Source organism: Gobius niger (genome assembly GCF_951799975.1).
Source record: "Gobius niger genome assembly, chromosome: 5".
Taxonomy (NCBI): domain Eukaryota; kingdom Metazoa; phylum Chordata; class Actinopteri; order Gobiiformes; family Gobiidae; genus Gobius; species Gobius niger.
Genome location: NC_136856.1, coordinates 13,833,008 through 13,977,186, shown reverse-complemented (window position 1 = coordinate 13,977,186; position 144,179 = coordinate 13,833,008). Strand labels below are relative to the sequence as shown.

The 144,179-nt window shown below is 41.5% G+C and overlaps 3 protein-coding genes across 5 annotated transcripts in view; 2 read left to right on the top strand and 1 right to left on the bottom strand.

Annotated features, from left to right (window-relative positions):
- Positions 1-29,480: 29,480 nt before the first annotated feature.
- On the bottom strand, positions 29,481-121,648 carry dock2 (dedicator of cytokinesis 2). 2 transcript variants are annotated; one of them, XM_079557361.1, is made up of 51 exons: positions 118,514-118,733; positions 115,384-115,467; positions 115,182-115,222; positions 114,981-115,036; positions 114,810-114,906; positions 112,125-112,273; positions 111,656-111,791; positions 110,139-110,296; positions 108,672-108,753; positions 108,440-108,575; positions 107,745-107,820; positions 107,290-107,366; positions 104,516-104,766; positions 104,203-104,301; positions 103,147-103,219; positions 102,308-102,411; positions 100,685-100,886; positions 99,345-99,442; positions 99,181-99,270; positions 98,939-99,039; positions 97,259-97,393; positions 94,363-94,471; positions 93,889-93,959; positions 91,643-91,749; positions 81,906-82,048; positions 79,710-79,805; positions 53,939-54,037; positions 53,073-53,167; positions 49,947-50,025; positions 49,756-49,856; positions 49,421-49,479; positions 48,452-48,600; positions 48,132-48,217; positions 47,831-47,987; positions 42,294-42,334; positions 40,362-40,452; positions 39,390-39,500; positions 38,878-38,967; positions 38,235-38,339; positions 37,220-37,361; positions 36,208-36,289; positions 35,960-36,044; positions 35,695-35,781; positions 34,998-35,174; positions 34,473-34,556; positions 34,255-34,392; positions 33,744-33,871; positions 32,197-32,395; positions 31,741-31,846; positions 30,682-30,830; positions 29,481-30,003 (listed from the first exon to the last, which is right to left on the bottom strand). In XM_079557361.1, the coding sequence occupies exons 1-51, from the start codon at positions 118,554-118,556 to the stop codon at positions 29,944-29,946; spliced, it is 5,514 nt and encodes a 1,837-aa protein (XP_079413487.1). In that variant the 5' UTR covers positions 118,557-118,733; the 3' UTR covers positions 29,481-29,943. The 2 variants fall into 2 exon arrangements, with proteins under 2 accessions (XP_079413487.1, XP_079413488.1); XM_079557362.1 differs by lacking the exon at positions 118,514-118,733 and adding an exon at positions 121,597-121,648 and having other exon boundaries at positions 29,482-30,003.
- insyn2b (inhibitory synaptic factor family member 2B) lies at positions 61,549-78,597 on the top strand. The gene is made up of 4 exons (XM_079557459.1): positions 61,549-61,709; positions 70,801-72,544; positions 74,840-74,914; positions 78,159-78,597. The coding sequence occupies exons 2-4, from the start codon at positions 71,082-71,084 to the stop codon at positions 78,337-78,339; spliced, it is 1,719 nt and encodes a 572-aa protein (XP_079413585.1). The 5' UTR covers positions 61,549-61,709; positions 70,801-71,081; the 3' UTR covers positions 78,340-78,597.
- Positions 121,649-134,625: 12,977 nt separating the features above from the next.
- Positions 134,626-144,179, top strand: part of hrh2a (histamine receptor H2a) — a 10,535-nt gene continuing 981 nt past the window's right edge. The window contains exons 1-3 of one of the 2 annotated variants that reach the window (XM_079556986.1): positions 134,626-134,729; positions 143,100-143,237; positions 143,480-144,179. The exon at positions 143,480-144,179 is cut by the window's right edge and continues 313 nt beyond it. In XM_079556986.1, the coding sequence (XP_079413112.1) occupies positions 143,209-143,237; positions 143,480-144,179 (729 nt within the window). In that variant the 5' untranslated portion in view covers positions 134,626-134,729; positions 143,100-143,208. Of the gene's footprint in view, positions 134,730-143,099 lie in introns of both variants that reach the window. The other variant, XM_079556987.1, reaches the window with a different exon arrangement.

The following is a 144,179-nucleotide window of genomic DNA, read 5'->3' as shown; positions in this document are numbered from 1 at the left end:
AGAAGACGATTCTGGTTCAACCACAAGTGACTTCACCCGAAGTCTGGAACGTTCAGTCCTCTCCCCCTTCTATTTATAGACTCCAGTGAGTCACAGATAGCGCCGTCTCTCCACCAATCAGAGCGGAGGGAGGGGAGGGTGGGGCTCGTGGGGGAGGGGAGGGGCGCTGTTACTGGGCAGAAAATACACAGGGATGGGAGGGGCTGAGGAGACGTGCTCTGTGTGGAGCAGAAACAGACACAGAAACAGCCTCCGTTTGGACATGATTAGTTTAGTGAGTTTAAGGACTACAAATATAAACCAGGACAGGAGAGATGATTTGTTTCTGAGATACTTATATCTGCACAAGAGCTGTGTGATCAGGGCAGAGTTATTTTATCACAATTCTTGGTAGATTTCTGTTTCTCTTTGGCTCAATGGTTAATCACTCAGACTGGAGTTTGAGAGATGTAGTTTCTAAACTGGGAGTTCTTTGTACTTTATATACAGATATTATACAGATATACTTTTACTCCTGTGATGACGTGATTTCCAATAATTAAATAAGACATGTATTATACTGATGGAAAATATTTGCTCTTAAAGAAAGGACAGAAAGTGGCCAGAGAATTGCATATTTGCATTTGCAACAATAGCATGACATTTATTGAACATGTAAGTCGTTTTTATTGGGTTTACTCAAATAAATCAACACAGAAGCTAAATCTGTGGAATAGTGGTTCATTGATGACTGGTGGAGATGCATAATGAGATCCTACATGTGTTTGCCTGATCGCTCACATGATTTAATCACACTTAATGTAAGTAAAGTCAGAAATGCCAGGCACGTAGGCGCCTTCTGTATGTGTAGTCACAAAGTTTTACCCAATGTTAAAATGATTTTTATTTTTTTTAAACATGTGTTCCATTTGTGGGAAATAAAAAAGGCGCGACAGCGCCACCTACAAAAGTGAAAATACTCCCATGAAAAAAAGATAAACAGTATGTTGACCCTTCACCCCTGGACACAACAAATGTAAACCAATGACAGTGGGCGCGATAGCGCCCCCTCTAGTTTGAGAAGAAAAAATGCATTGGTAGTCAAACAATTAGTTTGTAGGAAATGTATGTAATTTGGCAGAATAATAGTTGATGGCATCCTGATAAAATAAGCTAATAGGAACCACACGGTGTTTTGTACGGTGTTGCCATGGAGACGACTGAGGCCCACCATGTTTTTCTGACGGGACAGACACATAGATCTCACATTATACAACATTACAGCGCGTTAGCGCCCCCTATAAGGAGCTTGTGGCCAGTGGTCATTGAAGTATGGCCGTACAACACTGCTTGTGAAACAAAAAAGATTTGGGGCGCGCTAGCGCCCACTACAGGTTGGAGCCATTATTCGCATGGACAGGCTAAATATTTAGTTTTGACAAAGATTAATGGCACATCAGGGCAATAAAATGTAGTTGGCGCGTTAGCGCCCTCGGTAGGGTTACAGAGGCGCGGCAATGGAGATGCAACAATCGAGGCACAGACGGTGGTCAGTGAAATAGAGCCCGATGCTGCTTGTGAAATTAAATAGATTATGGGCGCGCTAGCGCCCTCTGCATGTTGGAGACATTATTCACATGGAGAGGCAAAAAATGCCGTTTTCATGTTTACTGACAAAGATTAATGGCACTCAAGGGCAATAAAATATAGTGGGCGCGCCAGCGCCCTCTTCAGGTGGGTGCCATTATTCACAAGGACAGGCTAAAATGCAACTTTTCGTCTGTGTTTACTGACGGATTAATGGTACATCAGGGCAATAAAATGTAGTGGTGTTACAGAGGCGCTAAAGGAGGCACGGCCCGCGAGGGCCGTTCGATGCCGCTTGCGGCTTTAATTGATCTTGTTGTTTATGCTAAAAATATATATATATAATAGATCCCTAATTTTGACTAAACAGATTGATTCCTTTATAATTACTAGATAATAAACATACCCCCTTCTACTACTATATATCCCTATCTGCATCTTCCTCTCACCCCATAAACTTACGATCAATCACAGTCTCCAGAACTACAGACCCACTCATAACTCATCCATGGCATCCATCCAAATATTCACTACCTCTTTCTTCTCTCTTCTTCAAAAACTAGAGAGGTCCCTCAGACGTTCTCATTACTAAAACAATCCATTCTCATCACCACTCCATAGAGAACTCAGCTGAACTGACACAGAAACTATCATGGGTAGAGACTCTCTGCAGGTGAAAATATACAATACAATGATTATACATGAAATTCAATGGACATAATAAGGTTTGATTGCAGCTCATTTAAATGAGGCACGTTTTATAATATGCATAATTATTTTCGCTGCATCTACTAGTTAAGCATTCATAAGCTTTCAGTCAAAAACTGAGAATTAGGAAGATCGTCTTTCTGCATAACGTGGCAAATATGTAAATTGATTTAATGCCCTGATAGAAATGGAGGTGATGAGGCGTGCTTGAGCAGACTTACAAGATAAAGATCAAAGGCATCTGAGAGAAAGCTGTTAGAAGAGCAGCTAAAATATGTTTTATACAAATGCTGAAGAAGTATTTGCTAATGAGAATGGGGTGATGTGAGGGCAATTGTCAGGTATAGACACCTGCTGGAGCGACTGGGAATTACATTGACAATGTGGCCAATAAAACGCTTCAGCCATACGTGAGACAACAGTTTAAACCAGGGGTGTCAAACATCCGGCCCGCGGGCCTGATCCGGCCCGCGAGATGATTTAATCCGGCCCCTGCCCTGTAGAGCATAAATTCGAGAATATGTTAAAAAAAAAAAGTAAGTCTCTAGCCCATTCCTGTGCGGAGTTATGATTTTTTAAAGAATAACCAGAATGCTCATTCTAGCCACTAGGGGGCATTAAATTTTTAAAAAAAAGGATAGAGTTCCACACGTGTCCAGCAGAGGGCACTGACATAATAAGAGCTCAGGATATGAACAACACATTATAAAGCCATGTGGTAAATGGACAGTCTGCGCCAGGGCGGCTGTGGCTTCAATAACAGTTTACCACCACCAAGTGAATGAATAATGACTACTGCACTTTCAGGAACTTGTGACACAGGCTTGTAAAGTGCAATACAAGTGTAAGCCGTTGTCATTAATGAAGCTACAGTCAAGTTGGGGCTTTGATCAAATCACAGCTTATTATTATTCATTTATTGGAAACATTTTCTCTATTATATGTGGCCCGCGACCCGCCGTGGGAGCTGAATTTCGGCCCGCGACCCAAAATGAGTTTGCCACCCCTGGTTTAAACCAAGGCAGGATAAAATTAAGAGTGACATCTGGTTGGCACTGCTACTGAACAAACCTTTTTGTTAACCAAATGGACTGATCCTCCGGTATTGGAGAACTACGCATCCTCAAAACTTTCAACCATAACAATCCATCTATTCACCCAATAACTACAGAACTACAGGCCATCTCTAAAGCACCCCCCTACACGCACACACGCACGCACACGCGCACATGCACACACACACACACACACACACACTGTATCCTGAAAGTATTGTTGTCTTGCGGCTATGGCGTAAGCCTCCCCTCCTCAATGTTTACTTCTGATTCTCCACCGGTCCTGCTAAGCCAGACTCTGTTCATAAATACTAGACTTCTCCTTGTGCTTGAAGGCCCACAGCTCTCAGACTTTTGGTGTACCTGGAGGGCAAATTTATCATCCCCGTTTCTCACTTGCAACCTTTGAGTGGAATCAGGGAGGATTCACACTCCTGTTTGTTATGCTGAAGTGTGATACAGAAAATATGTCAGTTCTTCTAACTATATAACTTATTGTTAATAAATCTACAGGTTTTCGGAGATGCTGTACATATGTGTATTATGAGCAATAAATAAAATTTATCACGGACCTAAATGAAATCCATCCATCCATGCATTTTCTTCTGCTTTATCCGGGGTCAGGGTCGCGGAGGCAGCAATCTCAGCAAAGATGCCCACACTTCCCGATCCACGCACATCTCCTCCAGCTGTTCTGGGGGGACCAAGAGGCGACACCAGACCAGCGTGTCCTGGGCCTTCCACGAGGTCTTGTGTGTCCTGGGCCTTCCACGAGGCCTTGTCCCACTAGGACATGCCTGAAACACCTCCCGCGGGAGGCGACCAGTAGGCATCCGAAACAGATGCCCTAGCCACCTCAGCTGGCTCCTTTCGACGTGAAGGAGCAGCGACTCTACTCCGAGCTCCTCCGGGGTAACTGAGCTCCTCACCCGATCTCGAAGGGTGCGCCCAGCCATCCTGCAAAGGAAACTCATTTCGGCCACTTGTATTTGCGATCTTGTCCTTTCGGTCATTACCCAAATCTCATGACCATAGGTGAGGGTGGGAACGTAGATCGATCGGTAAATCAAGAGCTTTGCCCCCAGACTCAGCTCCCTCTTCACCACGACAGACCAATACAGCGACCGCATCACTGCTGACGCCGCACCGATCCGTCTGTCGATCTTACACTCCATCCTTCCCTCACTCGTGAACAAGACCCCGAGACACTTGAACTCCTCCATTTGAGGCACCTAAACTTCAATCAGTAGTTAAAAACTATGACTTAGAGGAGTGTTCCACAAACCCTTGGCAAAAAGTGTGATTTTGCCAAAAATCTTTGTCAATAAATTGTTTTGATACCTTTAGGTATTTGGCCTTACGATTATTCATTGAATCAACATAATTCTGCAAATAAATACTACATTTTGATTTATAGGACCAAACAGCATTTTTATTATACATTGATGTTCGTTGTTTGTCATGATACATTAAAGGATGGTCCAACCAAGAACCACTGAATCAAAGCATGAAAAGGGTCTGCAGGCACTGCTACTACTTCACTGTGAATTTTACTTTTTTGTTTTCAAATGTTGTTATTTTAACATATTGCTATAGTAATACACTGCCTGACCAAAAAAAGTTACAACAAAAAGGTCACAAGCTCTAATATTCTGTTGGACCACCTTTAGCTTTGACTACAGCACACATTCGCTCTAGCATTGTTTCAATAAGCGCATAAGTACATGACAGAAAGATCCAGTGTTGGCTTATTTTTTAACCAAATCTTGTACTGATGATGGGAGAGGATACTGCACAAATCGTTTTCCAGGACATCCCAATTATTCTCCATGAGATTAAGATGGAGACTCTGTGGTGGTCAATCCATGTGTGAAAATAATGTCTCATGCTCCTGAGCCACTCTTTCACGTGAGCCCCATGCATCCTGGCATTGTTATCTTGGAATATGTCCGTGCCATCAGGGAAGAAGAAATCCATTGGAATAACCTGGCCATTCAGTTGTTCAGGCTGTCAACCACTTTGTGGGATCCTAATAAAGAGCTGTTAGTCTTCCTGGGGCCCTGTTTTTTTTGTTTATTCGTTCTTCTTTAAGACCTGAACCTAGACTTGACCAACTGTACCAACCACAAATCAGAACAGTGAGTTATACCCTGGCCACTTTTTTGTGTCATGAAGTGTAGGTATAGTCAGAGTCCACTATATTAGTTCAATATTTTTAAACATATATTTATATATATATATATATATACATAAATCGATGCCCGACGTTTGGAGAATCATCCAATTATCTTCTTCAAAACAGACAGAGATGGTGGTTGAGTAGTGACACATTCCAGCGCAACAGTAGAGTAGATTGCAGCCTGGCAAACATGCCAAACTCTAGCTAAATCAATTTAGTGGGCTCTGTGTATTTAATATGATTATGTTTAATATTCATTAAAAGGTGTAGATTTTTTACCATTAGAAAATACATTTTTATGATTTCAGTATTACGCAACACAATAATACAGAAATTATTAAAAGAGTCCTGGAAACTTTCTGAATCGACAGTAATAGTGGCTTGTATTTTACTTATTTGGTTGCAGTGCCGCACTAAATAGCTGGATCAGATCTTGTGCTTTTCCAGTGCACCGACAGCTGCGGGCAAATCTCGTCACCGATCTGACAACACCTGCTCCAGCTATAATTGCTTTAAAGGGAAGCTGATATCTGGCGCCACTTTTCTCTCAACCTCACACACACTGCCCATTTTATCCTCCTTTCCTGCTCGGCTTAGTTGTATTGCAACTTTTTGAACACCCACTGAAGTTTTTTTTTCTGATTCTATCACACTGTCAAGAGACCGGCGACTTTGTTCTGCTCCTCGTCAATCCCCTCACCTGTGGCTTAATGACGCGGAAGGATGTAGTGAAATTTTATATTGACTTCTCAGCTCCTTGCAAAGGGGCTGGTTTTAAAATTCTGGTCAGACTTTGCCACCGGCTTAAAGCTTCAACCACTTCTCTGTCTCAAGGACTATAGCTTTCCAAGGACTGCAACCAAGACAACAGTTTCATGGATATGGTAGTGATTAACAATAGAACCATTGTCCATCTCAGTGAGCTACCTCGACCATCTATTTAGCTTTATTCAGAGCAAAATCAAGTTCAATTATTCATTCATCAATTACTATGTAACCACATATCACACATATAGCCGATGGTCCCTAAGAAAAGGCAGCGATTGCATAATCTCTGACCTTCTTTCACACATAAATGATGAGGTGTCAGGAGAATGCATTTAATCTGCACTAGACACACTTCCCCAGCAAACTCCATTTGTTCGGTTGAATTGATTGCAGAGTGGCTGCGAACGGCCTCCTCGGGAAATTTCAGTGGAGCCCAGTGTCAGTGGACACAATGTGTGTTGCAGAGTAACAGATAACAGTGTTTTGTTGCGGTATACAGCTTGCTATCTTTCTTTTTCTTTGTTTGATAGCAGTACTTTAATAGTACTTTATTTACTATACCGATACTCAGATATACTGTTTCAGATATTTATGCTACATTACATTATCTAGAACAGTGGTTCTTAACCTGGGTTCGATCGAACTCCAGGGGTTCGGTAAGTCAAGCCACACATCCGACTCATATGATTCGTGATGACACGCTCCGCTTGGCCATCATTGGCTGCAAGTGATCACGTTACATCGCTTGGCCTATCTGTGCTGCAGGGAATTTGGTGCGCTCAGTCGTTGACTTGTGACTGTCGTGATGGTATGTCATGCGATCTCTTTTTCTTAAAGTTGCAGTCTGAAGTTACTGATTTATGTGCTTATGCTGAAATGCCTAAAAATGATGGTATGGTCCTGTACTATAACATACTGCTGGTGGTTCATAATATACATTACGCTTTCTAAGCCTTGCCATACAGACTCTTATGCAAAATGACTCGGCTGCACACGGGGAGCCAATGCAGCGGTTCTAAAACCGGTGTAATGTGGTCCCGCCTCCTGGTCTTCGTCAGGACACGAGTTGTTGAATTTTGTAAGAGTTGTAAACCTAAGATACTCTTTTTGGGAAGACCAGAAAGCAGGGCATTACAGTAGTCGATATGACTGGTGATAAAAGCATGCATGAGCGTCTCCGTGTTGGCCCGAGAGAGAATGGGGCGGACTCTGGCTATGTTCTTTAGATGGTGAAAACCTATCTTTGTGATATTCTTAATGTGTGAAATAAAAGTCAGCTCAGAATCAAAAATCTCACCCAGGTTTTTCACCTGTGAGGAAGGATTAAAAGACAGTGACTGTAGTTTGGGTAAAAGTTTCTCTCTCAGGGCCGATGATTAACATTTCAGTTTTGTCCTGATTAAGCTGGAGAAAGTTTTATGCTATCCAGGATTTGATATCTAAGATGCAGTTAAAAAGTGCATCTATTGGCCTGGTGTCATCAGGAAACATGGAGATGTACAACTGTGTATCATCAGCATAACTGTGAATGTTGACTCCATGTCTCCTGATGACATCACCAAGAGGGAGCATATGCAGGTTAAAAAGCACTGGGCCTAAAATTGAACCGTGGGGCACGCCACATGTAATTTTCATGGCCCTTAGAGGAGAAGGTATCCACACTGACCACGAACGTCTTGTCTGTGAGGTAGGATGTAAACCATTTGTGGATACAGTGGATACTGTAATATTCTACAGTATTGTTTTGATGGTTTTGTTCTTTGAACACAGTGATGTTGATGTACTTTTCATTTTGTGCACCAGTAAAATGTATACCTATTTTTTGACTTTGCTTGACTTTTCCAATTAAGAAGGGTTTGGTGAATGCGCATATTAAACTGGTGGGGTTCAGCGCCTCCAACAAGGTTAAGAACCACTGACCTAGAACCATAAAACTAAATTATGACATTACCGGTAATTTATTCCAACATTTCTTTTCATTTTTATAATATAATTTATTGCAAGGGCCAAGTATCTTTTACCCGCCAGGCATCAACATTTAATTTAAAGGGGCTAGATGCAAGTTTGCCATTATACACTCACTACTGCCATCTCAGGTCATAGGTATAACTGCACCTTCTATATTAAGCTCGTGCATGACAGCACTTCGGACCGAATTAACACCTTTTAGAGTGACAGTGCAGGATTTTAAAGGCAGTTGTGGTGAACAAGTCTGGGCTCATTCTACACATTAGGACATGGCTGGAACATGTAGGGGGAGGAAAATACATTATTTTAACATTTTTAAACTCTGTATAGTCCCTTTAAAGATCATTATTATTTTTATTATTTTTTTGGTACCAGAATGATATACTGTATTTTTTTTTTTTTCTTCTTCTTTTTTTTTTTTTTTAAATCATAGCACAATAGACATTTCAATTTGAAAATGTAATGCAGATGAGAGCAATTGTTCACTAGAAGCCATAAATTACTTGATCCAGACTGAATCACTTTTTAGTGGTGTGCCTGGGTTCAGTCAAGGGGTTATGTCGCGGTGCTAAGGCACATGGCCTTTCTCAGCATTGTTGGCTTGAGTTGGCTCTGAAAGTTGGCTCAAAGTCTTTTCTCGCTTTTGCCCTCTTTCATGCAACTGTCCTGTCTCTAATAAAAATTATTTCACCTGCAAGCCAAAACATTAAATTACTTTGTAAAACATCTTGTGGCTATATGTTGAGTAAATGAAACAGATTTTCTCCTGTGACTTCAGCATCCATTACGCCTATTGAAAGATATGGCTTACACTGTGTCATGATATAACACAATTCTACCCATCACTAGTATCCTGCTAATAGCAATGCGAGCCTGCCCTTTTCATGGGTCGCGTTCGATATTGTTTCAGTGGCACATGGGACATTTGTTTGGTCTGCCATTTCCAATGTAGTGCCTTTCCAGATACGAGCTGAATCCCCAATGTGTTTGATCATGATGGTAAACAAGAGGTCCACACACTCCACATCAAAGCAACAAACAAAGCTTGCACACAATGGACGTAATATACTTATGGAAAAATACAAAGGACAGCATCGCAGCACCACAATGCAGTCATTAATCAAGCTTCACTTCCGTGTTTATGCTTTGGCTGAAAGAGAAACATGCTGATCAGTAAACTCCAGTGTAAATTAATGTGCCCGCAATGCATCCATAGTAAATTAAGGGAGATGAGAAAGAAGCAGGGATTAGTGAGAAAGAGGGGGAGAAAGAGGGGCGAGAGAGAGAGTTTAATTAGTCGCATACAGAGGATGGAGCGTCCAGTGGGCTTGCCAGTTTATCATAAAGACTTACATCAATTACTCTCGCTCAGTCAAGAGAAAAGCTGATGTTCAAATAGTGCAGAATAATAGAACAGGCAACAGGGGCAGCAGACCGACTGAACAATGACTGTTGCCAGAGGATTAGCAAAACATTGCGCTCACGTATGGGGGCAGGAATATTATATTAGACAATGACTGTTACTGGGATACATGCATTGGTGCAATGTCCCTTTGTTACTCTGTAAATGTGCATAAATGTCATGGTGTCTCTGTGAGGAGGGCTTTGTACATAACCAAATAAAGGTATTGTCTGAAGTGCATACCAGAGATTCTTGAGGGATTGGAACTTTCTGCCCTTTGTTCTGGTCCCATGCCAGGTTAAATGGAAAGGCCCTGATTTCCTGTGAGGACCTTGGCCTGAGCAGGCTGAAAGAAAGGAAAATACAGTACATTGTACTTTTACAACTGCATATGTATATTAATTAAGGTTGATCAAATATTACTCTGAATACTTCTGGCACAACATCCTGCATATTGTACGGTAATTCCTATTTAAACTTGTTTTGCCTGGAGGGCTGCACAATAGGTTGCGTTCACGTTTTAGAATGTGATGTGATGATGTCATAATGTCAGGTGGAGGGCAGGGGTTAATACAACTCTATGGGAGAAATACAGTTTTTGTTACAAATCTCCAAAACTACAATTGACAAATGTTTATCCTCATCAGTATGTGATAGTGATTGAATTCACAAACCTGTGATATTATTTTTATGGCTGAAAGTCCTTTCTACTGGCCAACATCACGGTCATGTTTTTGAATAATTGTCACCACTTTTGGACGCCTTTCGGAGAAAATAATTGGACATTACTTCATATGTCCTGGAGGAGGAGACAATGAACTTTGTGACAGTTTTTGTTTGATGTGGATTCCTCCGGTAATGACTGAGATACTAACCCCCCAAAAAGGCAGTTCACCAGTTACCATAGTTACCGCCATGAAATTTTCAGTTGCCTCCACCGTGATGTCACGTGAACGCAACCTATTCAGAAAAAATATCTACCGGTAATTGTGATTCTACGGAAGTGCAATTTTATCTTTGTGTATCAGTAGTGCTTACAACAGCTTCAAAGAAACGATGCATTTCAATCAGTACAATTAAATCCTCAAAATCTTTGCTTGTTTTTCAGAAAAAAGTGGAATAAGATAAGATAAGATAAGATAAGATAAGATAAGATAAGATAAGATAAGATAAGATAAGATAAGATAAGATAAGATAAGATAAGATAAGATAAGATAAGATAAGATAAGATAAGATAAGATAAGATAAGATAAGATAAGATAAGATAAGATAAGATAAGATAAGATAAGATAAGATAAGATAAGATAAGATAAGATAAGATAACTTGTTGACAACAATGGATAAAGTCTGCCACTGATGTGCACAGTTGTGCTGTAGTGTAGCGCTGCCGCATGGAGTCTGCAGTGTTTACAGGATACAGGCTAATGTTGCTAAACTAGCCGCTAACTCGCAGCTAACAGTTTGGACGATTCTTATGCCCAGGGGCTTATTCATCTGAAAAACTAACCCAGCGACAAAAAAATACTCAGAAAATCCAAATTAAAGAGATACAGCATGTCCATATTGAGCGAATATGAGCTGCAGCAAAACAATGAAAATGCTGTAGGCTACTGGCCAAGTTGCTACAAACACACAGGAAAAATACATGTAGTAAAGGCAAAAACAGACTATTTAGTGGAGCCGCAGTGCTAAGCTAAGCTAGCAGGGGTGCTAGGCTAAGCTAGCGCAGTTCAAGTCCAAGAACAGGCCACGCTCTGCGGTCACTGCAAGTGTGTCTGGCCGCAGACCCGTCTCGGTCACTGGGCTGGTAAAGCCCCGTGCTATACTAACGAAATCAAAGCACAATAACACGTAGAAATCCAAACTTTAAATGCAAATGTGAATATTTATTCAAAATTTGAGGTCACACACACACTTAAGCATCAACATTATTAATGTATAACAGGTCTTAAAAGGGGTGAATGACAATTACAGTAATTGATGGAGTATCTTTGTTACATTGGTCTAATTATCTTTAATACGGTTTGGCCTGATCGATTTACAAAGGGTTTTTAAAAGTAATGTAATAAAAATGGTCAACGGTAGCCTGGTCTTACCTCATACTCATTTCATACAGAGGGTCTGGATCTTCACAATTGAGCTCCATTTTCAGGTGGTAGGGGTGAACTCCTTTTATAGTTTGAGACGATTGGATCTGATTTCACGTAGGCGATGTAATGCGCCCGAGTGAGTGAAGAGAGCGATCAAATGCTACACCTACAAGCCCCGCCTCCCCTGCTCGCTGATTGGTAGGTTGAAAATCAACCGATGTAACGCGGCCACTGAGATCAGACCCACACGAAACATGTAGGGAGATAATCATTGGCCGGAGTTACGGATGGCGATGGCGAGGTCAAAGGGGAGATTTTGGGCAGAGCTGGAGTAGCCTGCGCTCAACACCAAGCCGACAGACACCGCAGGATGGAGGCGATCTTTTACCTGGAGGCCATGGAGGTGGACAGCACTTGTTTTGGAGGACGGGTTTGGCACCGTGGTGGTCAGCCTGGTGGCGCCCGATAGGAGCCAGGTGCGCCTGGTTTGACCACTTCTCTCCTTGTGTGGGTCCCCAGAGGCTCTCCAGTATACTCGCTCAGGCCCAGCGCGGGTACTCTCGTGGAGCCGCGCTGAGCTGCTCTTTAGAGCTACTGCGGCCGGCACTTGGTCGAGCCCGTCCAGGGCTTCATTATGTTGCAAAAAGTGCTTTTAACAATTGTGATCAAAAAACAGTTTCCCCTACCACTAAAAACGGATGGAATTAGCCCAAGGCTGCAATCCAGTGTGGCATGTTTACATGCACGAGACCCATGTATGTTAATTAACACGCACTGTCCCGACCAAATAAACCAATAAATAAATTAATTACAAAATTAAAGACAAAATTAAATTTGTAAAGCTATTTTTTTTACCAGGATTTGCTCCAAATGGTAAATTGTCGACTTAAAAGGAGCGTATACGATTATACTGAGCTCAAAAATGTATATATTTTTAAAGAAAAATAAATGAGAAACACAAGGTTTGAAATGGAGGGTAGACGAGCGTGACCACGAGGATGGTCACCACAACAAAGAGAAGTTTTATAAGAGAGCCAGATCAGGCCGTACCTCTAATTTTGAAGGCAACATTAATACTCCATCAATTACTGATAAATATTCACCAAAGAGTAAAACATTTGTGTGACACACATAGTGAGGCAGTTAATATGTACATTAGTCACATTGTCAGTAAAGAGTCTTTGGTCTCGTCCAGAGGGTCCATGGCCAGCAGCAGCTTCAGACTTGTTTCATGAGTGTCATGAAAGAAACAAATAGTTGAAATCTGTTTCTTTCTTTGTGATAGGACAGTCTTTGCATGGAAATCCAATGTCTGTGGGGGGTAACTTTGTCTGACCTCAAACACAAGGCCAAGATGTTGGAGATTTAGCAGAGTCAGGGCTGGCCACCTTCCCCCCATTTCAATCCCGAATCCAGAGGAGTGTGGCTTTTCAGCAGATGTTAAAAGCTCAAGGAAGTTTCATCTTTGTGAATGAGTTTTAACATTAGTATCAGTTCCTGTTTTTACCTTTAGCGGGTTCCTTGCCATCCCAGTGGGGGTCTTGCTTCTGGCGAAAGGAGAAACAAAGGAGTGCCAGTCTGGAGAGGATGGAAGTCATCCATCTTGTTGATTAGATCCTAGGAGTTTAATTCTAAGTTCAGTCCCAAAGAATTCATTATGCTATGTCATGACTTGAGTAAAAGCATCTTTGTAACTTCAAAAATATGACGGTAAACTTCTGAAGATGACCCAGTTCCTGATCACCTCTAAACATTTGTCATACGTTCTTAAACTCTGTACAGTTTGGGTAAGAGGAAAGGAGTGATTAAACTCACACCAGCTGTTCCCCTTATTTCCCTCTGCAGGCCTGAGCTCTGAGGCAACACGTGGCCGTCCCAGGAGGAGAGTGTCCCAACACAGGAGACTTGAGCCGAGACCGTTGAGCTGAAGAAACAACCTAAATGCAGAAACAAAGCGATGCTGCCCGCGACAGCAGTCACAGAACGAGGTCCACTGCAGCTGCGTGGAGCCCTGCCCCGGGTCCTGCACATGGGGGGGTTTGGTGACTCATCTGTCCCAGAGCTGAACTCAGAAAAGCTATCTTGTCGCTGCCCAGTCCGGTTACACACAGTACCCTCACGCCCCATAATGTCACGCCCTATCCTCTCTCGCGATGTCCTAGCCCTCACTAATGTCCCGCGCGATGTCCTAGCCCTCGCTAATGTCCCGCGCGATGTCCTACCCCTCACCAATGCCCCGCGCGATGTCCTACCCCTCGCTAATGTCCCGCGCGATGTCCTACCCCTCGGTAGTGCCCCGCGCAATGTCCTACCCCTCACTAATTTACCCCATGCCGTCCCATCCTGGACTATCAAATCTCTACCAAACTGAGCTCAGTAAAAGCAAATTTTATGCCATTGATGTGAGAGAACCGCCCCCCCCCCCCCCCCACTCCTGTAACCACCGTCCTGTCCTAAACCTCCCCCCCCCACTCCTGTAACCACCGTCCCATCCTAAACCTCCCCCTCCCCCTACTCCTGTGACCACCATCCTGTCCTAATCCTCCCCCCGCCCTCAAGTCCTACAACCACCGACCTGTCCTAACACCGGCCCTGTCACACCAATGGCAGCAAATTTACCTCCCTGACGACTAATCAGCTTTTCATAGGGTCCGCTGGCTGCAGAGGCCCCTCCCACCCCACCGTGCGGGACCCCGGGGTCAGAGGCTTCCAGACGCAGCTGCAGGTCCTCGCTCTGTGGCCCGCTGTCGTTCGAGCAGAGTCGTCCTTGCACCTGCATTAAGCTGTTTCCTCAGCTCAACGTTGTCTGGGCCCTGGTCTCCTGTAGGGGGCGCTCTCCTCCTGGGATGGCCGCCTGGTGCCTCAGTGCTCCGGCCTGCAGAGGAAACCAACGGGAGCTGAGATGTGTGTTTATCCCTGAGAGAAATATCTTCATATTTTAGAAGACACAGTTTTCATTTGACTTAGTAGTAAAAGTTATAGTAAAGTTTTGAGTTTAAGTAATTTTGACCTATTTACATATTCATTTGTTGATGCTTTGGTCTTAGTGGCACCATTTCTACAACTGTCACTGAAGGATCATTCAGAAATCGTTCTAGCTCTGGGGGAAAATCCCCAAATGTGAGCAAAGCGTGGTTATTGTGGCCTTCGCTCATGTTGGCGCTGTTCGCTGGCTCAAATGTTTGCTGGACGTTTTCTGCTCCTGAACCCTGTGTGTTCGTCGTCTGAGGGATTCATATTTCTGATGTTCTTTCAATTTCGATGATGAGATGCCTTTAATCCTCTTTTCACACGTTTAAGAGAAGCTCCTCACGTACTGCAGACTCTCGTGCGGCGCTTTCAAAGTCTTGTAACTGTGACTTTCACACCAACGTCTTTCATTCTCAAATTGCGTCTCTGACCACTGTCATTCTCTGGCATGAAAGAACGACAGCCAGAGCCGGTCACGCTCTGGCCTCCATCTTTCTCTCTGAAGGAGACCTGATCTCTCCACTCTCCACTGACGCTCTCTGTCATGGAGCTCCTGGATCTTTTGTTTGAGTTTGTCTTTTTCAGAAAACGTTTCAGCTCCTTCTGTAAACACTGTCAGAAGTGTCTTGGGCGTTTTCCATTTTGCTAATGTCACAAATGTTTGTAAAAGTCGATCAAAACTGTGAGAAAGTGCTGAGCATTTGCTAAGACGGTGTCGCAATGTGAACTAAACCAACAGTTGGGCAGAAATGACCTGGACTCACCATAGCAACAGACACAGCATTCCATATGGAGCAGGAAGGAATGTGTCATGACACATTTTGGAATATGACCTGTTGCTAGGTTACAAGGTAGATTCCACTTTCCCAGGTCAAAGGTCATGGTACATTACACCAGTGGTTCTCAACCTGGGGGTCGGGACCCCCAAGGGGGTCGTGAGACGAATTTGGGGGGTCGCCAGATCATGTAGATAAAATATACATACTTTTTTTAGCGTATATTATAATATTTTATTGTCGCATGTGTGTGCTATTTTACCATTATATGTTATATTATATGAGTGCCATTATATGTTCGTAATTTGATTAATTTTATTTTAACCATTTGTTTTTTTCTTTGTTTTTTAAGAATTATTTAGGCTAATATTCCGATTTCTCACGGTGTGACCCGGGCGGGGGGGCACGAACCCCTTTAACTGTTATAGTGGGGGTCGCAGCTCCAAAAGGTTGAGAACCACTGCATTACACCAACGTGGCTAAAACTGAAAATTGCAAATGGTCTCAACTTATAAAGCGCTTTTCCACTTACATTAGGCACTCAAAGCACTTTACAGCAAGGATCATACTCTCATTCATACACCGATGTACGCAGACACTGGGGGCAATGTGTCTTGCCCAAGGACACAACGACAGTGTGCACTTTCAGGAGGTGGGATTCGAACCCCCGACCTTCCGATCATGAGACGACCCGCTCTACCAGCTGCACCTCTGTCGCCCCTATAATAGGGATTTCTCTCAAAAGGTGCTCCATCTCAAAGCGCTAAAACTAAATTAAAATGAACACTGCATGAGTGCATCTAGTAGTTGTGGTAGGCCGGGCTATAAATAACACATTTTTGGGGGGAGGACCCCCAAACCCCCCTTCAGAGTACCCTCCCACACTTTCAATAGGTTCTGATGGCCATGTGGGGTGGTGCCAAACCCCCTCTGATCCATATGCAGCTCCTGATGTGCTCAGTCATGAAGATCGTACACTTGCTTTTGGCTTAGAATTTAGTACGATTACGAGACACTATCGCCATGAAAAAGCCCCCCAGCTCGGGACCGACCAATGTCTCACTCCAAAGTTTGGTGAAAAGTTGGCAGCCCTGATTTAGCTGCAGTAATAAGCAACCACTATTGTTAAATAAAAATGTTTATTATGAATAAAGCACAGGCATTGACGAGTTTTTCATCATGAGCTGTTCTGTCTATGATGGACAGTGCAATAAAAATGTAAAATTATATTGAATGAAAAATAGATAAATAAAATGGCATCTGTGCAATTTGTATATAACTTCTCTTAAAACTGTAGCCTACTTTACTTTTTTACGGAAATGTAAATGAGTAAATTAACTAATTACTAACCAGTCTGATGTGAAAAAATAAGTATGTTGAAGAAAATGTCTTGTACTCGTATCGGTATTCGGTATTGGCAAGTCCTTAAGTCAAAGTACTCATAGTTGTATCGGTGCATCCCTACCAGAGACATAATTACAATGCAAGAGTTCAACATAGTATTTTAATTCAGGGATTAGTGCAACAAGCTGTGTTTTACAAGGAAACAAAGCCAGAGGCCAGTATGACCCCAGAGATCACATACACCTCCCGCTATGCACACCGTTCCAGGTGGCTGGCCAGGCCAGGAGTTGGCAGACAGGATCACACAGATGGAGGGGAAAGTGCTCTCTCTCCAAAGGCTTCGGGCTAGTACTCATAGGTTTTGAAATGTGTTTTAAAGTGTGTTCAGATGGAGACAAAGGGCATGCTGCGCACTGTCAGGCTGGACAGGTTGCATCAGTGGCCGCAGCTGACCCACTTGGCTTGACCCTCCAGTCTCTGATATGGACATTAACAAGTTTCACTCCGTCAAGTTTTGCCTGCTCTTTCATATAGTGATGACCTTACATGGAGTTAATATTTTATTAACTCGAAGACTTTAGGAGCAGGACCATGCCTCAACCAAACTGTTTCGTCGACCTGACGTTGCCCCGCCTTCCCCACCGGCACGCAGGTGGTACCAATTCACTAATCAACGAGGTGCTCCCGGACTGATTTAAAAGGTGCGCGCGTCCCATTGTTGTGCACTGGGGAGCAGACAGGTCACCACGGCAGCAGAAGCAGGACATTCAAAGCGCCAACGAAGACACAAACTCTCTAAACATTGCTGTGCAGGATCGGGTTCTAAACAATGGACAGACAGCTGGTAAGCACTAGATCACGCTGTGATCTTTACACTGGAGCTTTTCCCCACTGCTGCTTGTTGGTAAACGAGACTTGCACTGCTGCACATTTAAAGCCTAATAAGATGTTTGTATATATGTTTTCATTGTGTTTAGTACAGTCACTTTCTTAATGTTTAAACTGTAAATATTAAAAGTAAGCAACTTAAAGCTAATTGTGCATTTGTTTGAAATACTTATGAAATAAATGTAATCTAGAATGTAAACAGTTAAAATCACTGGTACAAAAGTTAAAATGTAAACCTTAAGAATTCATAGGAGGTGATTTACATAAAAACAAATGGTAAATACATTGCCTAAATACTAACCTGCACGCTTTTCTGCCTATGGATTTTCTGTAAAAGGACTGTATTTGTTTAACTTACACTGGGTTTACCTTTTTGTTAAAGGTTTTTCACCTGACCCCAACCGGAAATAAAAAAGTGACAATTAAAATGGTCCGAGTGGAATCCAGTTTTTTAATGTTGAAAACCCATCCTCTTCAAGTCTGGGAAATGCACAGCTAGAGCTAAAAGACTTGACAGTGAAAAACCACAGGTCAGTGGAGCTGCTGTGGAGAGACGACAGCGTCCGCGATCAACACTGGAGACCATAAATCTGCCGTGGTCATCATCCAAAAGAAGTGCACCCCCGCTCCAAAAACAACATGGCTGAAACAAAGTCATTGGAGCACCTTAAAGTTGAGAGGGCTAATGTTAAAAGACTGTTTACGCGCCTCGCCAACAGCATAGTCCGAGACCATGCTGAAATGTCGGAGCAGGAGTTATGGGACAGCCATAAGAAGATCTCACAACAAGCCACTTTAGTGCTGGAGGCAAATGAAGATATGGAAGCTGCCCTGTGCAATGCAGGATCTGCAGAGGAAAAGGCACAGGCAGCGCAGTATCGAGCCGACATCACAAAAGCTGTGAAAGAATGTGAGGAGAGGCTGAAAGAAATTAAGGACTGTATTCAAAAGACTCTCTGGGGCAAATATGGGGAAGAGAAGCTGAGCGCAGCTCTATACATTGCAGAGTTGGAGTGCGAGCAGGTGAAAGGGGTCCAGACTAGTGCAGACCTGGAAGCGTATGACTTCAAGCTGGTCCATTTGGAGACTTTAATTAAAGCAGCAAAAGAAGCATATGACCAATGGCGGTTCTGCGCCCCGCCTGCAGAGGTAGCAGTCTTTAAAGATCGTCTGCGAGAACTCATGTTTTACCTCCCCAAGCTGGTGTCGAGGAAAGCCTCATTCATCCAGGCCAAGGCCGAAGAGTCCAAAACCCAACCACAACTGGTACTATCCAACAGCCATCCTGTGCCTGCCATTAAATTGAAGGCCACAGCCCTGCCCAAGTTTACCGGCATCAAGAGGGACTACTACTGCTGGAAAAGGGAATGGGAAGCGTTGCAAAGCCAGGGGGAGCCAACGGGATCCAAGGAGGTAAAAAAGTTCCAACTGCTGGACAGCCTAGATGGAAAGATCACCCAAGGACTCCACCTCTCCACCTACAGCTCAGCCAGTGAGATCTTTCGTGTTTTAGATAATCGCTATGGCAATAAACCTTTCATTGTATTAGAGATAATTGAAGAGTTGCAAGCCCTACAACCTGTTAGAGGCCTCCAGCCCCGGAAAATTATACAACTCATCCATGCTGTAGAGAAGGCTTTGTACGATCTAACAGAATTGCGAGAGGTCAGTGCGCTCAAGAACCCCATTACTTTGAATTGTATTGAATCAAAGTTGCCAGATACACTAAAGAGAGACTGGTTGCTGTATGCCGCAGATCGAGATGCTGAGGACCCAAAAAAGCGGTTTGATCTTCTCCTCTTTTTCCTCAAAGAACAGGAGGCTGTCTTCGAGCGCCTGGAACAGCTCCAGAATGACGAGCCTAGTGGGAGAGAATCCAGGGCAGAACACAGACACGCCAGGACCAGGGCCACGAAGACTGGTGAGCAAGAAGGTTGCGTAGTCTGTGGCGACCCAAAACATAAAAGAAAACTGTACTTTTGTAATAAATTCAAGACTTTGTCCCTGTCCAAGAAGCAAGATGCTGTGGAAAAGCTGGGAGCTTGTGACGAGTGCCTGGAAATTCATGATTCTAGCCAGTACTGCAAGACAACTTTTCTGTGCAAAAATTATGACTGCGATGACCAAAATATTCCGAGCCACCATTACCAACTTTGCCCAAATGCCCAAGACAGACGCTATCCCCAAAGGACTAGATTAGGTTCAGTGGGAGGCGGATTTACGGAGGCTCAGGAGGAATTTTTGTCCAAATTGTCTCCTGAGATGGCTAATCAGTGCAAGTTGGCGTTCTCAAACACTGCATCCAGAACCTACAAGTCAGCAGGTGAGAGTAGGCTCTTAAAGGGAAATAACATAAAGGAGTTTCCGGTCCTTATGATGCTCTTAAACACCACTACAAATTCTGGACAGAAAATTGGGACAATGATTGATTTGGCATCAGATACAAATTATATTACACATGAAGCCGCAAGGACTTTGAATCTTGAAAATGAACCTGTAACCCTGGTAGTAAATGGAGTTGGTGGAATGAAAAAGACAGTGAAGACCAAGCGCTACCTCCTGAAGCTGAAAGTCAAGACACCAGAAGGTACACTCCGAGCACACCAGCTACTGTGCTATGGGCTGGACCGTATAGCTGATGTTCACGAACATGTGTCAGCTAAAAGGTTGCAGCAGCTATTCCCTGGCATCCCACTCCATGAGCTGGAGCGGCCGAGGGAAATCCAACTGCTTGTGAGCCACAAAGAAGGGCAGTTGGCTCCACAGAAAATGCGCACTGTGGGGGATCTCGTGCTCTGGGACAGCCCACTAGGGAAGACAGTCGGGGGGACTCATCCTCACCTGTTTGAAAAGATGAGTATTGCAGCGCACTCGTCCAAATCACATTTTGCTCGGTCAATGAAGACCACATCTGATAAGTACACAGATCTCACTTGTTCTTTTCCTTGCCAGATGCCGGTTGCTCCTGCAGTCCAAGTCACCTGCAAGACGGGGTGTGGACGCTGCCGCTGCTGCCAACGTCACCAGCCAGAAGCCAGGGTCTGCGCATCTGGACACGGAAAATTGGAGGCGGTCGACTCCAATCGCCACTGTGAGGATCCACACAGGCACACCAAAAGCTCCAACATGGTCCTAAGGAGAGCTGCAGACGCAGTGACGTGGAGCTGGTCTACACCTGCGGGACCCCTCAACGGTCAAAGTGGGAGGAGAGAATCTGGACCGCTCCTCACAGAGCACAAGCTGACGGACACCGAGTGGGAGACGGGTCCGAGGTTGCGCTGTCTACCTATTGCCTCGGCCTCTGCGCATAGTGCTGCGAGAGAGCGCTCCGCAAGGGCCAGACGAAGGCAAAAAAGGAAGAAAAATAAGTGTTACCTACCTGTTCTCTGGGTCACCTGGGAAAAGAGAGGGGGGGAAATGTGGCTACAAAGAAACAAGCACTTACCTGGGAAAAAGCCACATTCCTGTTAAGTCCTTCCCGCACCGCTGGTCCAAAGGTAAAGTCCTTCCTGCATCCAATCTGGATCCTGACCAAACCAGCACACAATCAAGACGGCAGGTCGCCTTTTATTCTTGCGACCTTCTTGAGAGACCTCAGAAGCTCGAGTGGGAGGTGTTTCGTCGACCTGACGTTGCCCCGCCTTCCCCACCGGCACGCAGGTGGTACCAATTCACTAATCAACGAGGTGCTCCCGGACTGATTTAAAAGGTGCGCGCGTCCCATTGTTGTGCACTGGGGAGCAGACAGGTCACCACGGCAGCAGAAGCAGGACATTCAAAGCGCCAACGAAGACACAAACTCTCTAAACATTGCTGTGCAGGATCGGGTTCTAAACAATGGACAGACAGCTGGTAAGCACTAGATCACGCTGTGATCTTTACACTGGAGCTTTTCCCCACTGCTGCTTGTTGGTAAACGAGACTTGCACTGCTGCACATTTAAAGCCTAATAAGATGTTTGTATATATGTTTTCATTGTGTTTAGTACAGTCACTTTCTTAATGTTTAAACTGTAAATATTAAAAGTAAGCAACTTAAAGCTAATTGTGCATTTGTTTGAAATACTTATGAAATAAATGTAATCTAGAATGTAAACAGTTAAAATCACTGGTACAAAAGTTAAAATGTAAACCTTAAGAATTCATAGGAGGTGATTTACATAAAAACAAATGGTAAATACATTGCCTAAATACTAACCTGCACGCTTTTCTGCCTATGGATTTTCTGTAAAAGGACTGTATTTGTTTAACTTACACTGGGTTTACCTTTTTGTTAAAGGTTTTTCACCTGACCCCAACCGGAAATAAAAAAGTGACAATTAAAATGGTCCGAGTGGAATCCAGTTTTTTAATGTTGAAAACCCATCCTCTTCAAGTCTGGGAAATGCACAGCTAGAGCTAAAAGACTTGACACAAACCTTTCTTACCAGACGGCGCCCCCACCCATGTCCAAGGGGGACTTTAAGCCTAGGTCACAACCGGTCGTACGGGTCCTACGGCCAATCTATGTGCAAAAAAAGAAACGCACGGGGAAAATAAAAAAACAAAACAAAATCTGTGCTTTTTCTTAAAATATAAGGACATTTTAAGTGACCCCACCAATAACTATACTGTAGATATATATAAAAAGATTTGTGATGATTTTACAGTGCCAAATCAAATCCAGGATATGAAGTTCATGGCCTTTTCAGAAAGTTTCAGTTTGCCTGTTTTCATCACTATTCCCATCTCGAAATACAATAAAAACTCTGCAGGCTCTGATCCAAGTCTGCACTAAAAGTTGATTCACACTGAAAATAAAAAATGGAAAATCCACATTTTTGCTATAGTTTTAACTTTGTACACAAAAGCTGACAGAGTTCATCTTTGAATGACAGAATGAAAATACCGTAATTTCTTTGAGCAACTGGACATCATTGCTTTAGTAACAAATGTTGGTCCAGAGTCATTTTGGTTTTAGCCTGTGGCCAATCAGCATCTGTTGAGTCTCTGTTTCAACATTTGGTCATTTGTAGCAAAAATCCAGACACATGTTTTCTTTTTTTTTGTTGGTTGCAGGCCTGACAGAGGAGATAGACTAATGAGATAGAGACAGAGAGGGACAAAATGAATGCGACAGGAAGGAGGCTAAGTGAAAGCTTGAAAAGGGCAAACTCAGAAGAAGGATAGAACGACAAGATGAAGGGAGCGAGACACTAAGGACAAATCAGGAGAAATACTGCACTATGATAATGAAAGGCTAAAGTAGAAAAAAAGAACAAAAAGGTTTGTATCTTCGTGATGTGATGTTGATCAATAATTTGTTTTACACATAACAATTGTGATTTTGATATATTTCTGATTACAAACTAAAACTGTTTATAAAGGGACTCTATCCATTATTCCAGCACTTTTGACTGAATTTTGGAGATTCTAAGCTTTCAAATGCAGAATGGCATGTTCTCATATCGTGAAAATTGTGCTTGTGACCTCAAATGCCTTTTTTACATCCTACAAATTTCCACAATTTGAGCAAAAGGGTGTGTATGTCAAACCAATAAGGAAACGGCTGATAATTTGCCTTGGTATGCTCAAAAAGGAAAAAAGTAAATAAATAAACAAATAGTGGTAATCACTTGCATTTCATTAAAAAAAAAAGGTTTTTCCAAAGTTTGAACTTCAGCTGACAGCAAAGTGCTCAAGTGCCTCATTAATTCAACAAAACACAACAATGACAGAGTAATTAATGTTTGTTGATGGAGGCATAATACATTAAAGGATTAAGAGACTAAAGATGCGCTCTCCTATTTATTTCCAGCTGAGACCAAGTTGTTGGGGCATCTTCGGTCCATCGCTACGGAGACAGCCTGCGCTGCGTGCCTGAAAGTGTAAACCTTGCTGCAAACACATAATTTGGTGCACGTATGGCCGACAAGTTTGTGAGCCCTTGGCCTTTGAGGAAGTGATGAGGAGGTGTGTGGGAGCGCCAGAGTGCAGCAGAGAGGCGAGAGCAGCAGGAAGTGAGCGTTGATGGAGGGCCGTTACCGTGACAACAGGGCCCCCACGTGACCACGACCTAATCAGAAGGCGGACAGACAGACACCCGCGTCTCTTCAGACATGTCCAGTCCTCCGGTGGATTAGTCCAACTATTAATGACAAAACAGGATTACGCTCCCAACACGCCGCTGGAGAATGAGGCAACAAACACCGCTGCTGGGATCACACTATTCTTACTCAGAACTAAGACTGTCCTTCAGCTCAAACCTTCATTCAAACCAACAGCTACAAATGCACATTTTTACAATTTGATGCATAAATACTATACTATACTCAGTATTAATAGCTACTGATACAAGATGTGCGCATGACACATATTTTTTTTTATTACAATCTGATGACAGAGTAAATTTGATTCTGAGAAGATCTACAGTTTTCGTTTTAGTTTCATTAATGCAGGTCTAAGCTCAAGCACAGCCTTCCACATTTCCCTATTTCCCTATACACACTTCTTTTAGTCCATCATGCACTGAGTGAGTGACACAATAGCTAGAACTGTGAAAAAATTTGGTCCATTTTGCCCCAGATTGCCCACCCCAGAATGAAAGTTTCTACAGAGATACTAAAGAAGGTGAATGCACGTAGACTTGGTGAAAAACAACCAAAAAACTGACATCACCACGCGATTGACACACTTTTGTTTTCGTTTTTGGGATTCAAACCCCCGACCTTCCGATCATGAGATGACCCGCTATACCAACTGCACCACAGCCTATTAAACTAAATAATAGGCTACAGGATTTGTCTAGCATCTAAAAGTCATTTGTTGCAGGCAGAACGCACTACACTTCTTCAATCAGACAATTTCCAGATCATTACGGCATCGATCTGTGCAACAACAGCCTGTATACTCTGGGGACTTCACAGCACTGCTGACAAACTTAACAAGCTTTTATTTCCTTTAACTGCATATAATAAATAAGGTGGAGGCTGCTGTGAGTTAGAATAATGGAATAGGTTCAGGAGATAATCACTGTTACATTAGGTCAAGTCTAAAGGACAGTGTGAGGAAGAGAGCCACTGCTGTAACGCCGTTTGATTCTCTCCATGCTCATTGTAGCAAGGGTCACAGGTCCGAGTGAAAAGCAATTTGTCATTTCGCAGTCCTCACAATGGCCGGCTAAGAGTTCACTCTGCATGTAACCTTGTATTGGAAAAGGCAGGAATTTCAACTAGAAGGGTGTAAATAGGCATACTGGGTGTCTCTGAAGGAAAATACACAGAAGTACAATATAAAACATAGATGGTCTGAAATTTAAATAAAACAATAAGACTAAAAAGAATCAAGTGAAGGACAAATTATATCATAATTGGGTTTGCAGAGGACACTGGAAAAAAAGGTTGGTACATTGTAGGACTCAGTATCTCCTCTTGTGGGAAATGTTGCTCTGAGTTCGAGTTGGTGTGTTGGTTTGTTGTGGTAGTTTTTTGCTGAACAGGTTCTCTATCACTGTCAGGTAAAACACAAACATGACCCTTTAACTTTTCCAGTACATTCCAAAGCATGATAACGATATATATATAAGGTAACAAACAACATTAAATGGCACCCAGCCCTCGACAAAGTAGAGGAGATTAGGTCAGAAAAGGAACCTCCGCAGGGGCTCCTTTTGACAAAGGCTTGGAAAGAAGAATTGTAAACAGGCTACTTAAATGGTTTGATTTTGTGCCTGTTATTGATTTTGATAGTTAAGGTTAATTCAACTCAAGTGTGAAGATAAAGATGTTGGCCTCAGCACTTAACCAGTAAGGATAATAGTCTTTTCACTGGTTTCTTCTTCCCATCTGCCATTGTGTCTATACTGCCCCGTCATTAGTGTGGCTCGATATCTCAAATCCCACAGACTGAGACACACAATCAGTGCAGCGGCAGCTGAGCAAACATGCAGTACATGGACGTCACCAATTAGATGCTCAATTTAGGTTGTCACATTCACTCATCATATTCTGCTGCTTCTTGTATTGATGCCACCCACAAATGCCAAGCTAGTTAGCCTCGCTCAGTACTGCCAGATAAATGGGCGCCTTTCCACACACCTTAATTCCAGACACCAGTGATCCGTGCAATCAGAGTGAAGAGGTGGGTTATGCTTGTAGCCACTGTCAAAGGAAAACTAAACGTCTGAATCTGCCGGGGCCATGACATTTGCACTTCTTTTCAACTTCTTTACAGTTTTAAAGAGGTTTTTGCTCAACTACAATTATTTCTTCAGCACTAACAATTCTTCACCTAAATCACTGAAAACACAATGCACTTCTAGTTGAAAGAAGCCATCAAACATTCCAAAGTCGGCTCAAGTCGGAAATGCACAGAGTGTTAAGCAACTTTACTGAGCTTGTGCAACTTTATGTTGGCAACATTTTTTTCCCCAAGAGATACAATTCACTTTGCATTCTTTGAACAAAAATGGTATTATTTAGGGATACGTTATTTTGCACTTTACAGCAACATGATAATAGAATGGAAAGTAGCATGGTAACTAGGGATAATGAGAGATAATTCATTTACAATAAAGGAAATATCAACCATGTTACTTTGTAATCTTTAGTCTTCATACTGGGTAACAGTGGTAAATGCAAGAATTATGACTAGCCACTTAGCCATGAAAGGAATTAGGTGTTTGGCCTCTTTCCATGCAATCACCATATTTTTTATCCTATTTCAATCCGATTACAATACTATTACTGTATGGAAGAGGAGAGGAATCCACTAACATATTTGTAGCATCCCAATACCTCGCAGGGTCATTCTTCAGGTTCACTTTCGCAGAAATGTTGGAAAACTAGCCTGTTCATTAAAGTTCATTAAATTGAAACAAATGCTTTATAATTAGATTCCCAGTGTTTTATTCCCCACAAATGTTTGAGTTTTTACAATGTACTAATGGAGGGCAAAACTAATTTCATTCAACTACTAGAAAAAAATATAGTCCCTTTGATGAACAACATGTGCTGCCACTTGCAACGCATTTTAATAAGATGCATGGTTGGTGCAGAAAACAAACACATACCCTGCAACTTGTTAGTTAGATCTTATATAATACTGTAGTTCACAGAATCATACAGACAGGAAGTTTGCCCTGATATGTTTTTCTAGTACTTTAGATAAACTTCCATTCAAATAACTGCTCTGAGCACAGATGCCATCGCAGTGTGATCTATTTATGAACAAATACTACTTGAATCCAAGCGTTTTCACAGGGACATAACAAGTTCTGCTTTGATGAGCTGTCAGATATAGGATCACAGAGAGGCCTTATTAAAATCAACAATGAATGCAATTTGCCCTGTTCTTCCTATTCAATCACGATTTGCAAATTTGTCACAAAGAAGGGACATGAATGCTGACATACTTGCAACGTAAACAGGATAGAGACAATTACTTATAACCTGTGTAAAATGAGACAGAGGTGCAAGGATGATTTGACAAGAAAAGATTAGGCAGAGGACTGAAAGATGAATTGTGCTGGTTTGTTATCAGTTCAGATTTAGCACACTGTATGGCCAATTCACCAGCTCACCAGCGTGCGGTTTCCTCTGATGCATCCTAACACTGCCCTCTCCAGGCCAATGGGTGAAACTACCAGCCCTCTGGGGAAAAAAATAATAATAATAATGAAGATGCATTTAAATAAAATATAAAACACAAGTAAACACGCACAGTGCTGCTGACTGACCACACAAAACAAGTCTCACTTGTATGTCTAAGGAAGGAGGACTAGTGTATGATGGCCAATATCTGACCTTTTAAAGACTCGTGACAACTGTCTGGGCAATTACAGCATTATATATACTCCCTATATCTAATTGAATGTTATTGATGTACCTGTTTCTTTACGACGACATGTCCGATTCTGGCGGCATGAACAGTGATGTGGAATCTTCCCGGCTATATATCCGCTTGCATCAGTAATACACTGCCCCCTCCTGGAGAATTGTAGTCCTCACATGTACCATGATGCTGCCCATGACTCAATGTCCCCTGAACTGATAGGGAAGGGTTGAATCATAAAGCTCACTTGAGAAAATATATAGGAATACTTTTTTTCCTATATGTTCTTGGTAGCTGTTTCAGGGAGCAGATCTGAACCTTTGAAGATGTTAAATCTGCATCATTTTATGAATAATATAGCAAGAAAATCACATCTACTTTGGCATTAGACTTGTTGTATGGCACAAACAAATAAAACTTAGCAGTATGGAGCAATTCTAAACTTTAACTCCACCAAAACAACTGATCTGTCCTCTGGGAATTTGAGCACAGATTCGAAGTGCATCATTGTTTACTTACAATCCTAGTTTTCCATAAATAATGCATGTTCTGGGTGCTGTTTTTGCTACATTTATGATATAAGAGATAGAGTAAATAGCGATTTGAAATTCTGCTCATGTTAAACGCTTAATTATCACTTCAAAAATGATCCAAAACCTATGAGGCGTGTTATCACCCAGGCAATTAGTGTGGGAAGCCATTAACTAAATGTCACTTTTAATAAACATCAGGCCAAAACATAAAATAAAATACGAATAATTTCTAATACTGGATCAAATCAGGCGTGTAAACAGGCCAATTAAGGTGCATATTAATGAAACAAAGGACTTTAACACTGATCAACAAAAAGGTCAGGGAATGATTATACCTGTTTTTTGTCTGTGTGAAATCAATGGAGTAAAAAAGTAGGAAACAAAACCAAACTCTACTTCCTTTGTCATGGGCGGACTTGTACAAACTAAAGGCTTCTGAGCAACTTTAAATTGGCTCTGAAGAAATTTGGTGGTCATAATGGCTGCTTTAATAAGACAGTGAAAAGATGAGTCTATTGTTCCTATGGCCCTTCTACCTGTAAGCGTGTGGATCCCTGCAGACTCAGATCTGACAGGACGGACCCAGCACTGGGCTAACGTGGCACTCATCCGCTTCCACTAATCATTAAAATGGCCAGATTCAGAATAATTTTTTCGAGCATAAAAAGCTCTTGGTAGAGGAGGTGGGATTGTAGTTCCCTGTTGACTTAAGTGCTGGCCCATTTCAGCAGTTCAAATTAAAAACTTTAATTCATAACTTATATGATGATGGACTTCTTCAAGCTTATGAGCCTTTCAGGGGCACTTTCAGCAGGGAGTATGAACAAAAGTAAGTCTACTCTTAATAGTTTGTAAAATATATATATATGGCACTGCTTTTTTTTAATCATTCTGAATGCATAAGTGATTGTGCTGTAGGAAACAGACCAAAACTGACAAAATGCACTGCCTTTTCTATTATGTATGGCTTATTGAAGTCCGCCAGAACATTCCAGTACACATTCTCTCATAGGTTGAGAGGGAATTTACCTCACCCGGTAGACTTACTTCTTCAGTCCTTGAAGACCTCTTGCAATTTTTCTTACTTACAATTCCATACTTTTTTCATCAGATCAACAGAATGACTGAACAGAAACGATTCAGGATTAAAACTTTTACTGTCTTTAACTTTTTTATGTTATGCAACATCAGCAGATTAGAAAATTGTGGACCAATGGCAACACTGCGGCGTAATGATTTAGCCGCAGTCCCCTATATACTGCATTATAGAAAGTTACAGCCATTGTAAGAAAAATAAACTTGAAATGTTATATTTTGCATTTACTATTTCATTTTAATATTGCCTTTCATTTTCAATAGTAATCTAAATGTATTTCCATTATCATATTTGATTATGTTTGCCTCCTAACTGTGCATTTTATTACATCTGCATTCAATAGGCTTTGTTGCCAAGTGCTTCTGGGTGTGTTTATCAGTTTAGTTGCTCTACAGTCTGAGAGGTCAGAACAATCTTTGTGCATTTCTCCAATTATTATGAACTAAACCCAGGAAAAGGAGTGAAAACCTTACAGCAAGGAGCTTAATAATCAGGCACATCAATGGGTTGTTTGTGTTTGAGCGCAGCAGCTGAGGCAAAACATTGATTGGAAAGCTGTAAGATGGCATTTAGCTTCAACGCAAATCATTTAAATTATGGCCGAAAAGGTCATGCTGCGAAAATAGCCTTTATTGATGAGTAAAAATCGAAGACATTAGAAATACAACAATAATGCCCTTGACGGGTGAGCTGACTATGTATGAAATCAGCTTTGCCTCCAGTTGGTTGCTCATGTAAACTTGTTCATCAAAAAATCCATCAAAAAAACAAAATGAAAACAAAGACTGACTTCAGAAATGTTCGCTGTTTTTTTTGCCTGCGTCGCTGTGCTTATCCTCAGCCTTGGAACTCTGTTAAAACAAACAAACGTACAACATTATTAATCTTACTATGTACAAATTATTTCATTCTGATATTGGGGACTGGATTGCATAACAACGCTTCAGCTTTAATCATTAACTGCTCAGGAGAATTAAAGAATCAATGCATATTTTAAGCAGCATACTTATTTTAATCAGAATTTTCCAAAATTAGATCAATGCAACTATACAGTGGACTTTCCTTAGGGTGCAGTAAAATAAAGTTTTGTTTTTGGGGGATATTAAGAAAGTTTTCTACAATATGCACTTGAACCAAGAAGACATTGGTGTTTCTCAAGTTGTTTTTTCAAATGAGCGCCTTAGAAACTTCTTTAATCTGATTCAGTGGACTATTATTCATTTATTCATTCATTCATTCACACACTGATTGAGCTTTGCATGTTGTAGAACACTGTAGTTTACCTTTATTAATTATATATATTTTCCTTTTTTCTTTTTTCTGTCTTATGTGTAAACCTTGTGATGATGTTGCATGTGGATTAGCAGTAGATACACTGATCGGATTGCAACCTTTGGATTCATAACCATTACAATTAAAAGAATAAACATCAGCTAGTTTAAGGTTTTCATGAGTCTATTAAAGCAGTAGCAAGTGTATACAGTATACAGCTTTTCCAAATATGAGTCAGGCATAAACAGTTCCCTCACCTTTGATTTGAAGAGCAGGTTGATCACACCTTTTGATCGTCTGTCAGCGGTTCGATCTGATGTCAAACACACGGACATACTCTTGCTGTCCCGTCGTCCTCGAGCACAGTCCACCTCCTCTGCCCCCCCCATCACTGATAAAGAAAGACCTGCACATAAAGTAGAGGGCAAAGGGTATTTAACAAATACACAATTCATGATCAGATGGTTTCAGTTATTTCAGTCCTGTTTATGTCCATGCTGCTTTGAAATCTGATGCAGAAAATTATTTAAATGATTATAACTTGGATCATTCTTAAAAAGCTACTCTCAAGCTTAAAAGGAGGCTGTCATGGGATATGAATGCAGTTTACCACAGATCTAAACGATTCAAAAACATTCCATTGATTCTTCAAAACCTTTCTGCAAAACCTTTCTATAGCTAATATATTGTCCCTGTAGTCTTTTTTTTTTTTTTACAAATAGAAATAGAAATGTGAATGAATTCAGTATCAGACTGCTACATAATCATAAAGAATTCATTTACAGGGGTCTGAAGACTCTCCGAACCCACTGCACTTCCATGACAACTCAATTATAAAAGACCTATGCTGCAGTGAGGCGCCCAGACACTTTTCTCACCAAGTCTGCTGCTACAGCGCTTTCTGCAACACCAAAGCAAAGCCGAGTGTGCACGCTCGCAAAGACAGTGCAACGTGTTTGCACTGTGCTAATCAGAGGAAGTCTATTAACACCACGGTCGATGCGGGCCCTGCTGGCGTGGGGAGATATGGCAAATGGCCAAGGGAACATAAGTGGACTGTGCCCCTACACCACAGTAATGTTCAAGGTAACTATTCACAGCAAAGCACATTACAGTAAGTGTTTTAAAGTAGTAGTGCGAGATTCAAAAGTTGGTTGTTTCTTTAGTTTAAAGTTATAGCTTGGGATATAACGGTCTTACAGTCAGCATGTGAAGAAGTAGTGTAGTGTATTAAACATCGGATTAGGCTTGATTCCATTTCCAGAGGGTCTATTCAGCAAAATCCAGGTGGGCCTATTTGACTTTTGGGGCTTCACCTGTGATGGTGGGAAGAGATCTGGAGTTTGCACTGGCCAGAGACACATTCCCTACATTGGGCTCAGACAGGTTGGTGTCACTGCGGAACTCCTGCTTCTTGGACAGCTAGAGGGAGACAAAGATCACACACACAAAGAAGTCTACCATCAACAAGCAGTGACCAAGGATTGATTGCATTGACAAACTTTGTAACAGGTTTGATTTTTACATTACATAAACATGCTTCTTCTTCTTTTGGCATAAATCTTTTGGTCTGAAAAAAGGCTTTGTTGGCATACGCCTTGTATCACTTTATACGTATGTTGTTTGCTGCCAGCCAGTTCTTTCTTTGGCTGTGCATTCTGGGTCATTGACTCGGCCCAGCGCATGAATAATATTGCACTTTTAAATTGTATATATCAGCAAAACACTTCCAAGGCTCAATACTTTTCCATTAGTACTTCTCCAGGTCCTACCCTCTTGCTATCCAGTGTACTTGTCCGCTCCCTCTCCTCTGTTATGAAGATCATGCTGCTCCTTTTTTTCTTCTTCTTGCTCTTCCTAAGTTTGACCTCTGCGTCTCCCACGGTAACCACCACCTCCTCGTTCGTGCTCACGCTGCCGCTGGACCGTGGCAGAGTGGACGACCACACTGGCGACTCTGGCGGTAAGTCCCTGTGCAGCGGACAAGGGGAAAGTCAATGGACAGTGTTAAATATCGACTTTGGAGCTAAAGCTGCCGGTAAATCAGGACAAATCTCTGTCATTTAGTGCAGTGGAGTTTCCTTCTCACTGAATTGGCAGAGTCCTTGCAACTCCAAGGTCAGTATATAAATCCTGCCCAGTGCTCGTAGTGACAATCTGAATGGAAACAGCTATTGTTGCCTAACAAAATGCTAAATTAAGTTTTTTTTTTTTAAATGTAATATTCTCTATCCATTATAATGAGCATTAATAAACTACACTACTACAGTCTAGCCAACTTAAATCAACATAGTCAATGGTTTAATGAGCAGCTGCAAACAACAAATCATACAGCACGGATCACATAGAATTTCATACCAATATATTGTAGGGTTGCCAGGATTTGGGCAGCTCTTTAAGCCTTGCCTCAGGTAAAGAAAACTGCCAAGTGGTTTTCAATGTATAATAGGCTTTATAACTTATTTCTTGATGAGAATAACTATTTTATATGACCAAATCTCAAATCCAAGGCTTTGAGAACTGATTTTTCAATAAGACAGGGAGAAAGGGATCTTTTCATCACAGAAGCACATGGGCAAAATACACCATGTCAGCGGATTTTGGATGGTTTTTCAGAAATTTTGGGGCGGGTTTGGCTGCTGAGGCCTGGCAACCCTGACAGAATGTTACATAGCAACATACATGATAATGCTAGTGCTAACGACTATAGGAAAAATACATTGAGCAGGCTAACGGACTCTCCCAAACAGGCAGGGTGAGGACCGACGTTCCAACTAAATATTAGAGAGTGTAGCATTTTCTTTATGAGGTGACAATTTTTTTTTTTGCCTGGCAATGTATGTTGACATTGAAATTGTACAACTTAATTTGCTCATTCTTAGACCAGACAAAAGTGGAATGTCCGATAAGGCATAGAAATAAAAATAAGTGGTGTTCTTTAGCTCTAATTACAGCACACATTTGCTGCAGCATTGTTTCAACAAGATCCAGTGCTTCACTCATTTTTTGGCATTTTGCATTCATTTTGAGTGTGACCACTGTGCAAAGACTTTCTCCAGCACCTCACAACGATTCTCAATGGGGTCTCATGCTCCCTGAACCACTCTTTCACAGTATGAGCCCTTTGAATCCTGGCGTTGTCATCTTGGAATATGCCTGTGCCATTAGGCAAGAAGAAATCCTTTGATGGAATAACCCGGTCATTCAGGATGTTCAGTTAGTCAGCTCATCTCAATCTTTGGGCACATTGTGTTGCTGAACCTCGACCTGACCGTTGGGCTTTTCTCTTCTACCACTGTCTCTGCAAAACAATCTCTACCTGTCAGCGTGCAGCTTTGTGGGGGTGCTGCACTCAGAACCTTGCAACGATGAGATGGAGATAATTGACTGGCGGTAGGATCGCAGCATGGAGCGTGGACGAGTGGACTTTCTCTCATCCAGGTCGGGCTAAAAAGACAAGACAAACAGCTTTACACAGTAACGAGTGAAATGTGTGAAGTTGGATTCAGCTTCTCGTGCAACATATCTTCCAAATGAGCATGCCTGCACATCATTAGTGTAAAATGCCCTGAAGGAGGGAGGCTATTTGCACGTTAATGACCATATTAAGCCTTGCTCCCACTGTCCAGTCTGAATGCATTTGAATAAAAAAAAAGTTAAAATCACAAATCAAGTCTGTATCGGGCGTTTGTGGCGGCTTTGATCTTTACCTAGGTGAGCTCATTTAAATGTAATTAAAATCCTTCAAAGAAACAAAGTGCCGGTGCTAACAAATCAAATGTTTAGATCACACGGTCACATCTTGTTCTCGGTGATTGTCCAGGTCTTACCAGCTCCCTCACGCCATACTCTTTTTCCACTTTCTTCTTCAGCTGTTTGAAACAATCCTCCATGCGTTCGTGGAAAGGGCGGAGGTCGTCCGTCACTCTCTTTCCATGCAGAGAGATTCCTCCTCCAAGTAATGGGATCTACAAAAACAGCATAATAGGTATAAGAAAATCAAAACTGCATCGAACCAAAATTGCAATTTCCCAAGAATGCGTCATACCTGCCATGCAATCAGGTCCTTGAGGCGCATGAGTTTATCTCTGTCCTCCGGATGCTCCAGAGTGTACTCGTCAGTAAAGAAAGCCTGAAAAAAATTTGAATAAAAAGGTCCTTAATCTATTCAAATTTGCTTCACTCAGCTACCGCTAATAAAGTTCTGCTTCAGGCTGTATTACCCAATATTGAGGAGAGGAGATGTAAAGATACTGTATCATTTTTTGCAAATAATTCATAAACATTACCTTTTTGCATCTGCACATATATAATGAGGCAAACATGTTGAAATTTTGTTTTTAATTGGAAAGTGGAGTTATTCACATATTTAGATAAGACTGTTATCTTAAGTTCGAGACCAAGACAACACCTCATGTACACCCTCTCCATCTCTGCCCAAATAAAAACCCTCCCATCTTCTCCTCTTTCACTACTTTCTCATTGCTTCAATCTGTTAGGTAAGAGTGCATCCTACAAACATTGCCTTTAATACAAGATCAACAGGATTAGAAACAATCAAAAGGTCACTTACCTTTTCATACTTCGCAAAGCCACCCATGACAGCAGGATCCACGATACCGTTGAGCAGCATGGACAGGGGGTTGATGGGGAGACTCCAGTCGGCCTGATACTGGTTAATCATGGTCAGGATTTTCTCGTTGGTGGACTCCATTGTCTCTATGGCGTTCTCCAGCGGTGACAATGTCGTCTGGTCATATAAAAGAAGAGTTCATGATCAGCGCACCGGGGAAAAGGACAGAGTTATCGCGTGTGGGTTGCGTTTATGTAGCGTCAAAACCTATAGCCCTAATTCTACAATTTAGGACAGGCCACAAGTCTGCCTATGGTATACATTGGCTGAACCTTGAAGATTTCTTTAGAACATTAGTACCATAAGTAATGAATCACATAGGCACATTTGGACTCCATACCATAACATTAATATGGCAAGACCTAATCCCAAACAAACAATGATCAGGGGATGAAGTAATATTAGGAAGGCTAGGCTAGGAATTTACTACCTGGAGATTTGTGGAAAAAAAAGCCCTCCATCAGAGATTATGACATCTCATGTACATAGGGATGGGACAGAGTAACAAGATGTAATTGAAATTCATTATTAATGAAAAGAATCTCCAAATAGATGGAGATAGTGTTGCGGGATCGCCACCTGTTACACCGAAGGCAATAGCTCAAAGCAAACACAGAGTTCAAACAGAGAGACTTACATGTTTGATGTCAGAGGCTTCGAACCAGCGCAGGATCCCAGGTAACTTGTACACTGTGGTGAACGTGGCACGCTCGATCCACATGGACTGAAGCAAGATGGCAGCAGAAAGTTAAATAGACCTTTCACATATTCTAAAACATCTGTACTACAATATGTAATTTTCTGTGTTGTAAGAATGTATAATGCATCAATGTACAAAAAGCATTTTTTCCACTGTGTCATTGTGATGGTAATAAATGAATTTCTGGACAAAAGAGACCCACAGCAAACTCATTGTTAGGATCCACAGGTCCCTTCCTCACGGGCCGGGAGTAGTGAAAGCGCTGCACGTAGTTGGACTTGTAGAAGCTGTGTGGGAAGGGGGGGTCAAACAGAGGAAACAAATGAACCCATTTTCTCTACGAGATTGAAAAGGTGGCACTGAAAGAAGAATGCTCTGTCTTTATCTTTCTGATCTTAAATTTACATATTAAAATATAGAAAAATACAGATTAGATCAAATAGAACTGACTTGATAATCTGGTCAGGAACTGGTTTGTTCTTCAGGCGAGGTGGGATCTCGAGCACAGGCTGCACAGTGAAGCATTGTATATCTGAATGGGTTCACTCAGGATTCAAGCACCAAGACCAAAACATGAATAAATATAATGAACTAAGTATTAAAGTGGACATATCGTGCATATTTGTGGCTCATACGACCGGGCACCACAGCATGGATTTTTCATATTTTCAAACTTAAAATAATGTCAGAAGGGGCTGTGTGGACTTTATCATGTTGTAAAGTTGGACGTAGGCTGGCACCAGTGGGATTATCACTATATAAAAGATTGTTCGAGCAGTTATTTTTAGAAGACGGCATACTAACAAAACCTTGACACCATGTTTAATGCAGATCAGCGACAGACACTTCTATTATGCCACAAAATCCAGGAATAGCACATCACAGTTTTTCAGCAGTAGAAGAAGAAACAACTGAAGTAAACAGGATTACTCAAAATTGCATGAATGAAGAAAAATATTTCTCTAGGTATCTTTATGATGAGGGCAAAACGTTATAACATGGTTCAAAAATCAAAAAAGTTGATTTTGAATATGTCCCCTTTAAATCGCATTCTTGCCCAAATCATTGTAGTACCATTGTTTTAGAAAGTTGTTCAAAGGTATACGTGGGAAATTTGTCTTTTGCACTTGACTTATCCTCAACTCCAGTCCTTAGGCACCAGTCAGGAGCAGTTGCCGACCATTATACAGTGCCCAGTGATGATTATCCGGTTATAAACCGAAATGCTGGTCAGAAATCCCCGAAAGGAGGATTTGACAATTTGTAACAAAGTTGTGCTGGGTTGAAAAAGCATCTGAAGAAACTTACTGAGAGATCGAGAGAACATGCAGATAAGAACATTATACACTATATTATAACCATGCATCCCTTAAAAAGCTGTTTCTCTCGTATATTTTGTAAATATGGCATGAATGATAGAGGAGCAACAACTGTATGCTTCATATTATACAGCAAAGGATACACTGCAGAGGAGACTCCTGAATGTCGTCCCCAGGCATGGTGGTGGTATTGAGGCGCACAGAACTGGGAAACTGGGACATGAGGTGATTCTGGAAGTCCTCTCTGCGCTCATACTCCTTCCCGCGATGAATAAATACCTTGTTCTGATGTCAACAAAGGCAGGAGTGGCTCATCAATACAAATATTGGACTTAACTGTAAGAAAATCCAATGAAACACCCTCCTGCATGTTGACAGCCCCACGTAATATAATTGAATTGTCAATATTTCATGAACTATGTCAATACAGCCTTATCGCAAGTGACATGCTTGTTTAGAAAAGTAGATCAAATTGTGTGATGAGGATGTGAAATAACCACATGCCAATTTTACTATATCAGTGCTCTCCAACCTTTTTTTCCTATGGGTATAACAAAAATGACACAGAGCTACTTATACTTTGTGTTACTATGACTCAAGAGGATTAAATTTCACCACAATTGAATAAAATGACTTTTCCCTTGATTCCTCGCTATATTAACCCAAACGTCTATAAATTGTGTTCCAAACACACACACACAAAAAATGTTTGAAAAAATGTGACTCCTAAATACTCATGTGTAGAAATGTTGGACAGCAACTGGAAGCTCCCGAGCTACTGCAGGAGATCAATTGTACTATATCCTCCAAATATAAATTCATTCATATTCTTTTGGTCTTTGTACTTAGCATCCTTTTTACATCCCCCCTCCTCTATCCATGTTGAAATCATCCAGTCTGTCCTAGTCGACCTCCAGAAGGTGACTTGTCCCTTCCTAATCCTTTCTATCCTCACACTCTACACTGCACATCCAAGCTTTTCTGCACCACATTTTCTTTAAGTCTCCTATAATACAATTGTCTTTTCACTCTCCCAGCACACCTTACCTTTCCCCAACCACTGCCTCCAGTTACAACCCTTTTCAGCTTTACATGTGTATATTTTATTGGACAAACATCGCGCTGCATAACTTTGCAAATTGAGGTACAAGCACAAACCCTAAGAAACGGAGGGTAGCCTTGTCCATAGAAACCAACGGCGAAGTAGTCCGGTTTTGGTCTGAGGATCTTCATAATGTTCTCGTAGAACTTGGCTTGTTTTTCCTGCAGAGATGAGAGCAGAGATGGAGGTGTGTTTTATTTGTTCATTGTGTGCACTCAGCTTTGAAAAGAACAAAGCCACTGCATGTGCCATTGACAGAGCTGCCCTCAGCAGAATGGTCGCCCTTTGTGGGTGAGGGATGTGCGGACAGTTGTGCACATTGCTCCAAGGACAAAGACTGTCACATTTATGAAACCATGTGCATTCTGCATTAGACTGCAAGAGAAATGCACCAGTTAGACTAAATAAAAGGGGCTTTTCAAAATAGATAATAAACAGTATGTGAATATAGAAGAATGTCGTCTATTCAGGGATAACATTAACTGTTTTTGACTGTAAAGGAAAACAAAGGGAATATATTTTTACCTAGACATTATGCTGTATTGCAAATGATTCTTTACAAAGAAGAGGGTCTGCACAACAATTGGAGCCTCTAACACCTTAGCGTTAAATGTAAAGCAACAACAAAAACATTCAGAACTACAGAATGTTTTTGCTTGAATTACAGTAAACACAAAGAGGTGATTACTGATGTTTTACCAGTCTCTTGCTGAGCAGCTCGTAGTCAAATATCTCATTTTCATACTGCTCCGCCAGCTCTTTGCACAGAGTAATGGCCTCTTCCCACATCTGCAGACAAATAAGAGAGAAACAAAAGAGAGGGGTCATTAAACTATCTTTGTGTAAAGTGACAGCAGCAGCAGCACCTAAGCCGCACCAAATTAATGTGAGTCTGCGAAAAGAAAGGAATTATTTTTATAAGAGCTCCAAAGAACATAAGCCACCGGAGAAGAGTGCTAAATCAGTTTGCAGCTCCATACCACAAAAGAGTGAAAGTGCAGTGCATGTTAAAATGAGCAGCCGGCACAGAATTCTTTGGGTAGGAAAACAAAACGAAACACATCTTATTCAGGTTGTTTACGGACTTCCAGAGCATCAGGTTTGGAGAGTGGTATTTTTAGGCAACTGTAGAACTTGAACATAAACTAGTAATAACAACATATTCTTTCTGAGCATAGGAAGGAGAGGTGTGGTTTTAAAGTGTGTCTGACCTTGCCCTTGTCAAAGTAGTCAATGATGGTGTCGAAGAGCATCTCTTTGAGCTGCCTCTGAGACTGGGAGCCGTGAACTTCAAACTGAGGGTTACACATTTCATCTGACCACTGAAAAGACACAGGAAGAGCATGGGTTTAAGCCAAGAGCAGTTTAATCACAATAGAATCACCAGTGTTTATTAATTGGGTTGGGCTACTCTACCCATGTCTATGTGCTATAGAACTGATTCAGTAGCTTCATTTGGAAATTCATCTCTTGTTTTAGCGGTCACTTTTCAAAGAGTTACCAACATGTTTTGTATTGTCGTGAGTGATTATTATGACTTTTTGTTTGATGATATGGTAAAAGTTGCTGATAAGGGCCGCCCTCTGAACTGGGTTGTTTACTTTTTAGTACTTTTTCAGTACTTTTACTATGATAGAACAGTCCAGGGTGACATAGAGTTTACACAAATATCCTTCTTACTTGGACACAGGATTAAAGAGAAAAAAATATTAGTTACATTCAGTAGACACTTGTTCTTTACTATTCTTATCTTAGCAAGCATGCACTTTATAATACATTTATGCAATGGGACATTTTCTACTTAACAGTAAAATACTGCATTAAGATAAAGTACAAAGTGCTGACTGCATTTATGCACAACTAATGGTTCTGCTCAGAAATAAGATTATAAGATACTTTGGTGCACTCTGGTCATTCAGTTAACACAAAGAGGGCATAGAAATAGAATAACAAATGTAAGAATAAATGTACTGTATATGTATGGATTTCATTTCGCGTTTACACTCTGTAACCTTTTAAGACTCCAGTAATAGAGAAAAGGTTCACATGCACTAATCACAATAAAGGGACACGTGCATGGCATTAAGTACATTAGGGTGAACTGGAGGCCATCAATGACTATTTATGAGCAATAAAAAGACTGGCTATTGACAAGACGAGTCAGTTCACATTGTGTGTAATACCTTGAGTAGTCTGGTGTGCAGCTGCAGTGTGTACGCTGCCTCAGTGTAATTCTCACCCTCCAAATGAAGGTCACGCAACTTGTACAGGTACCTGAACACATAGCAGGTCATTAATATGCAACATAAACATGCGTCCACCAGAGGCCACTGTTAGGTAACTGTTCAGAAATCCTGCATAGACTGCCTAATGTCGTATTTGCATATTCCCAAATATTTGTAGTACATTTGGGTGCTACTTTCATTTATGCATGCGTAACAATGTCCGCGTATGCCCTTGATGGGTGGGTCAGTGCCTAACAAAATGCCACAGGCTTGATAATGCTTCATCAGCCTTACAAGGTTAAAACAGCAACCAGGGCTAAACAATAATAGCAACAAACGCTTATGTGGCCTCTCTGTCAAACAGCCGTACAACATAGCCACCGGGTCTGCTTTGATGACACAACAGAAAAGAAAAGATCCCAAATGTCTCAAACCAACAATTCTTTCACGTGTTCTTGCAATAGATAGGTCGATTGTTCCTTGTCGCTGAGATGAATGCTTATGATTCTCACTTTCTCAGCATTATCTTGTTTCATCTGTTTACTTCTATCCCTCGTCTTCCCTGCGGCATACAGCCACATTCACATTGTTATACTTTGCCTGGGGACAGAACTTTGACTCCACTGGCTATGTTAATCCAGGTGCTGTTCTCATATCAACAAAAATGAACTTCTATTCATTTGAAGTGGTGCAATGTTATGGCTGTAACGCCACAACTAAATATGCTACATAAATTGAAACCATTTATTACATTTGAGCTTTATTTACCAGTTACAGATATCAACTTTTGTGTATAGAGCACAGCATAGAGTCACCAAAACCGTATTCTTTTCTATTTAGTGTATCTCAGATATGTTAGATATGTTAGAGCCACCTGAATCAACTTGGCTTTCTAACCTCCGGAAGTTGTCTCTTGATGGTGCCCGGAGTTAGGACTGAACACAGTGACACTGGATTTCAGTTTAATGTAGCTAAAAATTGCCAGAAGATGCGAGACAGGCCACATCTTTGACAAAGTTTGATTCCAGGCTGAAATTGTCACATGGCAATTGAAATTGAACTTTTCATTTTTAATTTAATTTTACAATGATGACCTAGCTTTTTTTTTTCATACAATCTTTTTCTGTATATACTACGTTGAACTACTTTGTGCTTTCAAGGAAAATGGCCTTGGTCAGTATTTATCCAAGTGGTCCATGGAAGCCCCATTGGGCACACATAAGCAGTATGTGACAGGTGAAATTAATACTGGCTCTTCAGAATAATGTCAATAAAATCTAATAAAACATATGTGTCATGGTAGACAGGTGAATTTGATACTGATCTGCTGCATCTGCAAAAGTCACCGCTATGATGTGACTCTGTTGACACAAAGCCTCCAGTAATTCAAGCGTGAAAGACAGAGTTTGAGGTAAGGATTAGGTTTAGTTTAATTAATGTTCAAACTTAGTGTTTATTTAAACTTTGCACACTGAGCTGAGAAATTACACCCGTACCAAACATATAATTCACTGTGTGGCTTTGAAGTTACGGATTCACCTAAGACACACACAGCTAATTGTATCTATAAACCAGCACAAGCCATGGATCAGAAGACTTCCCTGAGTCGCTCTCTCTCTTACTTGAAACTAAATGTCTCACCACCTCTCTCTCTCCCTGACTTCCATCACGCCGGCTTCCCCCTGCTCTCCCTCCAGTCAGACCACGAGCTGATCCTCGGGATTTGGACATTAATTCAGTGAGACTAGTATAATCCCTTGTCAGATTATGAAGCGCACGCACTCACTCACACACAAAAAAGAAATACACGTCTGTTACTCACACATTACTGCATCTATGCATATAAAGAAGTGCTGCAGTAGTAGCAGGTAAAGGTCAGCAGTACAATACCTGATGTACATCCCCTCTCGATTGATATCCTTGTAAAAGTTCTGCAAGATCGAAAAAAACAAAAAAACAATTAGTATGTATGTGCTTGAAGATAATGAGTTACAATATCAGAGAGGCAGAATACTTGTGCGATCTGGAGCAGCACTAAATGTCTACGAAGCATTACAGACTGCAGCACAAATAAACAGGAATACGATAAAGTTGTTTAGTGCCAACTGCATTGCTTTATAGTGTCTCCCACAACACACGTCTACATTAAACCACAGTATGTGCAAGAGCTGGTGGAAATCTGTAAAATCTTTAAGTATGTGGAGAAAGTGTTCAGCAGTGGTAGATGTGGACATATAATTAGCAGGTTTCGCATAATTAGTTTAAGGCAGTACTTCAGGGTGAAGTGTAAACAAAGAGGAGATACTGATAGGCCTAACTTCTGCCTACTGAAGGGGTATAAAGGCCCACTTTGCATCCAAGAAGAACACAAGAACAGAGGATTCTTGATTGAAAGGAGAACAGATGACTATTTGTACAAACCAATGAATGAATTAATAGCAATAATTAGAGTGATTAATAACTGTATATGTGGTACAATCACATTAGTATAGACATAACTAAAAACTAGTAAAATAGTTTCTAGAGTGCTATAGCTTCCAACCTGTTTTTTATTTTATTTTACTTTATTTTATTTTGACAGCAAAATCGTTTGGTTGCAGTGAGTGTGGTGGAAAGTTGAAAAGCAATGATTCAACTATTGCTGGAGCGCTGAAGTTTTCTGAGAGTATAACATTTTTACTACTGAACTGCAGTACTTCTCCCACATCTACAGGGAGGTTCCTTTTGAAATAATGGAACAGTTTGATATTGAATGGAAAGTGAGTGGATGCAACGCCCTGATTTGTTTATGCAAAGGTCAAAGCCAAAATTGCTTGCTCCGTTGCATTCAAACTGCAGTTATGTATTTTCACACTGAGGGGCCCATCCAGATGAATGTCAGATGTTTTGGCTCAGTGGTGTCTCACAGCAGTTGGTTTGACAGATCATTGATAGCTATGAGGAGAATCCAACTACACGGTGTCTTCAGAAAATAACACCGAAGCACCCCCAGTCCCCCACTGTTCAATGCAATATTTAGAATCAGATACCTATTTTCAATTCTTATGAGGCAGAAGATGCAATATTTGGCCGCACCTCCAGGAATCGTTCTTTAAAGATCATACAAGCAAAAATGTGTCCTTTGCAAAAGTTCTATCATACCAATGTACTCATTTATGATGTTAACTTGCCCACTCCCTGAAAAGCTTACTTTTAGCCATATTCCAAATAAACATCCTGGTTCCTCATGGGGATGAATTTATTTATAAGCATGTGTCATAGTTTTCAGGCAGTAAAGTGGTTCATGGTAATGCTAACAACTCCTAGCCTGCTAGCCGCTAATCAGCATCACATCCGGGTATGCAATAGACAGCTAAATATACTTCATAATTAACCAAATGAATGTGTTTCATGGATAAATCCCAGATTTTGAAGGATATAACATGATGATTATTCTAAAATGCATTTGCTCTGGTTTGCGTAAACTTATCAGGGAATAATGCTTCTTTGTTGCTCACATTTTCTAACATGTCCTTGAAAGAAATGTGTGCTTACATACATCGACCAATCATATAAATAGAATAGTAGTTATATGTGTTGGTAAGTATTACTGTGTGGCACTGGCGAAGGAAAACAAATGGCAAATCTTGTTTGTATGAGGATTTCCTCGGTGAGGCGAGTTCAGAGGTTGCATGGATAAGAGAGGTGAACTAGAGCCCGACTGGAGGAGATTTTCTTTTCAGCCGACCAAAAAAATGAAAGAGAATAAGTAATGCATAACAGCCCCAGGGCAAACTAAACACCTCCACAAATGTACGAGCCGGAGTCTTAAAACCTAGAGGCGAGAAAGAACACAATAAGGATCTGAAATGCACGCTTCTATATTTATCATTTTAATTGCAATTGCCCCTGTGGCGAGACCAAACTTCCTACATACCAAAGCCAGTGACGAGTACATTTACTCAAGTAAATGTAGGCAATACTTTTACTTGAGTAAATGTACTGCTTACATTTACTCAAGCATCTACCGCTGAAAAAGTAGTACAGTAGTAGTAGTAGTAGTAAAAGTAGTAGCATGGTTTATTGTCCCCATATAGGAAAAATGTGTCCTCTGCATGTGGCCCATCCTTAAGGTGCAGAGGGCAACTGAAGTGCAGTGGTCAGGACCCCTGTCCATGTCCTGAGCTCAGGTACAACATGGTTAAATTCACCTAAAGGAGGATTAACCCATTGTGCATGTTTTGGGTAATGTGGGAAAACAGGGCACCCAGTGAAAACTCTCAGACGTAGGGAGAACTTGCAAAGTCCACATAAAAAAGGCCCCCATGGTAAAGGAAAAAGGGACTTTCTTGATGTGAGGAAGGAGCAACACTCGAGATCGAGAGTGTGTGGTAAGTAGTTGGTATAAGAATAACAGTTGTAGTCATGATATTAGTTGCAGTGGCAGTACAAAAGCGGTGGATAATCAAGATGCCATTTGAAGCTGCAGTTAAAAAGGGGAAAACAAGCGTCTGGCAAAAAGGTTTCATTACTGAACCCCAAGGCATTGTGGGTGAGAATCAGATTATGAGATCACATAAAAGAGGCATGTGGAACAGACATGGGCTGATGCAAACGTCTGCAAACAGTCAGAAAGCAAAACGGGAGACCAATCCGCTGTTTTCCATTAGATCAGTCATCAGAAGCACTAAATGAAAAGAAGCAATACAAAGGACGTGAATCCGAACCAACTCTGAGGAAAGCACTCTTCAATCGGCCGCTTTGGTGCGGATGAAATATTGACTCGAATTATCCATTAATAATGAAGGTGATGTGAATCTGTCTACAGGACTGGGAAATGCTTCTGACGCCGCAAAGGTGTCCAGATTAAAAGCAATTCCAAGAAAATCAATGTAATGAAGGAGTAAAAGTTTAGGATACACAGGAGATTAAAAAAAAAAACATCAACAACCGCAGGCTAATAAACAAGAATGTTGTGGAGAAGAGGAATGATTTCAGAAGTATGGAGCTTGGGGATTGCAAAACGGCTAAGATTTGCAGTACATTTCATAATAATAAAACATTCTACATTTTAAGATATAAAATAATGGCGTTACTGTTTACATAAAACTATTTTGGACAGTGAGTTCGATGCATTAACCAGTAGTGACCAAGTGTTCTGCCGAAATGTGCACACTTGTCGGGGTTTGCATCCCCTCAAGCAAAACAACCGCTCCGAGACATGCGAGAGCAAGATGCTCCCTTTTCTTTCTCTAAATCCCTGAACTGTCACTTAGTTCAGCAGCCTTATTGTTACATTTTCCTGCTTATTTACTAATATTACAACTTGAATATTTTTGATTATTTATGAAAGAGAAATGCATGCTCTAGATCAGTGGTAGGCAAGGTCAGGCCCGGGGGCCAAATCCGGCCCTCCATCATCAAACCTCTGGCCCTCAAGATGATATTGAGAAATGACATTTTAGAAATCATAGATCAAATGCTTGCTAAAGTCCTCAAAAATGTGAAATAATACTGTCAATTTCTTTAAAATGTCTTAGCAAACACCAAATTAAGCCATATATGATGTACAACACTGGTGTAGCGTGTGAAGGTTCGCCTATTGCCTTTCGCCATTGTTAACGCATTCCAGCAGCTCAACCCCCACTCCAAAACTCCTAGGCCATTTTATGACTTTTGGGATGTCGTCACTTCCTGTCTTGTGAATGGCTGATAAGATCGAATACGGTTCAGGACAAAATTAAGACTGTGACGATCTATCCTTTAACCGTCACAACCAGAGATGAGAACTCTTTATTGACCTTCGAATTGGACTAAAGACTGAATCTCAAACATCCGATTTGAGTAATAAGCCAATTCTTTAATTCATGGACAGTGAGAATGAACTCAACCGATCTGTTCTAATGATGAATTCTTCCCCAGGTCAAAAAGATGCAATGTACATACATACTGTTCGAAATGTTGGAATGCATTTAGAAAGTTTGTGAAGTTGTTAATGTGTTTTATCGCAATAGGAATGTATTTCCCTAATTTTCTCTCTAGTAGATCTGCCTTCCTCCCATCCCCTGGCGTCCCGGTCATATCGAGTTACGGACTGAATCGATTGGTCGAATCCACGGAGAAAAAGGGGCCGCCCCCTTGGTATAAAGGAAGGAGAAATAGCCAGAAACTGCCCTTACTCTTGCTCTTCTTTTTAAAACGCGCTTCTGAGAGGGTTGGAGAAGGAGAGACGGCAGGATGACATCCCCCGCTGAACTCTGACCTCTCCTTTGTCTCAGATGGACCACAAGAACTTTAAGTTTGAGCCCGTCGTTTGACGTGATTTGTAACTACCAGTTACTTCTTTTAAGAACATTTGCATTTTTCCTACAAGACAACAACATTTTTGATCGCTGAGCTTTCAGCGAAACCAATTTGAGTCTAGCTGGTCAATCCAAACCCCAAGGCCCCGAGGAGCTGGAGAGAGAGACCCCAGCCGCGCCTGCATCAGCTGAGATAGCCATCCGAGAGAAACCACAACCACAGGCCGTCGACACCAGGACTTTGGAAGCCGGACCACAGTTGGAGTGGAAAGCCTTTCTCTCACGGTCGTAAGCGCATCTCATAGACCTGGCTCAATAAGACTCACATAACCTCTAACCACCTTACTGACTTTCAGATACAATTTTAGAACATTTTATCTGATTATTCATCCTGTTAGGGTTCCAAGTTATTCTGTTTGCACTTTAATATTTAATGCCGTCTGTTAATTGATTTTGATCATTAAACCTCCATAAACCACAGTTTGCTTTGGTAATGTCTGTGTTTACTATTTCAGAATAAGGGTCCATGTGTACGTCCAAGACCTCATTTCCTTCAGATAAATCTGTAGTTTAGCCTCCTATTCTTACTTTTATTTTGTTCGCTTTTCGAACTGGTGCCCCGTTAAATTTTAAGGCTAATCTACAACCTATTAATTAATTAATATACAAATTAATTGATTAATAAACCCTCATACCCTACACTGGCATTTGATGAAAGTAGTACTTTACTTTGGGCAACTATTGGGGGGTTCAGGCCTTAGCCTTTTGATGATGACGAAAAACGGCCCTTCGCAAAGCAAACTTGCCTATCCCTGCACTAGATGTAAAGGTGTGCGGCATAAAGAGTCCATAATATAAGTTGTATTGGTAATATCATGAAGCTATTTTGATACGTAGGCTAAATCCAACATAGGCTAAACATGTACGACAGAAATCATAAGCTTCATGCGATATATACATTTACAGCTGGAGAAAATAAAGCTCATGTAGTTAACTAGCAGGATGCCCGTTTCCAGCCTCTACTACGTTTGCAACTGAAAGCGGCGAGGCCCAGTAACCCCAGGGAGATCCCTAATCTACTTGACACCCAGCAAGGACATTTCAGCCAGTTCATTGGTATGCCATTTTCAAGATGGAGGGACGTACCAGGAGATTGACAGTGCAGCTCATGCGGTTGTTGCGGCTGTCATCGCTCATCACAGTGCGGTAGTCCAGGAGACGGATGAGGAGTCCCTTCACCAAAGCAACAAAGTGCTGCACTTGGGGCCGGAGCGTGGGCTTCTCTGCTGCACAGTCCAGTAAGCTGACAGACACAGAAATGGAGGTTAATTGTCTGTAGCGGTGCACTGAATCTGTACAGTGACATCTTAATATAATAAAAACAATAAAGCTTGAGTATATAAAAGGAAAACTAGGCCACGTTGTTGATATGCTGTAGTTGACTCACATAGATTCCAGCAGTTGCATGTAGCGCTCATCACCGCCTCCTCCCTCCACTTCGTGATCAAGCTTCTGGATAATCTCGTTCTCAAACTAAGACAAAATAAAAAGAAGAACACACGGAAAAATGGAAATAAATGCATTGACGAAGAAGCAGCTCTCAGTAAGACAACAGCACAGTGTCACAAAGTTAAAAAAAACTAGACTGGATTAGATCAAAATTGCATAAAATGGAATACAACCACATCCTATTTTCTTAGTTTATACTGTATGTGTGATCCTTGTCTGTAAATGCTTTGGGCTAATGATCTTTTCTTATGTTTAGACCTTGCAGAAGTTTCCACAGTGCTCGTGTTCACAGGTGATCATGTCAAAGAAGATGGGGATTGTAGCTTTTCTCAGGTCCTCCTCTGGGATCAGCGTCATTTCCAGAATAGGACCAACCATGTCGGGGATGAAGCAGATCTTATGGGTGCCTAAAAAGCAGGAGGGGGGGGGGGGATATGCTTCAATTAAATCATCCAGGTCATTGCACAAGACCGGGGGTTACCACGGCAAAGATCAGAAGAACTTGCGCCCAGATACAAACAAAAAATTATCACTTCAGTAGTTGGTGCTTAATCCCTTAACCCCCACCATAACCCAGCACATTTTCCTCCAGTTTTACCCAAATCTAAGAGCTTCTCAACTGGAGCTTACACCAAATGCAGCAGTGAAACGTCTCATTTCAAAGTTAAGACCTACAAAACTCACCTTCCTTGTTTTTGTTATCACGTTTTAGTCATTTTGGTCATGCTTTTATCACATTTTTATCACATTTTCGTTGTTTTTGTTATTTTTTTGGTAAAATTTTTGCCACGTTTTCAGTGTTTTTTTGCTTGTTGTTGTTTGGACATGTTTTACGGTTTTTCGTTGTTTTTTTGTCACTTTTGTGTCATGTTTTTCACATATTTGTGTTGCTTTTTAGTCATGTTTTCAGTGTTTTTTGCTGCGTTTTTTGCCAATTTTTTGTCACATTTTCATTGCTTCATTGTAAAAAAAATACGCCACATTTTTTTCACTTTTTTGTAGTTTTTTTGTCACTTTTTTATCACATATTTGTTATTTTTTTGTCACATATTTATCATGTTTTTATCCCATTTTCGTTCCTTTTTTGGCATGTTTTTGTCAGGTCTTCATTGCTTTGCTTTTTTGTGTGCTTTTTTTAAATTTTTGCGTGTGTGTGTGTGATGTAACTGTGATCAAGCCACAAAAATGTGACCAAAACATCTATTTCTGGATAATAAAGTTTCATACCAAGTTTATACCACATGTCTCGGATAGCAAAGCCTATCAGCAGTCTCATATCCCCGTACCTGAGGAAAAAAGAAAAGGTGATGCAGGAGAGGAAGTCGATACTTATTTCCATTGTGAGAAAATGTTCGACCCGGTGAGACGGATAACGCTGCAGTAATCCACCCCAACATGGGCTCAAGTGAATGTTTATCTGCATGAACACAGGCCTTTAATAGGCAGTGGGCGTGTAACTGATGCAGACCTCAAAATAGATCATCAATCACCGAGTGTTTCATTAGAGCACGACGAGTAGGTGTGGTAAATATAAGCAAATTATATAGGACTCTGAATCTCACTTCACCAGAATCTTGTTCCTCTTGGTGGGAGAGAAGTGCTGAAGCTGCAACGACTCCTGGGTAATAAATGCCACGGCCAAGTGGAAGTAGTTATTCCAGAGCTAGAACGGGAAGCAAAAGTGAGACGGGGTGGACTTGCTGAGAGATACACTCAGACTGCAAACATGTGGGGAAAAATAGAGGGAACTGACCTGCACTTCAAAGCTGTTATCATTGAGGAACTTTTGGTTCATGGTGTCTGCGTAGATGTTGATGGCTCTCAGAAAGACCCTGAAGAAGAAAGTACATACCTTACATGCATTTTATGAAACAACACACAGTAAACTTTTGGAGTTTGATGCTGAACACTTTATCGCAACTACTACATATACTATTTAGCATTTGCCACGCATATTTATCAAGCATTTCCCAAGCTTTCCTATAAGCACTTAACCTTTTAACTCTCACCTTAACCAAGTGCATTTTCTCCACTTTACTCAAATCTAAAAGCTTCTCGAGTGGAGCTTACAGCAAATAGGCCAGTGTAGTGCCTCGTTTGAAAGCTAAGACCTACAAAACTCATCTTTCCTCGAGCCATTGCCATGTTTCGTCGCTTTTCTTTATCACTTTTTTATGCTGTGTTGCTGCATTTTCATCACATTTTTGTCACATTTTCAACCTTGTTATTGTCACTATTTTGACGCTTTTTTAAGAAGCTTTTAGGTCTGGATAATGCCAACTGTAGAAAATGTGCTCAGTTCGGGTGGGGGTTAAGAGGTTAAATAGGTGTTGCATCTGCTGCGGTAATAACACGGTGCACCATTCCTGTGTCAGGTTTAGGTTCAGGTTCAAGCACATTTCCACAATGGTCTGTGTCTTGCTATTTTAGCCATTCTAAAGTAAAGTATAGGCATTTATATGATATATTGTACCTCTACCAGTATGGCGTACAAATTTTTGTGAGAAATATACAGATTTTCAGGAGGTATTATACCAACCAGGAAGACAAGACGCTTTGATTCAGTAAACTCCACCCCCTCTCCCCGAGTTGAAGCAGCCAATGCAACATTAGTAGTAGTAAATACCACAGCAATAAGTGAAGTTACTTCACAATGCAGTTATAAGGAGTTGCTTCATAAATGTCTAACACACACACGTTTTGATTCACTCACTGGCCGCTCCATCGGGTGTTTACATTATGGGACTCACGTTGTTATAAAAATTAATCCACTTTGGTTCTGGCCGAGGTTCACCAAACATCCATCAAGAGACAGTCACAGACAAACACTATTTTTGGCTGAATCCCGGAAAGAAATTCCAACTTCTGGTGAATGAACTCTTCTTTAGGAAGGTTGAATAAAGTCCTGCCCCTCTCGCACTTTTCTCCGTGACATTATCGTTAAGAGACGCTCAGGGTGTGTTTGTTTTCTTCACAGGGGCAGCGAGAACACCTCCGGCACTTCCTTTTACATTTTTTTTTTTTTTTTCGCATTAATATCAAGCAGTAAGGCATTACATTACAGACGTCGGGCTCTTCCTGTTTGCCACCATGACGTAAAAAACGAGTGGAACAAGTCAGTGGTGACAGTCAGTGGAGAGGGCGGAGCAGCTGCTCAGAGAGCAGGATTCAGGGGGATTGCTGAGAACTGCGTGAATGAAGCCAAAAAACACTCTAGGGATTTTTTGAAAAGGAAAAAGCATTAACTAACTTTGAAAAAGGGTTTGGATAACTTGTCTTAATGATGTAGGGCCACCACTCTTATTGTGCTGATAAATGCTAAACAAACGATGAGCAATACTTTTTTAAATGTTTTACAAAAGATTAATTAAGTATTGCTTTCAAAATGCAGCATAAATCGGAACACAGTCAGGCTATTATATTATTAAGTACTTTCTAAATGTCTTTGGCCTCATTTGTACAACCAAAAAAGTGTTTGTTTGTTTTTTAACTAAAGAAAATCACCAGGCATAGCAATTAGCCACTTTTAAGGGTGCACTCCGCCTGTGTGTGATCAGATAAAAGACAGGAATAGAAATAATGTAAGAGAAAATACAACATTAAAGCATGTATCACATAAATAAAAACCCCGAAAATTTAACTACCTCCAAAACCTACTGTATATTTTCACACATCCCCAGAAACGATGGATCGGAGTTACATCAGGCTGTGAAAAAGTGAGATGAAAAGGCACCTGTACTCAGCGATGCAACATATTTGTTTTGTGAGATTATACTTTTGTTTCCAGGGCTGCTATTGCGCGCACAGCCCTTGCATTTCTTCAGATTCAAAACTTCTGTCAGAATGATAGATCAAGACTGCACCTCAACACACATTATTAAAGGTATACTGGGGAGTTGTGACTTTTGCATTTCCGTCGCTAAGTGGCACACCTCAGCACAATTGCTTTCGGGCCCACACCGCTATCTATCTGTCATCATTACCCACACAGTCCCATCGCTTTTGCCTGCTGCCACAAGCTTGTTTTTTTTTACATGAGGCTTTCTCTTAGCAACATTTATATTTGTCGTCACTCTCATTTGCTGCCATCTTTCCTGCTTTGTGACACGAACATCCTCTGGTAGCACTTGGTTCTTAAAGCAATAATAACAATAATGCCTTGATACTTATATGCATGTGTTTGACTGAGTGATTGATGGTGGTCGGAGGGGCCATTGGCACAGATTGGCAACCATGTCTCTGTCAGTTAGCCCCAATAGCAACTTACAACTGAATATGAGCGAGTGAATCAAAAGCCAGTACAATAAACTATAAGATACGTCCAAAAAAACAACAACAAAAAAACTAATAGAGGAGGAGAAAAGGTGTTTTCACTTAGAAAAGCATGCATTGATTTTTTTTTTCAATGGCACTTGTTTTGTTTCTGCAATAGAACTCTTCATCTGTCCTACACCTGGGCACAGAGCAGCTCCTCTCCATTGTTATTTCTCAGCTGCCTAAAATATTCTGTTTCATTTTGGTCTTTGGTTTTAGCTCATTCAATTAAAGTACTGACTCCATGACTATTTACTGTTGTTCCATGAACAAGGATTGGGAAGTTGAAATCATCCTTTGCTCATTTGAAACCACAGAAGTACAACATTTTCAATTACTTTAACACATTCAAAGTCTCACACCACAACACTCCGTCAGCTCTTTCAGTGGTAGCTTTGATTTGCCCTCTCCTTCTTATTCCTCTTGAGTATTTTTGTAGATAAACCAGTCACAGCCAGTCTCCAAAGCAATTTCAAAATATCAATGCTTTCTGGGCCATAAATAAGGTGCAGTGGGACGCCTGCAGCACCCCTGGGAGCAGTGAGGTTCAGAGACCGGCCTGTACCTGTTCTGGACCATGATCATAGCCATCCAATCAGACGGATACACGTGTTTTCGAATCAGTTCTTTGAAGAGCAGAAATGACTCCATCAGGAAGTCCTGTGTGTAAAATGACAACAACAAAATTGTTATAACATTGTCCACAAACCAAATTCAAATCAAGTTGATGCCCTGTGGAAAATTAAACTCAAAATGAGATGCAAGAGTGTGCTAATGCAAAGTATATTTTATTCTGATATCACATTTACAGCAAATCAACTCCTGGCAAGCGCTGGTGTTGTTCTCTAACTGCTTTGGCTGCCACTGATCCATGCAGTGATTTTGAGCAGAGAATAATTTGGTTTTAATGAAGTGTCACAGCCATCACAAGCATCACAAATGTACATAAATCAATAGAAGTTTTTACATAAACATGTTTTGTTCCTTATTACCCCTATTGGACTGTGATAATGGCAATTCCACATCTACACCAAACGTTTTTGCAACATCTGGTACTACTTCGATTTTAGTGAGATTTAAAGACATTTAACCAAAAAAGAAGCGAGTTAAAGAGAAATGGCTGTTGCAGGCACAAACTCTTTCCTAACTTTCATGACTAATTCATAACATCGGGACGCTACGTTTTACACCACTCCGGGACCAGACCGGCATAGTAATGTTTACTAGCCTGGATCAGACTAATTGTTTTAAGATCGGGGGGAAGAGCACAAGAATTCTCCTTTTTTCCACTAAGGTGTAGCAACACCACAAGGGACAAAAAAAGGTTTGAAAACCAGTTAAATAAAATGCAGGGCCTTTAATTGAGTCATTCTGTTTATATAACAATACTGCATTTTTACATAACACACTGAGAAAAAGTATGGCTCTTACCACTAGATCTGAGTTCCGGGTGAAAGTCTCCAGATACGCAGAGTAGTGCTGGTCCTTCATTTGGCTCAGGATTGCTGTCATGCATGCCATCACTCTGGACTGTAAAAACATCGAAAGAACAATAAATGGTGAAGCACAGGTTGTATGCATGAAGCAACTAGTTGCTACAGGACGTTCTGCATAAAAGTCTACAAAGGCTTTTAATCTTCTTATTTAATTTTTCTCTGAGGGAGCCAATCCAGAGAAAGATAGATCCCCAGGCCACTTTGCAGCTCACAAATGTGTGACCAAATCTATGCAAGCCCCAGCAACAACATCATTATCACATCTTGCCTACAGGACCTGGACTGAAGAGCAGCTCTTTGAACAGAGGAAATTACCATGAGGTTATTTTTAAAGATGCTCCACACATTTATCAACAAGCTTTCGCAAACTGTGACTTACACAATTAACTAAATTAAAATAAACAGAGACAACGGGATGAATGCTCTGGCAGTGGCCACAGTTGGATGATGCACCGTTTTGCATAATTTCTACTTCCTTAGTTAAACAAACATTTCAAACATTTGTTGTTACTAAATTACAGATAGGAGTACAAATGAGCGTGTGTTTTTTTTCTAAATGCTGCTTTTCCTGAACGAGCTGATATATTAAAAAAACAAAACATGTGCATTTTTTGTTACAAGCTCAAAATAAACCGCACAAAAAGCAGTCTGTCTGATCATTTTCGATGAAAGCTTTAAACTAGTTTGATGTATGTCGTCATAATATATACTTCAAGTTAAAAAAAATCTGTTGTTTTATAGGGTACAGTGTAATTTTCAAACAAGAAAAACACTTAAGTTGTGCACTATATGGTCAATGTTAGCTCAGTAAAGCATATTTAATGAAATACTCAGTAAAGGCCAGGGGTTGTGACGCAAAAAGCTTGAACTTTGGTCAAGAAGATGAAAGAGAAAGTGAGATAGAGAGGAGAGAGGAAAACAGCAGGCACAGCCATGACTGAGAAAATCAGATCTTGGATTGGGTAAGCAACTTTAAAGAGAAGTTGCAGCTAAGCACCGTAACTCACTGAACTGGATTAAGGAAAATCATTTGATGAAGCCAATGGACGCCAAGAGGAAATGAGGGCAACCTGGAGCTAGAAGGTCTACATCAAGCAATTGCCCCTTTACTTGTGCTTGGGGATAAAATTATAGATGTGGTATGAATAGACTATTGTAATTAAACATGCAATTATTGTTTTCCAAGTTTAAATAACAAATGCCTTTGCGAGAGCCTTGAGGCTATAGAGAGTAACACAAGACTTCCTGCCAATGCTTGTGTCACCAAGATATACATGTTATTATATATGTATGAATATAATACTATTATGGTTCATCAAAGCACAAACTTAGAGACAGAAAATTAAGAGGGATGATAATTGAAATTATAAATTATGGCATGCGCTGCAGTGGGGGCTTTATCTGCAGTCCTTGTTGTCTTTAGAGATCTTTTTTATGTTGTTAATAGCCGTGGTCCTCTGTGTAATTATGGCATATAATATTTTCAGTGTTTAAAAGGCTGAACCTCTCATGCAGCACTCTCAGCCTCGAACCGTTCAGCTTTCTGTCCCAGATAACTGTGTACCTGTTTATCAGTAAAAGCAAAAGGGGCACTCAACAAAACCCCCACTTCATTGCAGTGAAAATGTTCACAGGTTAAAACAGTAATGACATAAAGCATGGTAAAATGGGATAATGAGGAATAATGTATTTAGCCTTCCAGGGCTGTTGCCATTTTGTTTCTATTATATTTCTGTCGCTATTATTCTGGTGTACAGTTACACGTTTCCAGTAAGCACAACAACATGTAAACCTACTCTTAACATACAACTATAACAAGACTAAACCATGAGTAAAATCATAGAAAACAGAAAGGCATGGGTATCTATCCCATTACCACTGCTTCATCCATTGTAATTGGCCTCTGAGGACCTTCCTTCCTCCTTCAACACCCTGCACAACAAACACCTCCTAATAGGTCACATTCATTACCGTCACATCCACACACTTAGAGTGATTTTTTATTTATTCTTTTATCAGCAGAACCCACAAGATCATATTTGACATGTAAAAAGTCCTGACCAGAGCATGTTGGTGACAGACAGGGAGCCGAGAGCAGGTTCAGACCTCCGCCTTACGCAACACACAGCAGGAGATTAGTGACAGAGCAGGGCACAGATGCTGACGCGCGGTGGGATCACTCTCCCCTCATCCCCCCATCTCTGCCTCATATTCCCTCCATTCATCTGCTCATTCCATTATTACTCAGCTCAGTCATGTATTAAAAGCTCCCACTTTAGGACTTCAAATTCACTGACCTGACACAAAACACAGGGTCTGAATTTTACATTATGGGTGATAATCATTTCCACAGCGGAATATGGTAAAGCAAAGCGGTTTGACCCATGACAAAGGAGCAAAAGTGATCGATACACCTTAGCTAATAACAATGATAATGGATTCAATTTATATAGCCTTTTTCCTTGGCAGAGAGAAAGCTTTTCTCAACCCCATTATTCATTCACTCCACTGTCAGACTCCATGGGGGTGAGTTAAGTCAGTAGCCACAGTTGCCCTGAAGCATGACTGACAAAGTTGTGGAGAGTTGTGGAAGTCATACAGTGACAGACTCTCCATCCACCAAGACTGGTTTCTGGAAGTATTTCTACCCCTTTCTACCTATATTATGCCTAAGTCTGATATTACTATAATAAAATCTATAAAGGCTTACATAGAGACAGCATCAATTGCCATTGATGGAATTTAGCACAGAAAATATGATAACATGAATGTTCAAAAGCAGCATAGCTATGATTGAGATTGTGTAGGTGTACAGATGTTGTGCGGGGTCCAATTTAATTTCTTACATCCCAATTTTTCAAGCTTTTTAAGCCCATTTCTGAATCTGAATACTGTCATAGTAATATAAAAACAACAACTAACCTGCTATTTCACAATCAATAAAAAGGCTTTATGATTAGATGAGCGGCGCAAAAAGAGAATTAATTTCCCTAGAAGGATTAATAAAGTGTAACTTAACGAAACAATCTATTCATAATGTCTACTTTTACAAAATACTGAAGGTGGATGAAGCAAACTTAATTTCACAATTAGAAAAAGAGGCAACACTTTATTTTACACTACCTTGATACATATCTAACAAAATTTTGTACAGTGCAATCTGCTTTGTAACAATCTGCAATAACTACAGGCGCTCGTCATGTCATGAAAAGGTGCATTTATTTGTTAAAACCCCAAATAAAAAATCTGAGAAAATTTGAATATTTTAAAAATAGACAGTAAGGCAAAACCATCAAAATTATAACAAAGGCTTGACATATGTCACTTTGCATGTAATGACGCTATATCATGTATTCGTTTCACATTTTAAGTTGAATAACAAAAGTAAATGCACTTTTTCATGATATTCTAGTTATATGACGAGCACCTGTGCATACACAAAGGAATGATGTGTATTAGTAGATAGTAGTAAAAAACTGAAAGCAATGTAGAAATAGAAAACATCTTGTGTGTATTTCCAGCATGTATTCACCAAAGAACAGCCTGGGCACTAATCAGGCCAGCTCTTGACAAGATTGCACTGTGTTTACAAATGTTTTCATCTGTTAGCTTAAATGCATCCACAGGCTGCCAGGGACCACAGGGTGAGCGGGCACAGAATGAAGCGTCTAAAGAACTAACCAGCCCAATAAATGTTTTTCATCTACTGTAGGGGAAACATAATAACAGCCATCAATTCAAATAACACCACATCAGGGCATTCGTAGCCTCTCAGAGCTGTGCATCTAAAGCCAGCCCCAGTCAGTGCTCTGCCCCCCTCCCCTTCCTCCTCTCCTGTTCCCTTTTGTGGCTTTCCCCCAGGTGGTAAGTCATTACGGCGGCTCTCAACAGTGATTTTTCATCACTTTTTAAAAAAGGGCACGCATAGGAAAAACAGTGTTAGTGAAAGCCTGCAGAGTGTCACCGCGCCATTAGAGACATCCCTGACCCGCGCGATTCACTTGGGGCTGGAGGAGGAAGAGACAGAGAACGGCGGAGATGTAATTAAACTGGTTCAGCGTCTTCGGCTGCGTGTTTGAGAGAGACAAAGAAAGGCAGTGACAAGAGTATAATAGGCATCTCTGTGTCTTTAGAGCCATGGATGATAAGATTGGGAGTACAGAATTACATTTATTTTGGTTACTTGAATAATGAAAATGACTTTGGATTAATTTCTAGCTACTACATAAACAGTGAAGGGAAATTGAGAAAAGTTTTAAATGCGATTTACAAATGCTCATTGTTTACTGTTAAAGGGTCATCGTGCAACTTTTTATGTGGAAAAAGAACTTGATATTGTATGCATTGTGGGTATTTGACCTTGTATTGTAAAGCATGGCGCCTTTACTTTCCGTCACAGTGGTCTCTAGGACGCTCCAGGATCAATTGTTTGGAAGGTTTTCACTGCTGACAGACCCTCTCACCAGATGAAAACAATTGATCCTGGAGCGTTGTAGAGACCACCTTGATTAAAAGTAATCAATGTCAGTATGTCAGTCATACAGTTGCTGGATTACTACAAGGTCAAATACACACAAATATCAACTTTTGCTTTTCACATAAAAAGTTGCATAATGCACCTTTAGAGAAGAACTAAGTCACTTGTACTCCTTAATAAATCCTTTTCATAGTCCCTCTGGGAGTAATACAAGTGCTAATGGGATGATTGGGGGGTCTTTCATCTCCCCTTAGTGTCTCTGTCCAGAAACCACCCTTGCAGCTTCCCTGCCTCCGGGTCGGAGGCACAATACACACTAATAGAATCACGAAGTAGAAGCTAACGGGCTAATGGGCAAGGCTTTACAGACAAGTTTGAGTGAAAAAAATTATCTCCGTTGTGTAATTGGATGAACAATATCCCTCTCTTCCTTTGTCTTTTCTGTCCGTGTAGCATTTACTCTCACGGACAATTAATGAGTAAAAAGAAAAACGCAACATGCTATGACACCTGCATTGGCACTTATGGCCTCTAGGGGCCTCTAGTTCTGGTCAGTATTAATATACTTTTTTCTGTCTATACTAGATGCAGCACCCATTAATATACTAAAGTATATGAAGTAAAGTAATTCATTTCCATCCATCACCATGACTACCTTCATGTTTACTTCAGTAATTGCAACCCAAAACATGCACAATGTTAATCCGAAGTACTCTATGAACCCAGTTTAAGATCTGGAGATGGGACTTTGGCGCTACACCCCAACAACAATGACGCACTGGTCAAAAGCTGGCATCAAATTACCCCCACAAGGACCTTAAATATTGTGTGGAATTGCTGTTTGCCTTTTTGTTACTCTTGTCTGGAAGCTATATGTGTGTTAACAAGTGTGCATCATCAAACCGAACAAACTGCGTCGGCATTAGTGCTCAGACTAACAGCAAAGGGCACAGCCAGTGACCACAAAGATGAAGAAAACAAAACACAATGGGTCGCCGGGGAAATGCAAAGATGGGCGGTCAATATTTAAAACTATGCTATACTTTGGTGTGCTCTGGCCTCCATCCAACTATGCAAAGTACACACCTACCATTTGCTCGCTTTGTACCAGAGGTCATTGGAAACACAAGGCAAGGTGAGTCGACCACTTTGCATCGTCGTTTATTTCCAGCTATGGGGAAGTGCTGGAGGGACAGAGGCGTGCACCAAGCATCAAGGGACCACTCAGGGAACACAAAGTCTGAAGGCAATAATTCATTCACTGCGTACACACCAACCGGGCCCTGACAGGCGTAAGTCAAACCACTTATATAAGCACTCTGATGCTAACTCTATTTAGGTAATGCATATACTGTAGCTGAAGTTTACTATGTTTCTAAGATCTACTACGTATATTGACTTTCTATTCAAAATGACACCGCTCCTTCTTGAAACCATGATGACCATAAAAGGCATTGTGGCATTGAACGTGGGGAAAATTTCAATCATGACAGATGAGGAAATTAATTTATTGTGCGACACCAGCCGTGTGTGAAGACAAAGACCTGGGAACGAAACATAATTAGAACCTGGTGTCACACTGCGTTTAGGCACACTTTTGTTTTCAATCGTTTGTTTTTCCAACTTTAAAGTAAGTTTAAAAGAGGGAAGATGAGTCGGGGCCATTTTTTTTTCTTTAAAAAACTTCTTTCCTTTTAACTTTTCTCGTCTTTGATACAGCAATCAGCTCCTTGCTATTAGGTATTTATTTTTAGAATAAAGATCAGATGTCTTTCCTGACACCTTTTACCTTTATCTAGGTTTAATACAAACATGAAGATGAATTGTGATGTCCTTATGACTGTTTGTGGATGAGGATTTGGGATGAAATAGAGAAAAAGAATACAGGACGATGTCACTTCAGCCAGTGGGGTGAATGTATTGCAGACCCAGAGAGAGAGGCAGAGGCAATAGTGGCCACAAAGGCAAAGATATAAATAAAGTGACTGATAGGAGCTGGAGTGTGTGTGTGTGTGCGCGGTGGTGTCCTGGCGTGGCTCCCAGGAGCAGAGACTTCTGCTGCCAAAGTTTCGCAGGGTCTACCACCATGTCGGGTCAATGCTGACATGCACGGCAACCAGAGCATGTCGGGACTAAGAGATTTAAAATAAAAATATGGAGGGGAAAGATATTACATAAAAGTACTACAGAGAAATTACAGACACAGTAGAACATTGCAGGTTATAGGTGTGCCCGCCAACTCTTTGAAGAAGCTATACATGTTTTTTGGCTTTTATGTTGGCATTGCCGTTGGCGTTTGTGTCAAGAATATCGAATCAGTGGTTCTTAACCGTAGGGAACATCTGCTCTAGCTGGTCCAATTAATAGTAAGTAAGTAAATCACAAGAGCAACCACGCAGCATTAAAACTGAAAAAAACCCTTAACATGTCCAAATGCTCAGCTAGGCATCGCCGTTTGTTGCAATGGGTTTCATTTTAAAAACAGCAGGTGGAGGACGTTTCAGCAGCATGTCCCGCTTTCAGCAAACTTATGGGGTTCTAAGGAGCGGCCAGCCTGCAAATGTTGCACATGCATTTTTAGGGTATCAATATTTCAGCCTTGCTTGCTTAGTACTCTTGGTAGAAGGACAAAGCCTAAATAACCCTTTTGTTTACTTTCACCAGAGGAGGCTTTCACATTAGCAGCCAAAGGAAGAAAACAATCGACCGTGCCAAACCTTTTTTTTTCACAGCAAATAATCAGCTTTCTATTGCGTAAAAGATTGGCAGATTGGTCGGCCATGCGTTTGTTCTGATGTCAGATGCCCTCTCTGAACGACCCCTCTGGTTATCAGGTCTTAGGGCTGGCACGAGATTACACTCATTCGTGCCAATTGAAAGGGCATATATTGCAGTCTGTTTAAACAATCTTTAAACAATAAACAGTGACTCCTAAAGAAGACCGCAGTAGTGAGAGACGGAGAGAGAGATCGAGATGGGCGAGTGATATGGAGAGGGAGAGAGAGAGAGAGAGAGAGAGAGAGAGAGAGGGGGGGGGGGTTAGAGTGGAGAGGCGGTAGAGGGGGGAACGGAGAATCAGTGCGCTCGGCGAGGATACAGCAATCAGCAGCAACAGAACGCGACCAGGAGACACCGTGAGAGTCGGATGACTGAAGGATTATTTGACAGCGCACTATGACACCGAGGGAATGAATGAAGTGAACAACATGCGGTGGAGATAGGAATCAAGGTAAAGCGGTGCACACTGAGGGGTGAAGGACACTTGTTAGGCAACTAGACGCATCTCGGAAAGTGCCGAGTGGGAGGTTTTTGTTGTTCTATCAGCGGTCTCTTGAGATGTTTCCCCCCTGTTTGTCATCTAAATCTAATCTCAAGGCAAGCTCGCTCAAGATTTAGAAAAAAAAGCTCAGAGTAATTGTGTATCGGCAAACTGGAGAGCGGAGTGCTTTAATTGTCTATATCCCCAGGGCTTAACCGCGGGACCACACAGAACAAGGTGTTCAATACTTGATCCCCTCTTTCCTGTAATATCTTTAGTTCAATCTGAAACTGAGACGCGGGGATATGGCGATGTACACAGGATACCCGCGTTTGTGCAGCCACATTAATGGGGAGTAATCCAGTCCATCTGCCACGTAGGGATTTAAATCAGAAGAATGCATGCGGGAAAGTCTAAGCCGCTGTTTGTGTTATAGCGACATTTATGAAGTTTTTAACGGGCTTCTCCGTGCGCGCGTTCCTATAGGTGCGTGTGTGTGTGTCATGTGTGCAAAAGCCAGGTTTTAATTTCAAGCCAACAAAGCAATCGTCCCAACAGCGAGTGTAGCTTTAATATGGGATTATATTGCAATAACCCTTCTCTTATACACTAATGCTGCCCCTGCGCATCTGGGTATGTCTGTGTGTGTGTGTGTGTGTGTGTGTTGAGGTTGGCGTGGCTGGGTATTTAGGGCTTCATTGGGACTTAAAGCTGTTTTCTCTGGTGCAAATTACAGAACGCAAAGGTTAAAAGGTTGGTTTTGGAACAAGATGGCAATTTGTTGTTGCTTCCAGTTAAAGGTTAAATTAACAATACAGTAGGTGGCAGACAGGTTAAGAGAGGCTATATAGTGTGATTTGCACACCACACAAAAAGGAGTGCAGGGACCATTACCACACAAGGCAGAAGCTCTATTTTGTAAGTTGTATAGGGCTGCAAAATATAAGAAAAAAATAGCCTTGAATGACTGAATATCGACTGAATAGTATACGTTATTACTGCAGTTTTGTTTTTTTACAAAACCATTTTCACACACAGTACGTAAAATGAAAATCAACCAATAATCATGAGCAGTTTTCCTTTTTTTTGGAATAAAACTGTGTCAAAAAGAGACTTACCACCCACATCACACCAGCCTAAATGCACACATTTTCTCCCGTTTGGCTTTATACAAATCTAAAAGCTTATAAACTGTGACAGAAACATGGCGACAACATGACAAAAACATAACCATCACTTTTGGCGGTCTTAGCTTTCAAATGAGGCATAACACTGTTGCTCTGCAGTCGAGAAACTTTTAGATTTGGGTAAAAGCCGAACTGGGTTCAGTTCAGGCTCGGTTCAGTCTTAGGGTAAGAGGTTAAAAAACAAAATCAGCACCAAAACAAAGCTAAATGGAACAAAATTAGGAAAATCCTTGACTAAAGGTCAGATGGAAGATGGTTTCATAACATATTGTGGCTTCTTGTCTAATGAATATTGTGTCATATAATATTCCAAAACCCATTAAGTATTAGTAAAAGTCAGTTCAAGGATTTACCGAGATACAAAACTCTGTCATCAAATCTTTCATGACTCGGAAATATGTAACTTATATGCAAATTATTTTCAGGGGAAAAAAAAAGGAATTTGATCATTATTGAAGCTACAAATTTCTGCAACGTCCTCTGAAGTCAATTAAACTGTGTTTACGCATGAAGAGATTCTCATGTTCAATGGGAATTTGTTTTCAGACTGGTGTATCAAACTCTAAAACTCATTTGTCTTTGCAACACAATTACAAACCATTTTACTGGGTTTGTTGACTGTCGTTTCAGACTTGATTGACCGCCTCTTGCACCTGTTTCTGAAAAATGCACAATTTTCTGACAGATTTGTTGATTTTTATTTTGCACAAATTTTGAAATTATGATCAAAATTTTGTGGGTAGTCCCTTTTGTCAGTTTGGCTTGTAAAGGCAATCTTTATTTCAAGTCATCTGCTGCTAACAAGGGTAAACGTACAAAGCTATATAAATACGTACTTCATATACAATACCTCAGTCACCTCTATGGAAATGTCACTTTGTGGAAATCTGGGCTTGGGACCGGCACAAGTCCATTTTGTCGGTGAACAAAATTAAGACACCTCATATGACCGCCTCAAGAGTTTCTGATATGGCATAGTGAATCTAAATCACCGATACAATTAAGAGCAGATAGATAGCATACCAAGTTATGCAAATGACAAACCCGGGAAACCTAATTATTCAAATGCAGAGTTGTTAAATGTCAGATGATAGAGAGACATAAGTGGCTGACACCGGCACTGGGCCAGCTCTTCCGTATAAATTGGCGGGTGTTTGTGTGCCACTGTCACTCAGAGCCACCTCTCCCGACGAGCTGTGAACATGAGACGCGCCGCTGATGAGATCAGGTGAAAGACAAAAGGACTAAAAGTCAGGAGGGCGCGAAGATGGATGGTGCGGGTGGAGAGGAGCAGTGCCACGTGGGCAACCCGGAGAGAGTGGGGTGCGAGGAGGACGGATAGATTGGGGGTTAATGATGGAGAGATTGGACAGGGTGTGGGGACAGGATGAGTAATATGGCACTCGATGGGATAAAAGGGAGAAATATCAGGAGATTCAGTAGATCAGGGCAGGTGAGACAGGAGGATAAAGAGAAGAGGTGCCGGTAAAGACTACACAGCCAAAATGCAAAAAAAATCTCAAATGGGACGTCTGCGTGAGTGGGCATCCTTGTGTAATTTATTCTATTTCACTTTTAACATGATTTGATTCCTTCCAGGCTTTAAATTATGTTTAAATCTTAAAATGTAATGTTTATGTTAGTGTAGCGAAACAGCACATTTAACCCAATTTCAAAGAGACATGGGGAGAAAGCTGAATTTAAACTGTTAGCTCCTCCTCATGTCTAGACATTAGGGCAAGACTTGTGAGACCTGTGAGCTCTCGCAAGTCCATCTGCACATCCCAATTTGTCACATACAATTTTCCGACTTTGAATTTGAGTTTATGGTCACAACACGATGAAACAACTTCCAGTTTATGATTGATCGGTTCGAAGCAACACAGTAGTTTGTGTGTTTTGACTAATTGCTTTTATCGTACACTGGGTTTGTGGCTACAACATTGAACAAGTTGAACAAACCTTCACCTAAACAGAGTCGACAAATCGAGACAATTGGGTATTTCTTGAAACAAATCCCTTCTCCAGGGCCAAATCACAAAACCATCTAAATCAAGATATTTCCAGCTGTCTCGATTTATTGGACTGTTCATTTATCTATCTGGATGTCGGAGAATTTCTGTTTAAATTGCTTATTTTCTCGTGCAGTAGTGGTCCCCAAGGCGTCTGCTGGTGCTCAGGAAATTTGATTAATTTCAATTTAAAGCCAGTAAGTGTTTAGTCCTATACACCACTTCTCTGGCTGGGGACAATGGGCTTTTATTAAAAATCATAGCATTATAAGTTTACTTAATTCGGGACACATTCTTCAACTTCAATAAACACACTGGGGAAGGTCATAAAATCAATCACCGCACGACCTGACATTTCAAAGTGGTAGTGTCACTGACTACGCTGCGAGATAAGATACGCATCTGGAGGCTTGTGAGGAGCACAGACCCACAGACGGGATATCAATTTGAAATATCGACCACTGCTTCATCCCTGTCAGGCACAGTTTAGTCCTGATAGTTTTAGTTGAGTCCTGGTTCAGTCCTAGTTTGACAACTTGCACAATTGCCAAGTTATTTCTTGAGCGTCCAGCTTTAATACTGAACACCTATGGGACATTTGATTTTGGACCGCAGTGGCAGGATCAGTGAAGCAATTACACTGAAGCAAAAAAATAATAATTCTGACCAGCACGGAGCAGCTTTGCTATGACTAAAAAAACAACCATATTTTGGTCTAACTTCCCTCTAGGTTTTAATAAAAGAAAGCCGAAAGCTACCATTCTTTATTAAAGCCGTAACAGAAAACAGGTGCAGACAGGAAGGTAAAATTAATTTGAATGCACTGCTCACTCACTGTGCCTTTTAGCGATGCCACCATGTGCCATTTCCTTGTGCAATATGCAACCCAATAGTCTGACAGCACACTTTCCAATGGTATTGCTCTGCTGGGGAGGCTGTAATGAGGATGGTCTTTGCTATCAGGGGCTGGCACAGTTGCCTCGAACAATGCTTCAGCGAGAAACTTGAATTGTATTGGAAAAGCTAAGATGGTTGGCTCCAGTCGTTAACTTTGGTGGCTGTTTGGGGAAAATGTTGATTTAAGCGCAGCCCAATTAGAAACATCAGAAAGACCCTTAAAAAGCAGAGCAGGTTTCCTGGTTCTTATTCAGTGACCTGAGAATCCGGCTTTGTGCAGTTGGTTTCAAAGGCAAAAAGTTAAGATTCCAGCTCTCTATCTGCATTGCACCTTAAGCAATGAAGAATTTATTGCAAGCACTAACTCCATTAACATTAACTCCTAGCACAACTCCAGCATTAACTCCTAGCACAACCAAAATATTAATTGTGTGGAACTGTATGAAACTGTGCATATTTGGACTTTAAAAACTTTGGCATTGAAGACCAAACTTAAGTCCTCAAAAGTTTAAGAGTTCCAAAAGATGCAGAAATTCTGCTGACAAACTTGTTCTCAGACTCAGTCCATTCAGGTGCAGCAATAAAGTCAGACCTGTAATGAAACACATCACTCCATATTTGAACAGATCAGTGAAGTCCTCTTATTAAAATGAAAGGCTTCGCTCCACTTCGATTTCTATTCATTCATGTGGAAATGAAATCAATCATTCAGCTTTGTTAGGCATGGATCCTAACAATTACTCTCAATTGTCCTCAATAATTTCATTTTTTTTCTCTCGTTTTTATTAACAACATGAAACTTGACATACAGTTGTGCTCAAAAGTTTACATACCGTGGCAGCTTTTTTTTGTTTTGTTTTTTTTGACTATTACTAAGAATATGAAAGATAACACACTTTTCATCAGAGACCATCATTGGCCTTGTTGACAACTAAAATGTGCACCATACCTACTGTGGCGGGGTATGGAGGCGGTTCACTGATGCCACTGGCTCCAGCAGAATAAAGTGAAAGTCCCGTTAGTGACATCTCAGTCTCTTGACATCAATATCATTGAACCACTGTGGGGGGTGCTCAAATGTGGAATTCATGCAAGACAGCCCAGGAACTAGAGGCTTTTTGGCAAGAAGAATGGGCCGCTTTACCATCATTAAAAATAAGGGTCTTTTTTCATTATTTTTGAAAAATAGCTAACTCAGTTGTTTCAGCATAATTATGAGTGGAAAAAAAACAGACCTTTTTGTGTCATCTTTCATATTCTTTGAAAAATAGTGTAAAAGAAAATCAAGAATTCTGCCAGTGTATATAAACTTTTGAGCACATTGTATAATAAACACAACGATCTTTCACCAAAGAAAAAAAAAAAAGAGTGGTGCGCACTGAATGGGTGCTGCTGCCGGATGCTCTCTCATCAAATGCAATTTCTCCATCTGTGAGATCAATAAAGTATCATCTTATCTTATCTTAACAGTGTTGTAATATGTGGAACTGAAGACTAGATGTATAGTGTTAGCCTAATTTCATTCAATTTAAATTTAAATTTCAAGCGGACGATAATTGACATGTCCAGGAAGCTCAGAAGATCCTGACAGTAAAATTTTCATCAAAATAAAAAAAAATAAACCTCCTGTTCCCACACACTTTAAAAAGAAGAACATTTATTTGCATTGTGAAGTAGTAATACAGATCTTAAGAAATAATATGCAACAATAATATGCAACTGCTAAATTGGCTTAGCGACAGCCAAGGAAGATAAATTACTACATTACCATCATGCACAGAGTGGCTGTCTCAAAGGGCTCCCAAAGTGCCAGTTTATTTTACTCCGGTGGTAAGGAGGCAGGTGATAGTCAGGAGAATTCGGGAGGTTACAGCGCAGTAAAGCGTTCGCTGCTAAACTCGCTCCCACACGGGCGGTCAATCGGACTGAGAAATGAGCGTCACCTTCAAGCGACAGCGACTCGACTCAGTGGAGCATCGGGTGCTCTGTTACAAGTCCAAAGACATGGGTGCCTGGCCTGCACCTTAACACAGCCACAAAATTGGACTCGCTGTCGGCCCGTGCAGTAGATAATCCCTTAAAAGCCCTGACTCACTAACTGGTAAATCAAATGTATTGCTCGTGTAAACCGATTTAATGAAAAGATGCACCTGGAAGAGACAGAGACAGCTGTACTGTGTGTTTTCTCTCCACCCCCAATCAAATCAACGTTTGTTTTCTTTCTTTTGTTCTTTTTTGTATTTTCACAATTGAAAAACAAAAACAAAAAAACAAACATGACAGAGATATCAAACATGATCCTAACGCTATTGTTTCTGTGGAGTGTCTATTTTCAGTTCCATGTCACCCCTATGTCTTTGCTCTTCAACTACTTACGTAAAAGCTAACTAACACTTATACACAGTACAGTATACTTTACAGTACGTTTAAGAGAAGCTGCCTCAAAGCCTTTGTAGTCTGATGAGAGGGAAGCAGCATTTAGTGATGTCAGCTTTGATTATCTCCAACAAACTCTGACACTGACAGCAAAGTGTGTCTTTGCATGCTGCCACAACTTTCCTCCGTTTCTCTTCCCCTCATGACTTGTCTTGTCCTTTATGCTCATCCTTTCTCATGGAGTTTCTTTGTAATACTCAACAGTGGTAGCGCCTCTGTTTCTCTACTCCTTGCTTGCTTTTGCTTTTGATAAACCGGAGGTGTCATGTGACGTGGGTGTGTGTCTACGATTAAATATAGAGACCAAGGGGGAAAGGAGAGTAGGCTAAATCAAAGATGCACATGACAGAGAGTGATGGGGAGGTGTGAGAACAAAGAGCAGCGAAGCTGAAAAAGTGATAGGTTGCCGGCCATATTTGATGACAAAGCAGGGGGAACGCATAAGTATGAATAAAAAGGTGACTATTGTGTTGTGTCTGGGAACTTTAGCGGTGAACAGTGCATGTTGAAGGAGGTGCAAAGACAGAGGAAGGACTTAGCAGGTGTGAATGAGTCTGCAGCTTGAAAATGAGCCGAAGTAAAATTACCTTCAATTGACTTAGACTGAAATCCCAAGGCACAGCAAAGAGACCAAAGCACTCACTATAACATATGCATGAACATCTGCGGCCTTCTCCACAAAAGCTGTTCCCAAGAAAATATCAACACTATCGGCACTTTCTCTCCGCAAACAACCTGCTCTGCTAGCTCTCTTTATTTACCAAGTGGTGCGGATTCACAAACAGAATTAAGTTACAGAAAACATAAGTGGGAGGATGAGAGTGTTTTGGGAAGGGCTAACTCATCAGTTTTCAGGCCCAACTCACGCCCTAAGTCAAATCAACGGCACGAAAGACTGTTTCCAGACTAGTTGAGTAATTAGGCGTCTTTCCATAGGAGCGAAGCGGTACGGGGCGCCCAAAAGGTGATTTAAGCCACTCCAACCTGCAGGGCAACTTCTGCAGTGGGGTCTAGAGCGGTTTGCCTCAGACTGGTTCACTAAAGGAGGAGCTGCACAACGCTACGGATTTATTGGAAGATGAATGCACGCTCGAGCAAATACAACAAGCCTAACAGAAGAAATAAACATAAATTTACTTGAACCTGCTTTGACGATCAGTTAATGTTGAGTTACATTGGGAACTATCCGAGCCTGAGTTATCCAAGTTATGTTCAATTCCCTGTCAAGTTTAATGTGCTGATGTGTGTCTCAGCGGTAGACCACAATTATCTTTGTAATTTCTCGCATCGAACAATGTCTGATAATGGTCAAAGAGAGTTTCAAGTTGCAGTTACATCTCGAGTGTGAATGTTTTTAAGCCTTAATTATAACTATATTTGCTCACATTAAGGGATTGAGCCCTCCATACAAACTACTCAATTAAATCAGTAATTACGGATAAGCTTGATTTGAGCATAATGTAGCGTTTACAGGGACATGTTTGTAATGGATAGCAGTAAACACAATACACAGGAAACCATATAAGTCTAACTATTACTTTGAAGTGCACATATAGGCTACTTACAATCAAAAGTGACATGACCCAGGTCAAAATGTGCAATGGTATGAATCACAGTGATCCTGTCTCTCACCCTGAATACTTACGAACTCTTCCGAGCCATAGCGGGCCCTCGACCGTCAGTCTGTATTAGCACCTGTCTCTGTGGTGGAAGCTCTTGATGTTGACAGAAAACCTTGAGCATGGATTTGGCAAGTGAGGACCTCTTAAGGGATCTCAAAACCCTCTTGAAGCAGTCATAAAATCCAGGCATTATTTCATGTAATATTGCTCAGTATACCCCTTTGACCTTCTTCTGAGGAAATGTGCTCTTTCGCCAGCTGGGACCAACAAGCTCATTCTCTTTCTGTGCAATACAAGATTGATGTTTTTTTGCTATCAGCTGCTATAGTACAGCAAAACTGTAAGGGGAAAAAAACAAATCACAGAAAGATAGATACAATGCTACATAGTGCATCTACAAGAATGCATGGAAAGAATTGTTGTGAATTGCAATACAACAGCGCCAGCTACAAAAAACACTCTAACCCAATTTAAGACACTGGCAAATTAATCAATTAAATAACTTGTTTGTCCATTGACATTGTCTGAAGCAGTAGTAAAACAAACCACATGTACCAAAAAGGGCAGAATGTTTAAATTGTATATCCAGCACGAATGGTGTTGAGGACGTAAGCATTTAGTAACTCAGATCACAGGGTCTACTCAGAAACTCACAACATTATCCTGCGATTTCTCAGAGACAAGCTGGACAGGATTTAGAGCATTGCCTTGCTAACCCCCACCCACCTGCTGGTCTAATAAGAGGTTGATAGAGTTCTATTGATCCAGTCAATGTGTGCATTCAGTCAACGTTGAAGCCATAATATGGAGCTTTAAGTGTCTGTGTCAAGTTCCCAATCTGGCCATTTCATGCTTTCACCCTTTTCTTTACATTTCAGCCATTTATTGCCTTTGCTTTTTCTTTCAGATCAAATCTAAAATCTTCCCGTTCATCATGAGAGGACTATTATTGAAAAACAAGGAGATTCCTGCAGTCATCACTGTCTTCACCAGTGAAGAGGAAGTCTTTAATGGCAATTATTGGATTGCTAGATTGTGAACTGTCTTCGGGTTTCCCAAACAACTCCCTGAGCAATTCTCATCAGAGGCGTGTGCCAATCCTCAGAACGCCACACTCCCTGGCTGATGGCATCACATGCCACCCTCCCCTTCAGCTCCTCGGGGGGCTAAGCGGCCCCTCAGAGCAGTATGGGTAGGAGGGTTACAGACCCTGCAAACCCAGTGCCTGCTCTGGGAGTTCCTCTGGCTGGGGGGCGATGGGGCCCGCTGTGCAGTGTTGGAGTGCAGACTTCTCCAGGGCTAAGACTTCTCCGCTCAATCAAACGACAGAGCAGACTTCCACCTTCCACCTCAGAACGCCCACTGCCCATAGCAACAGAGAAAACAACACATGCAAAGACAGCTGCCAACCCAAGTGACAACATCAGTCCACCTGTGTCCAAGGAGACGTCTCAGAATGAGATCAACAGCTTGACACAAGACGACATGGGGTCACAGGGGTCCGGCAGTGGCATTTACTGCCAGATCAAAGCTATACAGAGTAATCCCAAGGACACTCGAGGTAAAAAGACTGCACGATATGCAAATGGCAGCGTGGTTACCTCAGACGCTGTGGGTGGGGTGTGCAGTGATAGCACAGAGGGCAAGGAGCCAAACAGAGAGAGGAGAAGAGTTCAGTCACTCCGTGGAGAAGGCCATCGCACAGTCGCCAAAACAACCAGCGTCTCTACTACAGTTCACGCCACTCCACCGCGCCCCTGCCGTGTCATGGCTTCGTCCCCGTCCCGTATGTGTGCCACATGTGGGCGGAGGCGCTCGCAGATTACACAGTGTACTGGAGCATGTCGCAGAAGGCCGGCTGCTCAAATCACCGCTAGCCAGACTTTACCTAATCCTGCTCGAAAACAGTCCATGCCAGCCCAACCCCGAAAGGACTCATCCACTGTGGACACCAAGACCAATGCCAAAACCACATATGTGGCAAAGTCGCAAACATTTGTTAAGCCCAGCCAAATACCACAGCTGTCCCACACTATACCAAAAACACAGAGGTCACATTCAAAACAGTCACTGAACAAGACCAATCAGTCCAATCAGCAGCCACGGCCGCAGTCTGCAGACTTCACCCTGTACAAGGACTCTGCTACACAAACTGTAGATACACACAACATTAGAGACCGAGCCACATCTGCAATGGAGGCAAAAGAAACACAACAGGAATTACAGAAAATTGAACTAATACAAGCACATACATCAGTCAATAATAATATAAATCCTTTGGCCTCATCTAACCTCACAAACTCTAGCAGCACCCCGCCTCTACCCCCCAAAACCAGCTCCAAAACGTCCACACCCGTTCTGCAAACCAAAAACGAGACTAAAGACGACTGCTCCGATAGCAAACAAAAGGATTATACAAAACAGAAGAGTAAATCATTTGAGGACCACGTTCTGCCTTGCACGACCCATTTGAAAGCACAATGCAATGGGGCTCCCGGGGGGCTCTTTGCGGGACATGTGGGACATGGGCCGCGAGGACTGGAGGGACAGCTTCAGAATGTGGAGGAGAACCTATTGTCCAACCAGGAGAAGATCAAGGTGCTTCTCAATGTCATTCAAGACCTGGAGAAAAGCAAGGCACTGAGCGAAGGGTAAGAGATTTCTATTTTACATTTTTTTAAACATTTTTTAATAGTTAATAAGCACTCTATACTCGTTACCGGAAATTATGTTAATCTTCTGATTTTTCTTGATACTTCCGTTGATCAAAGTTTTGGTCTGGGCCAGAAATGGACCGTCAATGCCTATGTTAGATGGCACCAGTAAACGCAAATCCACTTTTACTTGTACTTTTACTTGTTTACCTGTGTTTTATGCAGGCCATATAGCAATGCATTTATTTAAAGGCCCTACAATACACATTTTGTCCCGTTTTAGATCCAGAGAAGTAAAAATGTACAAACCTGAGGATGCTGCGGTAGAGCGAGCTCAGCAAGAGCATGCAGCGCTGTAGATTGACAGCATATTTGAGTTTTCATGGAAACACATACCGACAGGCTTTCTAGTCGGTGGAATAGATTTTAAATGTCAGAGCTTTGGAGACTTGCTGTGGCCTGTACTTTTGAGTGTGACATAATCCTGTAGGGATGTACAACACTACCTGCCCGCTTCTAACCCTTCTTGCTGCTTACATCTCCTTTTTCTTTTATCTAATTTTTCACAAGAAGATGACTCTACCCCCCTCCCTCTCAGAGACGCAGTTAGTTCCTTTCAGATGTAGTTTAAAGGCTTCATCCCTGCCATCATCCTTGATCTTTCTTGTGTTTGTCCCAATCGGGTATTCTCAATCAACAGCTTTCTCGCGCTCCTCTTTGCTGCAGGCTATTCACCCTCTCATCACCTCTGCAATCGCTTCTTGTCTCTCTTGCTAATTAATACTAAATCTCCTTACCTCCGTTGCTTTCTCGATCCCCATTACATAAATATCTTCAGCAAATTGCGATTCTTTCTTCTATACCACATTCTCTCGGCCCCTGACAGCCCGGTACTGCGTTATGTCTCTTTTGGTTCTCATGACTGTTCATTCTTGGTTCACCTCTGACCTTTGCTGTCAATATTGTTAGTCTCTTACCATCCAGACATGGCTCTTTCCACAATTCACTGCCCTCCCCTTTCTCCAGTGCCCCGCTTCTTTAAAAAAAAAAAAAAAAAAACTCTCCTTCATACACCCCTGGATGATCTCTTCTTTCATAGCTGCATGTCTAACCGATATCTTTACACCATCATTCTGTTCAGGGTCAACACATGTTTCTGGCTCTCAGATAATCCCTTTCAGATTAGCTTCCAGGAGTATAATTGATGTTGCTGCACCTACGTTAGTGTCCTCCACTGGTTCCTATGACGATAGAAGATTACTAATGTTTTACTGTGTTGTGTATTGGATGGTATTAATGAGGATGTGCGTCCCTAGTGCACACAGGGTTGCTAATAGGAAATCATGACAACAGCATTAAGTAGATCAGTATTTTCCAACTGGGGTACACTTGGCAGGGAGAACTTGGAATTGTTTCAGATTTAATAATTATTTTCTAACACAACACCTCACCTTTTTTTTTTTAACAATTAAAGGCCCAATACCTATTTTTTTTTAATACAAACAATTACAGTGGAAGCCACTCAATTGATATGTTCGTTGTGAGCCAAATTCATTCCTAACATATTTGTAGCATCCCAATTCTTCACAGGGATGAGTTTATATGCAACTTGCAGGGTCACTTTCACAGAACTGCCAGAAAACTAGCGTAAATACGGTATTTTATAATTTGATGCACAGTGTTTTTTTTTTTTTTAAACAAAACAAAAGGAGAACAAAACCAATTTAGTTCAACTTCTTGAAAAATAAATCAGGTATAATGCCTTTAATAGGTATTTTAGTTGATCAACAGTAATCTCTGATACATATCAGGGAAAAACAAACTATTAAAATAAACATATTAACTCATTTACACAGACTTTGTTATTAAAATGTCTTTTTTTATCAACATAAATCAGCCTTCATCTACACGGTTCAGAACAGGGGCAGCCAAAATATCTTGGCAAAATGAGGCGTTTCATTACATGGCATACAGAATGAGCTTGTCATGCATCGTTTTGATCCAACTTTAGTTTGCAACACTTCTGAACAGTCCTTCATCTCCACTGACATTGCTAATGTTGCTGCTTGATAATGATAACGTTGGTCAAAGGGATTGGATGCTAATGATTAATTTTGACCTATGTGCTACATTTACTGCATGTCCGTGGAATAGATATTACTTCGATATTCTCTTTTTAAACTTTTCAAACCATCAGCAACATTGTGAATGTTGAACTTGAAACCTTGTAAGCCAGCACGAATGTATTTCATTTAAATGATGTAACCTGAGGGACATGTGTTCTTTCTGCAGTCGCAGCTCATACAGAACAGGTCAGGACATTAACAACTGCTCCACCTGCCAAAAGACCGCCTGCATCATTTACAGGTAAATATATTTCTTGTTTCAGGGCATTCATCTACTTGTACACATCTCCACATAATTAGAGGTTACATGGAAGAGTATAAACTGCGGAAGGGGTGAAACATTGATTACTACACAATCTGAAATAGGTAAATTTGTATTGTGACCAAAAAGGGATCTAACATGATTTACAAATTAATTTTAGGCTAAAAATGAAATGTCTTTCCAAGAAACCTATTTAGCCAGAAAACACACACCACTAAAGCAGCCCCTAAATGATCTGTTTCCCTTTTCAGCCATCCCCAGTGTGTGTGACCTAAATAAGTAATTGCATTCACAGATCCTCGGCTGAGCAACGTCCTCACAATCTGATTGTATACACTTGGCTTTAATCCTCTCAATGTGTTTATTTTTTCAACTTTTCATTAAGAAAATCTTCTTCTGACAATAATCGCTCATATGCCCTGTTCTCGCATTAAAAATATGCTGCTCTTGCAGGTTGTATTAATCAAAGAAACATTGAGTATAAAATAATGCTTGTAGAGATACCCGCTTGGCTTGGAAGAATGTGAGTTGTAAATCCTACAGTGAATTCGTCTTTCAAATCATGTATGTTTCTTCCTGTGGCTGTCATATCATGTCTCCATGCTCACTCTGTTGTATTCCCCTTATTCCAATTAACTCAGCAGGGTTTCAGTTGTTTGAAATAGGCACCAAAAAGGATCTTGTAGGAGAAAACCATCTCTAAAGACCATACACAGAACCATAAATAAATAAAACTACCTCCTGAATGTATGACGACCTACAGCACAGGGCAGCAATGTGTGTAATTCTAGCAAATAAACATTTCTCCACTCTATATCCTTCAGTTTTGTATTGGTGTACTGCGCATGATATTACATCTCATAAAAATGTAAATGAGCCTGATAAATGTTTATGCATGTGCTTCCTCATTATCCGTGAACAAGATATATTTCTGCTCTGTAAATAAAAAGCAAACAAATGTCGAGCAATGCCATCACAATTGGTCTTTACCACATACTTGCGTAAGGCATTCAAAGGCACGCATACCTGGTTTCAAAGACAAAAAGTCACTTGACCTCATGGATGTTGAAAAGTACAACACAGAGTTTGATAAGGGTTGACAGCTGGGGTTGCTGTTGTCGCTGTCACCGCTAATTAATCCGAACATTGAGAAATGAGAGAGGGAGGACACACACTGAAAGGCTTGGGTTGTCACAAAGCTCTCCGAGATAAGACACAAAGATCAGATGAGAGAAACATAAACTTGGTGCTGGGAATAATTAATGAATTTGATGATGTGCAATGCAGAGAGGCTATCGCGAGCGAGGAACCACACATGGTACAAAACCGCTTGCAGATAAGCACCAAGCCTAACAGATTTGTCTCAATCTGTTGTAAAGAAGCAACAAAAGAGCGGCATATGGCACAAACAGAGAGGGGTAAAACGACATAGAATAAAAACTCCACAAGAGCAACAAAGTGAGTGAGAGAGGAGCAGGTGCACTACTTGACCTGAATGATTGAAATATATATTCTTTCATGACAAGTGTTTTTGAACAATACGTTCTTTGTTTGAGGCAAGGTATTGTGGCGTTATCATTTATTCATGACAGACATCTTTCTTCCTCCATTCTTCTCCATGCCCTCCACAGCTTTTACGTCTGTTCTCTCATTACTTTACTCTGGCACATTGCTCTTTTGGGGGGAGCCAAGGCATAGCGGCTCTTCCCCCAAGTCTCCTGTGGCAGTCTTTTTTTTTACTCCTATAGCTCCTTCTTTCATGTCCCATCTCTTGACTCAGTGATCACAATCCTCTGTTAGACCAAATTTCTTCATCAATCCTCCTCTCCGTCTCCTGACACAAGTCTCAGACCTATGATGCGGGCAATATCTTTTACGAGTTACAGGAACCCAGCAATTACCCTTAATATATTATGCATACTGACAGGTCAAGTCATTCAAGCTGGGAGGCCCTTTTACCATTTTCAAGTTATAAATGGAGGAGGTAATGGAGAATAAATGGTTGGCTGCTACCCCAGCTGCAAATGTTTGTAATAAACTGACTCAACTACAAGGAAAGTTGGTACCCCAGCTTCAACCAAGCCATGTTAATCTTTAAAAAAAAAAACATAACTAATGATGGTAGCAACAAAATAAAGAACATACTCAAAAGCATGTAATTCAATATATTAAGGCAATCCTTGATATTACAATATAGCAGTTGTGACATGCCCAGGTAATAAACTACAAAATGGAGCTTTTATGCAAGGAGTGTGTCTGGGAATGAGAATGAACAAGCTTGATCGTGTTTACAGTGGTCAGTGTCTTTAAAAAGAAAGTCACGTAATAGTACTGAAGTTATGTCGCATAGGAAGTAGCCCTGTGTGATCCAAGGCTATAGCTTCTAATGATGGTTTTAATAAAAGTGTTCGAACACACAATGTAGTTACTGCATAAAAGACGGTCATGATACGCCTGCTTGTTTACATGTGATTTGCTGGATGAAGGTAATCTGGTGGTGGGCGGAGCTGTCCTTCTCTTCTTGTGTGCCCACATGGCTCATTACCGCCAGATGCTTGTCTCTCAAAAGGCCACTCCCCCTCGTGTCTCTCCCGCATAACAAAACAAGACATTGCAAAGAAAAGCGGACCTCAAAACGCACTTCACAATGACCTGCAGCCGTGGACACTTCACAGGCGAGCTTAGAAAGGACAGAGGGTAAGATGAGAGAGGATGAGAAAATGCATATGGAGAATATAGAGAAGAAAAGCCTAGCAGGACAGCTTTGAACGCATCAGAAGTCATCTCCAGGCTCCATGCTCTTCATCCTTTTTAGCTCCACCATTTTGCAAATTCTCTCCTCCACCTTCTTCTTTCCTGCATCACTTTTCCTTCTCCTCCCACTTCTCTCATCCCAGCAGCCTGTGATCTACTGGTGCATGAAGAAGCACAAGATCTGGACGTGAAATGAGTGCAAAGTAAAAGCCTATATTATCAAAGCATGTGTGTGCGAGCATGCTGAGGGTGCATTTGCGGAAGGTGGAAACAATCTCACTTTGGAAATTGTATATGCATAAGTTATCTTCAAGGTGTTGTCAGCGTTTCACAATATGGCCTCCTTGTTTTTATTGCCTCAACCAAACACTTTACCTCCTACATTCATAACATTGTCTTTAAATGGAAAACTTGTGTAACTAACAGTTTTTGTATGCACTGAGCCTTGACATTTGTCTTGTTACTGCAGCGTGGAGCATGATTTCCGGCAGCAAGAAGGACGTTTCCAGGGAGTTATGGAGGCTCTGGAAGGGGAATATGATGTGCCTGCAACCGCTCAGACCAAAACCATGCCAGCTTCATCCTCAGGCCGTCCAAGTACTAAGGCAAAAGTCAAGAAACTACGCAAAAAGTGTTTCTGGTGGCTATAAGCATCTATGGAGGAAACTGTTTTGCATTGGAATCCCAACATCTTCACTGTTTGTTACTGAGTGTACTGGCCTTCCAACAAAGGGATGTCTGCACGGACAGAGGAGGTTTATGGGACACTGGCCGTCTCTACAATAATTTGTACTCACCAATAAAATGGAAGTCAGAGCACAGGTTTGTGGTAACAAGTGCTGGCATTTTTGATGAAGCGGTGACATTTGAGATGGCACACAAGCGTTATGTTTGTCAGGGAGCTGAGCGGATGTGCTAAGCTACAGAGACATTTTCATCTGATTATAGAGTGGCAGCGTGCCACGTAGTTATTTGTTAGTAGTGACAGAAAGAACTAATCTCCTTATTACTGCAAATATATAATCAAAATAAATACTATGTTACACACAGACGTGTGCCGTACATCAATGTATCTGCAACAAACTGTACATGAACCAACTACATACAGAAACTGCAGTACTATTATTAGCCTGTATTCAGGTCATTCGTTTTCACAGAAGGCAAAAGTACCAAAAACGTACCACAAAATCCAATGAATGTAGAGCATGAACTCAGAATATGAACGAGCGCTTGGGCATTCTTATGTATATGCCTTTTCATTGTAGCCTTTTAGAGAAAAAAAACAGTTCAACTTGAATGTTTTACTGCAATAATCGTGAATCTCAATGGAGAAGATATGCATTATAGTATTTATTTACTCTGGTGACTGAAAGCTGACGGAACACGTCTAGGTCTGTGTGGTCACCATTGTACTCGTCATCACAATGTTAATTATAATCGCCCCGTCATTTCACAAGTTGAGAAGTAGAGGCTAAACAACAAATGGAAAGCTCCAGTTTTAATTCTGACCATCTGTTAGTGCTTCAATGAAAAGTTGATTTATGAGCTTGCAGTTTTGTCTTTTGCAAGCCTCTATTTTTGTCTTTAGCTTCACCTAAGACTGCGGCACTGCAAGAAGTGTGAAGATAACAGATATATTTATGGAAAGAGGATCAATCATTAGTCTGTAAGACACACAATTATAATAACTACAATGTAGGTGCTGAGGTAGATTTATGAATAAGTCTGGATATTGTCTGTGTTTAGTTATGAGAACAGTATTTCCCTTTGAGGTTTAGAATTATTCCCCTGCCTTTGTCCAGACTGGTATGTGCTTTTAAACGGAACTGCATGATTCGATATACACTGATATGCCACAGGGTCACATTAGTGCTGTTAAACTCTAATAACCTCTTTTATATAGATCAGAATTAGAAAAAGGCCAGAGTAAACCACACAGACGAAATATTCAAAAAGATAAAAGAACAACAAAGTAGCTCAAAAGACTGAGGGCTAAACTGTAGTGTACACTCTTACTTACTATGAGTTTGTGATCTCTTCCCATTGTGACGACTGTCCTATTGATAATGGAGAGCAAAGACACCACGATGTCCTGAACGTGTTGAAATGTTTCCCCCTGCAGCACAAAAAAGACATTTTACAAAGCCACACATTTCACACCGGTTAAATAAAAGTAGTCATTTTCACATTTTAAAACTTTTGCAGAGCTTGGCTTTTCTAAATCAAGGTTCACTTAGGCTTTGCTTAGGCACAACTGAAAACGAATGCAGCCTCCCTCATTTCTAGTGCAGTAATTTAACTGGGTACTTGCTTTCACAAATTTGCTTTCAGTTGTTAAAATCTTGTCGAATGGTAATATCTGGTATATTATTCTAAATGCTTTTTAAATCTCAATGTATTTGAAAGTGTGATTCACCATTCAAAGGGTCTAGATACAACATAAAAGTTTATCTCTCCCTCGCTGGCTCTCATAAAGAGTATACGCCGCTCTAGGGGGCTCACTTAGTATTACCTTGGGTCATTAGTGTCCAGTGATGCATCTGCCACACCTCTGCTATAATATGCCACAGAGTGCAGTGTATTTCTGTGTACAAGGTCCAAATGATCTGCACCAAATTATACCTGCTTGTTTGGGTTGCGTAAGCTGAGGAAGCCTGAATATGCAAATCACAACATTAGCATAAGCAGGGAGAATGGCAGTCATGAGTGTTCCTGGTCACAGGAAATACGCTTGGAGGATGAAGCACTGTTGTAACTACCATAGTGAATTATGAAACCGATTTTTAGATGAGTGCACCCTTTTGAACCGGGACTGAGCCTTGGATAAATCATAAACCTGATAAAAGGAAGAAATTGGTCCTAAGAATGACTAATATAATAATTTCCAAACTTTTAGCCTCACTAACTCTATTTGTCCACCGGATATCATAGCAGTTATTTGTGACAATGATTGAACACGTAATGATTTGAATAAAATTAGGCAATAAATTATACAAAGTCCTTTTGACCGATAAAAGAGGATAGACAACATTCATTCTGAGTTAATCTATTTCTATTGAGGTGGCTGCTGTTTTACTGAATGCTATGGCAACACAAAAGTCTTGCAAGGAAAGAGCTACGAACGGGGAAGGTGAAGACAGGCATGACTCGCTTTGTATTACCCGTATCTTCCTTTTATCACAGAGCACAGTCCTGAGTGCGCAGCTGAGTTAGCGGGTAACTTATGCATTCGATGCAAGCTCTCAACGCCTCAGCGCCATTTGTTTGACTTTTCTTTGTGCATCCCTCTGTCAAGTTTGAGGCGAAAAAAAAAAAAAAAAAGAAGTACTTTGACAACTTTATCACAAACAAAAAAAAGCAAGTGAAGAGAGGTGAAACAAAGTGTAAGTGGTGCAAAACAAAACTACTAAATTGCTGAGGATACTAACTCAAACTGACTCAACACCCAGCAACCTAGAGCTATGAAACAGCAAAATTCTGCATAGGTTTACACAATCCTCAGCTTTATTGAAGGTGTCTAAAACATTTATCGATATACTGAACAACATGCCAATCAAGTGATCCATTTGTGAGGTGCTTATAAGGGCAGCGCTGAATCTCCCTGGTGAAAGCTGACTCCACTTTACCTACTTGGAGTAAATTCAATATCCTTATACTAATGTCAGATCCCCAGTTGCATTTGCTACCTCCTCTAGAATACATATCATTAGGTAGACCTTGTGCAGGCACTTCAAAGACCCGGTGGACAGTTACTACTCTGCGTATAAATTTTAATCTTTGCATTAGGGCTGAATGATTTTGGAAAAACATGTAACTGCGATTTGTTTCTGACAAGAACATGAATAGATTTGATATTTATGTCTTAAATCAAGGTTCAGCTCACATTTCAGACATGTCCAGAAGCTTTAACATTTGAGAGAAGACTGAAGTATGAACTCATTCATGGGGTCTAATGACACTTATTGGAGAGCCTAAATTGGGACTACTTTAAATGCTGGTTGTCACTGTTCAGATTTCAAGTCAATTTTGTTAAAGACTCAGAAAAGAATATGGTAAATCTGCAGTATGTCAGATGAAAGACCCCAATGTGTTACTGTTAGATGCAAAACGGCTATTGCAGAAGCTGATATGGTGAAAATGTTTTGAAAATGATGAGATAAACATGAAAAGAAAATGACACCGAGAGTTCACAGCAGACGGCGGTGACACAACTTACCACATTGCCTCTGCTGAGGACTTCCAGGATGTTGTTGAGCAGCTCTAGACTGTTCCGCCTCTCATCATGGGGTCCATCGACCATGCTGGCTAGTGCAACACGCAGCTCCCTCAGCATCATGGGTAACAAAATATCACGGCAATCTGTGAAACAAAGTGATTTTGACAGACACATTATTATTATTTTGGAAGTAATATATGAAGTAATATATTATATAAGAATGCAGTCTTAGTAAATAAAAAAGGCTCTAAACTATTACTGAACTTGGGTTGCTTTAAGCTGAGATGTTTTGTTTAAATAATAAGAATGGCAAGAATAAGAAATTATAAGATAGGACTTTACTGATTTCACAATGGATAACTTCCCTTAAAGCAGTACTAAGTATCTCATGCCCCTAGAGGTCATAAGCGCCACTGCAGGTGTCGTAGCATGTTGTAGTTTTTTACTCATGACAGAAAAGACAAAGGGAGAGAGGGATATTGTCCATCCAATTACACAATGGAGATAATTTTAGTTCACTCAAACTTGGCTGTAAATACCATAGATATCATATAATAAAGGCTAGATGTCTCGCACATGCTGCTGGCCATTGGAGGTCGACGTCCACACACGGCGGCCATCTTGCCACAGGGAGCTCGCTCACTCGTAACATTGTGTTTTATGGTGCATGTACTTTTTAAATTACCATAACTTGCTAAATTTTCTACCGATTTTCAAACAGTTTGGTTTGTCATAAACATCAGAGATGTACTTATGACACTGCATACATATGAATAAAAAAGAAAATCTTTATTTCAACATGTTCCAGCATTCAGAATATAGCCACGTTAAAAATGTTTGTAAGAAACCAAACCGTTTGTAAATCTGTCAAGATTTCAACGAGATAAGATGATTTGTGTGCCAGAAAGCTTCCCACTAGCTTTTATTATATGATATCTATGGTAAATACTGTTTAAGTGGTGCTAGCCTGCAGCTAGCTTTGCCCGTTAGCCTGTTAGTTTCTTCTTCGCGATTCTATTAGTGTGTAATGGTGACTCCAACCCAGAAGTTGCAACAGTTACTTAGTACTGCTTTAAAAATCACCATGAAAACCAAAAGATTAACAACATTTAAATCATCTGCAATGTTTACCTCATGTCGGGGGACAGAGTAATGTTTATGAAATATTTACAAAAATCGTATATACTTATAGAAGAAACCGTGTACTCAAGTATGAAGAACTAGAACGAAACTAAGTGGGACATTTGCTAATGACTTACAGATCAAAATGCATACATACATACACACATACATATTTCCCTGTAAATGAGAAGATCAAAAATGTTGCAAATGCAGAGTCCCAGAGGCCTTTAATCATTTGGTGCTGCACCTGTAGAGACAGCTGCACCCACAGTGCCATGAATAATGACGGCACGGGCCCCTGAAGAAGAAATCCAGCCTAACCCCACAATGGAGTCATATCAATCAAGTGTCTGTTTACAGTCTCAACCAGGAACACCGCTCCGTCAGCCAGGAAGTCAACACATCAATCACTGCAAGCCCAAGTTTTTGCTCCCTTCTTTCTAATTAATCATCATATTATCTGTTATTTAACATGTCAGTGACGCAACTATTATCTACAGAGAAGATGAATTAGAGTCGTTAAGTAATTGAGCAACGTCTGAATATGTTTTTTGTCACACTGAATTAATGCATTTGACAGTGTGGTAAAAAGAAAGTTGAGGGAATGCAACAAAATCTGTCCTATGTGTTTGTACATATTAGAATAAAGCAATTAGAAGGTCACCAAAGATAAAAGCATGCATCACCAGAAGTGAATAGGATAGGACAGTTAGCATTTTAAGTCAAATGTTGAAAGAGTGGTCTAAGTACAAAGATGTTAAGTACAGACAGAATATGCATTTCTCTTTTCAAGTGCAAGTGCACCCGCCTCTCTCTCTCTCTCTCTCTCTCTCTCTCTCTCTCTCTCTCTCTCTCTTTCGCTGTCCTGTTTGACTGCTCTGTCCCATCCTTCACCCCCTGCCTCTGCCCATCCCTCTCAGTGAAGCCGCAGGTAGAACTGAGGCCATTAAAAGCTCATTTCAACTGACGCTCGTTAGTGTCATTATAAACGAAGCTGAGGAGACGCGCCGCAGCATCGACCCTCACCACAACAGTCACTCTATCAGTCTCACAACGACTAAAATAATCCTAGACCATAGACCATAACAAATAAAAGTTAATTTGTTTACTTTTGAAAGAATCAAAGTTGACAGTCAGTTTAGGTAATAAAGGAGATCCATCATGGTGTAAAGTACTTTGTTTGTTTATTTGTTTGTATTTAAGCGCTTTTTCATGTAGAAGTTTTCCATCATAGACCATGGTTCTTAAGCAATCATCTGTACTGGGTTGTTTTTGTGCGGAGGACCTTTATCATCCAACAGCAAGAAGCTTCGACAGCTAGGACATGTACCGGTCTAGGAGGAAGGGGTCTGTTACAATAGAAATGGTGGAATGAAGAAAGGTGGTACCAAAAACAAGGTAAACCCCTTCCTACTTGACCAGTATACAGTAAGTATTCAAGACAGTAAATGGCAAGAATTCGGGCACTGAAAAACAAAACCAAAACTGTTTCAACTCTCTTCTGTCAGCATCGACTTTTCATCTCAGGAACAATCCCAAAGCATGCACATACAGCATTGTACTGCACTGTGTCTGTGTTGTCTGCTTTGATTCTATCTGGGTTAAACCACACCTCCAAAAAGCTTAAAAATAATGAACTACAGTGGGCTGCTGTAGTGCTCTCCAGGTGTTTCTCAAATCACATAAGAAACATTAATATCTGCTGCCTCAGCTGTTCCCAAAGAGTAGACCTTTTTAATCCTGGAGGTTTCAGACTTGTAAGCACGATCCCCTCAAGGTTGAGGTCATTTTATACGACGAAATGATTGCTAAACATAATTCCCAAAGGTCTCGAACCTTGCAGGCTGTGCTCACTGCTGACTGACAAAGAGGAACTGCTTTCATGTAGATGAAAGACATAGATATATTCAGGGCTCTCCAACCAGAAAAGTGGTTATTCTAAATAGCACTAAAGCTTTTTTTTATGTGCAAATTCAGCCTTTTAAAATTCCACTGGAATAATAAATATACCAAAATGTCATTGTGGAAAGCATTAATATAAAAATAAGTATACAATGTTGTATTTTTCTCATTAAGAGAAATATTTTCAACTTGATTGACAGACACTATGCACCCCATTCACCTCGAAAGGCCTGCTCACCTCGAGAGATGTATTTTTTCAACAAGATGTTATGTGGCCTAGATCCTTTCTGTCTGAGCCTTTCAGACAAAACTTTGGGGTTTTCTTCAAATCCGACAGATCCGGCTGGGATTGGCAGACTAACATCAGTCACAGCTATAATCCATACCCTCAAACCATTTTGAGGGTCTTGTTTGGAAGACAAGAAACAAAGCTGAAAGCAGAGCCATGAGAGAGAGGACGAGACAAGAAGATAGTTTTCAAACGAGGAAAATAAAAGACCCACACTGGACAGTCTTCAGAAAATGCTGTTGGACAATCTTCAAAGTAAATGGAGACATCTGGTTGTGGAGTCGCACTTTCACAAAGAGATGAGTAAGTGGGTAAAAACTGAAGCATAAGCGAGTCCAAAGAATTGGGCCGTGACAAACAGCAGCATGCGTTGTTTCAGGATTGTATAAGGGATTGTTTCATTCTGCTACGATGAGTTTAACAATGCAAGGAAAAAGCTGCCATGTTATTACCGTAAGTGGTTTTTCATAGCAAACTATAATTGATCTACTTTTTGGGGGGAAAAAAGGAAAGAATAATTATGATTCATTGACTTATTCTCTGCTGACATAAAAAGTCGTGAGGTACCTTGTCTATCACACATTACTTTATTATATAGTTGCCGAGTTATAGATGTGTCGTAATGTGTGCAGTGTGGCCTTTTATGTAATTAAGTGGCCTATAATTATCTGATGCGCTGTTTAAAGAACGGGAATACGTAGAATGTGTTTGGGCCAGCAGTCTGGCACGTCAACACTGAGCATAACTCTGATGGCTCAGCAGACAACTCATCTCCTCTGCACTCTATTTGTCCCCATTTGACAGCCAAACACCATAAACTATAGCGCATCATAATAAGATGCACTCCCTTTTTCTTGGGGAAATGTAAATCTCTCTTCTTTGCCACCATTTGTTTGTCAGTTTTGGCTCGCAGTAAGATGGAATGATGGTGAAGATGATAATGAGGAGGTTTGGAGGCAAAAACAACAACAGAATCTGGAGAAGAGGTTGGGAACACGCCAACTGCTGCCCTGCATGGGAGTGACAAAATGTGTCTCATCTGCGTCTCCATCGCTCCGTGTCACTGTAGGTGCCTCCGATCATTTCTTATTTAGACCCCATTCTTTTCTCCAATTTTCGGGGCCCAAACTGTCTGAACACATTTAAGATGTAGTGTCCTTCTTGTGACAGATAATTTCACATCTCACACACCCTGCAAAGTGCAATCCAGCGACAAAGAGGTAGACGCCAGCGAATTCTCAATGTCAATAACAAGTTCAAACAGGCATCTGTTAAGGCCTTCAGGATAAAAGCAAGTGCTAATTCAACATTGAAGTCATCAAAACCTTTCAACTGCAAATGGCAAAGACCTGCTTATGCTTTGAGAACACTTGAGTAAATATGGGGCATAAAAATGGGAGTAAATCCTGGACAGTTCGAAGCCAAAATGATTCGCAAAGAGTAAATGCGCCTATGAATGTGACACGGTAATCAAATTCGACTCCTCAAACTGACAGAAATGTATAAAGTCTTTGGGGAGCTAGGGAGATGGAAGCTCCTCAATTGTAGATAAAATCTTAACAATAAACTTCCTGTCTTATTTGTTGCTTAACTAAACAGTGAATTGTAGAAGTCATGGGGTAGTCAACAGCTTTTAATCTTACTTGCAACAACTTAGGTCGGTAACAATAATTAACTAAATTTAAGGTTTCATTATTTTTCATTGACTTTCCTAGACAACTCCTCAGATACAAAGTTGTCCCTACACCTCGAAACTTTCCATCACACCAAAGCTTAATTAAGTTATAAAGAATCCATTTGTTGTTTGGGCAGAGAAAGAAAGAAACGATTTGCTGCACTGGTTCAATGAATTACTGCCAGCTACACAAAGCTCTGTTGTTAACATTTTGTGAGCTGTCAAAGTAAAATACAACTTATGGATAATGCCATGCTACACAGTGTATACCTCAAACTCATTAGTTAATGTAATACACAGAGATGCTGCAAACTGCAAAAGGAAGCAGAGAAAGGACTTACTATTAAGATCTCACTCCATGATGGATTAATATGGAAAACAGTACAATTAATATTGAAAACAATGTCCCATTCATTCTTTGCAATGATTTGTGAATGCATGTGTTTTATGGGATTTTAATTTACATAAAAAAAAACTATTGTTTTCTTAGAACAGCATCTATTGTGTTTGCAGATCTACCCTCCACTACAGCAATCAAGGGCTTACTAAAATAGACACAGTAAACATAGTTAAGGGGTTATTTTAAAGCCATTTTGGGCAGAATAACAATCGAGAGTGCAAACAAACAATTGTACTTAGGTGAATGTGTCAAACATTATACATCTTCCTTGCAAATTTGAGTTTATTAAGCCATCTTTAATTTAAAGCAATAGACCGTGTAATTTGTGTTATTTATCACTTCTTTGGAGGCAGAAGTAAAACCCTCAGTCATTGTGATTATAGTTAAAGCCTGAAGTGACCTGAGGCTAATGCTGATTGGTGGAGAGAGTGGGAGCTCGCTCAGCACTGATTAAATGTGTGATAATAACTGTGCAGTCCACGAGTTGCCCATATTCATCAGACAACAGGCATCTGTTAAGTCAGCACACTCTAAACAATGTGAGAAACACTGCTGCTGTCAACCCCAATGAAACAATGAAAAGCTGCTTTGTTTACAACTTGTTTACTTGAGTTTCGCTTCTTTAATCTGCTTTCTTTACAGACAGACGCTCAGTTCAGTGCAGTGTATTTGGAGCTTTGACCAGCTTTAGAAAATTAGACGGCAAACAAAATGACAGACTCATCCCTGTGTAAGCCTGCTCTTTGCTCGCCCTGATCTTTTTCCTTTATCTGAGCGGCTGCTCTCAATCTGTCACACTGTTCGGGGCAAGGCATAATTTGCCTAAATTGAGCCATGACATTGCCTGTAAATTTAATTTAGTCAGAAAAAGATTAATCCATATGACGGGATGAGGGTGCATATGCACCATGTGAGGGTTTATTTGCATAGACTGTGCGCTGCCAAGTCTGTAATCCCAGGATGCTGCTTCAGTGAAACAGTTTGGTTCAACTTGAACAAATCCATTCCTTCAAAACGAAGTTCACAGAAGCACCAGTCATGACACTGCAGTACTGTACTGCATATACACATGCTTTTATATTTAGAACCGGGATTTTGTAGGAGCTGATTTGATGATTTGTGTGAAGATTATATTACAAAATATTAAAATATTAAATAGTTTGGTGAAAAAAGTGATTATCCAAATGTGCATCACTGTGTACGGGAGGCGCGTTTAAATCACATAGGCATGTAATACTGAACTTACATAACATTAGCCACATAGCATGATTGCCTAGACCATGTTTCAATGTTGATGACTTTGGCAATTATGCTATGTGGCTAACAATATTGTTGTATTTTGTACAGTTTGGAGTCAAATGCCAAAAGGCTTTATTTTCATCAAATTGGAGAATGAAATGAAAGTAATGGCACAATGTTAGACCGATCCCTCACACAAACAGACCTGTGCTGAGCTGTTGCACTGACAGGGGTCTGACAGTTCCCCAGACACTGGTCCAGCGACAGGTGAGCCTATTAAATATGTAGCGCAGAGCAGCGATAGGACACGGGGCCATTAGCCATTATATATATATATAATAGAAATCTCCAACATACTTCAGCCTCTTGACCAAATCAAATCTCTACAAACAGGCCTGATTAGAATCCCAATGCATCTCAATTTCACAGGATGTCATCGCTCATTTTGAAAAGCATGGGTCTGGATAGAAACGACTGTAAATGACCAATGTGCAAATGAAGCAATGAATAAATAAGAAATCTATCACTGGAGCTGGTGGGGGGTGCAGACAGCTCTCTGGCCAGGAGATAGATTTCAGTCTGAGCAGGTTCCAAATAAATGGAATGGATCAATTCAGCAAAGTTTGATGACAAAATAAGTCCAGTGTCTTCTTCTGATTAGCTCTTTTTCCAGATCTTGTGCTATTTTGTTTCCATCTGAACCACCTCCAACCTGTGGCCTGTTTGTAATCACATCCCTTGTTTACACATTCTTGCCTCTTTCACATTGCTTCATCATCCATCTTCCCCATTGCTGTGTCTGTCTCCTGACCCCCATCCAGTTGTCATTATTTTATGATGTTGTTTGCCCTCGCGGCCAGCCATATTCCCAAAAAAGACACTGAGCACACTCAGGCCTCTGAAGGGATAGCCTTACCATATTTCTCAAAGGCAGTCGCCTGGGCTATGCCTTGGATTATGTAGGCATACCCATGTACAAGTGTCTATTATGTTTCATGTGTCCTCTCTCTCTCTGAGTGTGTTGAGCTCATCGGTCACACCATGAGGAAATGAACAATTGGAGCAACAATCAATACAAAGAGACAGGGAATAACCAGTGACTTTTAAAAATCATTTGAAACTGTAATTACCTAATGATTAATTCAAGTGCCGAGACTATGTTTGAACCTGGTTTATTTAGACTTACTTAAGAGCCACTGCTTAGTCGAGACAACTTGATATTTTGCAGTGACCCTGGGCTTTCATGATTCAAGGCAGTTTACATTTTGTGTGAATAAATTGCAAATGAAATCCAGCCGTTCATCTTGTCCATAAGAGTATTTTTCTGTACAAAAGCTGTGTGGGATTGCAGTGTCAAACAGGACAGTGCATGTGAGCAGGAGCACTGATGATAATAACAGTGATTGTGTTTGCTCTGCTCTGATTGTGATGCCAGTGTGAACGGGAAAGGAAAGTGATAAAACAATGACAGGATGCATTTTCTCCTCTTGAACCTGACATTTGACATTGAAACTGCAGTCACGCCGCATCATGAAGTCTGTGCTCAGCACATACACATGGAGCTGTCGTTCAAACGCTACTAAATGAAAAGTACGTCAACAATCCATGTCCCAGTGTGCCCCTGTGGAGGACAACCTATTACAGGATGGGACCTCAGTGAAAGAGACATAAAAATATCAAGAAATAATGTCAGCGTTATAATATATTGTAAGAGACAATAATGAAGAAGAGATTAAAGGATATGGTGACGTTGCACTTTGTGGGGCGCCGTCATTTTGGACTGTCCTCTGGCACGAGCGGGAGGGACAAGGAAAAAAGCTTATCTATCAACTTATCTAGTTGGATTGCATGCTATATTTCATTCAAGTGTTGCTCTTCTGTTGCCACAAAAACAACCCAAACATCACTGTCATGGTAATCAGCCTGTATTACATTTGATTGCAGCTGTGAAACTCACCAGAGTGACATGACCTTGGGAGTTAAGAAAGCTTTAAATGAGTACCAAACGGGACTTGTAGCTAAACATTAAAAGAGCAATTTTGTATTAAATTTGTGAACATCTTGACTGTCGTGATGCCCTTATAAAAGTTTACTGGAGTGCATAAGAGCAAATGTAGCATGACCAAACGGCTTCAGCGTATGTGCTACCATTTAAAAAGCTCCGGGAGCAGACAGTTGTGTTGCTGCTCATAAACCTCAAATAAAAAGCTGCCCGGTGTGGACGAAATAAGTATAGTGTAGGGGTGTAAGGTTCAGCTATCTCACGGTTTGGTTCGGTTCACGGTGCAGCACCCACAGCTTGGTGCATCATATATATAATAAGTTGGCTTTGAAATAAAATAGCCTAAATGTTCATTATTAGGCAGTATAAATTGTAAAGCATTAATGAACTTATTCTCAGCACAAACACAAAGTGATGACAATGATGCCGCTTGAGTGCCACAAAAAGCGTGCTTGGTTCACCATTTGTTTCAAATTTTTCAAAGCTGCTTTATAATAAAATATACCCCTGGCCTCACAATGCAAAAAACTAAATAGAAAACAAATTGGTAGAACTCAAAAGTAAAAAAAATAAAATAAAAAATTGCAGTGCACTGTCACTTGTCTAGACGGCCGTTAAAACACGCACAGAGCAGCACATTTGATTTGAGGCTCGTGTTTGGGCTGTTCCTGTACAACATTACCCTTGTACTGTTTTGGAAACAAAGCTGGATAATGACCAAGACTGGATCTTACACATTTTTCTGAGCTGGATCTATCATTCACCACAGCCTGGTCATCAACAGAGGAACCCATTACAAAACCATACTTAGTTCATGTTTTTTTGGAGAATGTAACTTTGCAGGTCTGGGGTGTCTACAGGCTTCAATTTAGCAGTAAATGATAAATGATGAAGTATAGGCTTTAGTACAATGCTATGGTCAGATTTAGCATCATGGCGAATTGCTTTGTTGCACCTTATATTACACTGGACCTTTTAGCTTTCTTCCGTTGAAGTAAAAGTAAAAATCTATGACAATTTAAACAAATGATCTGTAACCACATAAGGATAGGATAGGATAGGATAGAATAAGGATGTTCAATATTTTGTGCAAAAACAGAAGACCGACCTTGCTTTTGGAAGAGATGGCTGCTCACAATCTCAGTCATGGACAGCACTTTGTGTTTCTGGAGTTTCTCAGGAGGAATGCAGGAGTAGAAGTCGTGCAACAACTGACTGAGAGAGAAAAATGTTGATGGTTATGCTTGGTAAACATTTATTATTGAATATTACTGAATACAAAATACACAGAAGATATGTAAGCTTTATCATTCGTTCTTTCTATCTTTTGGACGCCATGTAACATCTACACTATGCAGCACTGCAGACTAGGACAAGGTTGCAAGACGACAATAATGGAAGGTTAACCTCTTCATTCATCACATACTGTGCCTTTTTCAATGAAGAAGTGATACAGCCAGAAAAACTAAATACATTTTAGGTTTAACTATGTCTTTTTGTGAAATGTATAGTCTGCCCTGTCATATGGCCTACATGTTAACAGTACAGAACAGTAACAGTTTCCTTTACAGTAAACTGTCTGTCTTTCTTTTTTGGTAGGTACTCGTAACACTGTATTTCCAAAACCATAATTTTATGCAAGATAATGTATTCTTGCCTTTGTACTATTTGGTGAGTAATGAGTTTGGCCGTGTGAGAATAAAAAATTAGATGTGGACTAAACACGCTCTAATGAAGACACAGGTAGAGCCTGAACCCAAATACCATTTTAGAATAATTAAAAAGGCTGGTTGAGAGTGCAGGAGCCACTTAGTAAGATTGAACGCTTAGAGCATGGCAACCATTTGATCTTCATTTGTTTTCTGTCCACCACTTTGCTTCATCGCCCCAAACTCTGCCACACAATCTGTCCAAGCACTTTCAGTGATTATAGACAAAGCACAGCTCTGACACTTAAGTACCATGTTCAACCTGATTTTGATGTTGAATTTCATGAGTACAGAGCCCCACCAGTGCAGCAAGCACAATGTAGCTCTTCAAAATGACTAATCAAAGTAAAGAGTGGACAAATTGCACATTGAACTTAACAGTATAAAGGCGTGAACCAAGAGATCTGATGATTTATTGCCTTATTGCTGAACCATTACATAAGTGCTATTTTCAGGCTAGTTTATATTTGCACAATACATATGATTTTTAATTACCTAACATTAAACCAGTGCTTTTACTCTATATTACCCATACTCAGCATACTTCAACACTGCTGGTGGGTTAGACGCTTTAAAAGACGACACAAGAGGTACTACAAAGCTTTGATGTCCACCTCTCACTCCGTGATTGGTATTCACACTGCTTGTCTTAGCCTTGGGCACTTCTGATCAAATATTCAAAGGCGACCCAGCCCTTAAGTTCAGTCTTAGAGTGAGCGTGTATGGTAGCATGCAATAAAAAAAAAAGACTAAAAATAAATAAATAATTGTACATAGGGTTCAGGACATATTCATACCCTTGTTAGTATGCGAAGTAAGATACTGAAAATGTTTAATTTAGGGAGCTTGCATGTTGCTTAGAGCAGCCTCTGCTGACAGCAGGGGGAATTGCATGCAATAAAAATATGACACAAGCTATTTTTTTGCTAACAAGTCAATGGCGCCATGATGAACGCAGTATGAGAAGAGAACTGCTCAGTTCTACCTTTGGTACTGCACTTAAACTACAGAGTAAAGACGATTCAGGAACCTTAATCTATGAAAAACTCCAGGACGACTGAAAGCTTATAAAGATCAGATCACTTTAGCACAAGAACAAAACTGGCTAAAGTAAACAGGATTACTCAAAACTGTGTGAACAAAGCAAAACACTACTCCGAGTATAAAACATAGGAGGAAACATAGATTTGCATTATACGCATTTCCCCTGTCATTGTTATAGAGAAATTTGACTTTAAAATCAGACTCATGCATAAGAAAAATGTAAATAATTGAAAGAGGTCTGAAAATGGTCTTAGCCACTGCATATGAAAAGAATAAGCGGACCGACTTATTGCCTTTCAACTGGTGTTTCTGGACAGGTGTTAGAGGTAGCAGCTTGGTGACACTGTGTTGGCATGTTTTCATTTCGGGAGTTGGTATGGCAGATGTGAGCGAGGCACATAAATAGCAAAGACACAGGTCACGGGGGGTCAGACCATAATGAACAACGAAGCTGACAGGTCAAACCTTTTAATTATTCAGTAAACTAATGAGGCCATGATGAGGAAATGTGGCAAGTGAGTGGCAAGGGGGAACATAGCATTAATGGATGCCCGGATGATCTTTACCTAGGTAAATCATACAGGCATAAATAGAGGCTCACCTGAGCAGTTTACCATCAAAAACCTTCTCAACATCTTGGAGCACTGTCGGTAGGTATTTCAGGGCAGCAACCTGTAGACACATTACAATATGGGGTTAATTAAATACCAGAATTACATATTGTACATGTTTTTTTCTATGTTTACAGAAGACACAGCTGCAGGATTAGGCAGGTTATACTTCACTTCTACACAAAACGTAAATAGGAATCTGTCTATATGTAAGGATTGAGTGTATAGCTTATGACGGAGTGTGGGTGAGGACTGAAATTGAATGTCAAACAGTTAAGATCTTCGGGATGCGATAAAAATGCCACACAAATCACAACCATTATTGTTATACTACTGTATCCGCATAAAGTGAAATTCGTGGGCTACATTTTCCAATGCAAGATTTGTACTTGTCCCCAAACAATCAACGGATAGAAGGAAATAGAAATACATAACCAGTTGAAGGGGAGTGTGTAAGCATTTACCCTGTTGAGCAGAGTGGTGGTGTAGTCTGTCTTCATCAGGTTGTTGATGGATTCAAAGAGTCTCTTCAAAGAGTCTTCAAACTCAGCTTGCTCTTTCCCCTCGTACAGCCTAGGACATAAATACAACTGTTAATATGCAGCGTGCCTGACTTACTCCAAATATACAGAGTAGAAGCATAAAAGCATAAAAAATAGCAATATTAGAATAATGTTGTTAATAGTCCAGCTTTCTTATTTATCGATCGGCAGGCTTTATTTGACATGACACTGCAGTGTTTAAGGAGCTGAACTGAAGAGGAGCAGAGACAATCGGTAAATTGTTGGAGCTGGGACACAATCTCACATCACTGAAATCACATCACACAACAATAAATTGCTGTGGAAATATTGTAAGACACAGGCCAAAATGAAATGAAGTGACGAATGCATCCATCTTTTCTGCTTTTGCGTTGCAAAGGTTGAACTTTGAAAGAATATGTATTTTTAGCGTTGATAAATTGCATCCCAAATGCTTTTTTCCCTCCACCTGTGAACCGTCCATTGTCCTCTCTATCTCACCGGGATTCAATAGAGCTATGTGGCCATTAATTACAATAGGAGTTATGAGCGCCAGAGGGAGGGATTACCACGTGCTGAATTTAGCAAGTGGGCTAGGATTAGGCCATAAAACACAAGGTATTATCACTGGCTTTTACAGGGTAGAGTTCTGATTGTCCTGTCTAATCCAGCCTAACGGTGCGTGGAAAGCGTGGGAGTTCTCCATCACTGGGGATAATTATGATGTAGCTCGTTCTCACTTTGTTTTAATACAGTTCTTATGCAGGGAGGTTTTAAAGATGTATGGCATGGGCGGACATATTAAGACAACTTGTTCATCCACTGGATATAACAGTAGCAAAAGCAGCAAAATGGACCACAATATATACAAGTGCCGCTGCCACGTGCACAGAAGACCTCAGCGTTGAGGGTTCGAGTCCCGGTTTCGACTCTCTGCTAAATGTCCCCACCTGCCCTTCAGCCCCTTTCAACCCCCGCTGTCCTATTTGTAAAGTCCACAAAGCGTAAGTCCGCAATGGGAGTGATGGTTGGTTCAGCAAATAATATTCATGACAGATGGAGGAGGGAAAAACAGATGAGAATTGCAGACGAGGCCGTGAATGACAAAGAGTGCAACAAGGGCTTTAAAATGTCTGCGATAAAATTGAATAAAGTGAATTAGGGTTTGATGAAGGCTGGGCGTGGAAGAGATTCATTTCAGTATTCTACAATTTGTCAGCGGTTATATTTCAAATCGTGTTACTCTCTCATCGCCAGACAGATGAATGAGAACTAGGCGAAATATTACACAAAATCTAAAGCAAATAGATGTGACGACAGGAGACGTCAGATTTTTGAGAAGAAGGGACTTATTTTTTAAAGATATAGTCACGGTGAAAAGAGAAAGGACGCAGGGCGAGATGCACTGGGGAGAAAAAGAGAGCATACTGCTGCTCCAGGGAAGAAACATAAACTAGACCAACCAAAAGCTGGAGCATGAAGGACAGAGGAAAGGTGAAGGAAAGAGCAACATCTATCCAAGTGTCCAACATACTGTCAGGTATTTTTCAGGTAGATATCACTATATACCACTAGAAAATAAAGACCATTTGTAGTCCAACTACAGTATCATCATTTTCTCTTGCAATTACAAGGCCAAAACAGGAACGTGGAGTGAAGTATTTTTGTGTAGAGGAGGTAAAGGCATTCACAGTTGAGAAAAAGTGTGATTTTCTTTCCTGTTGATATAGGTCTGCTGAAGGGAAGCCAGTGTTTGAGTCCATATAATAGACCTAGAGAACTACATCATAGTGGAAAAAAGGCCTATATAAAACAATATAAATATAATGCATTTACTCAGACATTGATATTTTGATGCCAAGTGGATTTTGCTCAATTTTAACCTGTGTTTCCGACTAGCAGATAACTCGATCACCAAATTTAGTACACATTCAAACCAATGTGAGGCTTGACTTTCATATGGAAATGTTTTTCAGTCTCCCCATTTCAAAATGCTTCCTTTCTATTCAGAAAAATAACCCAAAACATCCCTTTTGGCCATTGTAGATGACACCTGTGAAAGTACCTTTGGCAGGGGAAGCCTAAAGTAACCCACAGGCGTACATAGGATAAAATAGTAGACAGGGATTTTGACTTGTCAGCATCAACTTGTGAGCCGCAGTTATAAATGGTGTTTACGCTTATCGAATGGAGCAGCGCTTGGATCGGTACCAGGAGTGTCATAAGTCTCTTGTGTTGGAGGTTTGTCTGCGGCTGGTCTTCCACTGTCTGCTCCATCAGCATCCCTGCCCCATCATTAGGTCCACTACACACTGCACTTCATCATCAATGCGTATTAGGGACATTAGTGCTGTAATCAGCAGCTCTTCTCTCAGGGGGGCGTCAAAAAGCATTACTTTAAGATTTCTCCGTCAGTGTGCTGTGAGGACATGTTTTTCAATAGTGCGGCTTTGTCCCACAACAGGGAAGTTCAAAGCAATTAAGATAAGCCCACAAGTAATTAGGATGCAGTTTTTTTCCCTTGAAGTTATAATAATATACCTTCAGTATATTCTATTTATAACATTGATAAATAGAAAACGTAAACGTAGCTGCCTCTCCAACAACTACCAATCACTTAAACACATCAAAGTTAAAGAGGAGGAAACAAATGATGTACTTAATCCACAAGCCACACTGTTATGCACCTTCAATACCGAATTCAGGACAGAGCTGTAAAACGTAGTGGTACTTCTGGTTGCTACTAAAATTGAAAATATGGGGCAAAAGGAAGCCTTACAGGGTGGCTCAAAATCTTAAAATTGCAAATGCATTATTAATAAGCTGGCCCAACACTTACTGGGAATAGAGCATCCGTGAGCGCACAATAAACTTGAAGATGTACTCCAGGGCTTTTAGAGTTCGGAGGATGGGCTCGCACTGTTCCCCTCGACTGGACACGTCGAGGTATCTCTTCAGCACAGACATCAGCTTCCTGGATAGAAAATGACATGAATGACACAATTTCCCAAGAGACATTATGGTGAACAAGAAAAATTAAATATACACATTAGGAGCAAGTCATGAAACTCAACAATGCAGGCAAAACTGTAAGTCAGTTCCCGTGATAAAAATGCAAATCTTCTTTTTTGATGCATGAGCGAAAAGCGCAGGAGACTGAAAATAACATGCGATTGGAAACCAGGAGGAGGCAGTGAAAATGGCCAAATAGTATTTCACACCTCAACAGATGTACCTTTTACTGATGTTAAGAGATACCCAGAGACGGATGGTAAATAACAGCCATTCCCAGACACAGGCACTCCCTGCAGGGCTTTTATCCATAAATAACTTAAGTGCTTTTGAGATTTTGGTGTACGGGGAGCTGTGGATAATTTTATGACCTACCTACACAAGTCATAATACGTATATCATGCCGTTTCAGTCTTTTGGGCTCTGTGTCGGCGGGTAAGATTTAAACACAGTTACAGTGTCAGCAGAAACCCTTTGGTTCATGTATTGACTATTTCTTTCAAGGAGATTGTTTACAACTCAGCGAGAATGTTGAAATCTAAACACCTCTAGCTAAACAGCCAGGAAGCTGTGGTTGACCCTCTTCATTTGTGGAGGGTGAAACATGCTGGCAGCTGGGACGTGTAAACGAAAGTGGGGTATAGGAATAAAAAGTGGTCGTCAAATAATGGGGATGTGAAAGAACAGGTAGACATTGTGCTACACAATGTATCGCTATGTTATTGTTATCGCACTCGATGTTCCGGGAACAGTCTTCAGTCACGGGAACTCCCCATCCCTTCTGCTCGTGTTTGCACTGCACAACTTCAGTAGTAAAGGGAGTTCAGAGAAAAACAAGGATTCACGGAGTTGTATCACTTCCTTTTATGATATAAAAAAACAACAAAGAGGAGCTTCACACGTCGAGGATGAAAGTAGAAGTCTAACTGGCATGAAATTAGTTGCTGAATTGTGCATTTTAATCACTATTTAAACATAAATGCCAAATGTAACCACATCCCCAAAGAGTTCCTGTTCTGACTGGAAAGTACTACCCCCAGAGCAGGAGCTGAAACAGTTCCTCCAAACCCAGCACCCCAGTTCTCCCCTGTCAGAAAGCAATCAAAGTGGTACTTTCAGAGCACCAAGAACAGGATTAGGAGCCACAATGTATCTCAGAATCACAGTCATCAAGGTGCTCTCCAAAATGTTCCAAATATTTTTACTTATTTGAATGCATTGGACATCTGATTCATGTTGGTCACACAGACTTTATTAAAGGCCGCCCAGGTTCTGATAGTAAAAAATATAAGATGTGTGTGCCAATGCGACCAACGATACAACGCACAGAAGTGTTATGAATTGGACTCAAATTCATAATTGTCTATACAAACTGAGAATGCATTCATACTGTATCAGCTTTGCGGACAGTTGCAGCAGTAACAGTAGTAATCGTGGAAATGTCAAAATGCCATATTGATGCACAGAAATGGGAGAGACTTAGACGAAACATCAGGGAGTGACTTACTTGTAAGCCAGTGTAGCGCTGAAATGCTGTTTGATATACGCTTCCAGCACTGTGTTGAAGTGTTGAAACTTCCTGTCAGCGATGAGCCCTATAATATGTATCTGGAAAATTCACAAAAGTGCAACATTGTCTACTGTACGTTATAGTGATGGACATTTTTATTTACAAGCGTGGAGCAGTGTCAGCGAGGGTGTACACATAAGAGACTTGTCAAACTACCACAGATTCACACACACACTTACCAAAGCATCGAATACAAGGATGTCATAGTCGTCCGTTTGAGAGTGCTCCATCATGATGTTGAAAAGGGCATCCAGTGTGTCCTGAAGAAACTGCATACAACGCACAACGAGATTTAGAGTTACTGTGAGTACAGACTCCATAAGCACTAACCAAACCCACTGACCTTCACAACCTCTTCACCATCAATAATTTTCAGTTTCTCAAGGTTTTCTTTGAGAAGCTCCGGGCGAGTCCTCCACTTGAGCAACCCCAGCAAACCAACTATAAAGAATATGCAGCTTATGAGGTATGAAGTGTGAAACTAAATGTGCAAAAATTAACAAGCGTAACGCTAGTATAAAAATGTATATGCAATACACTATAAATGTCACAACTCTTTAAATCTGTATTCTTGAATTGATTATATTTTTGTATATCTGCAAATGAAATGCCGCTACATCAAGTATTCATCAAGACAAGAATTTCACACATGAAAATGATTGGCTGTGTTTTGTAGCCATTAATTCTTTTTAAGTGTGACATGCAGCTTGTTTGTGTCTCCAAAGGGCTGGTCACTCCACGCTCTCTGCTTCCCCTCTTCAGCCACTTCAGGCCAAAGCTGCACATCTGCTGGTGGCCCTGGACACTGTGTGCATGTTTTGAGAGACAGTGCATGTGTATGAGCGTGCACCAGTGTCTGATCCAGCCGCACAGGTGATTAATATTGCAGGGTAATGTTCATTACAGTGATGGACTGGCTTCCTCTGCAACAGCTGCCGTTGAGCACCTGTACCTGAGCGGGTGTGTGACGAAGCACTTGGACGGAGGAGACTCACTTCATGTGGATTCCTGCCAGAGTTTTTAATGATGAAATAAAACACACTTCCTTCTGGCAGCAACAGTTGCCTCTTTGGATAATGACTTTAACCTTAAGTCAAATTTGGGAAAATCACTACAGATAATAGATTTTTGGGCAAAAAAAAAATGCTTATGATGAAACAATAAACTAGGAATGTCATTAAAACGCATTAGAAAAGAAGTGATATATATACTACCTACTTATAATTAAGTAAGTACAGTAAGTGATAACATGCCTTATTTCGTCAAAGAATGTGATGGACTTGGCATTTTGTCACAGGTCGAGAAAGTTCAGTCATCACTTCATCATACAACTGGATGTGAACCCCTTGAACTAGTTGCATGAGCAAAAATAATATTAAACCATACTTGATCCTATTTATTTAATTGTATTTAGTTAACCAGGAAAGTCCCACTAACATATCTTTACAGAGGACTCCTGGTCCCAGACAGGAATCTTTTGTACATGTTTTCTGTGCACCCGGAGGACATTTACACAGACATGGGGAGAAAACGTAAACTCCACACATTACTTTCTTGCTACTTTTAAATAAATAAAAAACGTTACCACAACAATTTAATGTTCATTGATCCAACCCTGGTGCATAAAAAATGGGGGTAAATCATAGACATGAAGTGTAGTTTACCGCAATAATAAAATCATACCATTCTGTGTGAGTTTGGTGGAGCAGACAAGAGTGGAGATGGTAAAGCTGTCTCGGGAGCTGAGAGACAGGCCTCCCGCGCCCCCGGACAAACTGCTGGAGCTGCGGCTCAGGGCCGTCCCCTTGTGGAGGTCGCCATGGTGGTGACGGGTGGAGGGCAATGACAGGTAGGAGGACACGTCTTCCATCCGCTTGCTGTCTCCCTATTTAGACATGTCATAACAGAAGGTAAAAATGAACAAGCTGCTTATAGAAACTATTGAGTATTGATTCTGTTGTGGCCAGTTACTGGCCAGTATTGCTCATAAGTCGGTTGCATTTCTTTGACCATTATTAGTTGATAAGCATGACCTGTATCCAACAATATTAAGTAAACACATTCAATAAAAAATATTGAGGTCACTGATAACAATGATTGTTTTTTGTTCCAAATGCAAACACATTCATCAAGACCTTTATAATATTATGCACCCAATGAAATCCAAATAACAGCTAGTTCAGGCCTCTATTAGTTAGAAAAGGTAAGGCAGATCCACATAGAAGATGTTGGTATGCCTTGTCTTTGTGTCCACGAGAGGCAAACCCGATTACGTTGTGATTGCAATGGCTTTTCAGGCAGTAAACAAACACCCTATCTTTAACCATCTTGGAGTATCTTCACTAACATGGAGTTCTGTAATTCTATAGTGCCCTTAACATAATGCATCATGAAATGGTTTCATACGTTGATATAATTTTGTATTTTGGAAGGCAATTAAATCACGTATGACTGTGCAGGATAAAGGTCCCCGTGGCACCAATAATGTGAGAAATGCAGGGATTTAGTAAAGGGGGCAGAGCAGGTCTCTTTAGTTAGTCTTTGAGTGAATCACTAGTAATTAATCTTTATTGCATTTGGCATTTAATCAATATGGGGATTCAATCTTAGCTCTGCTCTCTTTGGCAGGAAATCTATTTGGCTTCAGTCAACCTGTCTGGGTGGCCTCAATCTTCCACCCAAACTAAATTTACTGTTAGTTTGGGCCTGCAAATAACATCATTCAAATCCAAGCCAAAGTGCCAAACAGAATGCTAAAATCTTTTACTCTTATGTACAAAGTTTTCATAAATTAAATAAAAAATTACAACACACTCTCTCAAAGCAGTCTTTTCTGTTAAGTATTTCCTGGTCTCCCCTCCTGGAACCGCCACCTTAACGTGGAGGAGCGGCTTTGCCCTATATTCCGGTGTACCCCTAGCAGGACTTATTGTGTTGTATTGGAATTGTATTGTCTTAGTTGCAGCTCTTTTCCTGCTGAGAGCTTGTATATCCCTTGGGGTCCCTGTACCTCTGGTTGAGAAACAAGGCTATATACGACTAATGCACGGTTGTTATTCAGGGGTACAATCACGCTCTCATTATTCAGTAAACAAACTGTAATATTTATTTTAAGTGCCTCATAAAGCCTCAATGTCAAAGTTTGCTTCTCTGCCCTGGGGACTCGAGTTAGCGCAGGCCCCGTTCATTTTTGGCTCTTTCTAGACGGTTTTGGTGAATGAAGTTTACTGAGTAAACATTTGCTTAGAGAACAGGATTTCTGCTTAGACCGGGATGTGTTTGCGTGCTTGTTTTTCTGCTTCTGACCTTGAAGACAATCAGGTCGTGGAGTCCATCCTGCAGCACAGTCCCGTCCTCCTTCATCAGACGCACAAACGCCATTGCAAAGTTCTTCTCACTCTTGTCCTTAGCTGCCAATAAGAAAACGTGTCAGTAATTGAGCAAGTCCTGCATATTTTACTGTATATTACTCAGTAGTTATCTGTTTTAGTGATTTGATTCATCTGGAACAGCAAGTGGTCTGCCTTTTGTTTCAGCCAAATGCTAGCCATTATAAGAATGCATTTCTTAATTTGTCTTTTATTCTTCTTAGACACTCCCACTGAGACTCATAATCTCTTTTTCACGGGAGTCCTGGCCCCAGAGGGAAAATATTTTACATGTTTCGGTGGAAGTCTACGTAGACATGGTGGTGAAAAATACAACCTCCACATAGAAAGGCCTCACCTGGTCAGGGACTCAAGCTTGAGACGAGTGCTAATCGCTTCACCACTGTGCCACCCAATGAAGCATAGTCATGTGCGGGTGATGTTAAAGTGCATTTGATGTGGCCAATTTGCAGACTATACATGACTAAACAAAACTTAAGATGTACTTAGGATCATTCTTGTTTTCCTTTTATTTGTAAGTGAGCTCTGTTCACTCAAGAACATTGTAAGGAAATAAACAAAAATTGAATGAAATCCCCAGAGAAAGGCTCGCTTATTGCTATAATCAAGTGTGTGTATTGGTGCTAAGGGTAATTTCCTTAATTGTTCCAATCATTCGGCCCTTTGGTGTCAAATTATCCTCCGGAGACCAGAGTGTGGATTAGAGTGTGCATGAGCAAGAGGAAGAGAAAACACAGGAATAGGCCTGATACGTACACTCCTGGGAAGAGCGGTGTCTGAACATGAAGCGCAAATGAATCCGGTGCATTTCCTCCAGAGGGACCGCCACCTGCGGCACAAATCAACTTATTAAAGGATAGAAGAAAAGAAATCTTATATAATGGCTAGGCTTGTGAAAATGGGTACCATTGGGCAATATAAGCCAAAATGAAACACTGGTAGCACTGTACTTTACAGCACCAAAAGAGCATGGTTATAGTATACAAGTAGTGATATCTAAGAAGAAGAAGAAAGTCACAAAGCCCTTTACATGAGACAATTGTACATTCTCTCCATACTCGGTTGTGGTAAGCTACGTTTGTAGCTTCAGTTTCCCCTGGGGGAGACTGACAGAAGCGCTGTCGCGACTGCACACGTCTGCGCCAACGGTGCCTCTGACCACCACCATACATGCACTCACATCATTCATCCTGACCTATTGTACATGTTTTTAGTGGTAGGGGAAACCGGAGCACCCGGAGGAAACCGGAGCAGACACGGGGAGAACATGCAAACTCCACACAGAAAGGCCCTGTCCAGGTGGGAATCGAAGCTGTGAAGCAAGAGCGCTAACCGCTGCCCTACCGTGCCGCTGAGAGTGAAATAACCTTTTAATGGTATTAACACAGTAATTAATAATGGAAACAGGAAGCACAGCATATTGGACATATTCATAATGTTTCGGATTTGTTGTGGAGAATGTTGTCTTTTCTTTTTACTCACAGCAAATTCACTTCCTCACATTACAATACATTCTACTACAACAACGTCATTATGCCTTATTCTAGGGAAAAACAATTACTCCTAATCTGAACTGAGTATAAACACTGTAAATACAAGACACCATGATTAGATTTTTTTTTTTCAAATAATTTGGAAACAGGGCAGAAAGGTGTAATATCCCTCATTAGTATCCCTCAGTGTGGTGTAAGTGAAGGCAGAATGTGTTTTGAACCTAGAGTGATGATGATGATGCTTCTGATTGTTGTATTTCTTGATTGAATGAAGCATGTTTAATGGTTAAAATGAGGACGTCCCACACTGGTAACTCACCTTAAAGGTCTCCATCCATCGCGGCTGTTTCATTTGGTAGTAGATGACTGATCTGTACTCACTGACCGGTTTATCTCCTGCTCCGAGACAGATGGAGTTCTAGGAAAAAAAGAGAAATATAAATAATGCACTCGAGGTATTATGTTTGTGTGCTTTTACTGTATAGATTTATTTTCCCTGAGATAACGCCACATGTGCTGCAGACTGCAACAGCTTGAATAAACTCTAGATAAGTGCAAAGCTTTCTATCCGGCCCGCGTCGCTTCAATTTCTACAGAGCAATGTCATAGTAAAAAAATGTGCTCGTGTTCACCTGTATGACCTTGCCCTCCTCGTCGCAGACCCACATGATGACCTCCACGTTTTTCTGCGTGGTTTTGTTGTATTTGTCGAAGTCGCCGCCCTGTAGAGTCAGATAGATGTCGTTGCGCACGTCCCCTGGCATTATGATCTCAGGAAAGCCTAATTTACGGGCCACCACGGTGCTGCGGTCAACCAGGTGAGGATACTCCTTCCTGATCTGGACAATGTCTCCAACCAGGGCTTTCATGGTCACCCACAAACCTGTGAGGGACCAAGTGAAAGGCAAAATATTCTACATATTAGAATCATCTTGGACAATGAACGAGTCTTAAAGGGACTAGATGGAGTTCAAAAAAATTGAAATTGTGTATTTTCCACCCCCTACATGTTCCAGTAATGTCCTAATGTGCAGAATGAGCCCAGAACTATTCACCACAACTGCCACTAAAAGCCTTCACTGTCACTCAAAAAGTTGTTAATTCGGGTCCGAAGTGCCGTCATGCACGAGCTTAAAGGAAGAGGCCACTGTTTTTACATACTGAGATATGTTCTTACCTTAGCTTAGACGAGTTGATGCGTAACTGTCTGGTCTTTGTGCATGCGCTCAGTCACGACCAAAGGTATTGTTAGTATTTGGCCTCTCCCAGCACAGGTACGCATCAACTCGTCTAAGCTCCTTTAATATAGAAACGGCAGGAGAGGAGACCGCTCCTCCTCTCCTCTATGAAGTAATATCTTCACTTTAATGCGCGGACGTTGAAGTGCTCCTAAGGTGCTACACCTTACAATATAGTACCCATTTTTATCTGTTTAAAAACTACTCATGTAACTGTATTTAAACAGGAAAAACGTGCAAGAGCTTGATCACTTCTAACTTCACCCCTGTTTGGTCACATAAAGGAGAGGAGGAGAGGCTAAATGCTAACAAATGCTTAGTGTGACTGAGCGCATGCACAATGACCAGACGGGTACGCATCAACTCATCTAAGCTCAGGTAAGAACATATCTCAGTATGGAAAACTGTGGCCTGTTCCTTTAAGGCGAGGTGACTAGGAAATAACTTGTACAGCAAGTGTTTTTAAAAAATTGCAAAACCGGAATTGTTGATAGATCCACATTTAAATGAATGGGTTTATGTCATGATTGAACATGTTTTTTTCCTTTAGCTTTTAACTTAAAAAGGCAAACATAAACAAAAACATAACAAAAACATATTTACATGTATTTTACATATTATTTGTATGTTCTAGCATTTAAGCTTCTAACTTAAAAGCTAGAAATTAGACAGCAACAAAGAATCCTTCAAAATAGAGTGGAGGTGTTTTGTAACGTTGTTGTCCCAAGGCTGAGAAAAAAAGATGAGATAATAATAAAACTATACTGTGTAGATCAGACTATTTTTTTGGTTCCTCTCAATCTCTCCTTCTCTTATTATTTAAACATAGGCAAAAAAGCCTTAAAACCTTAAATGCTACAAAAGATTCTGAAACTTTCATGTCCATCAAGAGCAACCGACAGCGTCAATGTGACTGCCGATTAGCCCTGACTGAGGCCCATTTTCCTTGACAAAGGCTCTCGTCACCACTAATAATACATACACCAATAATAACTGTATGTAGGAAACTTGTTAGAAACTAACATTAAAAAAATAAAGAAAAGAAAGATGAGATGCATATTTGCCAAAGAGTCTGTTTGGGCGGATAAAAGGCACACTTTACAGATAGCTCCACTGTGATTGTGACTTTAATTTGTCTGACTAAAATACAGGTCGCATAGCAACACTCAAAAGCAATAACAGAAGCATATGCATGCCATTTCCCCTAATATCAGATGATTTTTTTTACACTAAAGGAATGAATAACACCTCTTTCAAGGCCTGTGGATATTGAAATTTCTTAACAATGACAAGAAACATCCAAAAAACTGATTGAAAACAAACAGTAGGCCAATACAGTTAAAAAAGAATTCTGATCAAAGGGAAGACTGTGAAAATTGACTTTTATATTACTGGTTTCTGTGGGGGATCAAATTTGTTCCTTATTAGTGAATGAGACCCGTTTATTTTTCTTTATTTTTACCACTGTTGGTCGTCTTTTCAGATTTCGACACAAATTATATTATATAATTCAATAAAACGGCAACAAAATCTCATGAATAACAATGAAAGAAAACCATGTTAGAGACTTCATTTGGGAACTGCAGCGCTTGTGTAACAATATTTAGTTTGTGACAAGTCGAAAACATGAAGGGTCAATAAACTCTAATGAGGGCAGACTCAGATTTATGGCTGGAAAAGGAACATTTTGCAAATGTTATGGTGATAAAATTGCCTCAAAGTGACATGGAGGAGAAATGAAAGAGTGATTAGAAAACTTTAGCCTCGTGGGATTGTAGAGCTTCATGACTTGGTTAAACATGAGGACTTCAGAGAGAGGTGGGAAAACGTGTTTACTGCAGTAGACATTATGGTCGTTTTCTCTCATGTTAAACAAGACCATGTCATTCAGAAACTGTCAAAGTCACCTATAAACATGAGATAGTGAGTGGCCCGAGTGAAAGCTGCAGAGGGAGAAAAAGAAAAGGCAGGCTATTCTGAAAACATGGGCTCAAGGGCAAATGCTATCCATCAGATTAATGTGCTTCATTTTCACTTCAGCAGAGACGAGGCAGGAGGCAATGAGAGACGTCCATTCTGACTCACCGTAAATAACTCCATTTGAAGACACACTACTGATCCACCAAGTTCAATGTGTTTAAGGTTATGCAAGCCGCTCTGAGTTTTACCTTGGCCACCGCTGTCTCCTCTTGACGCCGTTACTTTGTTAAGCAGACTGTGAAGAAAATCATTCTCAGCAGAAACTCTGAAAAACAGGAAAAAGCAGAGGAAGAGAGGAAGAGAGGAAGCATACTGAACTGTCTACTGAATATTTTCAGATTTTTTGCGACTGCCTTGATAGCATGTGTTACTTTTCAGTAAATTTGCCCCAGCTAATCAATCGCACAGTGATTTGCCAGAATTTGCATGCAGGGAGGCAAATGTCCTTCCTGGAGCAAACAAACAGATACTTGTGACTAGAGTAGGTAATGTGCATTAAATATCTTGCCCAAGGACACGACCCTTGTTGTTTTACCCAGAAAGTGTACATAATGCTATATGACTCAAACAACTCACTTTGTGAGTTCTGAATTTATATATATTTTGTGTATGTGCGAGACTTTATAAATTGTATAGAACATACGGAGAAAAGGGGATGAAAAACTGCTTTTCTTCATCACATTCAATCTTCCCTTTGATGATGTCACTGATGTCCATCACTGCACAGAAATAAAAACAAATTAACCATTTTCATTTTTCAACCTGGCTGCTTAGAGTATATAATAAGTATATGTCAATCTCATTGTCAAAAAGTACAGTTCACATCCTTTGACTTGTTAAAGGACTATACAGAGTTTAAAAATGCTAAAATTAAGTATTTTCCTCCCCCTACATGTTCCAGCAATGTCCTATGTGTAGAATGAGCCCAGACCTGTTCACCACAACTGCCTCTAAAATCCTGCACTGTCACTCAAAAAGTTTTACTTCGGTTCGAAGTGCCGTCATGCACAAGCTTAATATAAAAGCTGCAGTTACACATGTGACCTGAGGTGGCAGTAGTGAGTATAAAATAGCTAACGTGCATCTAGCCCCTTTAAATCAATTATTATGAGGCAACAAAACCAAAAAGGCCTAAAGCGTGTAGAAAGCAACAGTTGCCATAATAAATATTTTAGTTTTGTCTGTGCAGGTATCAATTATAGCAACACCAAGGGATTTTTTTTGTGCAAAATTACCTCCAGCTACAAACTAAGGAAATGAAAACATGTTGGGGGAAAAAATAGGCTATAAAATAAACATGATGACACTTGATTAGTGCTCATGAGAAAAACTAAGCACCTGCCACTCCAAATGGTCGCCTTAAACCTTGGGTGAACTTCTTGCTGTAAGACTCTTTCAGATCCATCCTTCCAACACGCACAATCTGACAGATGAGATAAATCTTCTCTCTACTCAAGTCTTTGTTTCCTAAATCCTAAAACAAAGGATTACATACGGAAACAGGGTGACTCACAGCGCGTTGGCTAATATACACAGTACAGTATAACAGTGCCCTCTTGTGGCGACTTACCGTAAATACAACTTTCAAGTTGTTCAGCATATCAATCTCTTTGGGAAAGCCTCCACTACCCCACCGGACCAGGTAATTCTCACTGCGCACAAAAAATACAATATTTTGATTGGAGTCTAACATGAAAGGCATCATTATCAAGGATCTTGTGATACGATATCGTGTATAAAGTATACAACAAAATATACACAAAATAAATAGATAAATACATTTTGGGGAATGGAGGAAGCGAGATCAGTCATTTAATGTTTATTTCTAAACTGGTTTTAGCAGCAGGATCTGGCAACAACAAGAGTGGAGCTCAGTCTGCTTTCTGATTGGATAATTGTCCTCAGATTTACATGATGGGGATGAAATTTACAATGCATAAAACACTCAACATACCCTAACTTCAACTAAATTCCCCTTATTTTTTTCTCTCTTTCTGAGTTTGTGTATACCAGAAAACAATAAACTAATTACTATAAAAGTTGACAACTATTTCAATAATTGATTGTTGATAAATCGATGAGTTGTTTCAGCCCTGGTCTACAGACAAGTGAACTTCAAACCTCATCGGTTAATTAAAACACTGGCTTTTGAGGCTCATGTCAAAGACAGGACAGTTTAGTAATATAACGCTACCGTTTCATGACATTTAACAAAAAAAAATAACATTTATGAAATTACTGAATGTATAATATTGCATAATGCATTTTAAACTGAACTGAAAATAAAAAAAACGATATATTCAAATTTGCTTGTACATTTACAACTCACTGTTGTCTTGGGACACAATTAGGTGAGGTCTTTTTATAATATTTCAATTACATTACAAGCAAGTTTATTTGTCGGATCCATGGAGCAGATTGGTCCTTGCTAAACTTAAACTTCTTCCAAATCTCTGCCTGCAATGTCTAAGTCTGAAAAGGATGCTGTGCATCTATGACAGATCAGAAAAATACACAGTATCATTATTGCAGGTCTAAATTGCAGCTCTGGAGCTGTATCAAGTGACAGTGAGTGGCAGGACGTGGCATCAGCTCTATCAGCCACCGCACAAAACTGTCAGTCAGAAGATCTGCGACCCCATCATCTGCTTTTATGTTGTTATTTTGGACTTAAACATTGTAATTTAGCACTGTTCAACAATAGAAGCAATGGGGAGCAGGGAGAGAATTTTAGGCAAAGTCTAAAGATTTATAATAGCAACCGTGAAATAAGGGAAAAGAATGCTGTGAAAATGTTTACTATTCTTTAGCATTAACCCTTTTCAACTTCAACTTATATTGGCATCCTGTTCGTAAGTGCTGGGTGCTACCTCTTGCATCTGCTGATGAGACCGGGAATGTGAAATTGAAAATGCATTTGAAAGCATTATTGGTCACATAACATCAAGATCCTCCTATCTAGCTATCCAGGTATATATATGAGATGAAGAAAAAAAACACTTTGTGTGTTTTTTTGTACTGATGTCTAAATCCTTACCTGATAATGGTCTGTTTGATTGGGTCGTACAGAGACATGAAAAGCTCAGAGTCCTCTCCGATTCGACAGACAAAGTTTCTCACAAAAACATAGAGGCTGTGCGTCGGGGAGGACTGGATCCGCGCCGAGATCCCGCAGTGCTCTGTCTGGACGTTGGACTAAAGAGAAAACATCAAGTTAAACACAATGAATAACCTCTTAAGCCCCAGGACGTTGCACATACAAAAAGTAGGTTCATTCAGACTGTGCAGGGTCTGCAATACATTGTTCCGATGGAACTTGACAATACATATCTTTTTCTCTCTCCCTTTTCTACCTGTCTCTCTTCTTTCATTTTTTTCTTTTTCAGGGGCGACAGCGCCACGGGTCGTCGCATGAGCGGAAGGTCCTGTCACTAACACTTCACACACCTTGCATCCAGTGTCTGACACTGGTGTATGAATGAGCGTGTGAATGGGTGAGTGGATCCTTGATGTAAAGCGCTTTGAGTGACTAAAGCGAGTACAAAAACCGCCACATACAGTAAATGTCCCCATTTAACTTTTCTTTTTCTTTCTCGCTCGTTCTTCTCTCTGTTCTGTCCTCATCGCTGAACATCACACTCCTCAGATGTGACTCTCATGTCTGACTTCTCCTCTCATCCCTTATTAATCTATCTTTGTCTCTCTGTTTCAGATGGTTGTAGTATCGCAGTCTTCAGCCCTGTCTGCGGAGGAACCACCGTCCAACAGCGACTGGACAACAAGAACTGAAGCTCCAACAACTTCCACCACGGTCTTGGCCCTTTCGACAGAGGGTGTCCCATCAGATAACTTCTCCTCTCCTCTCTTATTTGCTTTACAAATATAAAAAAATCTAATCTAATCTAGTGTTATTGTGCTTTCTGATCGTATTAGTATAATTTTTCTCAGCTGATCTAGGGCTGGGACCATATCGATATATCGATATAGTTCAAATTTGCGCTGTAATACTTATTTAATAAGGTAACGTTAATATTTTAACGCTACCCCAACAGGCCAAAGCTGAAACAAGCCCTGCTAGCTGCTATGGCAATAAAATGGAACCTATGTATAGCCAGATATTTGAACATTGTTTAAGCTGCGCTTTTTTTCTGTCTTCTGATTACAAGAATGTATGAGTGTGCTAGAATTAGCATTTACTGATTCCCTTTGAGATTATTAAAATTGTGAGGGAGTTGCAGACCCTTATTTGGATCTTGAAGAAATGTTTAACCTGATGTACCTTACGATTAGTTCATTATTACTTCATGAATAACTTCTGTTTGTAAGTGCTTTATAGATACGTCTTACGTGACGTGTGTCACCATAAAACTTTTAGAGATGCTTAAATTCTTTCCACTAGTTAGATCTCTATTTCCATAAATCAGGTCACACTTTGGAAAAAGTTGACACCACATGTTGTAGCTAGTTGGGAATTCAATTGCACATGAAGCATCAGTCTTACATCATGAAAGAAAATGCTAACCATATGTGTTCATGCAAATGAGTCCCCCCTACCTGCTCTTCTTTGATGCGTTCATTGATTGTAGCTGAGGCATCTTGATGGGCTCGGAATAGGCTGATGACACTGGCCTTTTCCGGATCCAAAATATTGCCGTTTTCGTCCCGCACCACCAGATCAAGCTCTAAAATCCTGTCAGAAATAGTAAGAGACAATTAATAAATTGTAGATAATAATTTAGACAAGAAAAAGCCACATGCAGCCGGGGCAATTGACTGAAAAAGGGGAAGTTATGCGGGGTTTGAGCACAGCCATAATTATTGAAAAGCAGGGAAGATGTTGTACAAATATGTACATAACAGATTCAGTTCACACCGCACACACTCACAAGCTTTAACATTTCAGAGACGTTCTGTCCCCACAGACAGCCTTCTTATTGTAATTTGAAGAGAATGTTAAAACACCTACAGTAAATCATTGCAGCTTATCCTAATTATGACCATTAATCGATTCTTGCAGTCTTACTTGTTGCCGTAGTCAATCTTGGAGGTGACTTTCTGCTTTAGCTCCTTATATTCGTCTGTTGGCAGGGTGCCAGACAGGAGCTGGGAACGCCACTCCATCAGCTCCCACATCAGCCTTTGGACTTGTTTGACCCGCACCTGTTTGTTTGACTGAAGAGAAGAAATTAGAGACCATTACTGAGCAGCACCTGCATTTCAAACACGCTTGATGACTATTTGTTATTGTTCCTACAGTTGTTATTTCCTGAAAGTCATGTATTATGTAATATTCAGGCTGTTAAAAGTACTTAGTAGCAACTTAGCAGCATTGGTATTTCACACATTACGCCCTAGGAGGTCCCAAGATTATATAAAAAAAACATTTGATAATGTACTGTATTTAATATAATAGTGAAAGTACATTATACAGTAAACAATGTAAATGTATATTACTAAACCACACTTCAAATGTTAATATGCCTGATATTGTCTATATACACTACCTTGATACATTGTACCTGCCAAATTTAGTGGGCTTTGTAACAATCTGTAATAACTTGTATCTATGTAGTACATACACAATGGAATATTGTGTATTAGTACTTTGCAGGTACATAATGTAATAAGACATAAGACCTGGGCCAGATCTTGTGCTGGCACACGGGGGGGCGAAGGCTCTTGGCGACCTATGTGCTATGCGCCTTCACTACTTGTGAGAGGGCGTCATGAGAGGAGGTGACTGCTCTGATGGTAGCACCACTGACATTCATTTCCTAGTTTACATTGAGCTGCCTTGTGTTCTTCCATAAGCATGATAGTCTCTCTCAGGTCGAACTAAAAACTTTTGCTGCATCCAAAATAAGCAGATTGGTAAGAGGTCTTGCGCCAAACCGGATGTGCGTCAGTGTCCGCCATTATAAGAAGCATCCGAATTGGTCTGTCAGTTAGGAAGGGGTTAGGAAAAGGAGCCTCAATGCTAACTATCATAGCCACTTTAGCATTGGAACCTCTGGTCCTAACTAACCGGTGATTTTATTGTGCCAGCTATGTGCCATCCCATAACCCACTGCGCCAATCCCCCCACCCCCCTCATCCCCATCCTCGAGCGATTCATGCGCAACCACTGTTTTATGACAGGTGCACATTTAATAATAAAAATATGGAATTAGATTCTGCACAAGCCAAACTTTATAAAAGTGACAAAATCCATGTTGTCATCATCACAGCTCAGTCACATGTCAGTCTGTTAAAGAGTCTCCTCAGTAAACGGATTCAATGACGGAAGTTTGTGCTTTTGCTTTCATTTAGTAGAAACTTAAGCCACATGGCTAATTTGCTACTGTAAGCTTTATGAAAATTACACTAAAGGGAAATGTATGGCTCATTTGGATTTTTTTTCTCCTTGAATGTCTTTGTTTTTACACTATATTGTTGTTGTTGGACACTACACTGTACGTGGCAACATGCACTTTTGGCCTGCACTCCACCAATAACTTTAAAGAAAAAGATAAATAGCTGTTGGTAATGTCACTTCCCCTTCCCCTGGGTAAGGACAGTCGGATTGTGCAAAATAGCTCTGAGGCTCTAGTTCACTAACTGACTAACTGCTTAGAGATCTAACAGTTGACCCCATGAAAGGTTAAGGATTAGTTGCTAGTACTAGTACTAAGAGGCTATAATTTGATGGTTTCGAACGCAGCCTAGATTTACTCCATGTTGAGCTAAACAATGTTCATGTCTCGAGAGAGACAGAGCGACAGCCGTCCGCTGTGGCGTCCCGCTTGGTGTGAATGCAAAACAAATGCACATGTTCACCCCCCACAACCCCTCTCCCGACCAAGGAGTTGATCTAGTTGGAAGATAAAGCGTGTCTCCACCCCATTACTTCCGCCTTAAATGCACCAAGTCTGGAGTGGCAAGATCACAAAGCGCGCTCCTCCTTAGCGCAAAATGTCATGCTATAGTCTGCGTTTTGACACACAAGATCTGGCCCCCTAACTCTAACCCTAACCTTAAACCCTATTCCAAAGGGTCTTATGTCTTATTACATTATGTACCTGCAAAGCACTAATACACAATATTCCATGGTGTATGTACTACATAGATACAAGTTATTACAGAGGTAACGCTTTATATTAAGGTGTGCTTGTTAAGGATTAATAAGGCATTAATAAACATCAATAATATGATTGTAAAGTTTTAACACATTGCTTATTATACTTTTATCTGTTAACATACAAATAGGCCATTAATAATACGCTTATTCATAACCCTTAACCAAAACCAGACCTTAACCCCTTACCCTAATCCTAAAATGATAACTAATGCTTATTAATACTTAGTGAGCACACTTTAATTTAAAGCGTTACCCAGTGGGAGTCCCAGATTGTTCGCAGGGCAATTTTGTGGGTTTGGGAACTCCTGCCCTAAAATAATGCAAAAGTAATTCAACCCTAATTTCTGAGCATACATAATAACTGGGCCCAACCTCGGAAATAGAAAAAGCGAAAAGTAAACCAGCTATTAGCAAGACGTTATTTGTGATGGAGGCAATTTGAGTCCAGTCATCGTCATAACTCATCATAAAACATTTACATGCTCGACAGGTTTCTCAAAGCATTACACTGTAACCATTTTTCATTCCCTCTCCATACTTGGTGGCATTAAGTATTTAGAGAGGCCATTCCACAGAGACATTCATTCATACCACATAGAGCTGCTTCCAGATGCTTCCCCATTCTCTGAGGGTCGTGGTCACCTCCTTCACCAGTGGCATCTCCGCTGAAATAACCACCTCCTCATCTCTGGATAAAACATAAACGCAAATGTTTGTATGAAACTAAAAGGCAATTTATTAAAGTTTAAGTAAGATACATACCCTCGTTCTTCAATAACAACGTCTTTCACATGAATAAAACTGGCTGGGAACACTCCCTGAAGAATACACACAAACACAACATTACACTGTGCTGCTGTACAGTTCTTTTTAAGCATGTTTTTTTAGTATGGGAATGTGTAGCATTTCATTTTATGTCTCAAAGTAAAAAAAGAAAGCAAGGACTAAAAACAAATATCTTACATTTTGTGTCTTGTGTTTTGCCAGGTATCCTCTGAACCAACCTACAGAGCCAATGGACAATAGAAAAATGAACTGATGGAAATATATTACCAAATGCCTTTTCAGAATAGTGCTTTTAGTAACAACATGGCACATATTTTGCTTAACAGTTTCCACCTACACACTTTTGTTCTTACATGTTACAAGAATAGGATTCTCATACCTTCACACTCTTCTTGAATGTGAACTGTTTCCCCCACCTCCAGAGAAAGCTGCTGCTCTCCTCTGCCGTTGAAATTCCACTTGACTAAAACATAAGCAATTGTTACAAGAAGGTGAAATTAGTTAGAATTTACAGATATTATAAGAACACATTTCATGCGTTGAAAACATACTTCTTTAAATTAGATGGTTTTAAGTTTAGATGAGATAGACAATGTTTTATAAGACCGGCATGAAAAGAGATGTGCCCTTAATTATTTATTAACAGCTTAAGTAAAATACTATCAGCAAAGGACAACAGTTTTCCACACATGCATTTAGGACACCTTGCTTAAATCGTAGACGTTTTAAAGTATACATACATATACATAAATGTTTGGATTCATTGATCAGTTCAGCTGTGTGCATAAGTTTAAAAAATGTTTCAATTCAGTTTATTTCGTTAAGGGAAGCATACATCCGCAACTGGCCGTGCTGGATCCAACTAAAAATAGATAATAGATCCGCACAGCCAGTTACTACAAGGAAAAAATATATTAGTGTGTAACGTAACACTAGATGCTAAGTAATAAGTATATTGTTTCCTGGGAGCGACTGGCCGCGCAGATATTTGATCTATTTTAGGTTTATTCAGGTTCCCAATTACTTGTGGTACAAATCACTGCCCAGTACTTTAATGCCGGCAAACTCACTGAACGGTGGATGTTTTGAAGTGATGTGACGTTCATGCCCGAGCGGCTCTTTTGAGCGGCTCTTGAAGGTGAACGGTTTCACACTAAAGTGAAAGCTAAATCACTCTGTGCCTCTTTCCCATTGTGATTTTAGTTTATTTAAATTGATTGATTGAATATTTTATTTCGAGCTACACAAAACAGACACAAAAGCGAGAAAAACAATAATAATAATTACAAAAAAACAGCATTCTAGCTCGAAAAGGAGAGGGAAGAAGACAAGCTTATTAACTCCCACCCCCTATTCACTTCAATAATAATGTGGTTGCAACAATAACATATGATTACATTCACAGCAAATGCAACAATGCATTACATTAAGTCATTAAGTCAACAATCACAGCATGTTACACTTTATAACAAGTGTATAATTTTTATTTTTTTTCCCCCCTTATACCTTATTTATTACCATGTTAGTATTACTGTTATTCATCATCATCATCATCATCAATATGAAAAACATGTGCCAATTATTGATCACGTCTTAAATATAGTGAGTTATTATTAAAACTTTCTATCACAAAGAACCAGTCTTTTGAACAGCTCTTTGAAATAAACGGATCCCAAAGACCCAGCTTCTAGTAAAGAGCCGTAAATTAGGGCTGGGCGATACATCGATATTCGAGATATATTTCTAAAAGAGATATGGAATAAGACCATATTGCACATACATTGATATAGTTCAAATTCAAATAAGCTATTAAGATGGTGAGAACAGAGGAGAGACTGGCTGTGCGTGTCAAAAGCAGTCAAAGAGGTATGGAGGCACTCCGTAGTTGCAAAAATTAAAAATCCTTTATTATTACAGTTATTACGCGTTTCGACAGCTATGTCTTCATCAGGGCGATTTTGTGAATGAATTACTTACAGGTGTGCTAAAATACCAGAGGGAGGGCTCATGTGAAGGGTGTCACGTGACCCAATGTGACAAACCAATGGTATATATACACACAATGTACAAAATTAAATGATCATTTAGACATGGAGCAAGCCAAATAACTATTGTTACATATGTTAACAGGACATATTAAAAACATTCACATGCGGGAAAACAACACATGTGACAGGTAAAACAATTACGGAGCTTAGTATGACCGCACAGCTATTAAGCTATCAAGTTGGGTAATGGGTAATCTCAAGCTGATGTTTAAAAAAGTTTATCTTAAACTGAGCACTTTATTTTGTCATCTCTTTATATATAAATGCTGCCCTCAGAAAAAGATTGACCTGTTTTATTTTATAGGCTATTTTTATTTAAGATATTTTTTTAATTAAATGTGAACCTTACGGAGCTTTGTTATACAGTGTTTATGTTTACATGTTATAGTAAGTTTTCAATAAAACTACTCGTTTCACTTTGACTTAACATTTCATTTCAAAGCTCTCATTTTGTGGAAAAAAATTTGGGATGTATATTTCATATCGATTTTCAACCTAAATATATCGGAATAGGACTTTTGATAAATCCCATCAATAATATATTTTATCTTCTGCTTTTGTCATAGTCAGATGCTGACATGATCACCAACACCAAGACCAAGCACAGATCCTGCAGTAAAATCTAAAAATAGATGTTACGGCAAGAATAAAATGAAACAAACATAGCACTTAAAGGTGCAACTCAAGTAGAAGTACTGTTGGGTAATGAGCACTCTAAAGGGGTGCTGTGTATAGAGATTGTGTGTGCTACATTTCAAAGAAAATGGAGCAATGCAGCCCTGCCAGCTGCTACTGTATATCACCCTGATGTATTCAGCAAAACACATAGTTATGTTTTTGTTCACCTATGACAAAGCATGATTCAGACGATTTATCAGTGACTTAATCCCAGTTACAGAAACAGAGTACGCCATGTTGCCCAGCTTCTTCCCACAAATAATTTATCTTTTAGACTATGAATAATACAAGTTACTATAAAAGAGAGTGGAAAAGTTCACAGTCTAACAACGTCAGAGTCCATAACATGTGGTTTCAGCTGCTATAGTCTTCAAACCGATACAACCCTGACTTCCTTGTTTCAGCCTGATGTGTTTCTATCAGTAGTTCACAGTGGTGGTCTGTGTACGAGATAAGTCACTTTTGCTCAAAATCAGAACACCAATAAAGTATACCTCAAATATCTCCTTTAGCAGTAGTCTAAAAAATCTAAATATTTTTGTTAAGCTGCTGAAAATACAACACACCTTTATTGCTGGCGATGAGAATGCATAAACTGATTAAATAAGCCAGTTGTCTTTTAATTCAACAAAGTATTTGAAGCTATTGGCATCTGCTTATTTCCTGTAGTCTATAGATGGAGGAATTCTAAATTAGACTTCATCTAAAAACTGGTTAACTGGTCCGTGAAAAGAAAATGAATTTTAAGGCAGGGTGCACCTATAACAATCGGTACATACTTACCAACACCATAGCGCTCTGCAACAGTCCTTGTCCAAGGCGCCATGATGCACTACTCCTCACGAAACTTCCTCTCCGCTCCAACTTTTGTTTTACCTCTGGGTTTTGACTCTTTCCCTTTCTGTTTTGGGACATTAGTTCAACTTCTTACTTCTGCATTTTGTTTTAAATTAAAGCAATAGGCCCTTCCCCCTTCACGTCTCTTCCTCTTCTGCCTCTAGAGTCTCGCTGCCTTCCCTGAGTCGGCAGGAAGTGGTTGACTGCACACAACATACAGAGCGTACAGGCCTATGCACCAGGTAAAGCCTCAGTTATAACTGCACAGGCCCTATATAAAGTCACATTAAAGGTGATTCTTGGGATAGAACAGCTCAAACATTTTACACAATGTACCACCGCTGAGAGTATCAAACTTTCCTCTGAACTACTTTAATGGCCTAGAATGGACTACGGGGCTGAACTAATTGGGGAAAAAAGGTAGGAAATGCTGGGAACAAGGTCAAAAACCAGACAGATATAGTGTAGACTGTGTAAAGCAGCCCAAAAGAACAAAGTAACAACAAAATTACCCGCAAAGGCTTAAGATATTTAGGTAATATAGTTTCCTCTGTAATATATAGTTTTCTCTCACAATCTCCAATCTAAATGACGTGTTATAAAGTCTATGTTATGTTCTGAACGGGGGCGGCACGGCAGTACAGCGGTTAGCGCTCGATATTCATGCCAGATATCTCGATATCGATACGATATAACTATGGGTTTGGTGAAGACTAAGCATTTTTCAGAAAAATAAAATCATAATACAAAAGAGTGCAGTTTTATTGATGAAAATCTATATTGTTTATATCTTGCTTTTTCGAAATTTAATATTTTGAATGTTAATATCTCGATATAAATACGATAACGATATGTTTTTCTTTTGCGTTATTGATATCTTGAATGTTCATATCTCGATATCGATACAATAACGATACATCTTTCAGCCCGAGCTAGAAGGTCCGGGTTCGATTCCCACCAGGGACGGAGCCTTTCTGTGTGGAGTTTGCATGTTCTCTCCATGTCTGCGTAGGTTTCCTCGGGGTACTCCGGTTTCCCCTACCATTAAAAACATGTACAATAGGCCAGGATGAATGTGAGTGTGTTTGAGAGTGCGCATGGGGGACGACGGATGGAAATTAGCTAGTTAGTTTACATGCATGAGACTCATGTACACTGCTCACAAAAACTTAGGGCACACTCAAAAAACACAATGTAACTCCAAGTCAGTAAAATTTCTGGGATATCAGACTGTCCAGTTAGGAAGCCACGCTTATTGTGAATCAATTTCACCTGGTGTTGTGGAAATTAAACAGACAACAGGTGGAAATGAGAGGCAATTAGCAAGATCACTCCAAAAGAGGAATGGTTTTGCAGGTGGTGACCACAGACCATTTCCCTGTCTTCATCCTTTGGACCGTATTTTTGGAACACTTTTGCATTTGTCCAGTGTTCTCACCACTAGAGGTATCATGAGGAGCATCTACAACCCACAGAAGTCGCTCAGGGAGTGATGCTCATCCAAAATGGCACGTCTATTCGCGCTGTGGCAAGAAGGTTTGCTGTGTCTCCCAGCGCAGTGTCCAGAGCATGGAGGAGATACCAGGAGACAGGCCAGTACACCAGGAGACCTGGGGGGGGGGCGACCGAGGTCAACAACCCAGCAGCAGGACTGCTATCTGCTCATTTGTGCACGGAGAAACAGGAGAAGCACTGCCCGAGCCCTACAAAATGACCTCCAGAGGGCCACAAATGTGCATGTTGGTCCTCAAACGGTCAGAAACCGACTCCATGAGGGGGGTATGAGGGCCCGACGTCCACAAGTTGGGCCGGTGCTTACTGCCCAACACCGTGCAGCCCCATTGGCATTTGCCCGAGAACACAGCGATTGGCAGATTGGCCAATGGTGCCCTGTGCTCTTCACGGATGAGAGCAGGTTCACCCTGAGCACATGTGACAGACGTGACAGAGTCTGGAGACGCCCTGGAGAACGTTCTGCTGTTTCAACATCATCCAGCATGACCGGTTTGGTGGTGGGTCAGTGATGGTCTGGGGAGGCATTTCATTGGAGGGCCGCACAGCCCTCCATGTGCTAGCCAGAGGTTCCCTGACTGGCATTGGGGACCGGGATGAGATCCTCAGACCTATTGTAAGACCATATGCTGGTGCTGTGGGCCCTGGGTTCCTTCTGATGCATGATAATGCCAGGCCACATGTGGCAAGAGTGTGTCAGCAGCTCCTGCATGATGAAGGTATTGATGTTCTGGACTGGCCTGCCCGTTCCCCAGACTTAAATCCAATAGAGCACATCTGGGACATCATGTCTCGGTCCATCCATCAACGCCACGTCGCACCACAGACTGTCCAGGACCTGACTGATGCTCTAATCCAGGTCTGGGAGGAGATCCCTCAGGAGGACATCCATGGTCTCATCAGGAGCATGCCCAGGTGTTGTAGGGAGTGCATTCAGGCACGTGGAGGCCACACACACTACTGAGGAAGATACAGACTCGTTTTGAGGAATTTCTACAGAATTTGGATCAACCAGTGACCTGATTTGTCACTTTGATTTTGACTAAAATTTTGGATCCAGACCACCAGGGGCTGAGAATTTGATTTCCATTTTTCATTCTTATGTTATTTTGTTCTCAACACATTGCCCTACACTATGAATAAAGATTTTCATCCGAAAAATCGAATTGATTGACATTTAGGATGTGTTTTTTGAGTGTGCCCTAAGTTTTTGTGAGCAGTGTATGTTCATTAACATGCACTGTCCCGACAAATAAATCAATAAAAAATTAAATTAAATAAATGCACGTGATTCTTGTAGAAGCTCACAATTGCATAAACGTGATTGCCCATTAAGTCCTTTCAGCTCTGACCTCGGCTGACGTTGTTCCATTGGTCGGTATCTCTCTTGACGCTCAGAGCATGTTTCTTCACATCATTTTGTTTTGAATCATTTCCCCGCAATTCAAAAGAGATCCGGTGAATCACGGAGAAACGCCTGCTGTCATCCTCATTTATAGAAGCCTTTCCGTCCTCACCTGCCCTCGACTCCTGCCGCCTCCACTCGATGCACTCGGGGAGATCAATGCAATAGGACACTAGTGTTAAGGGAAAACAGGAGATGACACCAATCCGGCGAGTCTTAAGTAAAGGTGAAATTGAAACTGAAAGTGGTACATGCTCAGCGGAATGGATTCTGCATGCAGCCAAAGGACATTTGAAGGTCCTCAACTTTGCCAGGCCTTTTAGTGTTCTACAATAATACAGTAATACAATAATCCTAGCACTCAGACAGTATTAGACAGTTTACTATTGACAAGATTCACGTAAATACTAATTCATATGATGTTGACATGGTTACATCAACCTCCTACTGTGACAGTAACTCAACAACATGCATCCGTAAATAATGTATGCAAATGTCTAATGATCAGGAAGTACCAAAGCAAACAGGAGTTGATTTATACTCATTTTGCACAGCATTACGGTGATACCTTTCCTACAGTGTTACTATGTACATCTTGCACATCAGTCCTGTCACAAAATGTTTGTGAAAGCAATGATTTTCAAAAGGCATTATTAATGTATATTTTGGAACACAACTGTAGTACAATATCATGACGCTGGTTAAGTGCTATCCATCCAATCACAGAAACATAGCCAAGGAACATAAAGTGGTATACCGAAGGAATAATCCACTGTTCGTCCACTGCTTTGCTATGGTGCACACAGAAGTTAACTTGTGAAAACTTTGGAGACAGACGGCACGAACAATAAAATGAACCAACAAAATAAAGTCTTGAAAGATTTACAATTACATGTAACTAATGATGACTTTTATGATTTGTAATTTACCCCATCATTGTATTTCAAAGACAATTGTGTGTGCGAATGCCGTACAGATGACAACTTAATAACCTTTGGCTACAACAGAAAGCTGCTGTTTGACTCAAAGCTTACAAAAAAAACATTGGATTGTTTGCCCTGATATTATTACTTACAAGCTAATTTCCCATAAACTTATAGCACAACTTTTTGACACACAGTAACTGAAACACAAATCTACAACCAAAACAACAATCCATTAAAGTCAAGGTTAAAATAAGTCAATGCTAACAAGATGTTTGTTTGTTCTGTTTGTTACGCAAAAGTTTTCAAACATACAATGATGAATCGGCACTTATAGCAGGTAGCTTTAACGGCATGGTATAAGCCTCCCTTAGTATCTCCACAACAGATGGTCTTGTGGAAGTGAGCGGCGTGTTGAGCAGGTTAACAACAGCGGCACATCCAAACACACAGATACACATAGATCTAAATGTATTCAGTTGTTATGGAAACATGGAGGAAGATAGGAGAGAGCCCTCATCATTGAGACCCATAAGGCCATAATGAGAAAACATGTGAATATTCAGAATAGCTTGCTCAGGAGGACAGCAATGACTAATCAGATCCATCATGCCTAGTCAACAATTAAAATAATCAATGACTCGTGAAATAATAATACACTAGTATTGAATACAAACTCCGACACAATGGCTCAATAGAGCGGGTCAGGACAATAAATTGTGAATCAATTAATCAACTAAAATATTGTTGCTGCCAAATCAGTCACTTAGATGAGTTATCTAATGAGAGTTGGATGAACGGCACAGTTTAACCAGTCTCTTCCACAAAGTTGAAATTAGGAACGGGAAAACAGGGACAAATACAGTATTTGTGAACCGACAACAGGTGATGTGAGAAGCAAAAGCTGGTCTCTGGTCCATCCCAACAGAGAAGCTTCAGTGGCTGAAATTACCCTCAGTCAGTTAGTGCTGTTTCTGACAGAAAGGTGTCAAAATACACATGGCATAGCAGCTTGATGCTTATAGAGCAGGTCTGCAACAACCGGGCTTATCAGAATAATACTGGCCAAAGCAGAAGCCAAAATAATCAATGACTCATTTAGAAATGGTTAATTGTGAATGTATATTCACCACCTGTAGTGATATTTCCCCCTTAAAGCTGGTTAAAATGTGGGGGGTATACACTGTCAAGGTTAAAATAAGTCGCTAACGCTAACAAGATTCAAATAGTCATTGTTATGCATTTCACGGCATGGAATAAGTCTCCTTTAGTATCTCAACAACAGCTGGCATTGTGGAGGTGAGCGGCGTGTTGAGCAGGTAAACAACAGCAGCACATCCAAACACAAACACACAGAGAGAACTAAAAAAATCAATGACTCATTTAGGAATGGTTAATTGCCATCGCATATACACTAACAGTAGTGATTTTTTTTAATTTAAACACCTCAGAGGCAAAATAAAAACAATAGCCTCACTTTACTTCAAAGCATAAACACTATGGCATAGCACTGTGGCTCAGCAGTTAGTACTCATGCTTCAGAGCCAGAAGGTCCCGGGTTCGATCCCCGGACGAGAGGGGCATTTCTGTTTGGAGTTTGCATGTTCTCCCCACGTCTGCGTAGATTTCCTCCGGGTCGTCCGGTTTCCCATACCACTAAAAACATGTATAATAGGTGAATCCTCCACCCAGGTGATACTGACCATCAGCCTGGCTCCACACCTGCATGAGATGCGTCTCTGGGCACTGCATAGCGGTCGCCCACTGCTCCTTATAGGTTGCCCCAGAGGCAAAGAAGAAAAATTTCCCTACATGGATAATAAAGCATTCCTTAACCTAACCTAACTAGCGTTAACAGGGGATAATGTTTCCTAATAATTTGCTGTCTTTAAATTGGGTTAAGATCAACTGTTTGAATGTTGAAATAAAATACTTTCTATTAGATTACTAAAATAATAATTAGTTGGATTTGAAATATGCTGGTGGTCATTGTATATTTTAGTATATGCTGAAAGAAAGATTTAAAAAAAAAGGGAAAAGAGAGATAAGAGCAGATACATGATCACAATTACATTACAAAAGTAAAAGGTTTTTTCAAGTGACTCACAAATGTAAAGATGTGTGAGAGTGACAACCGCTCGCTGCAACACTAGAATAAAAATAGACATGAATGAGGATTCCTTTAGGAAGGGAGACCAGGCTTGGGGCCAACTCTGATATGAACAGCCTTAAAAAACAGGGACTAGATCTACACAGATAAGGCGACATTCAGCAGTGTAGAATGAAAATGGCTTGAGCGTTTAAAAGGCTAAACATTTTACCTGATGGCAAAAGGGAAAAACTACCATTGACTGTCACAGCCTCATAAAAGATACATGGGAGGCTGAGTAAAAGCTTCCACCAGAAATAGACAGACACATTTAGAAATCACTAGACCTTCGGGGTCACTGACATCACTGCGGTCCATCTGGTGCCAATTCTCAGAGATTTATCCCCAAAGCTATTCACAACTCGCTACAACCTACAAGGAAGCGTTAAATTATTAAACAGGTCGCATTCATATGGCATAACACTCCAAAGAGCCGAGTTCAGGTTCTGAGGAAATGTTGTCAATATGTAGTGCACTTTGTGTCACATTGTGGGCTACAATTAAATTTTAATTAGTTTAAGAACTCTGCAGTTTTGACATAGTTTATGTATAATTGATCTGTTAATAGTGTCGCAATCACTGAGCCCATCCATGTAAAGCAACAATTGGCACAAAGTGTAATGTCTCTTGTGGTAACTCAGATCATATTTTCTCAAAATGTTGTCCAAAAATGATGACATTATTTAAAAAAATATATGGATGATTCAGCCATACAAGATTAATATCGCCGTTAATATGGCCATTTTAGGGACCTAATCCTATAACAAATATATATTTTTTTTTTCTGTTCATTCATTAAATGGTTATGGTAAATGGTCTCAACTTATATAGCGCTTTTCCACCTATATTAGGCATTCAAATCGCTTTACAGCAAGGATCCACTCACCCATTCATACTCTCATTCATACACCAATGTACGCAGACACTGGGGGCAATGTGGGTGAAGTTTCTTGCCCGAGGACAAAACGACAGCGTTGTTCTGGAGGTGGGATTCGAATCCCCGACGATCATGAGACGACCCGCTCTACCATCTGCGCCACTGTCGCCCCATTAGATTTGTACCCCTTTTTATTTTACATTTTACGCAGAACTATTTGTGAAACAATAATGTCCCGTGAACTGCTACCTTAACGTGGTGGGGTTGTTTGAGTGCCCGAATGATCCGAGGAGCTATGTTGTCTGGGGCTTTATGCCCCTGGTAGGGTCTCCCATGGCAAACAGGTCCGAGGTGACGGGTCAGACGAAGAGCAGTTCAAAAGACTTCTATGGACGTACGACATACAAGGACCGAGACGTCGCCCGGCATGGCACAGCCGGGGCCCCACCCTGGAGCCAGACCTGGGGTTGGGGCCCGAACGCGAGCGTCTGGTGGCCGGGTCTTTGCCCACGGGGCCCGGCCGGGCACAGCCCGAAGGGACGACGTGGGCCCGCCCTCCTGTGGACCCACCACCCGCAGAGGGATCCGTAGGGGTCGGGTGCGGAGAGGACTGGGTGGCAGTCAGAGGCAGGTGCCTCGACGACCTGGTCCACATGCACAGCTTCTGGCGTTCGGGACATGGAACGTCACCTCGCTGGGGTGGAAGGAGCCTGAGCTTGTGCGGGAGGTTGAGAGATACCGACTAGATATAGTCGGGCTCACCTCCACGCACAGCTTGGGTTCCGGATCCCAACTCCTGGAGAGAGGCTGGACTCTCCATTTTTCTGGAGTTGCCCGCGGGGAGAGGCGGCGGGCTGGGGTGGGTTTGCTCATATCCCCCCAGCTCAGCCGTCACGTGTTGGAGTTCACCCCGGTGGACGAGAGGGTCGCGTTCCTACGCCTTCGGGTTGGGGACAGGTCTCTCGCCGTTGTTTCGGCCTACGGGCCCAACATCGGTGCAGAGTACCCGGCCTTCTTGGAGTCCCTGGGAGGGGTACTAGATAGTGCTCCGACTGGGGACTCCATTGTTCTGCTGGGGGACTTCAACGCCCACGTGGGTAACGACAGTGAGACCTGGGAGGGAGTGATTGGGAAGAACGGCCTCCCCGATCTGAACCCGAGTGGTGTTCTGTTATTGGACTTCTGTGCTAGTCGCAGTTTGTCCATAACGAACACCATTTTCGAGCACAAGGGTGTCCATAAGTGCACGTGGCACCAGGACACCCTAGGCAGGAGGTCGATGATCGACTTTGTAGTTGTGTCGTCTGACCTCCGGCCGCGTGTCTCGGACACTCGGGTAAAGAGAGGGGCTGAGCTGTCAACTGATCACCACCTGGTGGTGAGCTGGATCCGCTGGCATGGGAGGAAGCCGGTCAGACCTGGCAGGCCCAAGCGTGTTGTGAGGGTCTGCTGGGAACGTCTGGCGGATCCCTCTGTCAGTGGGGTCTTCAACTCCCACCTCCGGAAGAGCTTCACCCAGATTCCGGGGGAGGCTGGGGACATGGAGTCCGAGTGGACTCTGTTCTCCTCCTCCATTGTTGATGCGGCTGCTCGTAGTTGTGGCCGTAAGGTCTCTGGTGCCTGTCGCGGCGGCAATCCCCGAACCCGGTGGTGGCGCCCGGAAGTAAGGGATGCCGTCAAGCTGAAGAAGGAGTCCTACCTGGCCTTGTTGGCTTGTGGGACTCCTGAGGCAGCTGAGAGGTACCGGCAGGCCAAGCGTGCTGCAGCTCGTGCGGTCGCGGAGGCTAAAACTCGGGTCTGGGAGGAGTTCGGGGAGGCCATGGAGGAAGACTATCGGTCGGCCTCGAAGAGATTCTGGCAAACCGTCCGGCGCCTCAGGAGAGGGAAGCGGTGCTTCACCAGCACTGTGTACAGTGCGGGCGGGGAGCTGCTAACCTCGACTGGGGATGTCGTCGGACGGTGGAAGGAGTACTTCGAGGACCTCCTCAATCCCGTCGTCACGTCTTCCAATGAGGAAGCAGAGGCTGAGGACTCGGAGGTGGGCTCGCTCATCACCGGGGCTGAAGTCACCAAGGTGGTAGAAAGCTCCTCGGTGGCAAGGCTCCGGGGGTGGATGAGATTCGCCCTGAGTACCTTAAGTCTCTGGATGTTGTAGGACTGTCTTGGCTGACACGTCTCTGCAACATCGCGTGGCGGTCGGGGACAGTGCCCCTGGATTGGCAGACCGGGGTGGTGGTCCCTCTCTTTAAGAAGGGGGACCGGAGGGTGTGTTCCAATTACAGAGGAATCACCCTCCTTAGCCTCCCCGGTAAGGTCTACTCCAGGGTGCTGGAGAGGAGGATCCGGCCGGTAGTTGAACCTCGGATCCAGGAGGAACAATGCGGTTTTCGTCCTGGTCGTGGCACACTGGCCCAGCTCTATACCCTTCATCGGGTGCTCAAGGGTTCGTGGTAGTTCGCCCAACCAGTCCACATGTGTTTTGTGGATCTGGAGAAAGCGTTCGACCGCGTCCCTCGTGGTGCCCTGTGGGGGTCGCTCCGGGAGTATAGGGTCCGGGGCCCTCTGTTAAGGGCTGTCCGTTCCCTGTATGACCGCAGCAGGAGCTTGGTTCGCATTGCCGGCAGTAAGTCAGACCTGTTCCCGGTGCGTGTTGGTCTCCGCCAGGGCTGCCCTTTGTCACCGGTTCTGTTCATAACTTTTATGGACAGAATTTCTAGGCGCAGCCAGGGGCCGGAGGGTGTCCGGTTTGGGAGCCTCAGGATCTCATCTCTGCTGTTTGCGGATGATGTTGTTCTGATGGCCTCAACAAACCAGGACCTTCAGCACGCTCTGGGGCGGTTTGCAGCCGAGTGTGTAGCGGCCGGGATGGGGATCAGCACCTCCAAATCCGAGGCCATGGTTCTCCACCGGAAAAAGGTGGCTTCCCCTCTAGAGGGCGGTGGGGAGTCCTTACCTCAAGTGGAGGAGTTCAAGTATCTCGGGATCTTGTTCACGAGTGGGGGACGGATGGAGCGTGAGATCGACAGACGGATCGGTGCGGCGTCAGCAGTGATGCGGTCGCTGTATCGGTCTGTCGTGGTGAAGAGGGAGCTGAGTCGGAGGGCAAAGCTCTCGATTTACCGATCGATCTACGTTCCCACCCTCACCTATGGTCATGAGATTTGGGTCATGACCGAAAGGACAAGATCGCGAATACAAGCGGCCGAAATGAGTTTCCTTCGCAGGGTGGCTGGGCGCACCCTTCGAGATCGGGTGAGGAGCTCAGTTACCCGGGAGGAGCTCGGAGTAGAGTCGCTGCTCCTTCACATCGAAAGGAGCCAGCTGAGGTGGCTCGGGCATCTGTTCCGGATGCCTCCTGGTCGCCTCCCGCGGGAGGTGTTCCAGGCATGTCCTAGTGGGACAAGGCCTCGTGGAAGACCCAGGACACGGTGGTGGGACTATGTCTCCGAGCTGGCCTGGTGTCGCCTCGGGGTCCCCCCAGAACAGCTGGAGGAGGTGTGTGTGGATCGGGAAGTTTGGGCATCTCTGCTGAGACTGCTGAGACTGCTGCCCCCGCGACCCAGCCCCGGATAAAGCGGAAGAAAATGGATGGATGGATGGATGGATGGATGGATAATGTCCCTTGCACAAATTGCACACTATCTGTTTCCTTTTCAAATTAGGCTCATTTGCAGGTGATGCCATTTGGGAATTGAATGCAACAGGTCCTCATAGGTTACCCTACATCCCCCCCTCCCTCCCTCCCTCCCTCCCTCCCTCCGAAGGACACGTTCATGATGTTGAGCAGCAGCTTGCAAAGGCAAGATAAAGGAGGTAATATGATAAAGAACAGAAAGAGTAAAGCTATTAAAACGATTTAAAGGGAACAAATTGCCCCGAAGAAACAGTAGGAAGAATAATAGCTATAGACATTCGGCTGAACAAAGAAAGAGTGAGACTGTGCGCAAGCTGGCTGTGCTGGTCCCTCTCTTTAAGAAGGGGGACCGGAGGGTGTGTTCCAATTACAGAGGAATCACCCTCCTTAGCCTCCCCGGTAAGGTCTACTCCAGGGTGCTGGAGAGGAGGATCCGGCCGATAGTTGAACCTCGGATCCAGGAGGAACAATGCGGTTTTCGTCCTGGTCGTGGCACACTGGACCAGCTCTATACCCTTCATCGGGTGCTCGAGGGTTCGTGGGAGTTCGCCCAACCAGTCCACATGTGTTTTGTGGATCTGGAGAAAGCGTTCGACCGCGTCCCTCGTGGTGCCCTGTGGAGGGTGCTCCGGGAGTATGGGGTCCGGGGCCCTCTGTTAAGGGCTGTCCGTTCCCTGTATGACCGCAGCAGGAGCTTGGTTCGCATTGCCGGCAGTAAGTCAGACCTGTTCCCGGTGCGTGTTGGTCTCCGCCAGGGCTGCCCTTTGTCACCGGTTCTGTTCATAACTTTTATGGACAGAATTTCTAGGCGCAGCCAGGGGCCGGAGGGTGTCCGGTTTGGGAGCCTCAGGATCTCATCTCTGCTGTTTGCGGATGATTTTGTTCTGATGGCCTCAACAAACCAGGACCTTCAGCACGCTCTGGGCGGTTTGCAGCCGAGTGTGTAGCGGCCGGGATGGGGATCAGCACCTCCAAATCCGAGGCCATAGTTCTCCACCGGAAAAAGGTGGCTTCCCCTCTACAGGTCGGTGGGGAGTCCTTACCTCAAGTGGAGGAGTTCAAGTATCTCGGGATCTTGTTCACGAGTGGGGGACGGATGGAGCGTGAGATCGACAGACGGATCGGTGCGGCGTCAGCAGTGATGCGGTCGCTGTATCGGTCTGTCGTGGTGAAGAGGGAGCTGAGTCGGAGGGCAAAGCTCTCGATTTACCGATCGATCTACGTTCCCACCCTCACCTATGGTCATGAGATTTGGGTCATGACCGAAAGGACAAGATCGCGAATACAAGCGGCCGAAATGAGTTTCCTTCGCAGGGTGGCTGGGCGCACCCTTCGAGATCGGGTGAGGAGCTCAGTTACCCGGGAGGAGCTCGGAGTAGAGTCGCTGCTCCTTCACGTCGAAAGGAGCCAGCTGAGGTGGCTCGGGCATCTGTTCCGGATGCCTCCTGGTCGCCTCCCGCGGGAGGTGTTCCAGGCATGTCCTAGTGGGACAAGGCCTCATGGAAGACCCAGGACACGGTGGTGGGACTATGTCTCCGATCTGGCCTGGTGTCGCCTCGGGGTCCCCCCAGAACAGCTGGAGGAGGTGTGTGTGGATCGGGAAGTTTGGGCATCTCTGCTGAGACTGCTGCCCCCGCGACCCGGCCCCGGATAAAGCGGAAGAAAATGGATGGATGGATGGATGGATGGATAATGTCCCTTGCACAAATTGCACACTATCTGTTGCCTTTTCAAATTAGGCTCATTTGCAGGTGATGCCATTTGGGAATTGAATGCAACAGGTCCTCATAGGTTACCCTACATCCCCCCCTCCCTCCCTCCCTCCCTCCCTCCCTCCCTCCGAAGGACACGTTCATGATGTTGAGCAGCAGCTTGCAAAGGCAAGATAAAGGAGGTAATATGATAAAGAACAGAAAGAGTAAAGCTATTAAAATGATTTAAAGGGAACAAATTGCCCCGAAGAAACAGTAGGAAGAATAATAGCTATAGACATTCGGCTGAACAAAGAAAGAGTGAGACTGTGCGCAAGCTGGCTGTGCTGGTCCGTCTCTTTAAGAAGGGGGACCGGAGGGTGTGTTCCAATTACAGAGGAATCACCCTCCTTAGCCTCCCCGGTAAGGTCTACTCCAGGGTGCTGGAGAGGAGGATCCGGCCGATAGTTGAACCTCGGATCCAGGAGTAACAATGCGGTTTTCGTCCTGGTCGTGGCACACTGGACCAGCTCTATACCCTTCATCGGGTGCTCGAGGGTTTGTGGGAGTTCGCCCATCCAGTCCACATGTGTTTTGTGGATCTGGAGAAAGCGTTCGACCGCGTCCCTCGTGGTGCCCTGTGGGGGGTGCTCCGGGAGTATGGGGTCCGGGGCCCTCTGTTAAGGGCTGTCCGTTCCCTGTATGACCGCAGCAGGAGCTTGGTTCGCATTGCCGGCAGTAAGTCAGACCTGTTCCCGGTGCGTGTTGGTCTCCGCCAGGGCTGCCCTTTGTCACCGGTTCTGTTCATAACTTTTATGGACAGAATTTCTAGGCGCAGCCAGGGGCCAGAGGGTGTCCGGTTTGGGAGCCTCAGGATCTCATCTCTGCTGTTTGCGGATGATGTTGTTCTGATGGCCTCAACAAACCAGGACCTTCAGCACGCTCTGGGGCGGTTTGCAGCCGAGTGTGTAGCGGCCGGGATGGGGATCAGCACCTCCAAATCCGAGGCCATGGTTCTCCACCGGAAAAAGGTGGCTTCCCCTCTACAGGTCGGTGGGGAGTCCTTACCTCAAGTGGAGGAGTTCAAGTATCTCGGGATCTTGTTCACGAGTGGGGGACGGATGGAGCGTGAGATCGATAGACGGATCGGTGCGGCGTCAGCAGTGATGCGGTCGCTGTATCGGTCTGTCGTGGTGAAGAGGGAGCTGAGTCGGAGGGCAAAGCTCTCGATTTACCGATCGATCTACGTTCCCACCCTCACCTATGGTCATGAGATTTGGGTCATGACCGAAAGGACAAGATCGCGAATACAAGCGGCCGAAATGAGTTTCCTTCGCAGGGTGGCTGGGCGCACCCTTCGAGATCGGGTGAGGAGCTCAGTTACCCGGGAGGAGCTCGGAGTAGAGTCGCTGCTCCTTCACGTCGAAAAGAGCCAGCTGAGGTGGCTCGGGCATCTGTTCCGGATGCCTCCTGGTCGCCTCCCGCGGGAGGTGTTCCAGGCATGTCCTAGTGGGACAAGGCCTCGTGGAAGACCCAGGACACGGTGGTGGGACTATGTCTCCGAGCTGGCCTGGTGTCGCCTCGGGGTCCCCCCAGAACAGCTGGAGGAGGTGTGTGTGGATCGGGAAGTTTGGGCATCTCTGCTGAGACTGCTGCCCCCGCGACCCGGCCCCGGATAAAGCGGAAGAAAATGGATGGATGGATGGATGGATGGATAATGTCCCTTGCACAAATTGCACACTATCTGTTGCCTTTTCAAATTAGGCTCATTTGCAGGTGATGCCATTTGGAAATTGAATGCAACAGGTCCTCATAGGTTACCCTACATCCCCCCCTCCCTCCCTCCCTCCCTCCCTCCGAAGGACACGTTCATGATGTTGAGCAGCAGCTTGCAAAGGCAAGATAAAGGAGGTAATATGATAAAGAACAGAAAGAGTAAAGCTATTAAAACGATTTAAAGGGAACAAATTGCTCCGAAGAAACAGTAGGAAGAATAATAGCTATAGACATTCGGCTGAACAAAGAAAGAGTGAGACTGTGCGCAAGCTGGCTGTGCTGGTCCGTCTCTTTAAGAAGGGGGACCGGAGGGTGTGTTCCAATTACAGAGGAATCACCCTCCTTAGCCTCCCCGGTAAGGTCTACTCCAGGGTGCTGGAGAGGAGGATCCGGCCGATAGTTGAACCTCGGATCCAGGAGGAACAATGCGGTTTTCGTCCTGGTCGTGGCACACTGGACCAGCTCTATACCCTTCATCGGGTGCTCGAGGGTTTGTGGGAGTTCGCCCATCCAGTCCACATGTGTTTTGTGGATCTGGAGAAAGCGTTCGACCGCGTCCCTCGTGGTGCCCTGTGGAGGGTGCTCCGGGAGTATGGGGTCCGGGGCCCTCTGTTAAGGGCTGTCCGTTCCCTGTATGACCGCAGCAGGAGCTTGGTTCGCATTGCCGGCAGTAAGTCAGACCTGTTCCCGGTGCGTGTTGGTCTCCGCCAGGGCTGCCCTTTGTCACCGGTTCTGTTCATAACTTTTATGGACAGAATTTCTAGGCGCAGCCAGGGGCCGGAGGGTGTCCGGTTTGGGAGCCTCAGGATCTCATCTCTGCTGTTTGCGGATGATGTTGTTCTGATGGCCTCAACAAACCAGGACCTTCAGCACGCTCTGGGGCGGTTTGCAGCCGAGTGTGTAGCGGCCGGGATGGGGATCAGCACCTCCAAATCCGAGGCCATGGTTCTCCACCGGAAAAAGGTGGCTTCCCCTCTACAGGTCGGTGGGGAGTCCTTACCTCAAGTGGAGGAGTTCAAGTATCTCGGGATCTTGTTCACGAGTGGGGGACGGATGGAGCGTGAGATCGACAGACGGATCGGTGCGGCGTCAGCAGTGATGCGGTGGCTGTATCGGTCTGTCGTGGTGAAGAGGGAGCTGAGTCGGAGGGCAAAGCTCTCGATTTACCGATCGATCTACGTTCCCACCCTCACCTATGGTCATGAGATTTGGGTCATGACCGAAAGGACAAGATCGCGAATACAAGCGGCCGAAATGAGTTTCCTTCGCAGGGTGGCTGGGCGCACCCTTCGAGATCGGGTGAGGAGCTCAGTTACCCGGGAGGAGCTCGGAGTAGAGTCGCTGCTCCTTCACGTCGAAAGGAGCCAGCTGAGGTGGCTCGGGCATCTGTTCCGGATGCCTCCTGGTCGCCTCCCGCGGGAGGTGTTCCAGGCATGTCCTAGTGGGACAAGGCCTCGTGGAAGACCCAGGACACGGTGGTGGGACTATGTCTCCGAGCTGGCCTGGTGTCGCCTCGGGGTCCCCCCAGAACAGCTGGAGGAGGTGTGTGTGGATCGGGAAGTTTGGGCATCTCTGCTGAGACTGCTGCCCCCGCGACCCGGCCTCGGATAAAGCGGAAGAAAATGTATGGATGGATGGATGGATAATGTCCCTTGCACAAATTGCACACTATCTGTTGCCTTTTCAAATTAGGCTCATTTGCAGGTGATGCCATTTGGGAATTGAATGCAACAGGTCCTCATAGGTTACCCTACATCCCCCCCTCCCTCCCTCCCTCCCTCCCTCCCTCCGAAGGACACGTTCATGATGTTGAGCAGCAGCTTGCAAAGGCAAGATAAAGGAGGAAATATGATAAAGAACAGAAAGAGTAAAGCTATTAAAACGATTTAAAGGGAACAAATTGCCCCGAAGAAACAGTAGGAAGAATAATAGCTATAGACATTCGGCTGAACAAAGAAAGAGTGAGACTGTGCGCAAGCTGGCTGTGCTGCCTCACTTCTCGTTCCCACATTGAGTTCCCACACACACACAGACACACACTCACACACGCGCACACACACAAGCGCACGCCCGAACTCACAGAGACGCGCACAAAGAGGCAGAGAGAGAGAGCAAGACTGTGGTTTTCCAGACACGCGGAGAGCACAGCAGACCAGCAAGGGAAGTCAGCACAAGGCGGGCTCAGCAGCAATGAGGTGAGTCTGAAAATAAACTCAATTTCAATGCATAATTCTAGAAGCGATAAAGAGATAGATTTACTTTGTTAATCCTTAAGGTATGCCTTCATCTGTACATATTTGGTATCTAGTGAGGACATAGTATAGTGTAAAATAAGCAAAGAAGTAGATTAAGCTGCATTGTGTTTGTGAGTGTGAAGGTAAAGGCGAAAAAGTGAAAAAGCTCTTCTGTATGAAATCTTGTTAACATTTAAATGAGAAGTTTGGTATAACACTCAAATAACATTCAATAATATATATTGGCTTCCTGGTATTTATAAAAATCAGGAAGTGGCTAAAATGATACTGTTGTGTATAATGAGTGCAGGTGCAAGTTAGGCATTAGTTGGGAAGTTATGCTAAATAGCTTATAACAAGATGTCCTTAATTACTTTAAAAGTTGTGCAACCAATGTCAAGGTACTCCTGCAAATTGGGAATTGACCCATTTTGATGTATGCAAAAAATGACCTCAATAAGGCTATGTATGTAATTGGTGTCCTGAGCAAGGACAAGTTAAGGAGCAAATGGACAAACAGTGCAAAAAGCGACAAGTGATATATCTTTCACATATTTAACTACCTATAATATGAATAAACACAAGTGCCAAAGGTGTGTGCCAGTCCAAAGTGTGAATAAAGAGGATTTTTTGAGGAAGGGTATCAGGGGTAATAACCTATATAATGAGAAATCGGTGGGATATGATTTGATATAGGGAATGAAAGATTTTTGTCTCATGGGGTGTACATCACCAGCTTTGTCACGATGTACACGATGTAATATGTATAAGATCATAACGCTTGGGATGAATGTCAATATTAATAAATAGACTGTGACTGGATCATGATGCAGCATGAAACAGATGTTAAAATATACGCTAATATAGTTTGCTAATATATATGCTAATATAATAACGTGTAAGATGAAAAAAGAGAGTACAAGATATATATAGAGTATATATATAGAGTAATATAAACACCCACATTAACAAAATAACTTAAGAATAACTTTCTCATTCATTACAAGAACCTCATGAAGGCCATCACGGTATAAAATCTATAACACTTGATACTTTTGTGCACAGCAATGTATAAATTGTAAAATCCACTTAACTGTACTACATATGAAAAAACATCCAGTGAGTTATATGCAGTATAAAGAGGATGTGGTGAGGTGTCACGGCTGGGTCAGGGTGCTCAGACTCAAAGTCACCCAAGTGCAGATCTCAATAGAACTAATGCTTTCGCTTTGCACAATTAGTCTTTGCTAATGTCAGAGAGTGTCGCAGTGCTGATGAATAGAAAAGCCGTATTGTTGACATAGCGCAGGTGATGTAAGGTCAGTGCTGACATATGGGAAGCCGTCTAATATGGTGTTTATCCCTGACTTTCACAGCACCGCACGCTGTTAGGGCGCTATAAATATTTTATGTGTCTGATTCCCTGTCAGTGGCCGCGTCTGTCACTCAGCACCTTTTCTCAAAGGATCCCGTAGGTGTTGCCCTAAGTCAAACAGGAAGGATGCAACAAAACACCTATAGACCTTTGAGAGAACAACTCATATAATGTGAGATACATGTAAATTGCAATGAGGACATGTATTCGTGCTATGAGGCAACCAACTGTCTGACTGCATTACCCTGTTGCTTTGATCAGTATAGGATCGATGTGAATTTGCCATTTAATTAGCAAACATCTATTTTTGTATTCCAATGTACACAAAGGTTCTTAAGCTGTCATCTGTACTCTAGTGTGCAGAAGCTCAAGAATGTGGATGTCAAAGCTTCTTGGATGAGAGGCAAAACACTTATACAGAGTACAGATGACAGCTGTACTGTCATCTGTACAGCTGTACAGCTGTAAGTCTACGATGGAAAACTCCTGCATGACTGAGAGCTTACACACATATATGTATTCCACTGTTTGCAAGGAAATAAAACTCTAATTAGTATTGATTTGCAGATGTGCACTACCCACAATAAATCTAAACACTTGGTAATAAAGTGACCTGAGATTAAATAAACAATAAAGAACTCAAGGAATCAATAAGAATAAGCTGTATTTTTAGCAAATGACTGAGCTGAAAACACTAAATAATTGAAAAAGTGTTGAGTCAGTTTATGTGTGCACCATGCTGATGTTGTAAATTCCAGCCGTAATGATGTGTAAAGGATGAATTGAAATGAAGACTTGAAACATTCAAGCTACTTTGCATAATTTTGAAGGAAAAGTAAACATTACATCGCTGCTCCCCTCCAAAGAGGACACATCTGGCCGGTTTAAAAATATCACAGAAAAGATGAAAACTCTGTATTTAGAGAATCTCACAAATGGCGTCCCAGCTGAGGGGTAAATAAGCTCATTACTCATATCGAGGCTCAAACTCATGCCTGTTAAAGAGGCGCTGCACACCATCCTCTGCTGCCTTTCATCTCCAAAAACCCCGATTGGACTCTTTTTGCCACACTGCTTACTCAGTCATGGGAGGTGTACAAGGGGCACTTAGGTCCGTCTGCTGCTTACGACTGCTGTAAAAGTACTGCAACAGAAAAACAGAAAAAGAAGGAACAACAGTGTTCCGCAAACATCAGAAATGTTCTGAAAGAACAAGGTCTACTTAAAGCTAATGCACTGCTTACAAAGCGAAATCAGTTTTGGTGCAGCTGTTAGCGCTCATGCCTCACAGCTAGAAGGTCCCAGGTTCGATTCCTACTAGCATGGGGCTTTTCTGTGTGACGTTTGAATGTTTTCCCCATAGATTTCCTCCAGGTGCTTCAGTTTCCCCCACAAAAACATGTAGAGCTACCCCCCTGGAAATGAAATTCCTAATCTCTTTAACCAGCATTTTTTTTTGTCATTGACGATTTAGTTGATTTGTAATTTTACATATCTTCCAACATTTCTTGTCTTTCAGGCAATATACTGCTCACCTCTACCACCAGATATAAACGTGATCCAAAACAGTTCTGCAAAGTGACTATCGTCATTTGAAAGGACTAGGAAGGATAAAAATAAAAACAAAACAATAGTCTCTATCAGTTAAGCAATCGCAGTTGTAACGAGTTATACCTCAGCTAACACAGTGAATTACATTAACAAACAACTATTTGGGGGAACACCTTGTCATGCAGAGTTATTGAAGACGCTAATAGCATAAATATTATGATTTGTTGCATTTTTCCCATAATCAAACAAACAATTCTAAATATAATAAATACATATTTAGAAAATGGCTATGTGCTGCAGTCCTATACACTGTATACTATGCAGTTATCAAACCTAATCTTGTTTAATTTAGCCAACTACAGTATAAACCTATATCCAATCTGCCTTTTATTTCAAACGTCCTTGAAAGAGTGATGGTTAAACAGTTTTGTCATCACCAACAGCACCTGATTAGACAGTCAGGGAAAGGGCTCATCACAGTGAATTTACCAATGATTATTCGCTGTAAACACTGGATGGTCTCATTTCTGGCACTGTTAGACCTCAGTACAGCCTATGACACAATCGACTGCAACATTTCCCTGCAGAGGCTAGAACATGCATCAGAGGAACATTGTGTACATTGCTGAACAAAGACAAATTGATTTGAATTCAAACTATACAGAAATATAAGTAGTATTCTCGTTTGTCACGTAAAACATACAGTATATCAATTGCACAGCATTGTGTGACTTAGGCCTCTCATAATTTACTCAGCCATAGATAATTGTAATATATTGGCCAACCACACACTAGACATGAGAAAAAGCAGTCTCTTAAAATTCTGAGTGAAGGTACAGGGATGTTAGAGTATGGCAGCTCTAACATCTTGGGACAAACAACACCCTTCTGTAGTCATTATCCATTACAGTCCTCAAAATCCATTACATGGTGAGGCACCTTTGTTTATGAGGTGATGGAGAGTCTCAGTTGTCCTCCAGAGTACTCAGAGGCTGCAGTAAGAGAGTAAGGAGCCAAAGAAAGCAGATGGTCGGCCATAATTTAATGTTATCGTCTTGTTAATGAGCTGAATTTTGTATCAACTAACCTTTACGGATGGCATTGAAAGCAGTTCTCAGTCAGGTCAAAATGCAAATTATGATTTAATATAAATATTTATGCAAAAATGAAATCACCATAGGAAGCTTAGCAGCCGTGGCAGCAGATAGCGGATAGCGGATCAAACTAAAAGAAAGTGGTTGTAATAGTGTGCACAGGTGGTGTGGGAAAAAAGTCATGTCACAGTTTTGAACCTTGAAAATGTTGTTGCATTTAATGAACATTCAGTAGCTTATGTTGAATTCATGAATACAATACATAGTAAATAGGCCTAATACATGCAAATACAATAAGTCTGAAGCACAACAAAAAACTGGCGCCAGGTTGATCTAAAGATGACACATTAATGATAAGAAAGATTCATCCTCATCAATGGGTCATCAACATGCTATGGGTTGATTAATTTCCTACTTTTATTCTTACCTACTCAAGTGGTCACGAAGTTGTTTGGAGGTAAAAAAAATCAAAGTTAATATGAAAGAATAAACAATCTAGAGAACTCCTTGAAACACTTGAAGCTGCATCTAACGACAATCAAACTTTCTTTTCAGTAACAACATTTTTTACCGCTCACAAAACGCAGGAAACATGTAACATTATATGTGTGCACCCAAGACAAATTTCTCTCGAGACAATAAAGTCAATTATTATTCTGATCCTTGCTGCTGTTCTCTTTTAGTCTTTGGGAATCCTCGTGCATTTCAATATCCAGCACACAACTGTTTATTCAAAGCTAAGCACGGGAAATAAATAAAGTGACAGACTCAGACAGTAACTGCTCCATGGGAAATAATCCATTTGGCACAAGGGAATAGCGAATGTCAGTAATATACCAAATCTTTTATACACATTACATTCTGGGGTTGTTTAAGATTGTTATGGGGCTGGCTGACCTACATAGATGCACTCTAGCGGTAGCACTTTCCACTATAGCCCCATTTGAACTACTGTGCAGCCCCATAACATTGAGTGACTTTATACATAATGAAAATGTTTGAATTGTTCTCCAGTTTCCATGTGCTGCTGCGTCAAGTGGATGGCCTGAGATGGCTTCACTCACTAGTGGCTGCTATCAGCGTTTGCTCTGGATCGAGTTCAAAGAAAGAGAACAAAGAAAGATTAGGCCAATTCCGGTTAACATACTGAATCAAAACCAGGCATTTGACAGTTAGTTTCACAGTTGCACTTTGCTATACCGCACAATAATAACATGGTGTTTAGATGGTAAAAGGTAAATGGTCTCACTTTTCTACCTTTATCAGGCCCAAAGCGCTTTAAAGTAACCAGTCACTCATTCACTCTCTTATTCATACACCAGTGTATGCAGACACTGGAGGCAAGTAGGGTGAAGTGCCTTGCCAAAGGACACAACGACAGTGTGCATTTGGTGGAGCTGGGATTCGAACCCACGACCTTCCGATCATGAGGCAACCCGCTAATGCATTTTTCAACCCGCTAATGCATTTTTCAGCCCTGTTTTCATATCATTAAATAGAAAATAGCCGCCATGTGTCCAGTAAATTACTGTATTTATGTTGGATTAGTCATAGTATGTCCATAATTACATGTGTAGGCACAGGTTCCAGGTTTTGTTTTTTTTTAGTTTATTTGACAATTTCGCACATACAATCAGGAAATTCAACTTATAACCCATCAAGCAATGCTACATTGTGAAAATGGACACCCAAAAAGCTAAAAGCTTATCAACAGGGGTCCATAACCCACCACCCTGGGCAAAGATACTTAGCATAAATACACGCAAGAATGGCTCAAATAAAACTAATTCCCGGTGACATCTTCCAAAAGGTGAAGGCGGACAACATCACCACAAAACAGGTGGCCTGTCAACAATACATAATGTTCATTTATACATATGTTTACATATATATGTATTCACTAGTTTATTCCTAGTTACAATCCAAACAATCAAACAATTTCATTACCTTGTATCAATGTAATACCCCGTGCCGCAAGCAACCCAGAAGCATAGCTCTCCAGTAGTTGACTCTTTAGTCTCCTTTTAAATATAGTTAAAGTAGGAGATTGTTTTAAGTTGTCCTCCAACTCATTCCATAGGTTTGGACCACTGTGGCATATGCTGAAACTAGTACATTTTAATTTTCCTATATTTCCCTGTATCATGTTGGTGAACGGGTGAGTATAACGGAATGAGTTCGCACAATCTAGGATTTAACCTGTTTACAACATAGTACAAGCATTATGATGAAGATTTATAGATAAGATTTAAGACATTTAGGAACCATGCAATTTATAATACGATGCTGCTACATAGGCTTATAGTAATTCTTGATTGAGTAATCTTACTTAGGTTATGGTACATTTGCTACAAAGGCAATGCAGTACTTTTTCTTCTGTTTGTTGATTTAAAATACCAATGTTTCCAAAATACAGGTAACAGGTAGCTTTCTGTCAGTTGTTCCCAGGTCTGTTTATTGTATGGGTGCTTCTTCGGTTGTGGATGTGCCTTTATAAAGACATGGAGGACACTGTATCTCTGATGTGATAAGAGTGCAGTTCTGGCTCATGTCCCATAATCCATTACAATGTTGAGAAAAAAAAAAAAGAAGAGCAAACAATGTCCGCTGCTCACTGACGTACATGCATGCACTGCACTTTCCATGAGTGACGGCGCATTACATGGGCTCAAAGTTGTAAACTCAACCATCATACTATACAGTGGTTATCTAACCTTTTGCACCAAGTAGTACCTTATAAAATATTCCACCTTCCAAGTACCACCAGATCTAGAACAACAATAAACCAGATCTATTAGGGTGTGAAAATATGGCAAAATAATATCTTAACTGGGTGTAAACCATGTCTAAAAAGGACCATTCTAAACTTTATAATGATAATTGTTATTAAATATCTATTATATATTTATTATAAAGTTAGATTTATTTGTTTTTTCTTTTGTTTTGACACAAGTTATAGTAGAGCGCGTTGTCTTATGATTGGCAGTTTGAATATATGACATAGACTCATTATATGCAAAATGATTATGTCAAGCTTTTATTTTTTTATGATTATGGTTTACAGTCCGTTTTAAAAATATCTTTAATTTGGGGTTTTAACAAGCTGAGCATTAAAATTATAACAAATAAAGGCTAAACTCACTTTGCATGTAATCAGCCCATCATAGTTTCACAGTTTAAGTTGAATAACAGAAATGAATGCACTTTTTAACGATATTCTAATTTTCACCTGTATTTCCGTTCGTTTACTCCAGGGCAGCTGTGACTATACCATAGTAGTTTAAACCCACCAAGAATGGAGTGCATGACGAGAATGATAATGACTATTATTAGTATCTTAAATAAAAATCAACAAATGAAAGTCCACAAAAAAGAAAATCCAAGGCATTCTTCATCAAGAAAAGCCTTCACAGAGAGTTGCTTTGTTGGTTGTGATGTGGAGGGATAAACCCAGCACTCGATGTTTTAAAGAAATATAAATTGACTATTCCTTTAAAATAGAAGCTATTTAGAAAATGTAAATACAGAATTATGATGCAGATTAGGGAACTAAGATTACTGTTTCCTAAGCAGCAAAGAGCAGCTTTACCACAGAACAATTACTTGACAGGAACTTCTGAGCACTTTGATATTTCACTTTTTATAATGAATAAAGACTAATATTTCAGAATACCTTGAGTACCACCAGTGGAAGCTGTACCGCAGTTTGAGAACCACTGCTATAACAAATAATGAATATTCACGAGGGGGTACGTTTTTTCCAACAACATCCTCTTTTACTGATATTTAAATGTCAACTTAATTGCTTGTGCTTGGAAAAGTTCATCGCATGGCTCTTGCAATTTCATCAGCAGCACCAGATATCCTTTCAGAGAAGACACAAAACACTTTTATTTGATTTGAATTTTTTTTTTTAAATTACCGTGGTGGACAAAATATGGCCAGGTGGCCGTGTAAGGAATCCATTATAGATAGTGAGGAACTAATTTATTCTCTGAAATTGATCTAGTGTTCATTAGTGTGAGGTTTGTTCGAAAATAATGAGCGGTGGATTGGTCGCAAGCGTGAAGGTGGTGCGTCTAAGCAACATCCTGCAGAATGGATCTGGCAAATAGCAGCTGTTCTCTACAAAACATTAAGAAGCCACAATGTTCTTTATGGCATCTAAATTGATTTATCATTCAAAAGTGGTCCAGGCTGCCAGTTGAACAGCCGTGGAATAGAATAAAATGACGTGTGTGTTTCATGTGTATTATATTGGGAGAAATGGTAGAAATCTTACATATTGTGGTACTCTTCTATTTCCACTAGGTGTCACTGCAGGACAGATGACGCACACCAGGCCACTGACTGAGAGAAATGAAGAAAGAAACTGGCATCACAGACTACTCCACACACCCAACTACGAATAGGATTTAAAATGTCACAGCCATATATCAGAAACAAAAGGTTTGCAAGAATCTAAATACAGCTATGATTATATGGCATCCAGGTTAGATCAAAAGTCCATGTCACTTTTAAGTGGTGTGAAACTGTCAGATAAAGGGGGCTTAAGTTAATAAAGAACACCCTGTCTTTATGAATTGATCTGGTAATTGGGAATCCAATAGTGTCCAGAAAAATACAAAACCTAAATTGTCTTTGAAATGTATTTTATGCAATAGACAACAATGCCAACCCTGAATCCTTAGAGAAGTCAATGGCACCATGGTGAATGTAGCCCTGGCTGTGTTCCTGTGCCTGCTCATCGCGCTGACTGTCTGGGGAAACGTCTTGGTGTGCCTGGCTGTGTGCGCCCATCGCCGTCTCCGCTGCCTCACCAACTGCTTCATCGTGTCCCTGGCTGTAACAGACCTCCTACTGGGGGTTCTAGTTCTCCCCTTCTCTGCGCTCCTGCAGCTCAGCAACGACTGGCCTTTTGGACCCGTCTTCTGTAACTTCTACATCTCCATGGACGTGATGCTCTGCACAGCCTCGATCCTGACATTACTGGCCATCAGCGTGGACAGGTATCTCGCAGTGACAATGCCTCTAAGATACACCTCTATGGTTTTGCCCTGGAAAGTAGCTGTTGCAATGATCAGTGTTTGGACCGTGTCCTTGGCAGTGTCCTTTTTGCCGATTCAAATGGGCTGGAACACTGTTAACGGGACTGTGCAGAACCAAGGGCCTCAAGCATCCAAGAGGAGCTGTCGATTTGAGCTCAACAGGCCTTACGTTCTCACAGACTCTCTGCTCACTTTTTACCTTCCCCTAATAGCAATGTGCTGGACTTATCTGAAAATCCTTCGCATTGCTCGGTCACAGGCCAAGCGCATCACCAGCTCCCGTCCAACTTGTGTGACGACATACAACAGCAAAACCTCCTCCACCGTCACCACAGTGGTCTCC

Excerpts from the sequence above, each read along its gene's own strand:
- insyn2b (XM_079557459.1), top strand. The coding sequence starts at position 71,082 with ATGGGTAGGAGGGTTACAGACCCTGCAAACCCAGTGCCTGCTCTGGGA. Across the intron at positions 72,545-74,839 it reads AGCAAGGCACTGAGCGAAGG|TCGCAGCTCATACAGAACAG; the intron begins GTAAGAGATTTC and ends TTCTTTCTGCAG. Across the intron at positions 74,915-78,158 it reads ACCGCCTGCATCATTTACAG|CGTGGAGCATGATTTCCGGC; the intron begins GTAAATATATTT and ends TTGTTACTGCAG.
- dock2 (XM_079557361.1), bottom strand. The coding sequence starts at position 118,556 with ATGGCGCCTTGGACAAGGACTGTTGCAGAGCGCTATGGTGTTG. Across the intron at positions 103,220-104,202 it reads GATGGATGGAGACCTTTAAG|GTGGCGGTCCCTCTGGAGGA; the intron begins GTGAGTTACCAG and ends TTTGTGCCGCAG. Across the intron at positions 31,847-32,196 it reads GTACACTGGATAGCAAGAGG|CTGTCCAAGAAGCAGGAGTT; the intron begins GTAGGACCTGGA and ends GTCTCCCTCTAG.